Consider the following 144,179-nt stretch of genomic DNA (forward strand, 5'->3'; position numbering starts at 1 on the left):
AATGGAATGCATCTTGAAGTCAGAATTACAACTTGTAGGCTCGTGCAGAAATTCTGATTTTGCTGAGGTGCAGGGGCATGATGTCACACAAACATATCAACACTCAGGGAGATATACAAAGTAAGTGATAAACAATCACTTTATTAAGTAATATTGATATGTGAGTTTGTTGTCACCTTACATCATATTAAACTTGTTTAACAAACGCCTGCAGAAACAGGTGTATAAAACATTATAATCTCTTTTGATAATCGTACACCTGAAGCACAAATGCTACGTTTAAGTGTACACATTTTGTTTTTGTTTGAATGTTTCTTTGCTGTTTTTTTTTTATGTTGAAATACTTTCTCCTTTTGTGTTGACATCCCCATAGGTGGAAATCGTGGAGGGTCGGGGGGGGTCCCCCCCTAAAATATCATTAAAATATGTGCATTGTAAATAATATAATTATATATTCTTAAAATAATTGTTTATGAAATAAAATAATACAAATGCAAACTTGGCAACAACAAAAAAAACCTTGGTGTCCCCTTCAAAAATTGCTCTTGAGAATTGTTATGTTATTGTCCCCCCAACATTTTGATGAAATGTTCGCCCCTGGACATCCCAACCCAACATTGGTTAAAACAAGAGCCTGAGTTTGGGGTGGGACTGTCTGTTTGTTGGTCAATTGAGGACAGCTGGGGTGTTTGTGAAATACATTTTGAAGACAGTAGTTAATTTTGCCATTTCAATTTTGTGAGACTAGTGGCACATAACTTACACATTCATCTTTAATTTTCACTTTTGACAGTTCATGTTTTTGAATGACCTCTTGATTGTGTTCTTGGCTTATGTAAACATAATGTCCTGCCTTTGAGACACACTCACATCACCATGCTGTCTATTATATCTTGTTTGGAAAATAGCAGAGGTGGGAGCAAGTCACACAAGTGCAAATCTCAAGTGAGTCTCAATTCAGCAGTGCATTGAGTAAATGAAGGCAAGTAAAGTCAGTTGCTCACCCAGTAGCTCACTACGCCACCTCAGGTGGCATAGTGGCTAAAGCACAGGGCTGTTAATCAGAAGGTCGCTGGTTCGAACCCTACGGCCACCACTATTGTGTCCTTGAGCAAGGCACTTAACTCCAGGTTGTTCCGGGGGATTTTCCCTGTAATAATTGCACTGTAAGTCGCTTTGGATAAAAGCGTCTGCCAAATGCATAAATGTAAATGTAAAGCAAGTCCAGTCAAGTCCTGGTAATAGTCAGTTTGAGTTGAATCAAGAAGAGAGATTATATTACTTATTTATTTTCCCCCCAGAAATTATAATTTTCCGTGTGTGTGTGTGTGTGTGTGTGTGTGTGTGTGTGTGTGTGTGTGAAAATGTATTATAATTACTGATTGAGCACAGTTATCTGATGCATGCAGCCAAATTTGTTTACATTAGCACTTGTCTCACACACACACACACAATGTCTGCGATGTTAAACTGTGCATATAGGCAAACCGGACTGCTGATATTATTTGTTTTTTACAGCTATAAAAGTTAAATAAATAAAATAAATACATTACAGCAAACATAACCAATTTGTTCACATGTTTACATAAATAAAAAATTAACATAAATAAATAATCATCTACATTCAGCCCCCCTCTACCGGCTGTGCAGTGTCATGTGCAAAAGTAACTCATGACAGGGGGCCCTATAGGGGAATTTATCCCCTACTCATGAAAAGGTTAAAAAAAGAGAGCGCAAAAGGTTTCATTAAGGCACAATTTTTGGAAGGTTTAAAAACAGAAATGTGAAGTCTACATTTTTATTAAAGCACTTACTTTAAATCTTGTGTATTATTTTCTGGGGCGTATAATGCACAGGCTTTGATAGGCTGAATCCCAGGGGCCTACAACACCCAGGGGGCCCAGCTCACGACCCGCCACCCCATTTTCCCCTACCCATGTTCGCGGAGGAGGCACGCTTCTAAACGACTTCAGCGGGAGATGTGTTTGACATGGAGACGGAGAGCAACCGTGTAGTCAGTAGTGCTTTATCCCCCACGAAAACCTGTTGTTCTGGGTACACGCACAAATACGCCATTGTCTGCGGTCTCAGAGCAGTCCCCCATGACATACTTTCTTCGGCAGAACACAAACAAAGATTTTTAGAATCTTCCGAAAATATCAGACCCAATTAATATTGTAGACCCAAAAATCACATAAAGGAAACATAAAAGTAATTTATACGACTGTGTTTAAATCCATATCTTCAGAAGCAATAAAATGGGTGTGGGTGAGAAACAGAACAATATTTAAGTCCCTTTATACTATACATCTTTCACATCTGAAAGTGAAATTAAACAGGAGTAAAAGTCATAATTTTATGCATTTAATCAAGCAAGTCACAAGTCCTGAAATTTGCAACTCGAGTCAAGTCATGTAACTCCCCACCTCTGGAAAACAGTTAATTTAATCATAAAAATATGTAATATTATTAGGCTGGTTGGGTATATATCATTGTGCCTCCCTTGTTTTCACCCCCCCACCACCCCATCATCACCAGATAGGTCCCGTCCTGCCATAGGGATGAGCTCTTCTCCCCTGTTTGAGCAAGTATCTGAGCTCTGAAATCAGGGTCTTAACCACCATATGTACCCCCATTATTCATAATAGTGGTCTCCTGATATGTTTTTTTTTTTCATGTTTGATTATTAAATTCCAAAGACATTTTTATTTCCATTATTTGTTTTCCAACCCCCCACATTCCTTCTCTCTCCTCCTCAGTTTAGGGCAAAAGATGCAAGTAGTTGGTATTGCATTCTCAAATGGAGGACAAACCTGTTTAGGGTTAATGCACCATGTTTAAATGCTAAGAGTCAGAACCTTCTAAACAAAAAAAGTCCTCCGAGCCAAAAGCTTTATCTTCTTCAATATATTTGAGGATGGCTTTGATGGAAAAAAGAAACCGTAGTAAAGATAGACTTGCCATAAATTCAGGCTGTTCATGAATGTTCAGTGAGGTCCAAATGTTTTTATTTAAACCTGCTAATAAAAAGAATCTAGTAAGATTTTATCCTAAAAAGAGGAAGCTAATTGTAACCCAGGTCCCAGTACACTTATGAAGTGGAATCAAATTTGTGACATTAACCATGCATCTTTGCACAAAATGTCAGATTTCCTGGCTTTATGTAGAGAAAAAATAATTGAAATGCAATGAAAGTGAAGGGTAGGAAAACAGTCTGCCCAAAATCTCCAGTTGTGTTCCATAGAAGAAAGAAAGTCATGCGGGTTTAGATGGAAAAAACATGAAGGTCACAAAAGTTCAGATGTTTTGCACATACATGTGGGATCCATGCCAGCTCTAGTGCGTGCTGTCACTAAAGCAAATTACAATAATTTTCATTTTTAATAAAAATTTGTTATAATAATGAAGGCATTTTCACTACTGGTCTCAAGCTTTTTGATCCCCCTCTATGTAGAAACTCCTAAGTATATATTTGATATGGTCTAAACAGTGCTGCTGCAGGACTACTAACACCCCACTGGTCTACATCATGGCTCCAGCTGTCAGACACTGGGACTCTATTGTTTTCCCTTTACTGATACATCCTGCCATGTTTGAGGGTATGGTTTTCGTCATTTACCTCACTGGCTACGTGCTAAAGGATGTGCTGAACCTGCTCTGGTGGACATTAAATACAACCAGATGTGACCGACCAGTTAAATTAGACACCTTGGCTGGCTCCATTCCTTTGTGGCATGTGAAGGTAAAGCAAATGAATACTGAGTGTGAATAGTTAACTCAATGTCAGTCTACTGAGTATGTTCATGGAACTGATCTACTTCAAGGTATTCCTAGAATATGGAGAGTTTGTTCATAGGACAGTGCAGAGGGAGATTAATGTGAGTGAATGATATGAAGGATAGAGAGTGTCTACTTGTCTCATTTTTGTTTTTTGTTTCAGTGAATATTTCTCAGGTTAGGTTTGTTTTTAAACCAATTGTATAGGCATACTGTAAAGTCTTGGATTAAACAAAAAAAAATGTTAATGCCCAGAATAGTTAATTGAATACGCTCTTCATGTGACAGCTTACCCCAATAGCAGGGCATGTTGTCATACTAAATGGGGTAAGTTGTCACAATGGAACCTGCCATTATACTACCTAGGTTTGTTGGCCAAAGAGTTAAAACACAAAACTGCACAAATGTAACAGGTTGTTGTAACACTTCATGTGACAACTTACCGGTACTCCAATAGCAGGGCATGTTGTCACACTAAATGGGGTAAGTTGAAGTGTTACATTTGTTACATTTGTGTAACAAAGTTGCACAAATGTAACAGGTTGTTGTGTTCAAAAAATATTAAAATTAATAAATTGTATGATAATTTATTTATAACTTTAAAATGTGATTTTTTTTTAAATATACCCTTATGAGAATGTTATTGTAAACTTTCAGTTAAAATCTACCATCATTATGGGTGGCCTGTAGGACTGGGTATTGGGTTCGATACATTTTAGGCACCGACGGAATTGCCTCTAAACAATCGAGTATCGAAAAATGTCTTGTCTTTCGGTACCAAATTTCGAAACCTAAGGGTTTCAACGTCAGTGATAAGCATGTAGCATGCTAGCGTGCTAGTTCCAGGTCTAAGAAAGAATGTTATAAGTAGCATTGCTAACACTGTTCTACATTGTAGAGAAATACTAAACCGTAATAATGAGCCTTTAAAGTATAATTTTTACAAGCGCGCGCACGAAGCCAGCCTCAGCGACACCAGCAAAAGCGGTAATTATTCTGAATGTGTTGGAAAAACTAGCAAGAGACTGTCTGAAAATTGTGTTAATTTATATAGAGAAATGCGCATTAGGGTTGAGCAAACAGACGACGATCTCGGGATCAAACATGGTCAGAGTGATCGCCAATAGCTGATGCCGTTGACCATGTTATGATGACATTTGGCTCGTTTTCCCATTAATCTAATAAATTATTATTATTATCATCAAATTAATATAAGAAATAATTTGCCCGTAGACACAAAGACATGCGTTTGAAGAAACACTCTTTATTATATTATTAAGTACAGATGACAGAAAAGAATCTATGTGTTTATGACACACTGATACAGAGGCGTGCAGTCTCGTGGAACACATGCATGTAAAGATCTCACACTTTGTTTTTGCCTTCCGATTTTTATGAGTGCTGCAAATGGCCTCAGACATCTCAGTTCAGGAGGTGCTTTGAGTTCAGTTCACTTTATTTCCAAACAGAGATATATATCTCTGTGGAAATAAAGTGAACTGAACTCAATATATATATATATATATATATATATATATATATATATATATATATATATATATAATATAATTTATTATTTAATCACGTTGTTATTTGCTTTTTCATTTTGTTTGGAGTGCAATTTGAATTTAGAAATTTATTTGATTTTAAGTTTTTCGTTTTTTTAAATAAATGATTTAATTTTCAATGCAAAATCACTAAAGCAAGAATATTCACTGATCCCTCAGCCCAGAGGTTTCCGATGTAATTTTCCTGGATAACGAAATACCCGACGGGTAGAGAATGCACGGATGAAGCTTCTTTGCCAGAGAGATGTTGTCAGCTGTTGTAAATCTTTCAAAAAGTTGAACACCACATTTTAAAGGCACTCATTATTTATTTTTTTCAGTTTCATTTGAACTTAGTTAAAATAAATACAAAATAATGTTCAAAGTTTAAAATCAAGATGTCTTGCTTTATTGTGTAGGCTTAACCCTGAAAATCATCCCATAGTACCACCTTTTTTTATTTTACGACCAAAGTATTGAAAACATTATCGTTTATGAACCGGTATTGAAGTCAAAGTATCGGTATCTAAATTGTTTGAACGATTCCCAGCCCTAGTGGCCTGTGCCTGAAAGTAAGCCAGTGTGGTTTTCTTGTGTTATTTATGATATTTAAATTTATTATATTTTAATTTGGTGGATAGAATTCACAAAAATTACTATAAATTAGTACAGTGTTTGACTATGTTTTTGAAACCAACATACAAAATTACTGAAAAAGAAAACACATTTGTGTAATGGACTTTTGACTCAAATCCTTAAAGTTACTGAGATATAGCCCTTGTGTTAACTTCCTAAGCTGCCATCCAGCCATGGTCTTCACTATTTATAATGTTTAGCTTGACATACATTATTTATGGGTCATGGTAAATCTCCATAAACTGGTCACAATTACAGCTCATAGTAACTTTCTGTAAGCCTTACAGTGTAAGGCATTGCCAAAAGGAAGTATAGATCTGAATCTTACCCATAAATGAGCTATTAAGTATTGCCCATATATGAGCTTTGCAAAATAGACCAGTAGGACATTCCATAGTGTTTAAAATTGCCTTTTTAAGCAAGAAGTGGCTAGAATTTGGTCTCCCAACTGTACTTGCTGGATTTCTGCTTAAGCACTAACTTATCACATATACTGTCATGCAAGTATTTGAGGATTTTAAAGTAAATATTTGAGACTTGTCCTTCTTTTATACTTTAAATCATTGACCTAGCTCTATCCTCTAAAGTGTCCATCATCTGCCTGAAAGGTTTTTGTTTTAGGGTCATATTTTGTGGGAACCAAGAGATAGAGTTGCATATTCTATTTAAACATCACCGCAACCAGAATTATAAGACACCAGTAGACATCATAAAAATAAATGTATTACCAAAGTGTAATTTTATACAAACAGCTAAATTAAATTGATTACAAGCATATGTTTTTCATGGAAATGGACTGTAAAATTGGTCTTACAATTTTCCAGTTTTAGCAATTGTTTCAAGATGTTGTTACCTTTTATTGTTGTCTTAGTTGATTTTAATTCCTTATAAGACGTCTGCCACAGTTTGTTAACCCAAGCAAGGGCTGCTCAAAACACATAATGTAAATCGTCTTGCAGATTGTATTTATCTTTGTATATTTTAGCTGTGTCTCAGTGAGTCATCTATCACTAAAACTAAACACATTGTTCGGTTTGGGGTCAACGTCTATGGCAGAATACAGTTCCAAAGACCCAAAGTCTCTACAGACCACTATAGACCCATGTGTCTCAAAATATATATAATTATACAGTGGCCCCGGAACATATTTGTACACTATGACACAATTAAGTTTTAATTGTTTAATTGTTAAGTATGAGTTTTTTTGCATTAGATCACAAAATATAAATGCAAGTAGTATTTATAACCCTAAACCTTATGGTCAGTGGAATAAAATTTAATGTTAGAGGGGAAAATGCATCCTCCATATAACACTTACCACAGGTTGCATCCAAAACCAGGAAAATGCTACCCCAAAGGCTGTATGTGGAAGTCGGAGGCACATGTTCACGTCACATCCTGTCTACTGAGATACCTTCATCTGATTGATTTTTGAAGGCAGCATAGATGTTTCCTTCCTGCATATAAAATCCCACAATCCTGTGCGCACCATTCAACAACGGTTGAGCTGGGGAAAAAATGAAGACTGAAGATGTGTCTTCCGTTAGGGAAGGCTGTGGCTCAGTTGGTAGAGCGGGTCAGCCACTAATTGTAGGGTTGGTGGTTCAAATCCCCACACAACTCCACATGTCAAAGTGTCCTTGTGCAAGACACTGAACCCCAAGTTGCTTCATTGGTGTGTGTGTGTGTGTGTGTGTGTGTGTGTGTGTGTGTGTGTGTGTGTGTGTGTGTGTGTGTGTGTGTGTGTGTGTGTGTGTGTGTGTGTGTGTGTGTGTGAGAATGGGTCACAGTGTAAAGCGCTTTGAATACCGTTAAGGTTAAAAAGGCGCTCTATAAGTGCAGACCATTTACCACTTACATTTATACACAAAATGGCTGTTTTTACTCACTTTTTCCTACTTTTAATTCCATTTCTAACAAGAAAGTAGTATTTTAGTCATTATATAAGCACTTGGTTATCGCCAAAACTCTCTTAATTTTGCCCTAGATTATTAGACCATTGTGGTTCGGTTGTACTGAATAAAGCAGATGCGTTATGTTTAGTGGACACCAGAGGCCGATAATCAGTTGCTTGTGTCCTAGCAACGATGTGACATTATGCTGCCTCACTAGCCTGTCCAAAACCAATTTGTGGTACCTTTGTATGCAAATGCTGTCTATTGAGTCACTGACTGATAGGGCAGCGAGGCAACAAGAAAGCTCGGAGCCATGGTTTATGTGAACACAATTACTTCCTGGTATCCACAGGAGTCAGGACCACAACCCGTGTCTCATATGTTGCTCACGAAAATAATATCAGTAGTGCTAGAAAGACAAATATTTGAATCGGTTCAAAACTATATCATGGGGAATAACGCTTGTCAATAATTCAGTAATTTGGCAGAATGGGATTGATTTTAGGGTTCAAGAACTTTCAGAAGCAACATGTCGATTTTCATGTAATAATGTGGATAAACTCTTCAGAATTAAGGCACAATATATTGAACACTTTCTGGTTGTTAAACCATGGACAGTGTCCTTATGATTACTGACTATATATTTATTCACTAAAAATACTAGTTTTTAAAAATAGTTTTTAATCTAAAAATACCTCTATTGCAAAAATGGAAACAACAAAAAGCATGCTCTGAGAAAAGGTCTAGCATAATTTGTTTGCAGATGCCACTTTGTTTAACATTTTGCTATGTAATGCAATGACATTTATAAATTTACAAGTTTTAAGTGTCCAAAATAATATATACAGTGTATTAGTAAAAAGAAGGAAACTGCACTACTACATTGCACTTATGACATTCACTATTTGGATTAATAGAACTTATCAGTGGGACTGTTCAGAGCTGCCAGGCCACGAGGCACTAGTTGGCAGCTGTTTTTAATGGTCCTCGTTTCTCCAGATGTAAACAGAGAATCTTCCCCAAACATTGCCTTTTTAAGACTTCTAGGGTGAGCTAGGGGGTGACCTCTTCTGCTACTCACTGAAGCTAATGAAGAGCTCACCGAACAATGGCTCACACCAACACTGCAATGTAACGCTTTTCCACTTCAGCCCACAGCCCCCACCCTCCCCGGTCTAAATTTAGACTTTCCAGAGCATGTGTCTGGAAGGAGACCGAACCTCTAAACATTAGTGTAATGGCCATTTGCAGGCTGCCTTATGGAAGAGGGAAGGGGCTCTAACCTGATGGACATTTTACAGGCAAAGATCACAACCCCCTCTCTTTCTCTTAAGTCATATCCAATCTGCCTCTTTGGCCTCTGTGACTCAACATGTCCAGGAGGAAAATTCATCTGGAGGAGAGCACAGCACAAGGTCAAGGCTTTGTCTCGCTTTCCTTTATAATCACTCATCTCTCTCCTCTCAGCAGATGTCATGGTCCATTGATTCTGAGACTTGGTGTGGCTGAATGTCAGGGTTGCAAGGGTCTGCTGCTTATTAATGGGGTCCACTTGTAAACATGCTGCTATTCTGCATTTTTCTAATTTAATACAATAATATTTTTGCTTTACAAATGATCTTATCAACATGACAATTTGTGTGAAAAGTTTTCAGAATGTCCAAATTTCTTACTATTCAGTATGCCCCTCTTTTATGTGGCAAGTTTGTGTGAACCTGATGATCCGTGTTATCCCAGGATGATTTGAGAATGTTCCAAAGAGCATCTTATGTGCTATAATGGAAGCAGGGAAATCTGACCTTCTGTAAAAAGGAGTTAACATGGTCCATGTCACTAATTTGCTTACATTTGATTAGTGACCTAAAATAGTGCATAACCTCTCTCTCTCTCTCTCTCTCTCTCTCTCTCTCTCTCTCTCTCTCTCTCTCTCTTTCTCATATATATTGAATGTTGTAATGTTTTATTTGCTTGAATTTTGTTTTTCAATGCCAAAAAAAAAACTTCACTTAGATTTTTACATTTGATTTTTAAACATGGTCACAAAGAATCACATTGCTACACCTACATTCTTGCTAAATGATTTGTATATGACAGTTATCTATCGAAATAAACACTAAAACATAATTTAATTAAAACATAATTAAAACTTTTTCACTTTTACACAAGTAAAATGCCAGATTATCAATTCATAAACATTTACTTTTCGTTTTGTTTCTCTCACAATGCCATCTTCTGACATCAAACTTTTTTACTATAGTGCGTGACTTGTAAGGTGATACATTTTAACGTTTGGGTTACACAACCAACTACATTTACAAGCTTATTTTGACACCATCAAGTTGTGTGGTAGCACAACGGATAGAATGTTACACTGGCAATGCATAGAACCGGTGTAAGATTCATGTCGCGAGTTGACACGTAAGCCAAAAGTGTCATAGAAGCATCACAAAATTAATTGGTTGCTTCCGCAATTGCATTTTTTATCTCACATTTGCTTTAAAGACACTTTTGATTAGGGTTTGGTTGAAGGTTTGTGGTTGGGATGTTGATTTAAAACTCAATACAGCATTAACCTTTAAAGCCTCACACGTTTGGGAGAATATTTAACTCGCTTTTAGCACCACACAGTGGACATATGATCTCTTAATGTCTTTTTGTAGAAATTTCACCACAGTCAAGTAGTTTAAATAAAAAGTTTAAAAAAATGGAGATCAGGCTGGATTTTGAAACCCTGAGTTTCAATGTGGACTTCTGAACCGTTATTGAATACAGTGGTATGTACATTCTTGCAATTAAAAGGGGATTATTAAATGTAATACAACATGTCAAACATGTTGCATATTACGTTACAATTAAATAAATACAAAAGAACACTTTAAATATATCAAACATTGCCATCTCTGGCCTCAAGACCTCTGTAGATTAAAAAGTTGTTATTGGAAATTTTTGCTGGTGCTCTTTGTTATTCCATCTCGCTTTCTCATTAATACACACTAATAGATTAATCATTAACACAAAGATTCCAGTTTATTCATGTGGGCGCATAATTACATTACGGAACTGTTTGTGCTGCCAGTGGTCAGTGTAACAAGATGATTTGCAGAACCATATTATATTTTTAGATCAAAGCTTTGATGATAGACGTTGTGAGTTTAACAAGCCTAGGCAGAGACTGTTTCTCTGTCATTAATCTTTGTGTTATACATGCAAAAAATAAAGCAGTTTCATCTAAATATTTTTCAGATGTATAGGGGAGACCAGGATTGGTTGTAGCACTGGGAACTAAAAGGTTTCCAGTCAAAAATCACACCATTTTCACAAATGCTTGTTTTCACTAGCAGTGGTACTATGTGTTGGTTTCAAACATCTACATCAGACTGTCTTTAATTTGGATCCTTTTTTCTGAATTATACCCTACAAACTAAATACAAGTTCAATACAAGTTATGCTCAATCAACAGCAATTGTGGCATAATGTTGATTACCATAAAAAATTATTTGACTCATGCCTTGTTTATTTAAAAACAAAATTAAATATTGTGGTTCCAGTAGGCAAATGCACTTACAATAGAAGAATGTGATCAGTCCAAAAACATTCAAATGCACACAGTTTTAAAAGTGTAGCCACATGATGTTACAATTCTGCGTTTCCATAATTCCAGTGTGGTAAAATTAGTGATTTACCGGTGTTACGATGGATAATATTATGATGGATATTATTATTAATATTGGATGTATCTTTAAACAGATAAGATTAATGCATTATTTTATCACACTAAAATCATGTAAACATGCATAATGTTTACATCTTGGTTTCTATATTTTTGAAACGGTCTGCATTTTACTGTTTGTGTACAGGCAACTATTCAATTCAATTGTAAGTGACTTACTGTAACTGATTTTTTTTTCCCTTAAAAAATAAATAAATAAATAAAAGGATTTTGTTGTTTTGTGGTAAACAACATTATACCACACATATTGATAATTGAGCTAAACTTTGAACCAGACATTCAAGCAAAAAAAATAAATAAATCCTTTTACATTTTGCTGGAATGTCTGTAATAATGAATCCTCGTGACAATTTTCCATATAGTGTGACAACATGCCTCCCCAATTTCCTGTGTTTCTACACTGGGACATTAAGCTTTTGATATTCCAATGTATCCAAATCTCTCTTGATATTTAACCATTTAATATACACTGATTACAAATAAAACCATCTATATGTGGCTCAGTGTCAGGACTGTTTGTGTGGAGACCCAGTTTGTAATGCATGCCCAATAGCGATACTGCTGCCTTCAAGAAAATAAACAAACCTCATTCTCTTTTCTTTTTGCTCGGTCTTTCTTACTTTTTTTTTCTCCCTATGACTTGTGTATGATTCCCAGCATTCAGTAAGCAAATGCTTTCCCATATGGGGAAGCACAGCGCTTTTGAGAGGAAGTTAATTTTTTTAAATAACTGTCTGTGCACAGCCCTTGTGTTCCCAGGCAAGAATGGCAAGGAGCCCTCTTGTTAATGGTTTCCATATGGAATCTCAGAGAGGACGGCCAAGACTCCAGCACGGACAGAAATCTCCAAATTTAGAAGAAATATGAAAATTGTCAAATGTGCCTTCCTTAGCTCTACGGATGGGCCCAGCCCCCGAGCCTGAGCCCTTCCTCCCCGTCCCGTCTCATCCACACATAACGCGGGTCACAGCTCGGGGTCACAAGGGCTCTTACTCCAGCCAATCAGTCTGCTCAGGGGGCTTTCCCTAACATGCTGCTCTCATTGTGGGCCGGCCCCTCGCCTCATATAAGGTAAAAGAAAAGTCTTTGCTCCCCAAGCCGGCCATGCTTCAAAAAGGAGCCTCGCACCGGGAACCCCGTTCAGACTGATGGAGGACACGGCATCCATGAGGACAGAGTTGGGACCCTCTCCCTGCTGCTCATCCTATACTAACAACATACACACACACAGACCAGCACCCTCCCACCTGAGCAAGGTGGCCAAGACAGATGTGACCGGCTACCCTTCAAGACTGTGGACTGCTCAGAGGTATGTCTTTCTCAAGTCACCGTATCTCTTACGCCACCATCCATCATTGTTGGTTTGTGAAATATTTTTGTTGCATCTAATCAAAATTCTGAATTAAGCTGTTTAGAGACATCATCCCTGCTGAAAAGACCAGCTTAGACTAGCATACTGCTTTAGGCTGACTAATGCTGGTTTAGTGTTGATCAAGCTAGTAGACCAGCAGAGTCATAAAAATGCTGGTCAACCAACATGGTCTTTTTGGAGACGTATAGTAGGGAGACCAGCAAATCATCACCCAAAACATAGCATACTGGCCTTTTCAACTGAGATGATTGGTAATTGTTCTTGTTGGTCACTCTGCTGCCCAGTGCCTGAAAGGGTGAGCAGAGGCTGGCCGGCTGGCACTCTAGAGAACAGATACTGAGACATACCAGGCATATCACGTTGTCATTGAGAGCATTGTGCTGCTGTGACACTGAGCTGATAAAGCTGGCTAAAAGCACTCCACTGATACAGTGAGCACTTCCCCATCACATACAGTATTGAGAGCAACAGGGTACCTGGAAACAAACACTGTTGGGCTGTCTTACAGCAGAGTACTTCTAAATCAGAGTTTACGATAGCATGCTGCAAGGACATTCTGCAATAAAGCAAGGGTGGAATTACATACAAGAACCTGTTCTTTCAGTCCTAGTATTAAGTTCTTAAACAGTATTGATGTATTTCAAATTACTTGCATTCTCCCGGTCTGCTTTCATGCTGGATGTCTGAGTGTTGCAGAGGGTGTAACAGTAGAGTCATGAAAGCCGTACTGGGAATGTGACCCCACTGCTGTTTTACTAGCCTCTGAACTTGACTTTGAACTTCAGTTATTGATATACATGGAAAAAGTAATCACATTTTCATCCATTTGCTTAATATTTCACCATTCTGTTACAAAGTTTCATGTGTTGATTGATTTTATTTAACAATTGTTACATGAATTATCAGAAACCTTATATTATACTGCTTTAACACTGAAAAAAATAATTCTTAATCAGTATTTTTGTCTTGTTTTACAATAAAAATATCTTAAAACATACTTGGAAATTTGTGAAAAATAATAACTTTCTTTTAGAGAATTTATCTTAAAAATAATTAATTTCCCCTTATTTAAAACAAACTTTCAAAAAGAAAACTTGAACATCACGAAAGCAAGACAAATGTACTTTTTAACAAGACTGCAAAAGATATTAAGGCTTGTTTTTGGAAAATATACAGTCTCTTGAATTAAGTGTACTTGTCTAACGGCAAGTTTGTTTAAAATAAAGGGGAAAAATGGTCAATGGGCAAAGAAACAATTTAAGATTCTAGAAAGTTCTTATTGTATTTTCTGAACAAATTTCCATCTTAAGTCAATTTGAAGATATTTTCATTGGAAAACAAAGCAAAAATACTTTTGCAGTGAAACTCAATCTACACTAATGCCCTTTCAATAAGTGCATTTGGAGTTCATAAAATAGTTGAGCAGTATTATGAGAGCAAGATAGATGAGTAGAACTCCATCCCCCACACTCTCTCTCCTCCATTCCTCCCCTGTTCTTTGTTTCTGGAAAGACCCTGTTGTAAATATCCGATGGAGGGGGCGGAGGAGGAGAGCCAGCAGATGTATCCAGCTGTTGGTAGGCTGGGGTCAGTGTTTAACTTTCCTAGTCCAGGGATGCCACTCTGGTAGCAAACACACACTCTTTTTCACACACACATTTCAACACATTTGAGCTGAATCTTAGCATGCCCATATAAAGTAAAAGACATGTTAATCCTCCATCTGAACAAATCACTCAAGGACTAAGGACTTCATCATGCAATCACAGAGAAACACTTTTTGCAAGGTTGCAAGGATAGAATACTTTGAGTGCATTCTGTTTGCCTGCATTTAATTCTTGATTTTGCCATTGTGTTTACAATTGCTGTGTGAATTACTGAAGTTTATTTCATTAACAAGTAACAATCTATCATCTAGACAACCTACTTACATTTGACCAAACAAATTTGTATGCTGTTTCATATTGCCAATTATTAATACTGAAATATGCTGTACATTGTAATAAACTGTATATAATATTTAGAGAGTTTGCTGTACCCCACAATAGAATAGAGTTGTATGCAACAACAATCCCTCATTAACTGTATATTACTGCAACATTTCATTTGTTTGTGCATGCATTCACCTAATTATTGCCAGTAAATCTCAGCCTTTTACTCCAATCTATAATTATACTGTAGGTTTTATGCTGGATACATATGTGTGCTGATGGACAGATTAGATAGAGGGATGGAGAAGGTTATTGAGCTGGAGACAGTGAGGGAGGGAAAGGAAATGCATTATTTATTTTCGGAGGAGTCAAAAGTCTGGCAGCCATCAGAGCAGAGTGCTTTCACATGACCCTTTGGTGGCCTTGGTGCTTTGGCCTGTCCCGCGCATCACTTGCTCCCCTCCCCAAGCCCCCTGGGACCCCAGTTCCCAGGATCACTTTCACATGAACATTGGGAAGGGAAAGTAGGGGTTAGGTGTTCACCAGGGAAAGCCCAAAATCCCATGGCTACCAACATATAAGGGTCCGAACAGCCTCAGGGCCCCTAAGAACACAAACACGAACTGCTTTTTAGGGACTAGAGGTGCTGACAGAGAGCAGAGTGCTGTCTGTCTAGGCATCTTTTTTCACTCTATCTCAACCCACAACACTCCTCATTCCGATTACTTGCATTTAAGGAATGCTTTGGGGGTTTGACAATTCCTTTTTGGGTTGTCTACTGAGGCAGAACATTGTTATGGCCATGCGTGACATGGACGGGTTAAGCCATTGCACACCATCTCCAGGACGTGAGCGGGGTTCGAATTGGGGTGGAAAGTGGGGCTGCCACCTCATGCCACCCTTCTGGCCCCACCCCTGCACCTTTGCCTTGTAAATGTTGGTTTTTATTATGCTTCGATATACCTGAGATATGTTATTCGATATACCTGAGAAATGTTATTCGATATACCTGAGAAATGTCTTATCAGATACCAATGTCTTGCCTTCAATTTCAAACAGAACATGACATTTGAAGTTTAAGGCAACATACACAACACTGGACAAAAAAGTAGCATGCTTGTTTGGGCAATTTACATTTACATTAACGCATTTGGCAGATACTTTATTTCCATAGCGACTTGCAGTGCATTCTAACTATACATTTTATCAGTATGTGAATTCCCTGGGACTCAAACCCATAACTTTGGTGCTCTAGCTGAGCTGTACCACAAATTCTGGTGCCTTGTTAAATAATTGCCTGCATGAATTAGGTCCTCTGGATTCTTGCTCTTTAACTTGACTAAATACTATAACTAGCTAACATACTTTCTCTGAACATCCTCCTTGGTTCTGAGAAATCTGGCCCTGATATGCCCAGTGCTGGGAAGCCGATGTTTACTGAAGTCAGCTCTGAGCATTCAAACTGCAGCCACAGGTGCCAAAAAGGGTTGCGTGGATTGTCTGGACTTCTTGGGTCTGCTAAATATCAAACAACTAACCCTGAAGATCACAGTCAAACAAGCTTTATAGAATTGCTCTAATGACATCGTACATAAAAAGCTAAAAGTTGTGCTCTAACGATGCATCCTCACATATGATGTGGTTTCCCAAAAGAATGTAAAAGTATGGCTGCTATGAAGTAGGGTAAAATCTGTTTATAGCTGAATGTTTGCATTTGTAGCTTGTACATAAGCCTGAGCTTCAGAAGGGAGATTAGCTTTAAGAGCTAGACCGAGCAGAGAGAGGTAACAGGCAGGGATGCCCTCCCCCTTCATGTTTCCTGTCGTGACGATTTAAGGAGATGGGGAGAAATGAGAGGGAACCTTAAAAGGCAATGTTTAGGCGTGCTCGCACTCTCCATTATCAAGCCCGAGTCTGTCTATGTAAACACAGCATCTGCCCCTGTGGAGGTGAGCGGTTTAGCACTAGCCTGGCCTGTCACTGTAATAACTCTTTCTTTTACAATTACACTATATTCCTCCTTCCTTCTCCTGATGAAACACATACAGTATATAGTCTCATACATATAGTTCCACAGCTCAAATGTCATTGCCACTGGATTGACTCTGAAGTAGTAGCCCTCATAAAATTAGACTTTCATTTAATGCATCATATCATGTGGCGTATGAGATATCTTACATCGAAACTGGGTTTAAAGGGATATTTCATCCAAAAATAAAAAATTCTAAAATAATTTACTAGTTTGTTCCAAACATGTATGACTGACTAACTTCTGCAGAACACCAAATGAGATGTTATGCAAAAGAATGACAACTTCAGTAACCATTCACTTTCATTGTGTGAAGTTGAATGGTGACTGAGGCTGTAATATTATGTTTTCCACCAAAAGCACCAAAAGTTGGATTTTAAAAACGCTCTGCATTACTACATACTTTGTAAAACAATGTCTTTGGGAAACTGAAAATGTTTTCAGACGAAAAAGTATATGTGTGGATGTGGCCTATGCTATGTCCACACTAAATCGTTTTTGTTTGAAAATGCATTAATTTTGTGTTTATGCCTCTTATCCAGACTTGTACGGCATTTTCTCCCACCAAAATTGAATGTTTCGGAAACGCTCTCCATTACCACATACTTTGGAAAATGGTGATGTAAGGAAACTGATTTATGGATTTTTCAAACCAAAACATATTAGTGTAGACGCAGCCTATGCTGTCCACACTAATACATTTTCTTTTGAAAACACCTGAATTTCACTGTGTTTATGTCTCTTATCAACACTGCAACAGTAATTTCCCCCACTGAAAACGGAGCTTTTCAAAAATGTTCTCTGATAACATACTTTTGAAAACAACATTATTATAAAACAGAAAATAACACCATTCCAGTGTGGATGAAAAGTGTAAACTCATGCGTTTTCAAACAAAAAAGTATTCATGTAGACATGGCCTTGGCAATGTCCTGACTAATCAGTTTTTGTTTGAAAATCAGTTTTCTAACGTCATCATTTTCCGAAGTAGGCGGTGACGAATAGGTAGGTTCAAAATGCTTTTTTTTTTTGTTTTTTTTTGTTTTGAGTGGTGGAAACACTGTTCCAGTGTGGATGACAAATGTAGTGAAATCAATGCATTTTAAATAAAAATGTATTAGTGTGGAGGTGGCCTGAATACCATCAAATCCCTTTGCCTGTGTGGTAATGGGATTTTAATTTAATGGGGGTTTTTTTCTCTCTGGAATGGTTGTGTTTTTGAAACATCGCAAAAAAACAGCTAGCGTGCTGTGAAGTACGTAAAGCTGGTAACACTTAGGCAATCTTCAGATCAGGGCTGTAGACTTCCTCCTCAATGGCTAGAGTGTGTCTGTCTGTCTGTCTGTCTGTCTGTCTGTGTGTATATCACTCTGTCCATCTGTTGTAAGTAGAGGTGTGTGGGGTTTACCTCAGCGTACCGCCAAACCACTATAACTGCCTCAGCTAACACCAATCAAAACTTGTCAACTAATATAAATCTATCATTGTATGTCATGCTCAAAATAACCATTAGCATACATTTTCGTGCATATTTGATTTTAAGAAATTATCTAATATAATCACAGGGCATCATTTTTTATTTTGCATATGCAGCTTTCCTCTGCAGTGCATTCCCAATGTGCCATTGTGAGAGAAATTTAACTCATGCCTCACAAGTAAGACAGAGCCTGGGAAATAGGATTTAGGCAGCAGGATGTGATGTTTATTATTGGGGCTCATTAATTAATAACAGTAGTTCAGGATCAGGATCTTGTCGAGCACAGAGCTTGGGAGCAGGAAGTGTTTGAGCTTTGCTCACATGGATTAATAACTGAGACATCCGGGGGCCCCATTTCTCACAGTTCTGCAGAGCAGAAAGAATATTCACATCTATGTCAAAAGGCACATGAGACTATATGTTCTCACAATTATTATGTCAAATATGAAATCCAAGACTTCAGCTACAGAACCTCATGCAGATTAGGTGTACATTCCATATTATGTCAAAGTTGCAAAGTTGCATTCTCCATGACGAATTACCATGGTTGCCACTGAGTTTTTCTGGCTTCTACACCTTTAACTCCCTTTTGCCTTTTATGTCAGGCAACCGCAGACTGTGACTAGAAAAGGGAATGTATGCAGGCAGTGCAGCAGAGAGAGAGAGAGAGATGGGAGAGGGGAGGGCACACTTAGCAGTGACAAACTATCTGCTTCCCCAATCACTGGCCATAAGAAGCTGAAAGAGTGAATGTTTATCGAAAGCACAGCTACATTTTCCATTATCCCAAAATAAAATCCCTTCAGAATTCCTTATATGGACTGAAGGAGATTCCAGAAGGTGGATATGAGACAACCTAAAGCTCTCACTTGTTGGAAAAGGCTCAAATTCCTTAGTCATTTTTTCAAAATATTTGGAAGGGGCTTTCTTTCGCAGTAGTAAATGTAATACTCCGCCATTTCAATTAAGAGCGATTAGTTTGATTCTTCCTCCTTATCAAAGTAGCCTAGGGCATTCTGAAACCCAAGGTTTGAGGACTGTTGATAACGTCTCACACTGAGTGAATGTGAGTCAACTGAGAAATGTGTGGAAGATCATCAATATATTTGTTCTTCATGGCCGAGTTATTCTGTTGAATTTCCATGTGCAAGGACAGAAAGAGTAAGTTTATGATGATGACTAATAGCAGCCAGTGTCAGCCAAACATCACTTCAGTCTATTATGATGGACTTCAGAGGATGAACTAATGCCAACTCCAACCATAAGACACAGGATACTTCATATGCCATTGTCTGATCCTTGGATTAAGGATGGACCTCACCGAAATTACCGGCAAGGTTGAACTGCGTTTCACATCCCTGATCTCTGCCTGCATCACCTCGGTCTATTGATGGACTACGATCTTGAAATGGAATTCATAGACTAACAATTGCCAACAAAAGCCTTCATCAGCCAATTAACAAGGACAACTGCATCTATGTGAACTTCTGCACTTAATCCAGGATTAAAAAAACATTGGTCATTCATCTTAGTTCAAACAAAATCGATGTTTAAACACTGACCCTTAACACTTACTTAGTTTAATAATTTTAAACCATGACTTTAACTATACATAAGTAATATTTACATTATATTCATGATGTTAGCCAGAGGGGAACTGGCCCCCACAGTGAGTCTGGTTTCTCCCAAGGTTATTTTTCTCCATTAAGCAACATCTTATGGAGTTTTGTGTTCCTTGCCACAGTCGATTTCAGCTTGCTCACTGGGGTTATTAATACAATGAATATTTAATTACTTATTTTTAAACACGATTAACAATCGGATTTTATCTAAGTACACAATGATGATTTATCGACATTAAAGACATTAGTTTTATCGTCTGTTAATGCTGATCTTCTGTAAAGCTGCTTTGAAATGTGTGTTGTGAAAGGCGCTATACAAATAAAATTGACTTGACTTGCACACCAAAATGCTGATAATTTCCTAAATTAAAAATACAAACTGTGTTCACTTGAGACTTGAAATCTCATGTTTTCTTCTCTGCTTTTGATATCAAAATGTAAACAGACACTTGCGCAGTTTGAATACGCTGGTAAATATGCGTTTACATACAACGCAAAACTGGGATAATGGGGTAGTTTGTGTTGAACAGTTTATTACCTTACCTCGATAAAGTAAGGCCATTTAAAAGTATGTTTTGTGTTTGATACAAATGAAGCTCAATCAACAGCATTTGTGTCATAATGTTGATTACCACAAAATATATTTTGAATCATCCATCTTTTATTTTTTTAAAAAGCAAAAATGCAGGTTACAGTAAGTCATTTACAATGGAAGTGAATGGGGCCAATTCATAAACGTCAAAATACATATTGTTTCAAATATATAGCCACAATAAGCAAACATTATAACACGTGTTAACATGATTTTAAATAAATGTAATAAAATCGCTTACTAACCTAATTAGTGTAAAGGAACAGACAATGCAACTAAATCTTCTACAGTAGAACAGAACGTTTATCATACTAAAATCATGTTAACATGTATAATGTTCACGTCTTGTGGATATACTTTTAAAACAATGTGTATTTTAATGTTTCTGCCCTGGCCGTATTCACTTCTATTTGTAAGTGCCTTACTGTAACCTCAATTTCTTTGTTTTTTCTTTTATTATTTATTTATTCATTTTGAGATAATCAACATTATGCTACAAATGTTGTCGATTGAGCTTAACTTGTACTGAACCTGGAACATTGCTTTTAGGAATTTATATGACTTTATATGTTGTCCGCTTATGAAGTGTAATTGGTACACGAAAACTCTTAATGACACAAGAATGATAGAATTAGCAGTCTGACATTTTCTGGAATTGCTGTTAATGACGTTTCATCCTTTTTCATTACTTACAGAGTGGAGTTACTCAAGTCTTCAAGGAGAAAAAAAATTATTACATGGATGACCCATGGGTGAGAACAATTTAGTCAGTAAAAACATACTCTCTATCTCACTTCCATTTTCTTGTGATTTACTGAATTTGCTTTAAAGAAGGACTACAGGCTTTACTGGAAGTTTTTTCTTTGTGTGTTCAGAATTAGGTCACCTCGCTTCATTTCAGTATATAAACAGCAACAAAGTGGAGCCAGACGTGCTCCAAATGATTATAACCTATGAACAGTACCTTGTGGAGAGGCTGCATATCTGTGAGTTAATAATGCCTGCTGCCCCCATCTCTCTCCATTACCCACAGCACTGCTGGGAAATCCATTAGAGAGTTGTGTTTGAATAAGTGAATGGTCCTGCATAATCTTACCCACTTCCTATGCGGCAGTGTGCAAATGATCCAAGAAGTATACAGTCAGAGCTCACACAGTTGCCAGTCTGTGAGAATGAGCTCAGCTCTGGGTGCTATACAGTAGCATTTTGGGGTTTCCACACACCACAAAATCAGACAGCAGCACATTCAAGGGCACAGGAGAGCTGACTACACTGGCAGCCCTAAGTGAGGATTTTCTGCTGTACAGATGCCAATGTGGTGTTATCATATGAATGGGAGGGGTTCAGACTCTTTAAAACATTCAAACAATTTCATCTGCTTCTTTGAGAATATAAAACTCATACGGAGCTGGATTCTGACATGTTTATGAACCTTAGAGGCTTTCTGCTTCACCTCTGAACTGCATCGTGTGTGTGTCAAATCAGCCTCTTTAACCACTCCAGTGATTCTTAAATGGATCGTTCACCCAAAAAAGTAAATTCTGCCTCATGTTGTTCCAATTCCGTATAATTTTCACAAAAGGAGAAATTTTGAAGAATGCACTGGTCTTTTTCTATGCAAATTACAAAGACTGGATTGCATTTTTTGCACAAAAAACCCTCAAAAATGGTCTACAACAATGTGTGTTTTTTAAAGCTTAAAATCTCCAGTCCCCATTCTTTGTAATTGAATGGACGATCCATTGCCAGTACATTCTTCAAATGGTCCTTTTGTGTTTCAGGGAAGATAGAAAGTCATATGGGTTTGGAACGGCATATGGGTAAGTAAATTATGATTTTTGGATTAACTATTCCCTTAAAGCTTATGCCTACTCTGGTTGGATTTTATATGATGAGACAGGACGTCCCTTTGACGGGCCAGTCTGATTTGGACACAGAGGAAGCAGTTTGTGTATAAAGAGGCGTGGCCTTGCATTCTGTGGAATACTGAGCTGAGTGACTCGGGGGCACTTCGACTGTTGCATTGATGTTGCCTTTGAACTTGAGTACAGATGTCCACTGCAGGAATAAACATCCTGTACTGAAACCACTGATCAGCCAGAGCCAGTCAGTATGAGTTGTACTGCTGGGGACAGAGGATTGCTGAAAGTCAGTGCAGTGCAGAGCAAATGTGCATTTGTTTATTCACTGGATAGGAGTCTTGCAGCTCCAAGGATTTTCTTGGGTGACAGCAACTTTCAGATGCTTCCACTGTGGCTGGAGATTGAGAGGGGCAGCATGGGGAGCTAGAGCTCATGCTAAATATCCCACTGTCAGCCTGGCATGCTTATTTGTGTCTGAATCACTGTGCAGAGGCTTTCCACTATTCTGCATTCTGACACCTCATCAGTGACCCGGGATGGCATTCCAGAGCCATATTGAGAGAGCAAATCAGGGCAATGCAGCCTGAAACTTAAGTGTAGAACTACCCAATAAATGACTGTGATGGTTATATGGTACATTGATGGTATCAGATGGTAATACCATGGTACTACCATGAAACATACATAAAATGTATGTTTCATGGTATTTACATGGTACCCAAGGTATCTGTAAAATAATACCTTTGTACTACAATGGTAAATGTCCAAAAAATAAATGCTAGAACCATTGTACTTTTTGGTACTTTTTTGTAAGAAAGTAGAGGAGGACGTTTTTAGAGGGTGATCAGGGCACAAGGACAGGAAAGACGAACAGTTAAAAAATGTAGTCCGACAGGGGTCACAGCCATTTCCTTCACACCCACATGATGTTCACCAGCCCTTCCCCCCACACATGCATCTACTTCCCTTCAAGAACTCTTTAAGAGAAATGGGTCTAACAAATCCATCCATCATATGCATTCCAGAAATATGCTTTGTTTTTTATTCAAAGGGGATAAAACATAATAAAAACTAGTCTATCCATGTGTAACTGAAGATAAATTTTTTCCCCTGTTTCTCAGGCTTTATAGCAGCAGGCCAGACTGCCTGGTGGGGTGAAAGCTTGAGGAATTCATCCAAATCTCAGGTCCTTTATATGAGATTGAGTCACCACCCTTGCAATCAAGGATGTGGGAGGTTGCAGTCCAGGCTGGTGAAAGAAATGAAGGTAATTTGGCAAATGCAAAGGAATCCTACGTAAATCACTTCCCCACGGTCCTCATGCCCACGGTGCAGTGCTGCATCTCTGGTCAATTGGGAGTCTGAGATGAAGCACTGTAGCTCGGGAGGGAGGACACTGCGTCCAAAAGCATCAGGAACATGACATTTAACCATAAGCTACTTTGGTTTTACATTTAAAGTTTGAAATATATATTGAATATAACACAAATGTATAGTTAGCAGTAGCATTAGCGGTGGTTGTAACTGTTGTTTTGTTTTAGCATTAGCATTATTTGGTAAGTCAGGTTTCATTTTGACAGCAATGTTGTTGTTAATTCTAGGATTAAATGTGTTTCTCTTATCGATCGTCCACAGTGTCTTCCTTCATAATGCATCATCTTATTTCCTCATCCCCGGGGTCCAGTTTTCCCAGGAATCCCTTGGGCAATCTTAAGGGGGATTCCTGGAAATACTGTTCTTGGGGGTGGGGCTGGACAACTAAATATACTAAATAAATGATTTTTCATTTGTTTTCCTCATTTATATTATCTTTGTTTATCTGCATAAATGTAACCACAATTACATATAATTACTAGTGTAACTATGGGGGATAAAATATCCTAATTTTGTCCAAAATAATCTTATTTTCACGTTTGTTTCAGAAAATGTGTTTTCAATACCATTATCATTGATTCATCCTCCAGTTGTGTCCTTATTTCTTATGTATTATCTAAATAAATCAGTTTATACTATGTTGGTATTGCAACCTTTGCTTGACCCATTTAATTCCACCAGTTACATTTGTGACCAAAATGTATTTTGAAATTTAAAGTATCTAATTAGAGATCTATTTTAAACAGAATTGTCAACAATAAATGAAAGTGCAGTCTATCTTGATTTCATGCGAGCAGTTTTATGGTTTTATGTTTTATGGCCACATATCCAGAGCTGTTTAATTCCACTGTGCCCCTCTGCCCATAAAAGGAAGCAAGTTAAGCCTGTCATAATACACATACAACTCCATTGATTGCTCTGGCGCTTATAAATCATTCTCAAAGGACAAGTGGTCACAATTGTGACCAGTAGGAAAACACAGACCCTTATTTTTGAATAGCTACTGATTAAGTCCCATTATAAAATTGCAGTATTGTACAATAAATTAAACTAAGTAAAATAGATCTGCATATATTGCTGTCTTAACATTTAATTTTCACCCATAATTGTCTGTTTGAAAAAAAAAAAAGTACTAAATTATGTTTCTTTATTTTTAGCAATTTCCTACTGAAATTTGAATCTGTGGTTTCCCGCTGGTTACAACTGTGAACATGAATAAAGCACATATATTTTCAGTCATTTAAATAAATAGAAAAGGCATATAGTTGGGGCTAATTTCATCAAAATACTTCTGTCAACTAGCTGGGGGTAACTTGGGATTAAATGGGTTAATATGAAATGATGAAACTATGAAACAGTGCCACCTATCAGTAGAAAGAAAATTGCAATCACGCCTAATCTACACAAGGGGGCGTAGAGGAGTTTACATCAAAAGAAAAACCGCAAACCACACGTGGTGGCTCAGATTACATTGATTAAAAAGTGTGACAATGCATTTACATATTTTTCTGTGGGAAACAATAATCACAGCAGTCCTACTCATGAGAAACTATGTTAATCCTCCATTTGTGTAAATGCAAACGTGAAATATGTCTCTCTTTATACAAGAAATAACTATTAACAGGCTCATTTGATCAAAGACGCTATTTAATATTTGTATTTGTTTTTATCCAGTTAGTATTCGTACATTATTTAACAATCCTATTGATGGTAGATTTAATCTGTCATGATTTTGTGAGCTCTGCACATGAATATCCTGTGTACAGATGCTCCATATACCTATGTGAAATGAGTCATTCAGGATTAAGTGGGTGGTAGAAGCTCATATATTTATGTGAGTGTTCTTATACTGTTCTTTGTTCATCGATCCTGTCACTAAGAGTGTGGCACTGCGTGGGAGAAAAAGATCTACGCATCTGGACCTCTGACAAAGATTAAAGGCAACCGGCAAGTCCTGCGGGAAATTATAGCAAGTTACAAGAAACTGTATGGTAAAGAGATTCAGAGTTATTCAGTACAACATTCTGAGAAGCAAAGCCATCTCACACACCTTTTATTGATCCTCCCCATGTCATTTATAGGTCCCTCAGAGACTAATAATAACAAACAATAAGGACATATAACAGAATGGACAATTGTTTTAATTAATTATGTGAATTTACATATGTACATGAGTGTATTTACATTATTACACTCATGACTCCCCAATAGGCAGCTTAATTGTTCATGTGAAAATGGCCTGAGGGTAAAAACTGTTCTTGTGCCTGGATGTTCTTCCGCTCAGTGCTCTGTAGCGCCGGCCAGAGAGCAACAGTTCAAAAAGGGAGTGGGCAGGGTGTGTGGGGTCCAGAGTGATTCTGCCTGCACGTTAACTCACTCTGGAGATGTACTGGTCTTGGAGGGTGGGCAGGGGTGCACCAATAATCCTCAGCAGTCCTGACTGTCCATTGTAGTTTCCTTCTGTCTGATTTGGTGGCTGAACCAAACCAGACATTTATAGATGTACACAGGACAGTCTCAATGAAGGCCGAGTAGGATTTTGTCGGCCGCTCCTGGTTGTTAATGGTAGTGCGATATCTGACCTACATCCTACTCCAATCTTTCCGATCTGGCTCAGACATGCACGCATAACGCAGAGGAAGAGAGTTCAGAGTGGAGCAACTAATGGTGTGCAAAGCAAAATGACACATACAAACACACTTTGTAACTAACTAAATTATTTGATCATGGCCAACCTGGCATGCCAAGATGTGTTCTTTTCTTAGTGTTCTCAGTCAAATGCCAATGTACCCAAGGCCAAACTTCTAGTAAGCCATCTGTTAAACCAAGATCACACACTGCCACTCCACTTGGAGTGAGTATTCCCATGAACTTCCACACTGACCACCATGTGTGGAACAGATAAGGTGTATTGAATGTTGCTTGTGTGTAACTTGTGATACATCACAGAAGGTAAAGTGGCAATTAATCACCAGCCAATGGGATTCTTTCGTTAGAAACGCAGGTGAGAAACTGAACCCATCTCTCTACTATGTGAACCTCACTCTACCACAGTTTTCTTACATAACATCTCACGTTTACATTTACTCCACTCAAAGGTGATTTTCAAGTTTACATCCCAAGCATACACTTATTTTAAACAAATGACATGAGTCCTTGTTGAAAAGAAGATGAAAAGATGTTTGAAAATCAATAGCTCTGCTCTACAAGTATGCTTTTAAATGGTTTAACTGGTTTCTTTGTATGAAACATTTCAGCAGTGATACAAAAATAGAATAAAAATAAATAGTATAATAAATATACTTACTAGGGCTGTCAATCGATATTTTTTTAAAAATCAAATTAATTACATGGTGTCCCGATTAATTAATCAGGATTAATCGCATATACAAATATTTGCTGAGAAAGCCCCTCATATAACAATAATTCAATATATAAAGATTATACATATATCAATATGTAATTATACATAGTTATCTTTAAATATTAAAAATTATATATATATATATATATATATATATATATATATATATATATATATATATATATATATATATATATATATATATGATAATTAAAATGCATTACATTATTGTAGCAGAAGAGTTAATCATTGATAACACAATACAAAAGCGGCTTTAGAATACAATGTATTGTTTACTACCATATTATTGATCATAAGTCAATCATTGGCATTCAGTTCACAGCAATCCATTACATAAGTGAATTTGTCAATCAGTTGGAGATTTATTATGAGGGCTTGTTTAAGAACCCAGTCAGTTTACACCTACGTCAGACTCTGAAACAGTTGAAATTTCACTTACTGCCCTCTTGAGTAAATAGGTGGTACTACAAGCTTGCATTTCTCAGGAATCTTCCAAATCGTTGCGATTAATTGCGTAAATTGTTTTAACGTGTTATTTTTGTCAAATTAATCGCACTGAATTGACGCGTTAAATCGACAGCCCTAATACTTATATTTCTATTTTATTTTTTGCTTTCATGCTAGTATAAGCATACAATTACTGATCGCAGCCCACCAGCTGACGCTCAAACAGGATGAAATCTGATCATTTCCTGAAGCAACCTGTTGTGAGTCACAAGATTAAAACCAATGCCTCAGTACTAGTGATGCCACAAGGGGGCGCATTTGTGTTTGACAAGGGAGGTTAATCCACAGCAGGCGTGTTGTTTTATTTGGATTGACCCCTCAGTAAATCCAATAGCTCTGAGATTAATCTGCTGCTTGGATGCGATTATATGTGATGTAAACTCACCTCATAGCACATGGGCATCAAATCCTCATCTGATTTCATCAACATGCATGCGTAATATTTACATATTTGTTCTTGAAATAAACAAGATGGTTTACATTACAGTTGGAGAGGTTAACAGTGATGATTATAACAGATATTATTACACATTTTAATTTCAGTGATTAAACAAACAAAATTTAAATCAAATAAGAATTGGCATATTTCTATATATATATATATAGAAATATGCCATATATATATATATATATATATGTATATATATGAGTGTGTGTGTGATTTTTATTTGTGTATGTATAGACGAATTGAGAGAGATTAAATGTTCTGGGTTCAATACAGGCTAATCTCAATTAAATGTGCACTAAAATGTATAATGTTTCCCCATTAAAAAAGATTTACTCCTAAAGCAATGAAGTCATTTTGAAACACATGTAATAAAATCATGACCACGCACACAAGATGAAGACATCTACATGGGGATGGGGCACCCTCATTGGGGTTGCCATTTTAAAATCACACTAGCTGAATACTGCTGGTTTAATCTCAGTAAACTCTCACTCTTGGATTAAATTAATCATGGCTGACTAAATAATGAATTTCTGCAATGGCATATTTACCTGAAAACTATTGCTTTTGAATGATGCTGTATCCACACAATAATGTCACTGTAATTCCAAGAGGACAAAGTTACTGAGCACACCTATAACATGGTTTGTGGCATATGCTGATTACCATAAAATAAATTAGCCCCTCGTTATTAAATAAAGAAAACAATTGTTTACAGTAAGGCACTTACAATGGAAGTGAATGGGGCCAGTCAATAAACACTAAAATACACATCTTTTCAAAACTATAGCAAGACGTAAACCTTAAACATGCTATCATGATTTAATGTGATGAAATAGTATACTAACTTTATTTGTGTAGTTATATAATAAAACAGGATTAGAGTTGTAATATTGGAAAACATCTCTAAAAATACAAAAACATGTTAACAGGTTTAATGTTTTGATCTTGTTTCCATACTTTAGAGTTTACGTACTGGCCCCATTCACTTTAATTTTAAGTCACTGTAAATGTTTTTTTTGTTTTTTTTTAATAGAGAAGAGTCAAAATTAGTTTTTGTGGAAATCAACATTATGCCACAAATACTGTTAATTGAGTTTAACTTGCACTGAACCCAGGACATTCCTTTAATTGTTAGAATGCAGCATGGATTACATTACGCAGCTACAGCAGTATGGTGTGCGGTCATGTGACACAAGAATGATTCAGTCTGTTAGGACTCCACCTCCATAAAGGGAAGAGAGGCCCTGAGCAGAGCCTTCAGGGGGCAACCAGTCATTTATACTTTGATGAATGAATAACGACCTTAAATAATACATGAACGCCACACAGAGTTTACATACATTACTTCCATGAATACATGGCTATGCATTTCAGTTACATTTAGGTTTGTGTATATTTCACACATGTATTTATTGTTTATCAGGTTTGTTGTCTGGGCCTTTCCACTCCCTCCCCCTGGTAGACAGCAGCTGTTTCATGCATGTGTTGACAACTGTTGGAATACTTCCCCCACCCACACTGGTGTGGTCAGGACATCCCTTCCACTCATTGATTTCTCTTTAGTCCTCAACTCAAGTGTAGAGGTATCCCCAACAATTCTATAAAACAGGGGTTTCTTTACCTTCTCTGACCCATCCACCCAGACTGTCAACAAACACATGAATATAACAAAGTACATTTTCTCAGCAATACTTTTTTTGGCTTTCCTTACTACACCAATGTCTCTACATGAAATCATTAATTCTTGTTCAAACGGATTTTCTTTTTTCCAAAATGGCTGAAAATACTAAAATTATTCTCAGCAGAACCATCATTCCAAGAATTTAATATGAACAGACAAGCTATTACTTTTCCCTTTGATTTCAAACAGCAACAGATGACTCACTATGAATCAGCAATGGATTGCAATTGCTGCTCCCTAATGTGAAGCAGTAGTGCGGAGGAAAAAATGTCCAACTCTAAACTACCAACTCACAAGCAGAATTTTTCCTTAAGTTGAAGGGGGGAAAAATATGAAAATGAAACCATTTGGATGCTCGATCTCTTGAATGTTTGTGGTCACATCAACGATTAAACAATTTCCACACCTGCCATTTGAAGCCATTTTAATATTTACAGATATAAATCCTGGAAACTGAAAACACCACAAGCACCTAGAACTACCCCCCCCAAATCGCACAGGAGCTGCTATCCTGGGATACAGCAATAGCTTTAGAGCATTTCCAAGGTGTCCTACTTGAGACAAAATCAAAGTTTACATTTATTTTTGAGAACAAAGCATTTTGCCTTCTCAGTCTTAGAAGCATTTCAGTTTCAAAAACAGAAATGTTTGATGCCAGGTCTAGAAACTGATACCTGAACAAATGAAAAAAGGGATGGGGGGGGGATCAGCGGTCTGACTTATTGAATTCCTGTAAAATTACAGAGACTGGCACAGTAGTTCTGAGAAGGCATTTTAATTTATTCTGACATGCTAAAAGGGAATAAATTACACTTTTATAGAATGTCCAGCTGTAAAGTACTTGAAGCTGGTTCTGAGGGACAATTTGGAGGTAAGGAAAACAAAAAAAAAGCCAGGTTACTGATGTGCATTTGTTGTGGCTAAAGACTGGGGGGGAACAAAAATCAAACTGCTCTTGGCTCACAAGAACCAAAACTATATAGAAAAGAAACCATCCAACACTTTCTTTGCAATTAAAAAAAAGGAAACAGAGCAAATGGCCGCTACTGAACAGCAGCGAAAAATTGTTGCAGAGAGAAAGTCCCAGAGATATTTTACAAGAGGATCTGCTTCACCACAGGAAGAAGCAACAGAAAAAAAAATCTTTCCCCAAAATTACCGATTCAATACATGGAAAGACAACTCTATAAAACTGAAAAGGTATAACTTTTTTTCTGAAAAAAAAAAAAAAAAAAGGTATATGAATACAAAAATGGAAAGGGTGGAGTGAGCACATTTCTCTCTCAAAACAGAACATAGAGGCTATCATAGCAATACATTTTACGAATTGTTACTTTCTAGATCAACATGAACATTTTTAAAAAGAGAAAAATAAAACCCAGATCATTGATGCATACATTTTTTTATCTAAGCAATTAACATACATGTTTACTTGACTGATGCCTAATCTGTAATGAATATGCTTTTGTGGAATTTATGCTTTTATTTATTTTTTAGACTTCAGAATACCAAGTACAATATAGTTAATGCAGCATTCTAAAGAGAAACCTAGTAGTCACTAGAATGTTTTTAAATCACATTAGAAGCTCTCTAGCACATATCAGCAGGCAGAATCGTAATTACCTTTTTAAAAAAGAAATCCAATGTTTGTCTTAATTATTTAGATACATTTGAAACAATAACAGATTTAACCTTAGATGTCTCACTTTGTTTGAGGGATAAACAAAATTGGAAGAGCGAAAATGTGTCTAGGTTTATGCCACGCTCGGTGACGAAAAAAGAATGAAAGGGAGTCAAAACTGCTCTGATGAGCAACCAAGAATTGAGGAAGGACCCCGTACAGCGTTCCTGAAGGAATAAACTCGGGGAAAACATTGGCATGTGCACAATTATATCCCCAGCGAGTCAACCATTTTCTACAGTTTTCAGTTTCAAAGGAGGGGCAAAAAGTCTTAAAGAACATGACAATAGAAAAGGCTACAGCTTCCAACTCCAAACCAAGCCTGCTCTTTGTGGATATAGTATATACATACCAATATATAGATATATGCAGAGCATCTTATCTATATATAACATTACATATATAGTATATGGAACAAAAGTTGTTTTTTTTTAACAGGAAAAAGGTTGCCCACAGTGCCTGGCAGGTTCTGGTGAATTTGATCCTAGATGCCGGGGTGTGATTGGAAGGCAAATCCTGCTACGGCCTCTCTGCGCTGCTTCATTACATTGTCTTAATGCTTAGAAACCTGCAAGAGACAGAAACACACAGAGAGATAGAGAAGAGAGGGTTAACGGTCAGTGGTACAGAGCTGAATGGGGTTGAGCTACTGTAATCACTGTGGCCAACCCAGTCAGACCATTTATTCAGTCCTGGAAGAGAAAGTGCAAAGTCATCAGCCCCTCTCTGCAGTAAAATTGAGACTTGCTGCAGAGAATCTGAGAAAAACATTTGTCAAACTCACAGGGGCTCATGGGGATGAACGCTTTCATTACCATCTTCACACATGGAGATGGAATAACTCTACTGCCCTGAAAAGCTCTTCAGTGTGTTCTGACTGCTTTTTCTGTGGCAAACACTTTTAATTACTAATGACATGGCTATGATGTTATCCATTCACACGTTACAACAGCAGACTGACACCTCAACAAATTCAGCTGTTGTGTGATCAATAGGTCTCAATGATCATACCAGCCTCCCTACAGTTATATGAAACCAGCTTAACAGAGCATAGCAGCTGCCCTTTCAAGAAGCATTTCACCAAAAGGAAGGAGCAGGGGAAGGGCATGAGGATATATCCCAAAACAAATAATTGTAGCATAATTTTTGACAAGCCTTAAAATTAGCTGTATCATTTCCTATTATAAATTAGGAGTTTAGTTTAAATTGGTATGAATTAACAGTTCAGAAACCTTGGAGGCAGGTACATCCTAATAATTGCAACAGAGGTACCAAGTCAAGTCCATACACAAAGACCTGAAAAATGTGATGCATGCTAAAATGTTTCCAGAACAGCTCTCTCAACTGTGGTTTGCTTCTAAAATCGATGAGCTTTTGGCAAAGAGTGAACAAAATCAAACCGGATTAAAATCTAATCCTAGCAACATTACTGATCAACTAGAAAAAAAAGTTTGTCGAGACAAACTTTAAGTTGGCTTGTGAAAGTTTGGACCAGAAATTTTGAAGTTTGAAGTAGTTTGAAGTTTAAATTAGTTTAAAGTAGTTTATAGTTTAAAGTAGTTTAAAGTTTAAATTTGTTTGTAGTTCAAACTAGTTTAAAGTTTAAAGTAGTTTGTAGTTTAAAGCTTAACTTAGTTGCTGGATAGATAGATAGAGAGATAGACACTCAGATAGATACATAGATAGCATGTTTTAGCACTTTGCTAGGCGATGCTAGCATGTGTTAGCATGATGCTAGCACGTTTTTAGCATGTTTTAGCACTTCGCTAGGCGATGCTAGCATGTGTTAGCATGATTCTAGCACGTTTTTAGCATGTTTTAGCACTTTGCTAGGAGATGCTAGCACGTTTTTAGCATGTTTTAGCACTTCGCTAGGCGATGCTAGCATGTGTTAGCATGATGCTAGCACATTTTTAGCATGTTTTAGCACTTCGCTAGGCGATGCTAGCATGTGTTATCATGAAGCTAGCACATTTTTAGCATGTTTTAGGGTGTGGCTAAGAAGATTTTAGGTCATTACTTTTTGGCTGCTTGATAAAATAAATCCTCTGAGGGAGAGAGAGAGGGAGAGATGCAGGGCTGACAGGCCCTTTTTGTCTGTGTGTAGGGTACACTACCAGTGTAGTCTGATTCCAAAACAAATTACTCTTATGAGCTGGTTCTTTTGAATCTACAGTGTGAAACATACAGTGTGACCAGTGTAGACTGATTCCCAAATTAATGACTCTTTTGAGCCGGTTCTTTTGAATCCACAGTGTGAAACATACAGTGTGACCAGTGTAGACTGATTCCCAAATTAATGACTCTGAGCCGGTTCATTTGAATCTACAGTGTGAAACATACAGAGTGACCAGTGTAGTCTGATTCCCAAATTAATGACTCTAATGAGCCGGTTCTTTTGAATCTACAGTGTGAAACATACAGTGTGACCAGTGTAGTCCGATTCCCAAATTAATGACTCTAATGAGCCAGTTCTTTTGAATCCACAGTGTGAAACATACAGTGTGACGAGTGTAGTCTGATTCCCAAACAAATTACTCTAATGAGCCGGTTCTTTTGAATCTACAGTGTGAAACATACAGTGTGAGCAGTGTAGTCTGATTACAACATTAATGACTCTAATGAGCCAGTTCTTTTGAATCCACAGTGTGAAACATAGTGTGACCAGTGTAATCTGATTCCCAAATTAATGACTCTAATGAGCCGGTTCTTTTGAATCTAAAATGTGAAACATTCAGTGTGACCAGTGTAGTCTGATTCCCAAATTAATGACTCTAATGAGCCAGTTCTTTTGAATCTACAGTGTGAAAAATACAGTGTGACCAGTGTAGTCTGATTCCCAAATTAATGACTCTAATGAGCCGGTTCTTTTGAATCTACAATGTGAAACTTACATTGTGACCAGTTTAGTCTGATTCCCAAATGAATGACTCTAATCAGCCAGTTCTACAGTGTAGTGTTAAAAAAGTTTAACTTAGTTGCTAGATAGATAGATAGATAGATAGATACTCAGATAGATAGATATTTACCCTTAGATATACAGAGATAGATACAGATAGATAGATATTTTCCGTCAAATAGATAGATAGATAGAGAGAGAGATATTTTTTATATAATTATGGTCATAAATAAATCAACCCAGAAGTCTGTACTATTTTCTGGTGCAGAGATATGTGATTTGTTACTTGGTTGCTAGGGTAACCCCATCTGGTTGCTAGGCAGTTACCATAGTGATACTAATCAAGTGTCCTTGCCATCCTGAGTGAAACAAATCAACCCAGAAGTCGGTACTATTTTCTGGTGCAGAGATATGTGATTTGTTACTTGGTTGCTAGGGTAACCCCATCTGGTTGCTAGGCAGTTACCATAGTGATACTAATGAAGTCTCCTTGCCATCCTGATTGAAATAAATCAACCCAGAAGTCTCTCTGATTTTCTGGTGCAGAGATATGTGATTTGTTACTCGGTTGCTAGGGTAACCCCATGTGGTTGCTAGGCAGTTACCATAGTGATACTTATCAAGTCTCCTTGCCATCCTGATTGAAATAAATGAACCCGGAAGTCTCTCTGATTTTCTGGTGCAGAGATATAGTTATTGCTAAACGGTTGCTAGGGTACTCTGTTTAGTTGCTAGGGAGTGGCTTGGCAGCTGCCAATCGTGAAACTCCAAAGGCTGCTTGTCAGTATGAATGATATAAACCAACTCCCATGCCTCTGTGACATTCAGAATGGAAGATATCCCTCTATGGATTATGGTTGCTAAGGTGCTCGACAGTGGTTGCTAGGGAGGGGCTAGGAAGTGTTGAGGTGATTCATGATTGGCTGTTTGCTGCCCTGAGTCAAACGAGACCACCCTTGTGTTTCTATGACACTTCTATCCGGAGATATCCCTTTGATGTCTTTCATTAGAAGTCTATGGGAGTTGTTGCTAAGGTGCTATAAATTGTTGCTAGGGCGTGGCTTGATAGCTTCACAATGATCCCGAGAGACTGATTGGTCATCTGAGTAAAATGAGCCCGCCCCCTTGTCTCTATTACACTGTGATCCAGAGCTATGTTCAATACAAAATCCCTATGCAATGAGGGAGAGAGAGAGATGCAGGGCTGACAGGCCCTTTTTGTCTTTGTGTGTGAAAATGTCAGTTGTGATTTAAATTTCTGAACATTCCGCAATGTTAAGTCAATGGGAGTTTTTTCCAAGTTTGATCGTCATTTTTAGGAAAACCTTAAGTCCGATCAGTTAGAAAAGATATAGCAACTCGAGTCAGAACAGATTGAGTGTCTGAGCCGAGTTTGGAGTATGTGGAGTTAAAGCTCTAGGAGGAGATAGATATAGAAATTTCAGAGTATGAATAATAACTAGAAAAAGTTCGTCGAGACAAACTTTAAGTTGGCTTGTGAAAGTTTGGACCAGAAAGTTTGAAGTTTAAAGTAGTTTGAAGTTTAAATTAGTTTATAGTTTAAATTAGTTTAAAGATTAAATTAGTCTAAAGTTTAAATTAGTTTGAATTTTAAAGTAGTTTGAAGATTAAATTAGATCAAAGTTTAAAGTAGTCTAAAGTTTAAATTAGTTTAAATTTTAAAGTAGTTTATTGTTTAAAGTAGTTTGAAGTTTAAATGAGTTTAAAGTTTAAATTAGTTTAAAGTTTAAAGTAGTTTGTAGTTTAAAGTAGTTAAAAGATTAACTTAGTTGCTAGATAGATAGATAGACACTCAGATAGATAGAGATAGGTAGATAGATATTTACCCTCAGATAGATAGATAGATATAGATAGATAAATATTTACCCTCAGATAGATAGATAGATAGACAGACAGACAGATAGCTAGATAGACGCTATTTAGCATTTTTTAGTACTTAGCTAGGTGATACTAGCATGTGTTAGCATGATGCTAGCAAGTTTTTAGCATCTTTTAGCACTTCGCTTGGCGATGCTAGCATGTGTTAGCATGATGCTATAGCACGTTTTAGCATGTTTTAGCACTTAGCTAGGTGATGCTAACATGTGTTAGCATGATGCTTAGCATGTTTTTAGCATGTTTTAGCACTCCGCTAGGCGATGCTTAGCATGTGTTAGCATGATGCTTAGCACGATTTTAGCATGTTTTAGCGCTCGGCTAGGCGATGCTTAGCATGTGTTAGCATGATGGTAACGACGTTTTAACATGTTTTAGCGCTCGCTAGGCGATGCTTAGCATGTGTTAGCATGATGCTTACCACGTTTTAACATGTTTTAGCACTCGGCTAGGCGATGCTAGCATGTGTTAGCATGATGCTTAGCACATTTTTAACATTTTTAGCGCTTCGCTAGGCGATCTTAGCATGTGTTAGCATGATGCTAAGCATGTTTTTAGCATCTTTAGCACTCCGCTGGCGATGCTTAGCATGTGTTAGCATGATCTTGCACGTATTTAGCATTTTTAGCACTCGCTAGGCGATCTTAGCATGTGTTAGCATGATCTTGATGCGTTTTAGCATGTTTTAGCGCTCGGCTAGGCGATCTTAGCATGTGTTAGCATGATCTTGCATGCGTTTTAGCATGTTTTAGCGCTCCGCTAGGCGATCTTTAGCATGTGTTAGCATGATCTTGCTGCGTTTTTAGCATTTTTAGCGCCGCTAGGCGATCTTAGCATGTGTTAGCATGATCTTAACACGTTTTAGCATGATTTAGCGCCGCTAGGCGATGCTTAGCATGTGTTAGCATGATCTTGATGCGTTTTAGCATTTTTAGCGCCGCTAGGCGATCTTAGCATGTGTTAGCATGATGTTAGCATGTTTTAGCAGCTTCGCTAGGCGATCTTAGCATGTGTTAACATGATGCTTGCTACGTTTTTAGCATGTTTTAGCGACTCGGCTAGGCGATGCTTAGCATGTGTTAGCATGATGCTATCACATTTTTAGCATTTTTAGCACTTTGCTAGGCGATGCTTAGCATGTGTTAGCATGATGCTATCACGTTTTAGCATTTTTAGCACTTTGCTAGGCGATGCTTAGCATGTGTTAGCATGATGCTTAGCACGTTTTTAGCATGTTTTAGCGTGTGGCTAGGAAGATTTTAGGTCATTACTTTTGGCTGCTTGATAAAAGAAATCCTCTGAGGGAGAGAGAGGGAGAGATGCAGGGCTGACAGGCCCTTTTTGTGTGTGTGTGTGAAAATGTCAGTTGGAATTTGAATTTCTGAACATTCCGCAATGTTAAGTCAATGGGAGTTTTTTCTGAGTTTGATCGTTATTTTTAGGAAAACCGTAAGTCCGATCAGTTAGAAAAGATATAGCACACTATTCGGGATTAGTCTGAAGGTCTGTGCCGAGTTTGGTGCCTGTAGCTTAAAAGCTCTAGGAGGAGTTAGATATAGTAATTTCAGAGTAAGAATAATAATAACTAGAAAAAGTTCGTCGAGACAAACTTTAAGTTGGCTTGTGAAAGTTTGGACCAGAAAGTTTGAAGTTTAAAGTAGTTTGAAGTTAAAAGTAGTTTGAAGTTTAAATTATTTTATAGTTTAAATTAGTCAAAAGTTTAAATTAGTTTGAATTTTAAAGTAGTTTGTAGTTTAAAGTAGTTAAAAATTTAACAGATAGATAGATAGATAGATAGATAGAGAGATAGATAGATATTTACCCTCAGATAGATAGATAGAGATAGATAGATATTTACCGTCAGATAGATAGATAGATAGATATTGACCCTCAATAGATAGATAGATAGATAGATAGATAGACAGACAGATAGATGCTAGCACGTTTTTAGCATGTTTATAATATAATATATATAATATAATATAATGTTTCTGAACATTCCGCAATGTTAAGTCAATGGGAGTTTTTTCTGAGTTTGATCGTCATTTTTAGGAAAACCGTAAGTCCGATCAGTTAGAAAAGATATAGCACACTATTCGGGATTAGTCTGAAGGTCTGTGCGAGTTTGGTGCCTGTAGCTTAAAAGCTCTAGGAGGAGTTAGATATAGAAATTTCAGAGTAAGAATAATAATAATAACTAGAAAAAGTTAGATCGAGACAAACTTTAAGTTGGCTTGTGAAAGTTTGGACCAGAAAGTTTGAAGTTTAAAGTAGTTTGAAGTTTAAAGTAGTTTGAAGTTTAAATTAGTTTGAAGTTTAAATTAGTTTATAGTTTAAATTAGTTTAAAGTTTAAATTAGTCTAAAGTTTAAATTAGTCTAAAGTTTAAATTAGTTTGTGTTAGCATGATGCTTATACGTTTTTAGCATGTTTTAGCACTTCGGCTAGTCGATGCTTAACATGTGTTAACATGATGCTTGCTACGTTTTTAGCATGTTTTAGCACTTCACTAGGCGATGCTTAGCATGTGTTAGCATGATCTTGCTACGTTTTTAGCATGTTTTAGCACTCCGCTAGGCGATGCTTAGCATGTGTTAGCATGATCTTGCTGCGTTTTAGCATTTTTAGCACTCCGGCTAGGCGATGCTTAGCATGTGTTAGCATGATGCTTGTACGTTTTAGCATGTTTTAGCACTCGGCTAGGCGATGCTTAGCATGTGTTAGCATGATCTTGATGCGTTTTAGCATGTTTTAGCGCTCGGCTAGGCGATCTTAGCATGTGTTAGCATGATCTTGCTGCGTTTTAGCATGTTTTAGCGCTCGCTAGGCGATGCTTAGCATGTGTTAGCATGATCTTGCTGCGTTTTAGCATGTTTTAGCACTTCGCTAGGCGATCTTAGCATGTGTTAGCATGATCTTGCTGCGTTTTAGCATTTTTAGCGCTCGGCTAGGCGATGCTTAGCATGTGTTAGCATGATCTTGCTGCGTTTTAGCATTTTTAGCGCCTGCTAGGCGATCTTAGCATGTGTTAGCATGATGCTTAGCACTTTTTAGCATTTTTAGCACTTGGCTAGGCGATCTTAGCATGTGTTAACATGATGCTTAGCATGTTTTAGCATTTTTAGCACTTTGCTAGGCGATGCTAGCATGTGTTAGCATGATGCTAGCACATTTTTAGCATGTTTTAACACTTGGCTAGTCAATGCTAGCATGTGTTAGCATGATCTTAGCATGTTTTTAGCATGTTTTAGCGTGTGGCTAGGAAGATTTTAGGTCATTACTTTTTGGCTGCTTGATAAAAGAAATCCTCTGAGGGAGAGAGAGAGAGATGCAGGGCTGACAGGCCCTTTTTGTGTGTGTGTGTGAAAATGTCAGTTGGAATTTGAATTTCTGAACATTCCGCAATGTTAAGTCAATGGGAGTTTTTCTGAGTTTGATCGTCATTTTAGGAAAACCGTAAGTCCGATCAGTTAGAAAAGATATAGCACACTATTAGGGATTAGTCTGAAGGTCTGTGCGAGTTTGGTGCCTGTAGCTTAAAAGCTCTAGGAGGAGTAGCGTATAGAAATTTCTGAGTAAGAATAATAATAATAACTAGATAGGTACATTTCCTGAAGAAAATGTGAGTGGTGCTTGCCGTGGCAAAACTCGATCAAACAGCATGTTGTAACTTGAAAAGAAAAAAAATTACGGTCATAAATAAATCAGCCCAGAAGTCTGTACGATTTTCTGGTGCAGAAATATGTGATTTTTTACTTTCGGTTGCTAGGGTAAGCCCATGTGGTTGCTATGCAGTTACCAAGGTAATACAATACATGGGTCCTTTCCATCCTGAGTGAAATAAGTCAACCCGGAAGTCTGTAGTGTTTTCTGGTGCAGAGATATGTGATTTGTTACTCGGTTGCTAGGGTAACCCCATCTGGTTGCTAGGCAGTTACCATATTGATACTAATGAAGTGTCCTTGCCATCCTGGTTGAAATAAATCAACCCGGAAGTCTGTACTCTTTTCTGGTGCCGAGATATGTGATTTGTTTCTCGGTTGCTAGGGTAACCCCATCTGGTTGCTAGGCAGTTACCATAGTGATAGTAATCAAGTGTCCTTGCGATCCTGAGTGAAATAAATCAACCCGGAAGTCTGTACTCTTTTCTGGTGCCGAGATATGTGATTTGTTTCTCGGTTGCTAGGGTAACCCCATCTGGTTGCTAGGCAGTTACCATAGTGATAGTAATCAAGTGTCCTTGCTATCCTGAGTGAAATAAATCAACCCGGAAGTCAGTACTATTTTGTGGTGCAGAGATATGTGATTTGTTACTCGGTTGCTAGGGTAACCCCATCTGGTTGCTAGGCAGTTACCATAGTGATAGTAATCAAGTGTCCTTGCCATCCTGATTGAAATAAGTCAACCCAGAAGTATCTACGTTTTTCTGATGCAGAGATATGTGATTTGTTACTCGGTTGCTAGGGTAACCCCATGTGGTTGCTAGGCAGTTACCATATTGATACTAATGAAGTGTCCTTGCCATCCTGGTTGAAATAAATCAACCTGGAAGTCTGTACTCTTTTCTGGTGCCGAGATATGTGATTTGTTTCTTGGTTGCTAGGGTAACCCCATCTGGTTGCTAGGCAGTTACCATAGTGATAGTAATGAAGTGTCCTTGCCATCCTGAGTGAAATAAATCAACCCGGAAGTCAGTACTATGTTCTGGTGCAGAGATATGTGATTTGTTACTTTCGGTTGCTAGGGTAACCCCATCTGGTTGCTAGGCAGTAATCATAGTGATACTAATCAAGTGTCCTTGCCATCCTGATTGAAATAAGTCAACCCGGAAGTCTGTACGTTTTTCTGATGCAGAGATATGTGATTTGTTACTCGGTTGCTAGGGTAAGCTCATGTGGTTGCTAGGCAGTTACCATAGTGATACTAATGAAGTGTCCTTGCCATCCTGATTGAAATAAGTCAACCCGGAAGTCTCTACGTTTTTCTGATGCAGAGATATGTGATTTGTTACTCGGTTGCTAGGGTAACCCCATCTGGTTGCTAGGAAGTTAACATAGTGATACTTATCAAGTGTCCTTGCCATCCTGATTGAAATAAGTCAACCCGGAAGTCTCTACGTTTTCTGATGCAGAGATATGTGATTTGTTACTCGGTTGCTAGGGTAACCCCATCTGGTTGCTAGGCAGTTAACATAGTGATACTTATCAAGTCTCCTTGCCATCCTGATTGAAATAAATCAACCCAGAAGTCTCTCTGATTTTCTGGTGCAGAGATATAGTTACTGCTAAGCGGTTGCTAGGGTACTCTGTGTAGTTGCTAGGGAGTGGCTTGGCAGCTGCCAATCATGAATCTCCAAAGGCTGCTTGTCAGTATGAATGATATAAACCAACTCCCATGCCTCTGTGACATTCAGAATGGAAGATATCCCTCTATGGATTTTGGTTGTTAAGGTGCTTCGACAATGGTTGCTAGGGAGGGGCAAGGAAGTGTTGAAGTGATGCATGATTGGCTGTTTGCTGTCCGAGTCAAAGCGAGACCACCCTTGTGTTTCTATGACACTTCTATCCGGAGATATCCCTTTGATCTTTTTCAATAGAAGTCTATGGGACTTGTTGCTAAGGTGCTCTTAATGGTTGCTAGGGCGTGGCTTGATAGCTTCACAATGATCCAGAGAGACTGATTGGTTGTCTGAGTAAAATGAGCCCACCCCTCGTCTCTATGACACTGTGATCCAGAGCTATGTTCAATACAAATCCCTATGCCTTTTCATTTCATGGGCAGTCCTACACCATTATAAGTCAATTGGGGCATTTTTGGGCAGCTCCTGCCCCCAGGGTGCAACTTTTACCCCATATTGAGGTATGCTCTTACAGAGCCTGCCAGCCTCTTCAAATGTGGCAAATCACTGCGTTTCTCTGAAATCCTCAGCTTGGAGCTGTGGCCGTCAAAGTTTGTCTCAATGTTAAGTCTATGGGATTTTTAGGCGCTTTTTTGCCCCTGGGGCAAATACCGTACCCGATAAGCTTATAAAAGTCATAGCAGATGTGTCCTCAATAGGCCGTTCGATTTGACACCTCATTAGGTGGGTCTACGCTAAGCGGTCGTGGGACGAGTTAGGTGCGAAGTTTTGTTAAGAGATATAAAAATAAAAATAAAAATAAAAATAAAAAGTATAATAATAAGTATGTGAGATTACAATAGTGATGCTTTGCAAGCACCACTAATAATAATAATAACTAGAAAAAGTTCATCGAGACAAACTTTAAGTTGGCTTGTGAAAGTTTGGACCAGAAAGTTTGAAGAAGTTTAAAGTAGTTTGAAGTTTAAAGTAGTTTGAAGTTTAAAGTAGTTTGTAGTTTAAATTAGTTTAAAGTTTAAAGTAGTTTGTAGTTTAAACGAGTTTAAAGTTTAAAGTAGTTTGAAGTTTAAAGTAGTTTAAAGTTTAACTTAGTTGCTAGATAGACAGATAGATAGATAGACACTCAGATAGATAGTTAGATAGAGAGATAGATAGATAGATAGATATTTACCCTCAGATAGATAGATAAATAGATAGAGAGAGAGAGATAGATATTTACCCTCAGATAGATAGATAGATAGATAGATATTGACCCTCAGATAGATAGATAGATAGATAGACAGACAGATAGATGCTATGCACGCTTTTAGAATTTTTTAGCACTTCAGCTAGGCGATGCTTAGACGTTTTTAGCATTTTTTAGCACTTCGCTAGGCGATGCTAGCATGTGTTAGCATGATGCTTAACACGCTTTTAGCATGCTTTAGCACTTGCTAGGCGATGCTAGCATGTGTTAGCATGATCTTGCTAGCACATTTTAGCATGATTTAGCGCCAGCTAGGCGATCTTAGCATGTGTTAAGCATGATGCTATAGCACATTTTTGCATTTTTAACACTTCGCTAGGCGATGCTAGCATGTGTTAGCATGATGCTTATGACGTTTTAGCATCTTTTAGCGACTCGGCTTGGCGATGCTTAGCATGTGTTAGCATGATGCTAGACGCGTTTTAGCATGTTTTAGCACTTCGCTAGGTGATGCTAACATGTGTTAAGCATGATGCTAGCATGTTTTTAGCATGTTTTAAGCACTTCGCTAGTCAATGCTAGCATGTGTTAGCATGATGCTAGCATGTTTTTAGCATGTTTTAGCGTGTGGCTAGGAAGATTTTAGGTCATTACTTTTTGGCTGCTTGATAAAAGAAATCCTCTGAGGGAGAGAGAGAGGGAGAGATGCAGGGCTGACAGGCCCTTTTGTGTGTGTGTGTGTGAAAATGTCAGTTGGAATTTGAATTTCTGAACATTCCTCAATGTTAAGTCAATGGGAGTTTTTTCTGAGTTTGATCGTCATTTTTAGGAGAACCGTAAGTCCGATCAGTTAGAAAAGATATAGCACACTATTCGGGATTAGTCTGAAGGTCTGTGCCGAGTTTGGTGCCTGTAGCTTAAAAGCTCTAGGAGGAGTTAGATATAGAAATTTCAGAGTAAGAATAATAATAATAATAATAATAATAATAAGTTTAAATAGGATTTCAGTAAGTTGGCTCTCACAAGCCAACTTAATAATAATAATAATAATAATAAGTTTAAATAGGATTTCAGTAAGTTGGCTTTCACAAGCCAACTTAATATTATTATTCATACCTTATCTGGTTGCTAGGCAGTTACCATAGTGATACTAATCAAGTCTCCTTGCCATCCTGATTGAAATAAGTCAACCCGGAAGTCTCTACGTTTTTCTGATGCAGAGATATGTGATTTGTTACTTGGTTACTAGGGTAACTTCATCTGGTTGCTAAGCAGTTACCATAGTGATACTAATGAAGTGTCCTTGCCATCCTGAGTGAAATAAGTCAACCCGGAAGTCTCGACTATTTTCTGGTGCAGAGATGTGTGATTTGTTACTTGGTTACTAGGGTAACCTCATCTGGTTGCTAAGCAGTTACCATAGTGATACTAATGAAGTGTCCTTGCCATCCTGAGTGAAATAAGTCAACCCGGAAGTCTCGACTATTTTCTGGTGCAGAGATATGTGATTTGTTACTCGGTTGCTAGGGTAACCCCATCTGGTTGCTAGGCAGTTACCACAGTGATACTAATGAAGTCTCCTTGCCATCCTGAGTAAAATAAGTCAACCCGGAAGTCTCTACTGTTTTCTGGTGCAGAGATATGTGATTTGTTAATCGGTTGCTAGGGTAACCCCATCTGGTTGCTAGGCAGTTACCATAGTGATACTAATGAAGTCTCCTTGCCATCCTGGTTGAAATAAATCAACCTGGAAGTCTGTACGCTTTTCTGGGGCAGAGATATGTTATTTGATAATCGGTTGCTAGGGTAACCCCATCTGGTTGCTAGGTTGTTACCATAGTGATACTTATGAAGTCTCCTTGCCATCCTGATTGAAATAAATCAAGCCAGAAGTCTCTCTGATCTTCTGGTGCAGAGATATAGTTACTGCTAAACGGTTGCTAGGGTACTCTGTTTAGTTGCTAGGGAGTGGCTTGGCAGCTGCCAATCATGAAACTCCAAAGGCTGCTTGTCAGTATGAATGATATAAACCAACTCCCATGCCTCTGTGACATTCAGAATGGAAGATATCCCTCTATGGATTTTGGTTGTTAAGGTGCTCGACAGTGGTTGCTAGGGAGGGGCTAGGAAGTGTTGACGTGATCCATGATTGGCTGTTTGCTGCCCCGAGTCAAACGAGACCACCCTTGTGTTTCTATGACACTTCTATCCGGAGATATCCCTTTGATGTCTTTCATTAGAAGTCTATAGGACTTGTTGCTAAGGTGCTTTAAATTGTTGCTAGGGCGAGGCTTGATAGCTTCACAATGACACTGAGAGACTGATTGGTCGTCTGAGTAAAATGAGCCCACCCCATCGTCTCTATGACACTGTGATCCAGAGCTATGTTCAATACAAAATTCCTATGCCATTTCATTTCATGGGCCGTCCTACACCATTATAAGTCAATTGGGGCATTTTTGGGCAGCTCCTGACCCCAGGGGTGCAACTTTTACCCCATATTAAGGTATGCTCTTACAGAGCCTGCCAGCCTCTTCAAATGTGGCAAATCACACGTTTCTGTGAAATCCTCGATCGGAGCTGTGACACGTGGGTCTACGCCAAACGGTGCGGGACGAGTTAGGTGCCGAAGTTTTGTACGGAGATATAATAATAATAAAAAAATACAAATAATAATAAGTATGTGAGATTACAATAGTGATGCTCTGCAAGCACCACTAATAATAATAATAATAAGTATGGCGAATAACAATAGTGATGCCTTGCCTTTCTCACCCAAACCAATCATATAGTGTCTGAACACATAGAATTAACCACTGGAGTCATATGGACTACAAAATATCAGCACCTATTCACCAGCATTGAGGACCTACAGAAATATTCTTCTAAAAAAAATCTTAATTTGTGTTCTGCCGAGGAAAGAATGTCATACACATCTGGGATGCCAGGTGGGTGAGAAAATCATGAGTATTTTTATTTTTGGGTGAAAGATCCCTTGGTTCCGTTTATTTATACCACTGCTTGAGTAATTTATAGCTAATCCACAATGGAAAGTTGATCCAAATTGGTTGCCAAGTAAACTGATAATTAGGTTTGAACTGCTACTACTTGCCAAGTAGTTACAGTTAGATACTGCAGCCTTCACATTTCTGCAGACACAAATGGAACAATTGAGGAGTGCAAAAGCAATGAAAAAAAGAAAAGAGGGCTTTGTACAAAAAAATTAAATGATCAAAACAAGCATGCGTTAATTGAGCTTGAGGATGTGCTGATGTAGCACTTGGATTAAAATATCAAAATAATACAGGACTGCACAAACAGCAGCTGTCTCCATTGTTACAGGATTAACCAAGTTGACTAATGCTGGTAACCAAGAAACCAACAATCCTCTGCAAATACAGTTCTTTCAAGCTCAAACACTCCTGAGATTCTTGGCAGTGGCGATTTAGCAGTCCAAAAGCAAAAGATAGGGAAAGTGCACGGTTACTTCTGAGTTTCTAAGATGTTGAAATACCATGGGTTAATCTTTAAATACATGATTGTTACTTTGATCCAAATGTAACCAATGAAAAAGGGGGAGCAATCAAAATAAAACCGCATGCACAAAGGATTAGGCCAATACCACCTCATCAGCGAATGCTATTCTTAATTCAGCCACTTTTAACAGCAGTCATTCTCTGCCTTAATTCAGGATGAACATTGAGTGTAAAACTGTCTTCCTGCTTTTCTTTCTGTATTTATGAATAAGGGGTAGAGATGACGTGTTTGAACCATGGGAGGGAAAAGGCTCTAAATGGCCAACGTCACAGAGGAAATGCAGATGAAAAAGCTACCTGCGTGGGCACACAATCGCTATATATTGATATAGTGCTCCAAGGCCGTTACTCAAAGGATGCAAAGATGTGAAAAAGAATAGTTGTACACTGTATCAACTAGGGATGCACCGATACCACTTTCTCTTCCCATCTCGATATCTGAAATCTCAGTATCTGCCGATACCAGTGTTTTTTTTTTTTTTCATAATCAATTTAGAATATCTATACCTCAATGAGTGATGCTAATTATATGTAAAGAAACACAAACCTCTAACTACACATTATTTCAATATAAATGTACAAACTATTAAGAAAAACATTCAACATGTATCTGGACATTAAAGGATTCTGATAATTGTTTTGTTCAATATACCTGTAAGGTTTAAGTTCACTTTTCATTGTTATTTTTTGGAACCCATCAAACTTAAATATTGTTATAATTTGTAAACAAATAATATTATTATTATTATTATTATTATTGACTAGAACTTTAAATACAACAGCAATACATTTCAATCGTGCAGCTTTAACTTTAAAACCCTCTGGTATTTATTTTGACATTCTGAAATCTCCAGGAAGTCCTGTGTGTCTGTTTGTAGGCAAGTTCACAGTAGTTTAATTTGCTTCTCATTCAAATCTATAAAACGCACCTCCGGCGCCATTCTAAATTCATATAAGTGAACCGAATTATTGAGAATCTACATCAGAGATGTTGTTTGCGAATAGCAAACAGTGTCCTGCTAGGTGTTAAGTCCAATCTACAATAGGTGCACAACAGAATTAGACTATATTAAAGCCTCCATCAACTGACAAGAACTAATTTTTACCTAACATCCTTTAAAGGGGTCATGACATTTTTTATTGTATTATTATGTTCCCTTAGGTGCAATTATAGTATTAATATATTTTTTTTTAAGAAAAACTTTTAAAATCTAGTGATTTATGACCTTTTCCCACCCTGTTTCTCATCCTCTGATTCAAACAGTCTGTTTTGGGGGCGTTTTCCATTTAAGACTTCAGTGTTAACGCTCACTGTTATGATTGGCTAACGTCAGTGCCTCACGTATCAATTATTGACGCTCCCAGCCAGAACAATATGCAAGTAAACTAAGTAAAAACACTGTGATTATTCATAATGAATGAAATTGCGCTTTAAAAAGTAGTTTAAAGTTTAAAATAGATTACTTACAGTTTGCGTCGTCGTTGTTCCCAGAATAGTCGGCACAGACTTATCTTTGAGCAACAGTTTTCTGGCAAAGCCAGAATCATATTGAGATTTGTTCTCAAAACAGTCATCCTTAAAATGTACAGAACAAATGCTTAAGTTAACACTGCCGTGACTGGGACGTCCGCAAAAAATAAACTGCATCCATTTTTCCCTGACGTCTGGATCTTTCGGCAGCTTATTCAGAGGTTTTGTTTGACCACAGCCAGGAACAGCACATCTGTGTGGCATCGTAATTTTCCTGTGCACAAGTAGTCTCTGTCAGAGCTCGCTGTCCATCGACTGAACACTTGTGAGGCGACGGCGATACTGAAATGAGCGTAGTTGTCTTGGCGCTTAAAGCGTAGTTATCTTGTGCTGGAGGCGGTCATATGCAAACGCTGGTACGTCACTTCTAACCGTCACGTCACTTCTAACCATGAATCCAGAACAAGCTGTATTTTGAGCTTGATTAAATAAATGATTCGTTTAGAATGGGGAGGACGTCTTAAAATATTAAACTTGCAGGACGTTTTAATGATACAAAGACCAAAAGATCAAGGCAAATTTGGTTTCTCATGTCATGACCCCTTTAAAATCGCCAACAGTAACAGAATAGCTTTGGAAAAAACACATGTCAGCTTTTAGCTCTGGCAAAAAACTGTAGTCCAAGTCCATATAGATAGGAGGGACTACCCTTTCACAGGGAAGAGCTCTATGACTATATTCATAAAAACAACAGTTGAGTCAACACAACACATGTATATTTAACAAAAAAAAACCTTTAGTTCCCCCAACACCAAACATTTAGTATTGTACAGTAAGTGTAAAAGTAGAAATGTTATGATCTTGGTTAGTCTGTGGTTAGAAAGCCCTCCCATGTATTCATATTTTTACTGAAGAGTTTGAAAGCATTATAATAAAAACTAACAAGTGTTAGATCCAGGAACAATGATTGGTAGAAATGTGTCAAATAGAGCATCCCATTTGGAAATGGGTTAATTCAAGGGATGGTTATCTGACAAAAATCACAGAAAGATTAAGACCCCAACCCTTTGTCCCAGAGAAAAATAGATATTTTGGTACAAAGTTAGTAGTCAAATTTTCCAAGGACGTCTTTGCTTTTGCAAGACATACCAATTGAATTTTTTTAAGGGGGGGTGCATCCTTGAACTAACACCGTTTCTATGTATTTCATGAATCTCTGGGGGGAGCAAATGTTCCAAATCCACTTTTTTTTTTTTTTTACTAAAGATGCAAGCAATTGGTGTCTCCGTTTTTATGCTGAAACGTCGCTTGGCTGTTTGCTACTAACCTTTCATGTTACTCTTGGGTTTGTCAGTTTGCTTGCCTGTGGGGGTTTGTGCCGGTTGCCCCTGTACCCCTGAGGTGGCTGCTTGCTGTGCTGCTTTCTGCTTCAGCATGGTCCAGTCAAATGTGTAGTCATACTGGTGGTTCAGAGTCCTGGAAGAGATCAAGTGGCAGTGAGTACATCCATTCAAAAACCACATTACTGTAAACTGAAAAGTTCAAGCAACAGCCATTAAAACTACAAAAATAAACAAGAGGACTTCACAAATGGGATGCGTTTAGATCCATAAGACTTGTCCACTTCCTTTGTCATAAAACAGTGTCAAGTCTGTGAACTCAGACTCTACCTATTGTTTGCTACAATTTTTTTATTTGTCACTGGTAAACAAGTTATGACTAGGGAGTGACTTGTTGTTTGGGAGTGTTGAGATAATTAATCACCTGAAAAGAATGCGGAAAAGCTGACGCAGGTACATATAGTCAGGTGCCTCTTCAAACCGCAACCCACGACAGTAGTTCAGGTACATGGCAAACTCTGCTGGGAACCCCTGGAAAAAGAGCCAAACTCATGTTATGAAAGAACAAATTTACACAGCCCCAGAGATGTCATATCAACGTGACCTGCTCCATTTTCTTTTCAATTCTGGTATTACAAAGGATTAGTAAATAGTCAGCACTGTCAACAGGAAATAAACAGACAGCGATTACGCAGTCATGTGGGCCAGAACAGTAAGGCATGGGACAAATGTACATAGATGTTGCCCTTCACAATTGTTGAAAAGCCATCTTTCAAAAAGTTAAACACATTTTAATTGCACTTCATTTTTCAGTTTCATTAGAATTTTTGGTTAATAAAATAAATCATTTCAAAGTTTGAAATCAAGCCATTACTGTGTAGGCTATTACTGAACAGAAATTACCCCATAGCACCACTTGGTGTTCAACTAGCGGTAGTTGGTATGAACGTGATCACCACACCGGTGTGAAAATTATGATATCATGGCAAGTCTAGCCATGACATAAAATTATATTTAAACGAACATTCATAATTCCTGAAAAGGCTTAGAAATAGCAGCAAGTTGCCAAAAATAGTACATTTCTGTTCTACTAACCACATTCACAGAAATATATGGCATGGGTGTGTAAACATATACAGTTAGCAGCATTGTAGGTAACTAATTTGCATAGACATGACTGGTGCTTTAAGGTTCAAGTATACTTCATTTGTGTGTGTTCCGGATCACCTTTGTGAGTATACCTTTCTCACCGCGAACGAATAGGAAATTGATGCATGTGCACTTCAACTGCTTTGTGACACTCTTTTAGTATAGTCAATGGCCAGCGTATGCTCAGATGACACGCACGGCAGAGGACCGTATGTGCGAGTAAAGAAAACCTAGGTGGCACGCAGACAAGCCACGTGGCTGTTCTGACACAATTTGTGTCACATACTGTGAGCGGAGCATTCCACAACGTGCAAACACCAAGTTTACTTTGGCCTTTACACGCATATTGTCATAACTTTGACATTAAACAGGGAAAACACTACACATGCAAACACAATTTCGCATGTAGTGTGTACGCTGTATTGTAAGGTATGATTGTGGACTTTTGTAAAACGTTTGTGCAAGGATATGGAATTTCACATACCTTACACAACACCTCGACAGGGGTCGACATCTTTTTCTCACTAATCTTCTCATACTTCTGTTTCTTTGTGGCAGCCTGTGGGCAAGAAAATGAAAATGTTGCACACAGTTTGATACTGACACGGCGGTTCAACAGAGTGCAGTCCCACAGTGCTGAGGGCCATAAATAAACCAGCTGAAAGAAGATTTACTGCACTTTTAGGTACCACCTGTTAACTTATTTCACTCTGCATAGTAATCTTTAGTTTTTACAACTACAGATTTTAATTTTGTGGATAATATAAGAGCTTACAATGTTGAGTGACAGTAAGGAGTATTCCCCCACTCAAACTAATTACATTAAGACACTATCTGCTGTCCATACTTATTCAACATTTAAACTAGTGTTGTCAAAAGTACAGCTACATCGGTACAAAATCAATACTAAAATAAGAGATGTAACAATACCAGTGTTTCTGCAATATCAAGCACTGAATATCCGGTACCAGCGAGCAGTATGACAGACACAAGACTGCTTTAAAATGCTCAAGCTTATTTTGCTCTGTTACTCCTTTTAAACTGAAATTGACAATTAATCAAAATAAAATCATGACATGTCATAGTGTGATTTATTAAACCGCTAAAGGCTGCAATCTTAGTGTGGATGAGCTGCGTATTATAAATAAATCAGACCACTCATCCACTCAAAACTCCACAGATACGGAGTAACATTCACATTGTATGAGATGGAGCAGAGCACTAATCCATTGTGAACCACGCAGCAAATGTAATATATATATAATTTATACAATTAAAATCACAGCATTTGCGCCTTAATCTCAACTCAACTTTATATAGCATTTAAAACATAACATTTCTATATGACCATATACACAAGGACTGCACGATTATGAAAAATATCATAATTGCCCTTGATATTGTAATCGTGAATATGACGATTATTTGATGAAATTACTGTAATGTCACTAACCAGGCAACCGCTTCCAGGTTCATCAGAACAGCAGGTTACATGCTATGCTGCAGTTTTTCTTTTTAAGCATTACATACTGTAATAATGTTTGTTAAATGTTACTAAAGGTTATTATAAAAGGTATATCTATGGTTTAAAGTGAAGAAATTATGTACAGTTGAAGTCAGAAGTTTACATACACCTTAGCCAAATACATTTAAACTCACAATTCCTGACATTTAATCATGGAAACATTTCCCATCTTAGGTTAATTAGGATCATTACTTTATTTTAAGAATGTGAAATGTCAGAATATAGTAGAGAGAATGATTTCTCTTTCATCACATGAAGTTTACATACACTTTGTTAGTATTTGGTAGCACTGCCTTCAGTTTAACTTGGGTCAAACATTCTGGGTAGCCTTCCACAAGCTTCTCACAATAAGTTGCTGGAATTTTTGCCCAGACAGAACTGGTGTAACTGAGTCAGGTTTGTAGGCCGCCTTGCTCATACATGCTTTTTCAGTTATGCCCACAAAATTCCTATCAGATTGAGGTCAGGGCTTTGTGATGGCCACTCCAATACCTTGACTTTGATGTCCTTGAACCATGTTGCCACAATTTTGGAGGTATGCTTGGGGTCATTGTCCATTTGGAAGACACATTTGAGACCGAGCTTTAACTTCCTGGCTGATGTCTTGAGATGCTGCTTCAATATATCCACATACTTTTCCTTCCTCTTGATGCCATCTATTTTGTGAAGTGCACCAGTCCCTCTTGTAGCAAAACACTCCCACTACATGATACTGCCACCCCCATGCTCTACGGTTGGGATGGTGTTCTTCAGCTTGAAAGCCTCACCCATTTTCCTCCAAACACAACAATGGTCATTATGGCCAAACTGTTCAATTTTTGTTTCATTAGGACATTTCTCCAAAAAGTACAATCTTTGTCCCCATGTGCACTTGCAAACTCTAGTATGGCTTTTTATGCCGGTTTTGGAGCAGTGGCTTCCTCCTTGCTGAGTAGCCATTAAGGCTATGCCGATATTGGACTCATTTTACTGTGGATATAGATCCTTGTCGACCCGTTTCCTCAAGCATTTTCACTTGGTCCTTTGCTGTTGTTCTGAGATTGATTTGCACTTTTCACACCAAAATACATTAATCTCTAGGAGACAGAATGCATCTCCTTCCTGAGCAGTATGATGGCTGCATGGTCCCATGGTGTTTATACTTGCGTACTATTAATTGTACAGATGAATGTGGTACCTTCTGGCCTTGATGAACCAGACTTGTGGAGGTCCACAATTTGTTTTGAGACCTCTGCTAATTTCTTTGGATTTTCCCATGATGTCAAGCAAAGATCCAGAGTAGAATAGGCCTTAAAATACATCTACAGGTGCACCTCCAATTCCGTACACCTATCAGTAGCTAATTGCCTAAAGGCTTGAAATCATTATCAGGAATTTTCTAAGCTGCTTAAAGGCACAGTTAACTTAGTTAAACCACTGGAACTGTGATTGTCAATTAAAAGTGAAACAATCTGTCTGTAAACAATTGTTGGAAAAATTACTCATCTCATGCACAAAGTAGATTTCCTAAACGACTTGCCAAAAATATAGTTTGCTAATAAAATTTGTGAAGTGGTTACATTTTTTTTTTTTAATGACTTCAACCTAAGTGTATGTAAACTTCTGACTTCAACTATAGGTTCTTTTTGAACTACTGACAAAACAAAGTCAATATGCCTGTATGCCATGTATCATGCATTCACATCCTCACACATTTAACACTGGCAAAGCATGAAAAATGTGGCATAAACTAACATCAGACATGCAATGTGTATACTACTGCTTAAATTATTGGCCCACATACACTAAATTACAATATTTGGCATTCAATAGTCAAACTGAACAGCTGATCATGATTGAAGATACTTACCGCATTTAAAATCCCATACTGTGATCTTGTTCACATAAGATCATTAGATCATATTTGGCCTCAAATCTTTCAAAGCGGTTGCACTTTGAAAGGTAAGATCAGCCGGATTGTGAGTTTGTTCAATTCGTAAAAATTGTAATCTACCGACAACAGTTGTGGGTCAAATAGATATTTATTTGGGCAGACGCAATAAAGATGGTCTGTAAAATATGACGTTCAAGACTTTGTCCAAAACAAGCCACTTTATAGTGGTTTAATTCATAAATACAATGGTTTATGCTTTAATAAATTGTACACAGAAATAGAGCAAAGTAACAATGGTCAAACTCTACCATTATTGACTGAAGCACTGTTTGAGCCCTGCAGTTCAGTGCAAGCTCACTGAGATTTCTGCGCTCACAAATGCTCACATATAGCCATTTAAAACACAATAAATCAGTTATATAGACCCTGTCTATAACTTGATTATAATGGTCAGAATAGTTTTAGTTTTGTTGCTTGTTGGCGGTTTGTTTACCTACGGTAAATAAAACAGTGAGACATGGAACAAATTGAAAATATTGTTTAACAGCTACTTTTCATGTGTCAGATGATGTTTCTTTAGCACTACTTTTCATGTGCCAATGCAAACAGAGATGAAACATACTCCAAGTAAGCATCTGGACATCAGACTATTTAAAACTTGCACAAAAGGATAGGTTGTCATGACTGATTGGACTGTAGACTCACTGCATCTCTGATTGGCCATTGTCGTTACATTGCTCAACGCACATGTCTGGGATTGGTTAGAAACTCAACCGCTGTATAAATACGTACTAAATAGAAACCATTACCGCAACTTTCTAGACTCAAATTGAATAATCGTCTGTTTTCACGTTTACATAATTGTGACAGCTGTAATAGCAATTGCCATTAGTTTGATTAATTGTGCAGCCAGTAAACACCAGTAATCTAAAACAATACAAACACTCCAAAACTGAGTCCTACATTTCATTTGTCAGACTCAAAAGGCCAGTGTGAAGAGATGAGATTTCAGATGTGACTTAAGTCTTGAATGATCACAGTGGGCCGTTGCAAACTTTTTATCCCGAAAAGTGAAGCTTCCGGCAAAAAAACACATAATAAAAGCATGATTCATAATAAAAGCTAGATGCTTGAAATTTAAGAAACTGAATAAAAACATTTTACAACTGTATAGTAAAAAGTAATATTCATTGTAATAATAAATCAAAATAACAAGACAGACAGCTGTTGAATAAAAGTTTGGCCAAAAAAAATGCAAGACATGTTGAAAAGTTTGAAAAACTTTTAACTTAGACACCATTTTGATGATAAAATTAAATTAAACTTAAAAAAAATGCTATGGAAAATAATAATTATTAAAGTAATTAATTAAAAATAACTAAATTGGTGTGTTCAATAGTACATTATCATATTAGCATATTTTTGCTGTGGTATTAAAATTGGTATCGGTACCAACTACTGACATTTTGATCTAGTGACAATAATTCAAACCATTTGACACTTTCATGCTTTTCAAAACAATCAATGCTTTATTCAAAAGACATTTATATTCCAGTTATTTGAAAAATGTAATGTCATTTTCCTTCATTTTGAGACTTGAAATTTGATTACAGAAAACAACAAAATTCACCAGACTTTGCATTATCTGCCTTGCTTACCTTCAGTCCCTGCCATGGCAGGCTGGTTCTGTTGAAGTACATCAGCACGTATCCTAGTGACTCCATGTCATCTCGACGACTGTAAGATAAACCAAAACTTTAAAGCTCAAGCCAGCAGGACTAATGAGGGCAGATCATTTAAAAACGGCAAACATAAAAGAACATCTAAAATTGTAAGTAGAACGCAGGAATACACGCAGGGGGGGTGTGATTGAAATGATCACTAAATTAACTTGCCGAACACTGACATACCAGTGCTCTAGTAAAGGGCACGCAAGTGTTGCCTATCAATCACTTAAAAGATCATAAGATGCCATGATCATGATTTATGATGCTCCACATAATCTTTTATAACAAATAGGGTTGGGCGATGTCCCCTAAATTGGCAGTTGACGATGTTGACAGTAAAACATCGCGATGGACGATGATGTCGTCCGGAGAGGGGGGGTATAATTAATTATATAAAAAAATTATAATTTCGTTATTTTACCAACCCAACTAATGACTCATCGGCGCTTTATCAGTAGGTTGCATGACACGTGAAGCATTTTTTTTTTTAGCTTTCACTTAAGAAGAGTTTTGCACTATTTCTTTTAATATATCTCTTTACATAAATAATATTTTCCACTTAAAAACTATAATTTCGTTATTTTAACTCACTGATGAGCAAAAGGTCAAGGGAGAAATGACCATGTACCTGCAGGAAATGGCCATTGATGGGGAAGAGGACCCGCTGACTTGGTGGAAAACGAACGACAAAAGGTTTCCGTTCATGGCAAGATTAGCACGGAAATATCTGTGTATATGTGCTACCAGTGCTCCATCAGAGCGGGTCTTCAGCACAGCGGGTAGTGTAGTTACTCCAATCCGCAGCTTATTAAAACCAGATAAAGTGAATATGTTGGTATTTCTGGCCAGAAACATCGAAATTTAAACATGGTCTATGGTGAAAGATATTAGACTTCTTTACGCATTTTTCGCCATCCGTTGCGGAGCTATTCGATTTTGCATAGGCTATTAATTTTTAATCGTTCATTTGTGTAGTTCATATGACCACTTTACAATATTTCAATAACAATTTATTTTGTAGCCTGTGCTGAAGTTAATTGTGCTGCTAATTATAAGTGCAATTTATAAAAAAAATAGTTATTATTAGTTATTATTTATAGCATAGTTATTATTTTCCATAGCATTTTTTTTAATAAATGTGTGTTATTCATATTCACCTTGTTTCTTTCATTTGATTTGACATTATGGATTTATGGCCAAGGAAATTTTTCTTTAAAAGTATTAACCAGACAAAAAGTTATTTGACGTTCGCTGGTCTGGGTTTATCTTAAACTGCCGCTTCAGTGTATACAAGAGCTATGTGACAATGAGCAAGATTTTCTTAGACACTACAACTACTAATAATTAATTAATAAAGGCTATTTTCTTGTAGCCTACAACATAAAATATTTTAATCTAAATGTACAGTGTAAGACATGTAAAAAAAAGAAGCTAACAATGTCAAGATCAATATTTGTGTAGCCTGCCTGACACGGTATTTTCACAGACTAACACGTCACGTCTCTGGCATATACCACAGTATTTAAAATAGCATATATGCATTAGTTATATTCTCAATTTAATTTACAGAGCAATCCCTACAAAGTTTTTAGGTTAACTATAGAAGAGACTAGGATTAGTGAGTCACACTAGCAAGACTCGCAAAAGGGGGCGTGGCATCACGATGGTGGCTCTACATCGTGATGTTGGTCAGCCATCATGATGGACGATGATATCGTCCATCGGCAACAAAAGACTTCAAAGAGCTTGTTCATCCCAATTGGTAAAAGATAGGATTTTAGGTCAGCTGTAAATTATGCTGCCTGCTGGACAACATGGTTAAGAGTATCCATCGCTAAGAACAGAGCTATACCACTTGATGTACAGGACTTCTCACCTCTGCTCGATGCCCAGATGTGCGTTGATGCTGGCATATCGAGCTGTGCCTGTGAGATTTTTGTCTTCTCTGTATGGTATGTGCTGTCGTGTCCTGTTGTCTCTGTATTTCTTGGCCAGACCAAAATCGATGAGGAACAGCTACACAAAGTGGAAAAAAATAAATAAATAAACAGCCGTTTTATTTTAAGAACCAACTGGAATAAAGATTTTTTTTTTCTTTCTCTCCAACAAATTCAAGTGATGTGATCAGAGTCCACTATGCAAATAAAGCTTACTGGGAAAAGTGAGCACAGCTATATCGACCCCATTGGCCCTTATCATGGCCTCCTAATAATACCCATCCCTGAATTGGCTACATCACTCTAGTCCCCACCAATAGCTAGTGTGTTGTGAGGATACTGGTGCATTGTGGCTGCAGACACATCCAGTTGGATGCTGCATAATGGTGGAGGTTGTGGAGTTTCCCCCTATACTATGTAAAACACTTTGAGTGCCTAGAAAATACTATATAAAATGTAAGGAATTATTATTGAACCAGCGGGGTTCGAATCAGCTCCAAGAGCATTTACGGCTGTCAATGACTGCAATCTGTCTCATTTGTAGAAAGCCACACTGATCTAGTGCCCCATAAACACATACAGGCCACAGTTCCAGAGAGTGCGTTACCCAACAGATTTTCACTGAGGCAGCAGTCATATTGTATCGCATCCACTCAGCCATGTCACGGTTTACTTGGCTCAACCAGGGATTTGAAACTTTTTTCCTCTTGTCAAGAACATTTGTAACACCATGTAAATCCATTTAGATGTTTCTATAGATAAAGTCAGGGGAAAACATAGTCAGCGCTTAAAGAAATATGCAGAGATTTTTCTGATTAACCAACTTTCTATTTGTAAAGACCATGAACTTGACTCTGTAAAAGTACCCTGGAACAACATCATTTCAAAAGACACCTGAGAGAGTACCTCCCAGCAATACAAAACAATTTTGTCTTAGGTATCATGAAACCAAGCACAATAATAAGAGAACATATAAAAAGTGTTTTTTGACCAAAGCATTTTAAAACAGATCATCAAATTAAGTAAAAACTTTTCCCATCTCAAATAACTCAAAGAACAAGTACTTCGCCGTCATAACTATCAAAACCCATGCAAACATTAGATTTGTTGCTATTATGACTGCCTGTCAGGGGTCAAAAGATGATAAAAAAATAAAAATAAAAAAAATAGCAGTGACGGGATATAACGGTTTCAAAATACACCTTGGTTTAAACGGTTTTCATACCATTGACATCTTATTCATGGTAATGCATGAATACAGTCCGTTTTTTAAGGCTACATTTATACAACATCATAAAAACTTCACTCACTCATTCATCCTAAGGTTGGGCGATTAATAATTGTATTTTTAATTACGATTTTGGCTACCAACGATTATGAAAACAAGATATTCAAGATAAAACGATTGTGCCGCATTCTGTTTCATAATGGAACAACCCAGTGTTATAGCTTTAAAGCATCCTTTATTAAAATAAGGAAGTGGGTTATGAAAAACTCTGAAACTGGCACTTCTCTGCGCGGTCAACGCCGCGGCTATAAGGTGCCTGAAGTGACAAGGGAACAGACTGAATCTTCTTACCTGATGCACACTCTGGCGTGGGAACACTTGTCACTCGCACGTGTTTGCGGCAGTTAGATTACAAAGTGATGGCTTGCAGCGTAGTGAATCATAATATACGTCACTTTGACTTTGTGTATCTTATGAAGAAAATCGGTGATACGCAGCTCTATTAAGAGAAAGTTTGTTTTTTGTGAGTGGATGGATCGAAGAGAACATATAAGGTGAGTGTAGTCTTGGCCATTATACACTTCAACAAAATTTGTTTGATTAGTATTTAGTAGTATCCAAAAAAATATCGGAAACTCATTTAAAACTACGTACATTTACTTTAGGAGCTATACTGCAGAAGAAACTATTGTTATCTGAGAATGCTGAATACAATATTTAATCAGGGCTCGACATTAATGCTTGTCCGGGACATGTGGATTTTTGAAGAGGCAAGTAAAAGTGAATTTGACTTGCCCGACCAGACAAGCAGACTGATTAAAATGTCAATAATGAAAAAATAACATGCTATATTTGTGATAGCCTAGGCCTGTGTCACTTCTTAGAACGTTTATATTCTTGTTCTGCTGTTGAAAGTAATACGGAGCATGTAATTTTATAATTCTCTAGCGATCTAGTAACAACTGTGCCCTGTTTGATTGACAGGCGGCGTATGCGTGCTGAATATGCAAGTTCCAAAAATGCTCGCACCAATGCGCACCTGAACGTCTTGGTGAGGAATTAATTTACATTTTAGAGATGTCTAAAGTGAAAGTAAACAGTGGAGAAAAAAAGCAGACTTGTAAGTATAAACATTATCTAATAGACCTGCTACCATCTAGTGTCATTCTAGTCTAACAATAAAATGAGAAAACCACTCACTGCTCTTGACTGAGTAACATTAGTAACTTTAAAAAGTATTAATGTATTATCATACAGTAAAGGCCAGTAATAGTTTTATGCTGCATTTCATTCTGAATGTTTAATTGAATATTTGATAGCGTACTGCTGTTAAAAACTTTTAAAGCTGTTAAAAAGCACTGAATGATCATAATTTGTATTTTTTTATCAATATCTATTCTTTGCTGTTTTTTTATTTTTGTTATTACTGACCGTTTACTAGACTTGAATAATTACTGAAGAACTCGAAACCATTCTTTCATAACTAACATATTAGTTATTATTTGTTGTGGTTTTTAAACTGGTATTGAGAATCTTCAAATTTCACTACTGATTACTGAAATTTAGCTATTGTGATAATCTATAGCCTTTATTGTACATGGTAGATCTTGCTGCAATAACATGAAAAGGCAGATCTTGTTTCATAGACATGTGAGCACCCCTTTTGTAAATGGAGGCTTTCCTTTATTTGACTAACATACATAACTTAAACTAATCATATGACAATAGCCTCCTCCCCTACCCAGTGCAGTTTACATTTCAAGTTGAAGGAAATCCACTGTTAAATTTTTTTTCTTCTAAAGTTCAATAGATGCATGATGCTTCCAAAGTCAATGAACAATCCTGTTAAATAATCATGATCTCAATATTGACCTAAATAATAGTGATTATGATTTTTGCCATAATCGAGCAGACCCAATTCATCCATCACTCCATTTTAAAAAAGTGGCACATGTGTCACGAGCCTGAACCTTTATTTTCCCACCAAAAACACTTCAGGAAAAAGTTTAAGACCCACAAGGCACCATCAATGTTTCTCAGTTACCCATTTTGTAAGGATTTGTCACAAGTGTGTCGGATCAAGTAGGAAAAACTTTAAACCTGAAGCACCATCTCTGCGAGTAACATCCCACGGAATCTACGTAGATTAATGTAATTGAAAGTACAATATACATAAGAAATTATAGACCTCCCTTATGTAAAAAACACCAGACACAATAAAGTTTTACATGAATGCAACATAAGGTTTATATGCAAGTGTAGAGTGGAGGAGGGCGGGCCGTGCAGGAACAATGCACGCCTGGTCCCAAAAAGGCTGATGGTGGCACGCGAGGGATAAAGGCGGCCGGTGACGACAGTTCAAGAGCGTGAATTACAGGCAGCTGTGCGTTTATGTTTGTGTGTTTTTGTTTCAGTTTATCATTAAACTATTATTTATATTCCCAAGCCAGTTTTCGCCTCCACCTTTACCTTAACTCCCTTTACAGTAAGCTAACATTGTTTGTGCTGTCACACTCAACACAGAAAATGGATTTAAAGGAATAGAACATTTTGATAATTTACTCAACCTCAGCCAATCCAAGATGTATCATAGTTTCTTCATCAAAACAGAATTTAAGATTTCATATCAGGCCGCCTCTAAACAATGCAAGTGAATGTACGGTCCAAAATGCATATTTAAGGTGCATCAAAATAATCCACACGACTCCAGTCGATAATTTCTTCTGAACCCAAACTATTGAACATTTAGAAAACAATACTTTTTATCTACAAATGTTCACTTCCGTACATCTCTGTGACACGCTCATGAGAGGGATGACCTAAGCTTGTTGGTAAGGTCACATAGATGAGGCAGGAAGTGCGTCATTGTTTACAAGACAAACTTGCACAGACCAAGGGCCGTTCACAAGCCAAAACAACTTAATAAAAAATAATATTTTAAAAAACCATTCCTGCAGAAAATAACCATCCTTTATTTTCATGGCGTTGCATTATCTACTTGTGCTTTTTCTTTAGTAGAAATGTATAGGCTATATGACTAATCAGGAATTCAAGCCACTCAAGTTGTAGTTAGTGAAACTAAGTGCGAGAGATTCACAGGATTTACACTTTGATATCAATGGTACAGGTGATATCACACAGATGAGAAGCTTCACAAACTGAAACGAGTGAATTGAGTGCAGGTGCAGTGAATTAGATATCGGGTGATGAGGAGCGGAGCACTGAAGGAGGTGCAGAGCCCGAGGGAGGCGTGACAATGGCAACATTTTTTCCACATACCAGACTTCGCTGGATATAGAGCACAGGCACAGCTGATGAATTCAGATAGATCCTTTGTTTTCTTTCGATGGTCTGAAATCCTCAAGGGTAAAATGTTCACAGCACAACCTCCAATATTTGAGAGAATGTAGGGGGTGTACTGATATCCAGGTTCAGTGTGATAAGCCAGAGCTTCAATCACTCCTGATCATGTATAAGCAAATCAATGAAAAGTTTACATTTTTGCCAGCATGCATTTACTTTGTTTATCCTGGATGCTTCAACCTTCAGAAAGCCCAAACCAAATGATAATTTTGAATGTTGGATGGCCTGAGGATGAGTAAATTATCAGCAAATTTTCATTTTTGGGTGAACTATTTCTTTAACTCTTTCCCCGCCAAACACGGAATTTTCCGGGTTTTATGAAAAAACGCTTCCCCGCCAAACACGGAATTTTCCGGATATCCGTGTTTTAGGTGGTATACGGTAAGGAAGACCCGCACGTATGTTTTGAAAGAGTACCCAACTCTTTGATCAAAGAAACAGACTGCGATCGTCTCAAACGTTTTTCTCAGCTTTTTGTCCGAAATGTTGTTTTTGACAAAACCTACCTCTGTTCAAGTGGCAATAAAAAAGAACAAATGAAGATAAAATAAAATCGTTTTTTTTGCCTAAAAGCAGAGGCTCAGATCTTTATTTTGATATATAGCATCTTCATATATTCATGGAAGAAAATATTCTGTGGGCCATTAAAGTTTAGCGAAAATCGTCAAAAACCCTGGCGGTGGCTGGCAACTTTTTTTTAAAAACGCTGGCGGGGAAAGATTTAAGTGCTAATATTCAACGTTACGATGGGCTGACTTATTTCATGAATTTATATGCATGCAGCGCAATAGTAGGTGTACAATGCGTTTAATACTACTAATAATAATTATATGTATTGTGAAGTACTAAATATGGTTAGGGTTAGTGCTTCAGGCATACAGAAAATTACACTGTAGCAGAAAATTTACCACTGATAAAAACACCAATAAATGAACGGCAAATGCATAATTCAGTAGGTATTGTTTAGAATCAAGCTAAATTACAAGAGCAACCAATTTCTGAATCAAATGCATCTCTGAACAGTAGCCTATTCATTACAAATTTGTAATAGCATTTCCTAAATCTTAATATTTAAAAAATGACTGTCGTGCAGTTAAATTGCAGTTGGGAACAACTGTAATTTTTTAGTCTAAATTGAGCTAAATTTAAACCAAAACTCTGGGATTCTCTCAACCAGAATTATCCAACCGAGCTAACTCAAAAATTACAGGTCACTGATTATTAAAAATGGATGAGCACATTTCTACATACAACACATCCAATTTCAGCAATGTAAAAACCAAGTATTTAAAATATCTACCCAGTAAAAATTAGGCTACAATTAGGGCTGGTTATTGAGTTCGATACATTTTAGGCACCGACCGAATTGCCCCTAAACAATAGAGTATCGAAAAACGTCTTGTCGTTCGGTACCAAATTTCGATACCTAAGGGGTTAATCTCGTCAACCTCAGTGATAAGCATGTAGCATGCTAGTGCCCAAATCTAAAAGTGCCGGTGACTGGCTGCGTTTAGGCATCAAGGAAAAACACTAGTTTACGCCGGTTATGTCCAGAGAAGTGGCTCGCACGTGAGGCTGTAGTGTGTATGCGTCTCAACCCCCATAGATGTAAAAGATGTGGAAAAGATCAAAAGTGTGGCTACATTTCACCAGGCTCGATGCCAACAGCGTGACGCAATATTTGCGACAAGATAATTGCTGCAAAGACCAGCAACACGACAAATGTGATGAAGCACTTGACAGTGAATGGAATAAACTTAAGAGCAGAAAGTTGCTCCGTCTTTGACTGCAAGAAGGCCAAGCCGGTGCAGTTATCCTCTCAGCGTCCTGCCATAAAGCTTCCTACAAAACTATTGATGAATGCAGCAGCGCTATGACAGGAACACCGACAGGTAAGGTTAACGTTTAGCTAACAAACCAACAAACAAACAAAAACGGCTTACTTGTAGTGGTACATGCTGGTGTACTTTAAAATTGTACGTTTCTGTGCATGGTGACCTAGTCCTATAAACTGGGGCCTACGTAACGTTAAATATTGTTTGGATGTATGGCTACAGATAGCTAGCTAACTCAACGGATCAAGTTTAACTCACATTAAACCGTACATATCCTTAGGGTTGGCTGAATTAACGTTATTGTTATAGCCTCAGCCCCTGCCGACCCGGACATGAGAAGACCAGCAGGCTCAGGAGAATAGTCTACAAACTGAAAAAATAAAGTTTTTTTTTAGGTAATGTGTAATGTTTGTAATCTTGTTTCATAAAATAAGAATCATAAAAATCAAGTCAAGGTATCGATATCAATTTTTTTTTATGATACCCAGCCCTAGCTACAATGTTTGCGTGGCTACTTGTGCAATCACCTAACAGCATGTTCGAATGGCTTGTTCAGGATTACACAACACTTTACTGGTAGGGGAAAAAAAAAACTCTGTGCCACTTTTTAAGTTCCTTCTGACAAACTGAATAATAGCCTGATGCTGAATAAAAAGACTTGTTTTAACATGCACCAATGCAGTGAAACTAGGCCAATCAAATTATGTGTCATGAAGTCCTTGATTACAAAAATCACAATAAGAGCACTGGGAATTGTCTAGCTGCAACATTCTTATAAATTAAGAATTTAATTATCCCAAACCAAGCCATCAAGTAAAATCATGGAGAATCCAAGTAAAAACAAAATATGATTTTATTTTTACAAAAGTAAAAATCATATACTATTTGAAAAATCCCCAGGTCTGGGAATATTTTTTTAGAACTGACTAAGAACAAGAACAACCTCATCTTCCCTGACACACCTAAATGCATTTCATCCTGAATTGCAAAGTCCTTCATCCCCCTTACAAAAGATCCCTGCAATCTGGATTAGTAGTCTCTAGTTCTGTTTAGCATGTGTGTCTGGTTTAATGCCAACAAATGTTAATGGTTATTGTTCAAAATCAAAGTAAATCTAAAATGAGAAAAAGAAAAACTCCAAAAGCAAAAGTTAATCAGAAGAATTTTGGGGGATTATTAGGAGGTGGTTGTGGGTTCAGACCTGGTTTAATCCTGAGAAAGATGGGTCCTGAGAAGAACTAACAGCCAAGCTTCTTTTCCTCTTCCCCACTGGAGATTCTAAACACTGAACAGACAATAGAGGGTGCAGTGCATCAAACAGTATTGCTGACAACCGCACACGGCCAGCGCAGACAGGCAACACCAAGGCTCAGAAAAAGAACACGGAGCAGCAGCAGAGAGAGGAAGAGAAAACCTAAGGCAATCCTTCATCCACCAGCAAGCGTCCAGGCTAAAACTCAGGAGGCTCTGCTAACGGCAAACATTTTCCTATAAGCCCATGCTCAGATACTAGACAACAGTTTTTTCAGACCATAAACAGGGCCTGCTTACCTCACTGGTTATTGAACCACAGAGGCAAACTGTGCATGGCACCTCTAGCCGCCCAACACAGTGTTCTTCATCTCATCTATATAAATTGCTCCCAAGCCTGATTCTCTTTTTTGACTTTGGCAAGGCTTTTTCCATAAACATTCTGTAGCATAACACTAGCTTTGCCATACAGTATTTAACAGTTAGCCCAAGGTGGTTGGGTGCAACCAAATCCACATTGGTGTGAGGCAAACGAGAAATGGCACAACTAGGGTTAAGCAGGGCAAACTCTAATGCCATTCTACAAATAGGCACTTGTTTAAAAATTAGGCATGAGAAGCTTTGAGAACAAATGTAACCCACCAAAACTTGGCCCCACCCCTTTAAACTCTCTGGTGATTCTGTAAAGAAAGGATTAAAAATGTGTTTTCAAATTATCCATAATTAACCGATCATTGGACCACCCGCAGTAAGGAAGAGGCTAGAATACATTGGCATGTGGAGAGGCCAAATCAGGTAGGGATGAAGCTCTAAAGAAAAGAAAAAGCGTGCAGTTTAAAAGGTGCATGACCTGCATGTTATAGCAAAAAGAGTTTTAGTTGTTACAAAAGACAGGATGGGATAGCTTTGGTGAAAGTGACTTTTGGTGGAGATTTCAATAGAGCAGCCCAGGATAAAGCAACAAAACAAGCCATTAGTTTACAATGGTGCCGAACAATTGTTTGGAGAGTGGGGGGGACAAAGAACAGTATGCGTGTTGGAAAGGAACTACTTCATAAGTAAAATATACTGCAAAACATATCTAACTCCATATTTAAACTTGCTCTCTTGTGGAACTGATATCAACTGTTGGCCTGCACCATTTTTGGTCAAGACATGTCAACATGCTCTACTATTTCCCAAGATAAGAGCTTGTTAATCCTGTAAATAAGTTTACTGGTGACTGGATCAAGAGTGGTGATGATTGTATGAGATGCCAGGATGTAAGCAGTGGATAATGTGAGTGGAATAGGGCTTTTGATTTCACAAAGTAGAGTGGGGTTTGCAAAGCAAGTGCTAAATTAGATCTTTCTGCTCGGCTGACCTTAATGAACTTCTTGACCAAAATTTTTCCAGGGTGGAGGTTGACAGCTAAAGATCCAAAGTGGAGCATATGCATCCGGACTTTAGTGAAAAAGGTGACGATTTCATGTGTATGTATAAAAATAAAAGCTTGAGGCTGGCATTCACACAGACACACAATGATAAACAATTATTCCAGACAGCACTGCCAAAAATGGTAATACAGGCTTCACTGAGTTTTCAAATTACCAGAATATTTAGTTTGTATCTGAACTGATAGACGACCATCAGAGCTTGTACTTGTAGGTCATTCAGTTTTGCACATCATGCTTTAACTGTGCCAAATGTTGCCTGTCTGCAAGGGCTCAAAATTACGAATTATCTGAAACAAAATAAAAACCAGGCAACTTCTATACAATTGAATAGAGAAAATAAAACAGTGCAAAGCACTTTGAAGGCTTCTCAATCGGCGAGAGAAACAAACAAAACAACCACAAGTCACATATCATGCAGAAGATCCATTTTTGAGGAGTGAAAGACATAAAATTTATGTCCACAGATCAACATCAGGTGATTCCCGAGCTACCAGTATGTTAAGCTGTAAACGCTTTCCAAGGACTGCTAGTTGTTTAAATGACATTATCATATGATTTCCCATCAAATATTCTTTGTACAACCCAGCCATCCCAAACCAGCAGGGCAAACCCAAAATTAATCACAGGCTCTGAATTCCAGTGTTCATCCATGAGAAAGAACATACTGAATGGAGGAGGGTGACTTTAACAATTAGTCAGTCATGACACCTCGATAGAATAGGAAACCCTAAGGATCTGCAGATTTAACACTAACTGCATTTCAATTCATCCTTTATTTATTTAATTTATTTACAATCTACCCTCCCGGACACAAAGCATAAATATGACTGTCTTTCTCAGACATAGAAATGGAACTGGTGCAAGTTTACCTTATTACAGTGACGGCCAATACCCATTAAAAAGTTGTCTGGCTTGATATCTCTGTGGATGAAGTTTTTTGTGTGCACATACTCGATTCTGCTGATCATCTGATAAGAACAAAACAATCAGGTTAAGATCATGCCACAGCACCCTTAATATTTTAGTTATCATTAGTCAAAGCTATCCATTAATTTAGTAAAACAATCCTTGTATAAACATCCTGAAGGCTCAGTATTACCTGATCTGCAAGCATAAGGACAGTTTTCATTGTAAATCTGCGGGAACAGAAGTTAAAGAGATCCTCTAGACTCGGCCCCAGCAGGTCCATCACTAGGACATTATAGTCCTTTTCTTGGCCATACCACCTGGAAAAAAAATTAAATAAAAAATTATTACATATCAATACCAATAGATGACCCTTGGATTGCATGCCATTACTAAAGCAATTTACTGGGTCCTGAGAATAGTGAAAAGCTGTGCTGAGAATGAGCTGAAAATCTGAGTCTACATCAAATAAATTCAGTGATGTATGACACTGAGATTCTGGTACAATTAAATTACAAAAGAACTTAGCTAAATTATATTGAGACAATATAAAAGCATAAATCTTATCAGTTAAGGAAGTGCTAGAGATATGCGTCACACCCTGCAAACAATGCCATTCAACATATCCAGTTTGGTGACATGAATAGGTAAAGTAAAAATACTCTGTTTTAGTCTAAGTTGGTACTTTCACTTTGCCTCATTTTTGTGCACTCAAATTTTTCTGAAAATGGCACAGCAACTAAATGTACTTCAAGAACAATAACTTTAATAATGCAACTGCAATAAACACCATAGAAATCCCACAGTGACAACCATATGAAATTAATTGGAACAGGAGTCGACATTTTGACATGGAGTGCCATTTCTAATCTTTCTTGTTAAATAGCTGTGCCGACAAAGCCTGAAACTTTATTTCCAGGTTTAATTTTCATTTTGAATCAGACTCAGATTTTTGAACCCCACGATGTGTTTATGTTCACTCTTTTAATCGTTTGAAGTAGTTTTGAGAGTCACCGTCATTGTGGTTTATGTAGCATGTATGCTGGGATGAAAATCTCAAGGATTGATAGCGATGTCTTCTTATTTCAAGTGTTGTTCTGAAAGCAAAAAGCAACAAATAAAAACCGAAAATGTCATCCACTCAACGCGCAGCGCGACCGAAGCAAAGTTGACGCTTTTACTAGTATGATTCACCAAAAGTGAAACGCTGCCTGAATTTATCTGCACGGCCGGCTTGTGATGCGCGAATGGCTTGCTCACGCTGCGCCCACCTACTGACTTTATCGCAGTCTCGTCATATTTAGTGTTAAGATTCCCTTTCAGCTAATAAAAACACGATGTTTGATCATGAAGAAAGATTAAATCAAGAGTAAGATTAGCATGCAGGTGCGAGGGAGTTCATACAAATAAAATAGCCCTCTCCTCACTTGCCGTTGCCAATAATTACACCTTCATGTGCCATAAGTTGCCAACGCTAAATTAGACTATACACTAATTCTTCATGTTCTTAAAGCATAGGATGACAGACAGTGATACATACATAGTCAGAATTAATCAAGACATTATGAGGCACTGTTTCATTTGTTTATAGAGAGCGTCAGCATAGAAATAACCAGGCGCCTTTTTATCATTATTTTGCAGTAGCTTCGCCTACCAGGCCACTGAACTTAGATACAAACATTTAGCTAACCCATTGCAACAGCAGTCGCCAAGCAACCATCATGCTAAAGAGTCTTCCAAACAAAGGGGTATTATGAAGACACAAGGTGCAGCAGTAGACTAGTGTCCGTTCAGCCGTATGTGCCAGCAAAGCAGCATCTACCAGTTCACAGTGACAATAAGAAATGTACTTTGAACTGCAAACAAATTCCTAAGCCTTAAATGTTCATATCTTGGTGGTAAATGCATCCATGCTAACTGGGAAGTACAGCTTTTAAGCTTAGTTTTAAGATGATATATCGCAAATAATTTTCTATGCTTTCCCTAAACTATAACGGTGGCAATGTTTAAGTTTACTAGCTACACAACTTTATGGAGAAATGGAGCAATTTTCAAAGCGTCACAGAAAGATGGTGCTTACAGTTTAAGGAAATGTACCCTTTTACAGCTTACTTCTAGTTGTCTCTGCATATTAAGATGGGATAGGACACAGTAGTGTTTCCCAAAGTATTTTGTAGACTATGGGGGATGGGGGTGGGTGGGTGGACCTCTGACCCTGAGTTTGTGGGCATGCTCCCCTGAAATATTTTTTTTTAACATTTTAAAAAGTTAAATACTTCCATCTGGTGCACTTTGAGAGCAAAAATTCAGAGGCTAGTGTTGTACTCTTGTAAAAAGTTGTGCTTTTAAAGCTGCAGTAGGCAATTTTGAAATAAATTGAATTCTGAGAAACAGCGCCCCCAATTCTTCCCCATATAAATGATGCTCTTCACCCCCAGCCAGAGTTTAATTGACAGCAGTTCACAAACAGGGCCAAGGCCTACCTCACCAAAAGCGATTGGCTAAAATTAGCTGGATTGACACTGGAGAAAAAAGGTTTTCTTTTGTAACCCAGCCAACCTGTATAGCTATTATATTATGCAATAGTAAAATATTACTGCCTTAAGATCTTCACTTTCACACATTATTTTAAGGCTCTCTAATTAACTCACAAGCCCATCACATTATAGTGCTTGAGAAATGGTTCATCTTCACACGCGCTCAAGAGAGCTGCTCTTGCGATGTCCGCATTGAGGTTCCCTGAGATTCTGATTTCAACTCAAGTAAATGAGACATAAGTGCTTTTTCCTGCGCACACAAAACAGCATGCAGGGAAAGACGAGGCTGAATCCAGCTTCTTAATCAACTGCTTTTATTCAGTAAAAGGGACTCTGTGTTTCAAAACTACACAGCTATGACTGGCGAGTGAAATGTTAATAGGTACATTTTGCCAGAGGACTGAACTGACAGGCAGTGCGAGAGAGCGCAAAACATAAACTTTTATTTAATGTTATTATGAGACTGAGAAGCGCAAAAATATTTTATATAAGTGTAAAAAAAAAATGTGTTTATTACGAGACCGTGGCATGGCAAATTAGACTGTGGCGGACCGCCAGAGTCTATTCAATGAATGGGAAACACTCCAAAGTGTTTTAACAGAGAGTTATAAACTCCAGCTTTAATATTCTGAAGAATAAGAGATCAAAAACAAGCTCCCAATACTGCAATGCAGCCTATGACAAACTTAATTGCAAAATTTTTTAGTTTTCATATGCTTTTGCACAGTGGTTACATAACTCTGTAGCAAATGTAAACACTTGCTTAAAGAAACTATAGGCCTCTCTGTGAGGTGTTCATTTCCACTAATCAAAGCAAATTAATGGGAAGAATTAACAAAACGAGTGTAGCCATACTTTGCATGAAACTGTTACCCTAAATTGCAACTTTCAAACCATGCCGGATTATTAATCATGCAGAGGTGTTGATGTTGCTATATTTTAAATAAACTGTGGAGACACTTTCCTGTGAGCTTAAATTAAAAGATTTTGTAGAGCAAATAAAGCTCTTTTCTTTCATTAGCAAAGGCAGTGAGTGGTTTTATGGAGCGTGGGGGAGGGAGATCTTTTACAGCAGGTTGTCCCAGCTCTCGTATCTAGTGACTGAATCCAGTCTCTCATCCTTGCTGCTGGAAATTTAAATTCACAAAAAACAAGCTTTGGTCAAAGTGGCAAAAACAGAAGGTTGTGAAACAAAACCAATTAGCCTACCTCAAGACAATAGACCTTATTCACGCTAGCGCCATCTTTGATTTTTAATGGGAATGACAACAAGGCTGTGAGTGATAACTTATTCTCTTCAATGGACTGTACTGCAGTTTAGTGTTTTTGGATCGTTCCACAGGCAAAATCTGGATAAAATGTGTCCAAGAACATTCAGTATAAAAAAAAAATCCAGACAACGAGTTGTGGAAAATTAGATGTGATGTAAGAGCTTTATACAGCAATACACTGTGTGTGCCATTGAAGAGACAGTAAGTCTATCCATCACTGCCTTGTTGTCATTCCCATAAATAAATCAAAGATGGTGCTAGCATGAATAAGGTCTACACTGAACTCTCTCATCCTACATTATCCTGCATATTTATTACTCTTTAAGGCAGTTAATAACATTTGCATTTTCGGTTTAAATAACCAAGCACGAAATCACTAGATTTAATGTACAGAACAGCTTCATACGGTGTACTTTCCAGCTGCAACATCAATGACTACATTTACATGGAAAACAGAAAGCAGCTTATTGTGAGAAAGCGGGTTATCGAAAGAAAACACGCTATGGTGAGGGAAGAGTCAATATTTTACATTGGTGTGTATAAATGGGTATAGTTTAGTGTATGTGATTATCTCCACTGTAATCCAAGAAATTCTTTCCACAGTGACTTGTTGAGCTCCATCCAATGACGTTCTTCCACACACAACCACGCTTCAAGCAACAATCAGAATGATGCTTTTGCATTTACATGACCACAATAATCTGAGTTCTCCAAGAGAAACCTAGGTGTTTTAAACTGCTTTCTTGTACTCCCTTGAGTGGCATAAGGAAATAAGCATTCTATTTTATGACGTTTCAGAACACCACTGGAATAAACAGTTTTCTTAAGTCCATGTAAACATGGTAAATGGAAATGTTCTGAAAAAGCTTGGTAAATCGGCCCATCCCAAATTACTTGAACATTAATGACAGGAGTTATCGAACTCTTAGCTGCAGAGGGTTAAATATATAGCCATGATCTAATATTTCTAATCAGCCAAGCTGCTGTCAGCATGAGATGCCATAGAAATGGACACCTTAAAGCAATCTGTAATGGCAGTTCATTGCTGGCAAGGGCTAGACATTCATATTTATGCTAATATTAATCTTCCAAGTGAATGCTTCCGTCAACTGGACTGGTTTACAAATGTGTTAAATAAAAGTAACGGATTACGGTCTACAATAAAAAATTTAAATTTATGAATGGCTAAATGTTCAGGGGATCTACAGCTGGCTGGGCACTGGAAAAGCTCATTTGAAAATGCACTAAAATCTAAGAGGCAACTGCTAAAATAGAAGTCTGGGAGGTTTTTGGATACGAGTAGTTTTTAATACAACAGTACCGTCTCTTATCTAATGGATTTGGCATCAGTACTGCTGCACTGCATCTTGTTGTTCCAGTGTATAGTCTATTCATTATTATAGGCTGTTATAAAATAATCTGTTACAAAATGTATAAACGCATATTTTGCCATTGTGAAGATTCACTGCCCAACTCAATGAATGTGCACAATGAGTGTCTCTGTCTGTTCTTCCTTCAGATTACCGTAGTAATCTCAGTAAGCACGCACCAGTTTTTTAGTGACTGACTGAACGGCCCATTTTCAAATCACGGTTGGCTTATCAAGAAACGCTATAACCATTGCATTTTTAATATGTGTGCTAAGTTGGAAGTTCAGTTTTGAAGACACTGCATTCTGCTCCATTTAGCTGTGCTCTGTCTAGCTGTTTGAAACACTCGCCTGCTGTATGCACTGCTTCAGTGCATTGAGTCCACTGCCACACGCCTGGTGTGCGTCTCCCCAAGTGTTCGCTCCTTTGGGGAAACCCGCAATGCTCTGTATTGTTGTAGCTGTGATGATTCATGAAGTGTTCCATTCAAATTGGAGAGTCTGAATATCCACCTTCCAGCTAGGGAACGTGCAATGGAATGACACTGACAGACTTCAAACTTGGAAACATGTGCGGAAATCTTAAACTCCCATTTCGTCCAAATGCAGGTGTGTTAAATCACGCAAACATTTCAGCACCCAGGGCAGGGAGGTTTACAGTCAGTGACAAACATTTACTTTTATTAAGAAATATCTATTATCGAGAACAATTTCTTAAATTAAATGTAATAAAGCATGTTTAGCAAACATTTTGCAGAGACAGGTGTTACAACACGGTTATTTACACTCTCTTTTGATTATCGTAAGGACAGCCTTGCAGCATCCTATATCAGTTTGGTTGCTATGAGACGTCTCTGACAATCAATGTACTAGAGATGGGTCGTTCATTTTGAACTTACGCCCGTTTCACACATACTCTGTTTGCGGTGCGTATGCGGTACAGGAGCAGCACGTGCTATAGTGCTTTCACATATGCTGCGTTTGCAGTGCGCTACTGATCCGCAGTTTCTGTGTGCCACAAAATCAAAAATGTATTAGTAATTTCGATTTTAAATCCAAACGTTAACTTTGACATTGTTTAAGACATTGAAACAGTATGAAAATTAATTTTAATCATTGTGATTCTTTGTTTTACATGTAGTTCGAGTTGTTGACAGAAGAAAAACTATCGCGCTATATCTTTTGCTAAGAAGAAGAACGAGATGCATTTGGGTTCACTCAGTCAAACGAGGCAGGAGACAGTTTGGTGCTTGTCTCAGAACTTCGACTTTACAGTGACCGGCACCTAAAGTACTTTCGGATGAGTGCCGAACAGATGGATAATGTTCTTTCTCTGGTTGGAGCAGACATCACAAGGCAAACCACAACATATCGTGCGTCCATCGAATCATATATGATGCCATTTTGCAACTTTTGGGACTATAATCATACTTTTTTGTTTTTCTTGACCCTGTAATTTAGTAACTGTAGAACACATTAACTGAAATTATGCGTATATGAGGAAATTATTACAGTTTCTTGACAATATGTGTCTATTTTAATGTTAACAATGCGCTGTCACTTTAATTCACTGTGGTGCAGCACAGCAAAAATAGACTCGGTCCGTAAACGATCGCTGCACTGCTGTATACGCACCGCAACTGGAACGGATCGACGGACTGCATCCGCGTGCAGTGTAAAAGCTCTAACCTGTTAACATGGGAACGGAAAACAATACGCACTGCATACGGAGTATGTGTGAAACGGGCGTTATCTTTTATGTGACCCAAAAGAACGCGTAGTCTCGGAGTGTATGCCGCGCATGCGCGAACTCCTTTCGTTTGTGAAAAACGCATAGGCGCTGTACAACAAACAGAAATGATTAGTTCACTTTTTAACTCTGTTGGTCCGTGGGGGGTCTATTAAAAATGTAATATTTTATATTTAATTCGAACTAAGTTAAAAGTCACATCATGCATTATCACAATCGATCATCGCTGCCACGTCCTAGTGCCCGTCCCTAACATGTGCACGAGTCGGCGGCTATGAAACAGTTACACTAGTACAACCTCCAATTAACTTTACCCATGGTGTAAAAGTTACAGCCTTACGCCTATAGTTATACAGCTATAAAGATTTTTTTTTAAAACACCAGAACAAATATTTTTACGACTGGCCCGTTTCATGTGAATCCAAAACAAGACTATATTTTGTATTCAAAATATGCATTTAAGAATAGTTGCTGAAAGCAGAGAGCCCATCCGTGTAAATACTGACGTGGCATAAACAAACGACTCGTTTAGGATGTAAAAGAGTCCTTGAGAAAGGAGCAGCATTCTCGCCAGGTCCTGAAACTTGTTTTCCTACATCCGCCATTTTCTGATCGAGAGGGAGGACATGTTGAACAAACACAACAAAAGAGCAGCGGCCATTTCAACTCACTCCTTACTAGCGCACATACACACGTTTCATGGTCGAAACTCAATTATAACATTGCATTATTCACTTGAAAGAACAGTTAAGAGTTTTTTTAAAGACACATTTTCATTACCGTTCTTCCATGCGGTTCATATAAATGTTAGTGCTTACGAACGGGCTAGTTAGCTTGCTAACCCTCTCCTGATCAGCATTAAAACTATCAATGTATAAAAAGCACGATCGATCGAAACGGATGTAATTTAATAATTAAATACGACGACCTAATGATTATATTCGTAGATGGATGTGTACTTTGTACCCGCCGCTTTCTAGCATATGCTAGTCCTCCTTTCCAACCATATCAAACTAATCCTGTGAAAAAAAAAAACTCATCGAATCAAGCCCCGTTTTACATCAGACTTATTTGAAGCGAGTGCACTCACCTGATGTGTGGGATCCCGACTCCTCCCTGGAGAATTTTGTACAATTTGCTTTCATACAGAAGTTGTGGGTGTCTGGCTTTCTGTGACTCCAATTTCACAGCTACCTCCTGAAAATATTCAAAACACCATTTCGTTGTTTATCTACGGTGTATAAATGGTTTAACGATTATTGCAAACTAACTGTGTTGTACTTAATTGTGTGCGGTCCTTTATTCGTTGAGCTGAAAGACCTATTTCCAACGTCAGCAATAACGCATACACCCCATTGAGTAGAAACACGTTTGTGTATTACTACTATTACAACATGAATCACTTTTAAAGGATATAGACACTATCCTTTCTTGTTCTGTCCAGGTCATCACATTTGATTACCAGAGGCAGTTATAAAAGCACTCAATCTTATCTCATCAGACCGCTTAATTTCAGATCATTCACACAAGAATTACACATCCATTCCATCGTTACCTCTCCATTTGTGATGTTGATTGCCAAATAAATGTCACCAAAGGATCCAGATCCGATTTTGCGAACGAGCTTGTATTTCCCACCGACTATAAATTCGGCTTTCGAGCCACTGCTGCTGGCCATGTCCTAAAAAAATCAGAGAAATGCTCTGAACCTGTGTGAAGGGGAGAGGTTTTGGCGTTTTTATCTCAAGACACAGTCCAGTCGAAACAATGCTAGCTAGCTTCACACTGGTCTTCTTCGCTAGCCGAGTCCTTAAAACTCACACCGACGAAACGAACATTGGTTTCAACGTAATTGTTGCCTTTATATTTGTAAAAAAAAAAAAAAAAAACCACACACACACAAGATTATTTCCCCTGAGGATGTGGCTCTTTTTCGCTCGAGAAGTCACCCGAGTAGCTGACTAGCAGCTTAGCCAGAAACGACACGGAGTCGTCGATCTCCTCGACGCTCTCTTCGAATCAACTCGCTCGGAGAGGCGAGTTTTCTTCTTAACGATGTTTTCTTTACCCGCTTACTCTGAAGTACATCTAGTCAACCGACGATTTAACGTTGAAGATAATGGGGTCGCTGCTTTCCTATCAAAGCGCAACCCACTCACTTCGCCATCTTGTCCGTCTCGGGATGAACAGTTTCTGTTGAGCTGAAGAGAGGAGCGAGATAGCGTCAAAGCGCGCCGCCGCGGGCAGGGGATGGGTTCGCGCGTGATGTCAGCGGAGTGGAGCTGCGGAAATGCCCGTCTTGACACGCGAGGACGCGCGGGGGAATTTGGTGAAGTGTTTCTCGTAAAGCCAGTGCCCTACTTCAATAAGCAGCCTCTAATTTCTTTACTCCTGAATTAAAATTGTCATGGTCTATCACTGTATCTTTGAGATAATTACTGGGCATTTTCTGACCAGATTCCTTTAACTTTTTTATCGCTGGCACCTAAAAAAATAGTTGAAATATTCTATATTTACGTGTCTCGCGATCACTGCGCACGAGCAGCAGTCGATCACGCGCGTTGATGACCTTTGGTTCGTAGTTCACTGATGCCACCTAGTGAGATTTGATGAGATCGTGCAGTTAAAGGTTTTGGGTGCTGTCCTTTGTTTTCCTTGGCTAACAGTAATTGCAATCCAATAATTTCATAAATCCTTATTATTATTTGCCTACTCGTAACAATGCGGAATTATTTACTTTGATGTAAGCTAATATTCTAATGGAAAGTTTCATGACTAGTTGGACGACATACGATTTACAGCTCATTAAAAATAAAAAACACATTCCGATAACAGAAACATCCCAAACTGAAACAAGGCTTTTAATGAAGTAAGGAAAAATATGGATTTTTTTTTTTTAATTAACTCCACTACGGATGTGGAGTCCACGCTGCTTTTCAAACAAGAACATTTTCTAATTGGGAAAACTATTGTAGGTAATTTTTGCAATAACCATTTAGGGATTTTGCATCATTCAGTTTGACATCATGTTTGTAAAATGAGACCTTTATATAAACCTCTTATTAATCAGTCACTGCAAAATTCATATTTTTAACTATTTATTTTTTTTTTTTTTTCCAGTTCAAATATCTAAACATTCTTAAAACATGATTTATTTATTTGACAAGCAAAATGGCATAATATTTTGTCTTGTTTTGAGAGAAATTTAGTGAGATTTATGCTCAAAACAAGAGGGGAACGAAATCTGTCAGTGAAGTAAGAAAGGGAAAGCATGTTTATTTTTCTTACCCCACTGGCAGATTTTCCCCTTGTTTTAAGCATAAAGTGTACAAAATAAATTATTTAATAAGATTTCTCTAGAACAAAGACTTAATATTTAATGTCATTTTGTTTTTAAAGTAAAATTATTTTACTGGAAAACAAGACAAAAATACTAATTAAGAATTGTATTTTATTGTTTTTTAGTGTATAACAAGCCAGGATAGACTTCCTCATATTCTGATAGTTATCTCTCTGTCTCGTTGTTTCATTTTATTTTTTACGTTCATTACGTGTTCGTTCAGCATGAAATATAACTATCATAAAGATTTCAAAGTTTCCATATTGTCCATTGTAATTTAAATTAAACCGTTTCATTCACAGTGTACTTTAACAAAGGCCTCCATAATAATATTGCAAAACCACAAACAGATGCCCTTAGTCATTGTTTGTAGGGCCACTACATGAATGTCACCAATCAGGTTCTTATGATGTTGGCAGAAAACATGAGAGGAAGGGAGGAGTGTTGGTTGATTTCAAAAGCGATATGACTACAGGGCTCTTGCTAGAGAGCAACATCTGTGTAGTTACACACTTGAATTTGCATATCCAGAGTGACCATGAAGTTGACGATCCTGATCTGCATTTCTGTTCTCATTTACCTCACTGGTAAGTATAACATTTGTCATGATTTAAGGTACACAGATTGAACAGAGGATTATTATGTTATGAACCAATAATTAAACCAAATCTAGATTGCTTCTTAGCTAGGCTACTGTTGTCTTTAAAAGACATCCTGGGGCATTGCAGTCTTTTAATAAGAATTACAGGGTAACCCACAATGTGTTGTTTAACTTATGGATGTCGAATTTTAAATTGTTATTTGCGCTTCTGAAAATCTGGGCATGCGAAGGTAACAGTTTACTAAATTATACCTTTGTTCTCAAAAGGCATTTGTCCAGACTATTCACAAACCCAGACTGCCCCATTTTGTGATATGTGGAGTGTAGATTTTTTTTTTTTTGGCAACATATTTTTGAAAAAGGGGGGAAAATAAACAAATATAGAACAGCAACATTATAGATTATATAAAACATCTAAAAAGATGAATTCTCTGAGATAAGATTAGATCCCCATCATTCACCCAAAGTTTACTTGATCAGTGTCAAAAAAAATGTAATTCTGAAGTACAGTAAGAATGTATTTCCATTAAACACAAATACACCCAGGAACATTAAAGAATGTTTCTTGAAATGTTAATTTCTGTTTCCTGAAAAGACAAACGTCATTATGAAAGAAAGACTTTGAACAATTATAATAAACATTAATGGATGCATAAAATATATAATTTCATGTCTGTGAGATGACAACATACATCAAGTATGTAAAATAAGAATTTGATGTCTATTCAAGCTAAACACAAGTTCAAAAGAAAACAAAACTTGCTTAGCAACATTTTCTTAGTCAAACCCTTGTCTGTAAAATGTAAATGCCTTTCCTGGTTCATTTCTCATCTTTATTTTTTCCCATTTTCATTTCACAGTGGCAGAGCCCAGGGAGGTAAGCTTAAATAAATAATAATAATAAAAAAATACTAATTTTGAAGTTACCAGCTCTGTTGCTTTATCTCTGAGCTTATAATAAAGAACAATGGATGCAAAGTGTTAAGATATGTGGAAATCTCTCTGATATCTCTTTAACAGGCCAAATGTACAGAGTCTGATAATAATGGCATATGTTCTCGGGAGTTTGTTCCAGTGTGTGGAGATGATGGCAAAACATACTCAAATGAGTGCATGCTATGCTGGGAGAACAGGTAGGTCAGCTGAACATAGCTGTTACGTAAATTATGAATAAAATAAACATTTATATCATGCCAATTCAGCTATTTGAGAAGGCAGAGGTAGGAGATGTGAAAACTCAGGGTATACCCAGATGTCAGCATTGAATCAATCACTTATAAATCACCAAGCTTTGATAAACAAACATATAACGGTTTTCATTTTGAAGAGGACACATTTTTATCAATGACAAACACAAAATCAGTATTTGTTTTACAAACATTCTTGACAGCAATGCTGAGCATTTGTGCCACTTCTTAACAACACATTGTCTTCTCTTTTAGTGTGCGTAACCAGAATGTCAAAGTAATGCTCGAAGGAAACTGTAAGACCTCCTGAACTCACTGCTGTTACAGCATCCAGAATGGGTTTCCAGATGGAATACTATATTAAAAAGCAGCTGAGCAGGATGCTCATTGATTAGCCACTTAAACACTTTATACGCTATTGAAACTTTACGAAACAATACCTTGTCATGAAACATAATGCAATAAAACAATCAAGCATTTGAGATCTTTAATTTGTTGTTCAAGTGTTGATTAAAACTATACCACTTTCATACTTTGAATTTATATCCTGCTTCTTATCGTTTTGAATCTGCCCAAGGATGACAGAAGAAATATAATCATTGTGTACAACTTATGAACAATTATTCTAAGCCAGCGAAGACTAGCAAAGCAGACTCTTATAAAACATTATTCTGAATGGTTTCCTTTGAACATTTGACCTTTGGTACATTCAGTACATAACTTTAGGCCACTTTGGAGTATTCAAAGCATGGTGAAGCTTTTGTATTACATTGCACATTCCTAAATGGAGCAACCAGACAAATCCAGTATTAAAAATGTCAATAATTTTATTTGTTCTTGATATTCCAAAAAAAGGAACAGTCCATTCTACACATATTATTGCATTTTAACTACCATAGATACTGCAAGGGTTAGGAAGTAACCATCCTCCTCCCCTACATCCTGCTCTGTGTGAGCCAGTTCTTTACTGTTTCTGCAGTTCATTAAGAGAAGTGGTCAGGGTGGGGTTCTGTTTATACTGAGTCTGACACTGAGCCATCATGGCAAGCAGAGTTCGTAAAGCCTTCTCCCTCCAATCATGCTCCGTAGAAGCTAAAAGCTCAGGCACAAGGCTGCACCACCCCTGCACTTCCAACATGGGCAGAAGGGACACTTCAGCATATTGTCGCAAACGTTCCTGGTGAGGAATCTGGTATAAGGTCACCTGCCTGTTATATTAGCTCCTACAACACACAGCAGATAATTGTTTGATTTAGATGTCTGATTCAGGTTACTAGAATGAGCCGAATTACATTGAAAATTTGACAAAATAACAAAATAACAAAGCAACACAATGATGAAAAAATAAAAATGAACATGTATGTTAGACCAAATACTGAATAAACTGCTAAAAGAGGTAATTTTCATGTAATCTCAGAACCTCTTCTTAATATTATTAACTCGATCCTCATTATCTTTTGGTCATGCCCAAGAAACTTTAAACTGGAAGTTATCAAACCACTTATCAAAAACCACAGCTTGATCCAGAAGAATTATTATAGACCGATTTCATTTCCTACCATTTATGTCAAAAATACTAGAAAAGGTAGTGTCCTCCCAACTCTTTTCATTTTACAGAGAAATGGTGAAGAATATGAAGAATCCATTCAGGATTTAGGCCCCATCATAGTACAGAGACTGCACTAATCAGAGTTACAAATGGCTTGCTCTTATCTGATCGTGACTGCACTTCTCTTCTAGTTCTCTTAGATCTCAGTGCTGCCTTCGGCACCATATATTATGACATTATCTTGGATTGGCTTGAGAATTATGTTGGCAGTTGTGGACAGGCATTAGTTTGGTTTAGGTCCTATCTGTCTGACCACTACAACTTCATGTAAATGAGGAACTGTCAGATCAAATTAAAACATTTAATGTTACTTGAATTGGTGCTAATTTAGTGTATTTCTGTCTTTATACTGAGGAATGCTTTGTTTGGAAGCTATTAATAAAAAGCATGTAGTTGCATATTATTTTGTTTTCTTTCTAAGAAGGAACTAATACATTTTGACAGGAATAGAGGAAAATACAATGTCAAATTACAAAAATCTCAAGCAATGAATTGCAATTAAATATTTCAAATCAACTGAAAGCATTAATATCTATTAAATACTTGGATAATGCTTTCAGCTACAAAGTGTAATACTTTCAACCCCTTTTAACACATTAACTTTAAATCCCTTCTGTAGAATTTTCCCACAATCACTACTTTTTACATTTTCTGTGCTTTCATGAGGAGGACCTACATATCAATATCTGAAATCTTTTTTTTTAAGAGCATTTCCTGTATTATTCACTGTAACTCCACCAAAAAAATAAAAAATACATATTTCATAAGCATATTTTCATCCGTTTACATGAAAAAGCATTTTGACATACCTCCAAAGCATTATAGCAGGACACGGCCTCTTACTCTCTCTCCCTTCTCCTCTGTGAGTCTCTCCAGTTGCAGCTGGAGGGTAGTGTTGACCAAATACAGCTGCTCATCTTTGTATCGTGCCTCCTGAAGCTCCTGCTCCAAAGTCCACTGAAAGTCAAGGTCCCACACTTCAGAACCTTCAAATTGCCCACTACCTCATAGGTCTGGCACATTTGAACACCTTCTAATTACAACAGAACAACTACAAGTTATCACTGTATGATTATCAAGACAGAAAAAGTTAAGCCATGGTCACACTAGACTTTGAGCATGCAAAATGATTCTTCCACTTTCGGATGCATTTGAATGAAAATGAATGGAGTGCAAAGTGTAGTGTGGCTGCACTTTATGCGGAAAAGGATAATACACGCATTTTAACCGCCACCCATTTCACATTTTCACTTAAGAAGTTTTCATTTCAATGCTATTCAACAGACATCACTTATTTCGAAAACACTGATATTCTTCATTAAAAGACATACCAGAACAGTTTAAAAAAGGGCCATACCATAGCTGATTCCATGTTCATCTTCTGCACTTGCAACTCCAGGATCTCGGAGGACATGGTTTCATGTGCACGCTCTGTAAGGATGCGGAGCTCCTCGGTTTTGCTGCTCAGTGCTTCAGATTGCTGGTCCAGCTTGTGTCTCATCTGCTTCTCAGCCAGTTGTGCTTCCTCTAATTCTGCCTTCATTTTCTCCACCTAACAATGTATTCCATCAGCATGGCAGACAAGACAGTCTATTTTTTTCAGCACAATAAGTTATCTTAAATTAATAGTTAATTTTCTCATCCACATGCCATCATAGATGTTTATGACTTACTTTCTTCTGCTGCTGAACACAACTGAAGATTTTCAGTTTGATGTCATTAACGTAACATTAGATCACATTAAACTATAATGATAACATGCGAGAGCAGCACTGCAGCTCGCACCTGACTGAGGAGAGGAAGAATTACACAGCTCACAGTCCAGATGCACTCTAAACTTTCCAAACAGCTTCAGCTTATGTAGATCGTGAAGTATGAGGGAATTGTAATGAAAAATTACAAAATAAGTAAATACAGAAGCACTATTATTGTGGAATAAGTGAAGTTGGAGCTGCCGCTCTGCTGAAGCAAAACTTGCATGTCGAGCATCATTACATCTTAAATGTAGTTATATTTAATGCGTTAAAGCTTTAATAAAGCTCAAATAACATGGAAGCAGATTATGTAAATAACTACAAACTCCAAACTGGCATTTCTCTGTGCAGTCAACTCTTTTATGAGTTGCGCCAATGTCCCGATCTGAGGGGAGACATTGAAACAGCACCGGGCTGATGCATACTCTGTCACGGGGACACTCATCCCTCGAGCGTGCACACTTAAACAGCTAGATTATAACGTGATGCTCAGGACGTATTGAATCATAATATATTATTTTCTTATCATGAAGAAATTGGCAATGCTTTATTAATAATAGAGTGTTTGTTTTTTTGCGAGTTAAAGATGGATTAAAGTGAACAAAAGGTGAGAGAGAATCTAGTCTTCACCTGCACATATATACATATGAGAGGCAAGATGACACTAGCTGCGTTTGAATAAAACGAGAGTGCATCCATCCGAAGTGTGATAAGAGACATGAAAGAAGATCCGGATGAGTGGTCATTATAAAGCCTTGCTACTGACGACGATCATTATCGGTCATATAATGTTGCGACTGACAAATCAGAATTAAATCATTTCAGCGAGCTGTGTAATAAGAATCTTAATGTTCACTTGTTTTCCTAACCTGGCCATATTCTGCTGCACCTGCTGTGCTTTCCCAGCCCCAAGGGTCCTTTCATCTACATAATGAATTCATGTAGAGGCTGACGAGTAGTGGACAGCCCTTGCAGTACCATAATAACAAGCTGGGAACTATCTGACATCTAGCTATCTACACTTACCATTTTGTGAAACACTTAACGTTCCCTTCAACATTAACGTTAGATGGACCTGCTTTCAGGGTACCTCTCAACAGGTTCACTAAATGCCTTGCTGTGTTTTGTATTTCCACCTATTTTCAGTTATTATCAAAAGACAGAAAACATACACACACACACACACACACACACACACACACACACACACACACACACACATTATATATATATATATATATATATATAGGATATATATAAACGCACAAAACATCTTGCAGCTACAAGAAATTAAGGAGAAATTTAGAAAGAAACCATAGCCTCTTTACGGTCTGCCATCATCCGAATCTCAATCTTCCCAGTTCCCTCCTTTGGAAAAATAAAACCCATTATATTAGGAAGTCACAGTTAGTGAAAAAGTATGCTAAGGGTGGTATCAATGCCTTGGACTTTGAATCAATATTTGGGGCATTTAAGAGTAAATGGTTGAAATCATACTTATCATAACCTTACTCTGTGTGGTTTCACATACCTAGATCTCTATTTAATATAATAGGTGGGTTTGAATTTCTTATAAAATGTGATTTTGAGGTAACTAATATTCCTATTAAATTATCAAACTTTCACAAACAACTTCTCCAATACTGTAAAATTAAATTTACCCAAAACTTTTCTCCCCATGGATCCACCCTATGGAATAACAGGGTCATTACAATGAATAGGAAATCATTGTTTAAAAGTGATTGGTATGAGAAGGGTATTGTGTTTGTGAATGATATATTAGATGATAATGGTAACTTCTTGGAACATATTGTCATTTGCTCAAGTATAATCTTAACTGCACTTATAGAGAATATAATAAAATGTGTAAATCAATACCGTTATTACCGTTAATCCAAAACACATTTATGTATGTGAGAAGAAGACTCACCAACCTTACCAAATCCAGTAATAAATTAATGTAATTTACATTACAGTAAATGTAATAACAAATGTATTAATGATTTTTTTAATCTAGAATGTTTTTGGATTATAATAGAGGAATATGAATGCCTTTCAAATTCATCAAATTGCCCATTTCCCCTAAAGTCAAAGAGACTAATTTAAAATAATTTATCAAATATATTTGGTTGCTGACTTTCTTAGAAAGAGGTTTAAATTTGAAGTAGATCCCAGTGTATTTTGTGAGGCAGTTGATGAGACTCAGGAACACTTGTTCTTTTTATGTCCTATGGGTTAAAGCTTCTGGTCTGATTTACATAATTTACTGTCATTTAAGATTTATGACATCTCGATGTTTGACTTATCACAAATTCTCTTTTATATGGATAATGTAGATTCATTTGATTTGGTTTAAATGATTGTTCTCATGGGTAAATATCATATTCATTGCAGTAAGTGGATATATTCAAAGTCTTCTTTTTCATGGTTTATGAACGATTATAAATTGTCTAGTTAAATTGCAAGAAAGATGTTTAGTGATATACCAAGACAATTGTTTTGATACATATACATTGTATGCTACGTCTAAAGGATGCTTTTATTAAAACATTTTCTCCAGCCTTTTGTTTTTTTAACTAATACCCCCTTGTTGTTTGCCTTCTGCTGTTCAGTATTGTGTAGGGGACTCTTTTCTTCCATTTACACTGACAATAATTGTATTGTTCCTATTGATGTATATTTCTTATTTCTCCCCTAAGAGAGTTTTGTATGTTTTTTCTTGTCAAAAAATAAATAAATAAAGTTCCCGCTTTCTGTCTGTCCTCGTCCAACAACAGCCAATCAAGAGAGATTCGAAGAGATGCAGCCAATCAATACAGGATTTGGTCAGTAGCCAATAGCATTTGTTAACAGAGGATTGACCTCGCACCAGAGTGTCAAAACTGACTTGTGTGTAAAGATTTCAGCTGCACGTGTGTGCAGAAAATAATTTGCGCATGTACAGATCTGCACGCGTGTGTGAAGAAAATAACTTGCGTGTGTGTTCAGATCTTTTTTGTTATTTCTGCTCGCGATTTGTTAATTTGTGCACAATCATATTTTTTTGGTGCTCGAGTTTGGGATTTGCAAATTCTGCAGGTTTACATTTTACGTGCGAACTGTGTCATGGTGCTCACACTGTTGTAATTCACTTGCGCGCTGTGTTTATGTGCTTGCGCTGTTTTGTCCAACATTTAACGCCATAGTTTTCCAATATAAATATCTAAAACTCCTTTTAAACAAAATGTACATTTTCTTTAGCAGCTATACTGCAGAGGAAAAAAAATTTTTATCTGAGAATGTTGAATATAATATTAAAAATACATATACAACATTAATAGTTTTTAAAACAATACATTCACCTGAGAAGCAGCATATAAGGTATTTAGACTTGCTTTTAGAGAATAGATCTTGAATATAAGTATATTTTTACTGCAGTCGCAAAATACACAAATATACAAAATAAACTTATATTTAAGATACATTCTCTTAAAGCAAGTCTAAATATCTTATATATTGTTTCTCAAGTAAATGTATTTTATTTTAATGATTTTTAAACCATTTTAAATGGAAAGCAAGACAAAAACACTTGATAACAATAGGATTTTTTGTAGTGAATTTCTTTACTAAAGAACAATTTCTTGTTCCCTTTAATTCAGTGAATGTTATTTAGAGGTGATTTTGTCCTCTTTATTGTTAGTAAGCACGTTTCATACAACCTTCCAAGTCTGGGCACAAGCTGAATAATCTTTGCAATAATCGTTCGATTAATCGATTATCAAAATAATCATTAGTTGCAGCCCTAGTTGCCATAAAATCAAAATGACGTGATGAAGTTTTGCTGCTTTTAGTCAATATTTATTCCCTTTAAGGTCATGAATATGCTACTGTACTTCCAAATGTTGACAACATTATTTTTCAGAAGATATAAGCATTTAAAATCAACAGTCTCTCTCTTCTGGCTTGACAGACCGAGGCACAGTCATGACAGCACAAATGGCATGAGAAACTTTGTCCAATCAAATGCTTTCTAGAACGAGAACACTCCCTCCCCCTAGTGTGTCTGGCTGTGTGCTAACTGGCACTGACCATGCCTTTGCAGGGTACTTCGAAAGGAGCACAATCCATTCTATAGTGTCAATTCCACTCTTTCATAAGAGTTGCTTAAAAATGGGTTTTGACTTACTATTATCACCTTTCTGCCTTCTGAAGCGCTCAGTGCAGGGTACTTGTCTTCGTATGGAATAGGGCATAGTAATGATAACTTCTAAATAAGACACGCTGACCCCGAAGCTGGACTAAAGGAAACTCACTGGAGTTTATTTCAATTTTTCTGCAGATGGAAGTTTCTTGGACATACCGCTCGAGTAAGTGTTCTTTATTCTTTATGTTAGTGTATTGTGATTCCAAACGTAGACAAATTAGCTTCTACCCAATTGTTTCACATTCATCTGTATTTGTGAAGTGGTTTTCGTCTTGCCCATTACAGACCGAGATTTGACCTGATTCCTTTAATTTTTTTTTTTATATATTGTGCACTGTAGAGGGTAAAATGCCCAAAATCTTCCAATTTGTCTTTGGAGAACATTGTCCTCAAAGTGCTGGATTTTTGCTGAAACATATGTTGGCAAATTGACAAGTCTCGAATGATTCTTGCTCTTGAAGGACTAGGCTGTTTTTGGAGGCTCCTTAAATACTATGACATGACTGCCTCAACTGTTTAACATCTGTTTCATATCACCTTGTTATTTCAACTCGTCAAATTGTTATTAGTCTTAAATTGCCTGTCTCAACTTTTTTGTAGTGTGTTACAATCATATGATTTGAAATTACTGTAATGTCACAAGGTAAAACATAATAGTTGTAGTGCTTTCAATATAGCAAAGGGTGAACATAATTTTAAAATTTATTTTTGTTTTTATTAGCATTTTTCATACTGTCCCAACTTTTTTGGAATTGGGGTTGTATTTTTGGCAATTTTCACATTCTTCATTCAAATCACCACATACTGGTAAGGGCTGGTCAAAAGTGTAGATTTATAATAATAAACAAAAGGACTTAAATATTGATCTGTTTCTCACATACACCAACAATATAGATTCTGAAGACATGGAATTAACCACTGGAGGCTTATTGGTTACTTTTATGATGCTCATTTTCATTTTGGAGCTTTGAAATTCTGGTACTATTCACTTTGTGATATGAATATTTAGAGATATTCCTCTAAAAATATTCATTTGTATTCAGCAGAAGAAAGGAAGTCACACACATCTGGGATGGCATGAGGGTTAGTAAATGATGAGAGAATTTTCATTTTTGGGTGTACTATACCTGAAGGATGAATGAATGCTGAGGCATCATCTACTTCATAATTGAGGAAAAAAACACAACTGCTGTTATGAGCTCACCTTATTCTTTAAGTCACTGATCTCAAGATTATGACTCCTCTCCAACAGAGATTGCTGCTACCACAGCTGGTGTTTCTGCTGGTTTTTGACTGTCAAATTCTGAACGAAGACTCTCCAGGATGCGAACCTTTAACTCAACTTCCCTTTGCAGAGAGTATTTATCTTGCTCCACGGCCTGCAATAAGAGAACATTGTCAAAATTACACTGTGGCATATTTCATATGTCACCATTCAATGGTCAAGCATCATGTTGTGGTGTTCCCTTCAAACGCTGCCAGCTGGGTCAGTCATTACCTCAATGACATTGGACATCTCAATTCGCTGCTGTTCCAATTTGTTGTGTAGCTCCATTTTGTCATCCAAGAGTTGAAGTCCATACTGTCCAGCTCTCTGAAGAGCCTCTTCACCCTCATGCACCTTCCGTCGCAACGCTTTAAGCGCATCCTCTAGATCTGACATCTCAAACGAGAAACAGAAAACAGAAAAACTGAAATTGAATTGAGAGAGAGGGAGATGTTATCAAGTCAGAGGTGTTCATTGTCTGAAAATAATTTGTAAGTGTGTGTTAAGCAATCTATGATTTTTGCCTTTTTCAGAAGAAATCACGATGTTTTAGTGAGGGTAAAATAATAATAATATTACAGAGAGAAGTATATGAAAAATGTCAAGACAAAATTCGTTAACTTCGATAGTTCGCACTAACATTTACATTTATGATAAGCGTCTGTTTCGGTACTGTCACGTCTAAATCATGTATGTATGTTTGCCTTTTGAGCTTCGTGTTTACAACGTAGTCAATAATGTTTTCTTTCTGAAGCACAAACTGCCCCAACCTCCATCTGCCAGAAAACTCCAAACGGCTTGTTTGAATCCTGCAGCAGTCGTCAATGACAACACGCGAGAAAACACGAGATTCTCGAAATCCCTCACTGAACAGAGTATAAATATGTTCTGGTGTGATCACTGACGTTATATAGATCAGTGGTTGCGATTTAGAATATTTTATTAAGATGAATACGGGTTTTGATATGCATTTAATGGAAGAGGATGTTTTGTTTTATTTTGATAGTAAAATTTAACATAAAGCATTGTATATTATTAATGTATTTTTGATTTATGTATTTTTTTTATTCATAAATGTAAATGGTCGACACAGAAACCAAACTTCACACACTTCAAAATAGAGGTAAAAAATACTATGTATTAAATTTTGTAAAGCCTTGAATATTCCCTTTTGAATCTTAATATTATATGCATTGTATATTGTATAATTAATATACTTTTGAATTCTGTATATTAGCGATATACCTTTTTGTTATTTTTTTTTAGTTTATTTCTTTATGGAGCCAGAATTATGTCAAAAAATTAGAATTGTGTAAATTTGAATTATATACTTTTGAATTTGAATTATAAGTGTGATTTTGCCAAATTTAATATTACGTTGCATTTTAAATAGGTTTGAATTTGATTTTTTAAACTCCAATCCTGGACATTTCATATTTAACCAAATTGAATTGTTTTTTAATGGCACAATTTTATAAATATAAATTTTCAAACAGCAAATTTTTGGTTCGGAAATCTTACACTGTAAATATCACGTTTTAAAAAATACAGCTTCAAGTTTTCAAGATGAAGAAGAAATTCAGAACACCAAATTCAATATTCTAAAATTCAAACAGAAAGAAATTCAGTTCTACAGAAAGTGGGTCAGAGATCCAATTGCGTAAAACTGAAGATGCCAGCTTTTCTGCTGATGTAAAATCACTTTTTGCCTCTTTTAATAATATGTCTAAACCTAATAATACAGCTATAAAAAATAAATAAAAAAAGATTTAAGCTTCCTTGTTCCACGGGGAAGAGTAGAGGGTCTCGGAAAAGTCGAACTGATCATTTTGGCCAATTACAGGTCGAGGTGCAATAATTCTCTGGTGCAAGCGTGATTCAAAGGTCGCCATTCTGACCATGAAGTGGTTCTTAAACTTTTATGATTAATATTTTTATGGTTAGCACGTTAGCACATTCTCGCACATGAGACATTTGTCTAAGGTCTCTGGTGTTTGTTTTAGTATAAAGTATATTTAGTATGAAAGTGATTAGTATGCGTATAGTAAGCGTCAGAAAAATATTAAACGGAACATTTCACGTGTTCTTGTAATAAATCTTAAAAGCTGGGTCATTGACAAATAAGGTTGTCTGAGGTGAAATTCTAAATCTTTTAAATATCTAGTTTAAAACACGCATGCCAAGTTTGAAATTGTATCATGGTGTATAATCTGGTTTCAAAAACAAAAAAAACATTTAGCATTTTCTACAAAGAATGCGTTTAACCATCAGAATATTACACAACTTAAAAAATATATTTCAAACAATTGGGATTAAAGGGGTCCTTTCTGTTTTATGGTTTTGTTAACATAATCAACAAAATTGCAACATATATGTTGGTTGCACCACATGACTAATTTGGTGGACAACAGATTTTCAAACCTTAATCATATTATAAAACACAATTGTTTCACTGCTGTATTTTTAAAAATAAATATTAATAAAAGAGTATTTGGCACAACTCATGCAAATTTTATTTTTCAAGAATTTTCAGACTTTTATTTCTTACACTTCTTTTTTTACTTAAAAAAGCCCAACAAAACTATAAAAATGACTTCAAACTCAGAAAGGTTGGATGTTAATTGTATGAGGTTATTTTGAATAATTTAATAGATCTGGACAAAAACAATTTGCTTAAATGTCATTGAACCATCTGCATATTCAGGCTAAATACTGTTTATGTTTTACATTGATACTTTTGTTCTTTGTTCAAGAGCAACAAGTCCTGAAATTGTAATTTCTAAATAAATATGACTTATCACAGTCCTGGTTGTTGAGTTAATGAGCAATGGGAAAAAATAGTATTTTTCCTGAATGTGTCCTGAAAAGAACTAAGTGTGTAGTCTCCTGTACATATCATGTTAGCAAAGAGAGTTACATTGTTTTTAAGAAATTGCAGGTGCACTTTTTTTTAATCAGTGCTACGTATAAACAGTATACTGTATGTTGTTCAGGCTTACTGCACATGCTGATCAAAGCTAAACTATAAAATTTAACATACTCTATAATTGATATATTATTGATTGACCATTTTGTTCAGCATCTCTCTTCAGACTATATTTGTAAGTGTATTTCGACAGTTTTGTGCTTTTTGCTGCTGTGTTGAGTGTCAGCTGATTTTGACAAAACACGTTTGTCTAAACCAAGCAACCACAAACACCTACTACGGTCCTTCAGTTTACCATATGCAGACGTAACAGCTTGAAACCTTTGCATCAGTTCTATCTCACACTTAGACGATGGATCTGTTTTGCATTTTAAAAAGTGAGAACAGTCTCATACAAAGCCTTTACCTCCACCTATCAGCATTAAGTGTCACCAAATATCTGTGAGTTACCGGCTCCAGACACTTCATCTGTTATGCAGATTTTGACTATCAGTACCCATTGCTCACCTTTTAAACTGAGTGATAGGTCACCCATCTATCTTTTCAATGAAACTCATTCAATTATCATACAAGCAAGTTTTCCAGTGATCTCGCTACAATTGACCACTGACCTTACATGGTCTTGGCAGAAATTACATTATTCTACATATGTTTATTGCATATATAGGCCTGAAAAAAGGAAAGCAGCTCTATTAAAAATAAAACCAGCAACTTTAAAATAATCTTAATCCATTTATGTTTGAGATGAGAACATAACTATACTGTGTAAAGTATAGTAAAATTCAACACAGTCATCAAAAAATTGTTCTGATCACATTGCTATGAAATGCTCAAATGGATTCAGACTTCAGAAGGATCATGTTCACTCAATGAGCGAACTGCAGCACAATGCTTTAGTATTTGGTATCAACTTAATTTAATTGTGTACCGTCCTGATGTTTGCTTATTCCATTTGTGTTAGGATTATGTGAATAGTACTTTTTGCATCAATGTATGGCTGAAACTGGGCAGGGGATTTGCAGTACATTTTAAAATCAAGTGTTATTTTAATATATCCACACAAAATATAGCAAGTAGGAGATGTGTTTGTGTTTAATGTTCTGTTATCTTGGGATTAAGAGTAGTTTCTGTCATGCTGGATTTTTCATTGTACAGAGTGGAGCTAATGGTAAGGTCGAGGAGGATGGGTAAAATACTTTTAAAATTTCAGTGGATATTGCTTTGATCATGAAGCAGAGGGGGGTCATCACCATAATAACTTAATGGGGATCTGTAAAACCCTAGCAGAAATATACTTTTCATGCTGTGCAAAAATACATGCTAATTTAAAACGTACTAATTTGTGTAGTTGATAAATGCAGCAAACTACACGGTTCAATAGAGATATCTGGATATATCAAATAGGTTAATTAAATTAATTTAGGTTTTCTCTACAAAAAGTACTCGATAATAAGTACACTGAAAGTCACTATGGATGAAATGAAAAGGGCCTACATTTTTTTATATTAAGAAAACTATATTAAGAATTTTCATTCCATGGAACCACACAATTAAATTAAGTTAAACCATCATGTCCCCAGTATTTTTCAGGCAAACTTCTATAGAGGTACATGGGACCATAACTGCGATCCCCATGCTACAACAGCAAAAGAAAAAATCCAATATAACGTTTCCATGATTTTTTAAAAGAGGGAAGTAGAGAGAGAGAGATAGATTACGGCAGTCAGAAAGGAGAAAGATGCCAAATTTCTGTCCTATTAGTAACTTTACAGTATTTAAAACCTCAATGCAGCAGTGTTGACAAGTTTTTATTATTAATGCCGGGGTAATATTACATTAGGCTCGCATAATGTACAATAAATAATTAGAAAGGTTTGCTACTAACTTTTACTATGCTTAAATATGGTGGAAATGTGTCATCACAGTCAGCGAAAAGAGTCTATATCGATTTCCTTCCATCAGTTTTATGGTGATTAAACTCCATCCTAACTGATATAAACGTTTAGAGAAAGGGCACTTTGAGACTCTAAGAAATTGAGTAAAACTGAAATTGTTTTACACTATAGTTAAGAAAGGATTTTAAGAAATACATTCAAATTGGGTTTATCTCATCATGGCCTCACTGATGCGAACATTTAAATGTGTATATGGCCTATACATATGTGTAGGTCATGGGACAGATGAATTGTGTGTGTTTCCAAATATATATATATAAATTAAATATGTATTTCCTCTCCTAACTGAAGCAGTTCATAACACTTGAGGCGTTGAGAACTGAGTATAGTTCTAAATGTAGAAATGTTTTTATTTCAACGACAAGTGATACTGTGTAAAAAAATTATATATTTTTTCCTTTTTATCCAACTTTTAAATAAAAAATTGTACATAATTTATTTGTTAAAATCGTATTTTAGTTCAAATGGGCGACTACGTTTCAGAAATCCCGCCTTTTTGTGCAAAGGGCGTGTCTTATTGCGACAGAGAACACTGCGTCATGACGACAACCGTTTAAAAAAAAGGCCCTTTCTTCTCAGTTCATTCGTACAGGCGGACAAACGACACAGTATGTCAGGAATGGAGCAGCTTTGTAAACTCTTCGTTGGTGGTTTGAACGTCCAAACTACTAATGATGGACTCCGCGCTCATTTTGAACAGTACGGGACACTTACAGACTGCGTGGTGGTCCAAAACGATCAATTACAGCGATCCCGTTGTTTCGGTTTTGTAACCTACTCCACCTCGGAGGAGGCGGACGCAGCAATGGCTGCCAGGCCACATGTTGTAGACGGAAAAAACGTGGAGCTGAAGAGAGCCGTGGCTCGGGAAGACGCCGGGAAACCCGAAGCGCTCGCCAAAGTCAAGAAGATATTTGTTGGGGGCTTAAAGGAGGACATCGAGGAGAATCACCTCACCGAGTACTTCTCCCAGTTCGGCATGATCGAGAAATCCGAAGTCATCACAGACAAAGACACCGGGAAGAAGCGAGGATTCGGCTTTGTCCACTTCGAAGATAACGACTCGGCCGACAAAGCAGTTGTGCTCAAGTTTCACATGATCCATGGGCACAAAGTAGAGGTCAAGAAAGCGCTCACGAAGCAAGAGATGCAGGCTGCCGGTGGAGCCCGGGGCGGCAGAGGGAGAGGAGGAGGAAGAGGCATGGGAAGGAATCAAAATGGCTTCGGTGGCGGGAGAGGAGGTTATGGCGGCTATGGGGGTGGATACGGCGGAGGCTATGGAGGCAGTGATGGCGGCTACGGCGGTGGCTATGGAAGCGGAGGCTACGGAGGTGGTTACGGGGGCGGATACGGAGGAGGCTACGGTGATCAGATGGGAGGTTATGGCGGTGGAAACGGTTACAGTGACTTTGGCAGCGGATACGGCCAACAGTCGTCCGGCTACGGGCCCATGAAGGGTGGTAGCACGTACGCCGGCAGGGGCGGAGGAGCCCCTTACGCACGAGGCGGTGGGACCGGGTACGGCAGGGGTGGCTACGGAGGCTACTAATTTTCACTTGTTTTGGGAAAGACTCTGAAAGCTGTCCCCTAGAGTCTCTCGAAATGATCGCATTGGGCAGTATGGTTCATTCCCCCCGGCCATGCAGAGATGGCGGACACTGTGAAAGCATACCTTAAAGACCTCAATTCTTAAACAGGTAGGAAGAAGATTTCTTCCCAGAAACCTGACTTGCTCGACCAGCTTTAGTTGTAGGACATGTTCTATTTTATCTCTCTCTCTCTCTCTCTCTCTCTTATGTTCCTTGTTTAGGGCATGCAGCAAGTTGACCCTGTTATTTTTTTTCCTTTACGCGAACTTTTCGTGCAAGTCTTGTTAACCTGTTCGCAACCCATTCGTTTTTACATTTCTATTATGTTCAACGCTGGCGATTGTTGTCCATATACATTCTCCGTAATCTGCTGCCTACCACTGTCACGAGGGGATTTACGCATGCAGTTTAAGTTTTGGCCTCACGTGTTCGTTCTCTGTAAAACACCACACCAACTTTTTCCATAATAGTTTATCATGATTAGGCCAAGTTTCACTCGAGGCATTTCGTTTTATAAACTAACGCAGTTACACAGTATCCTACTCTCATGGAGTTAAGTTTTAGCTGTATGAGACTCACTATTTCCTGTGTATTGTATATTATGTCTTCAAATCAAACCAATATTGTTAAACATTTGAAATGCAATTGTATGTTACTTTTTAAATAAAAGTTTCACAACTTAATTATCTTACTTCTTCTAAGGCGTTTTGGCTTAAAGGATTTAATGACTAATTCAGTGTTTTGAAAACCTTTTACTTAAAGCATATATGCATGTGTTTGCATTACTTTATTAGTACTACATTTAAAATAAGACTTCCCCACATTGAGGTTTTAAGGGTTGTGGCCCCAAGAACACTTCAGTGATCTAGTGCTTATTGTTTTAAGGGTTCATATTTACTCTTGATTCCCATATTTAGGTGTTCTTTCAGTTATTCCAGTACTTCAAAATAGCTGTAGCAGTTTGTTTGTACAGGCAACCTGTTGAGTACCTGGGTTCGATTGTGATAGGACTGAAATATCTCATTAGGATATCATCCTGCGATCTAGGTATGTAATCAACCTGTCTTCATTACGTGTTGGTCAAGTATTGCAATTTTATTATTTCGTAGATTTATATTTATTCCTTAAAATTTTGATTGCTGTCTATCCAGATTGGTATTCTATACAGTCAAGTGGATCTACTGACTTAACCTCAACTGGGTCTGTGTAATACGGTGGCTTATAAGGGCCTCTGATTATATGCCCCAAATTTTTTTCTCTCTCTCTTAATTTGGTACATAAAATCCGTGTTTTGCCATACATGATGACTAATGAATTATCTTTTCTTCCTGTCTTCCTCACCAGGCGGCGTTGGGTGCCTGACTCTACCCACATCAACTGTGGCCATGGAGTTTGGTTATCTGCAAGATCCACTGACTAGACATTTATGTTTTAAGACACTTTTTCAGGCACTGAGGACTGAGAGAGCAGTGATTACATGGGATTCTTCTTTAACAGTTTGAGAAAATGAGCACTCCTTAAAAAATATATATTTATTATGTAACCGCATACATTTTCGGAACACTTTTATTGGAATAAAATTTTTGAAATGATTGTTTTGTCTTTGTTATTATAATGGGATGTGTATGGGCTTTTAATTTTGATTTAACGGTGAGTGGGAAAATAAATCTGAAGAGTGGAGTGAATTGAGATAGTTTTCTGTGTGATATTTGCAACAATGCAAATTATTTTGTTTATTTACACGTTGAAGCAAAAAGTAATGTTTGAATGCTTTTTATAGCACTGCAAGGTTCCAAGATGAAGTTAGTAAAGCAGAAAACTTAATTAATAGGATCATCTAATGGCTAAGCATTCACAAACTGGTGCTGTACCCATCATTAATGATAGCCAAATCAACACTCCCAGCAAGAAGAAATTCCACAAGGCCCTTTTCAAAGCTTTAATAAAGTAATGGAAACAACCAATTTTTTTCACATTTGTGAAAAGGCAAGGACTTTAAAAATGTATTGAACATGCTTTATATGCAAATCAAATCACTTTATTGTCACTACTGTGTACACAAGTGCAACAGTAGGTGAAAGTCTTGTGTGCTGTTACGAATAGCACAGCAAGTTCTTAGATTATGATTGTGACACTAGACATTCGATAACTAACACTGATTTTCCGTTGTGCATCTTGGAGGTTTTTTTAGAGTGAAAACATGCGCATGTTATGAATGCCCAGGCCCCTGCAGTAGGACAGCCATATTTTATAATGTTGTGTCTTGAGTATCCAGCTAGCCATGAGTATGTAATTAAGCTGAACTATCAACATTTAAAATGGGACAATTTCATTAAGTAATTTCTTATTTTTTTATTTTAGATTGTTGCAAAGCCTGATTATAATTCACATTTGAAATGTAATTCAAAACGATTTATAAATTGTCAGAAATTAACTTTTTCCAAAAAGAGTAAATAATGGTCCCCTGGGTTTAACTATTATTTTTCACATGTATGAGGGCAATTTATATATATATATATATATATATATATATATATATATATATATATATACATATACATATACAGGTGAAACTTCGAACAATTAGAATATCGTGCAAAAGTTCATTAATTTCAGTAATTCAACTTAAAAGGTGAAACTAATATATTATATAGACTCATTACAAGCAAAGTACGATATTTCAAGCCTTTATTTGATATAATTTTGATGATTATGGCTTACAGCTTATGAAAACCCCAAATTCAGAATCTCAGAAAATTAGAATATTGTGAAAAGGTTCAGTATTGTAGGCTCAAAGTGTCACACTCTAATCAGCTAAACACCTGCAAAGGGTTCCTGAACTTTCATTAATAGAAAGTTAAGTGGAAGGGAAAAGTGTGGAAGAAAAAGGTGCACAAGCAGCAGGGATGACCGTAGCCTGGAGAGGATTGTCAGGAAAAGGCCATTCAAATGTGTGGGGAGCTTCACAAGGAGTGGACTGAGGCTGGAGTTACTGCATCAAGAGCCACCACACACAGACGGGTCCTGGACATGGGCTTCAAATGTCAAACGTCTTACCTGGGCTAAAGAAAAAAAGAACTGGTCTGTTGCTCAGTGGTCCAAAGTCCTCTTTTCTGATGAGAGCAAATTTTGCATCTCATTTGGAAACCAAGGTCCCAGAGTCTGGAGGAAGACTGGAGAGGCACACAATCCAAGATGCTTGAAGTCCAGTGTGAAGTTTCCACAGTCTGTGTTGGTTTGGGGAGCCATGTCATTGGCTGGTGTTGGTCCACTGTGCTTTTTAAGTCCAGAGTCAACGCAGCCGTCTACCGGGACATTTTAGAGCACTTCATGCTTCCTTCAGCAGACAAGCTTTATGGAGATGCTGACTTCATTTTCCAGCAGGACTTGGCACCTGCCCACACTGCCAAAAGTACCAAAACCTGGTTCAATGACCATGGTATTACTGTGCTTGATTGGCCAGCAAACTCGCCTGACCTGAACCCCATAGAGAATCTATGAGGCATTGCCAAGAGAAAGATGAGAGACATGAGACCAAACAATGCAGAAGAGCTGAAGGCCGCTATTGAAGCATCTTGGTCTTCCATAACACCTCAGCAGTGCCACAGGCTGATAGCATCCATGCCACGCCGCATTGAGGCAGTAATTAATGCAAAGGGGCCCAAACCAAGTACTGAGTACATATGCATGATTATACTTTTCAGAGGGCCGACATTTCTGTATTTAAAATCCTTTTTTATTGATTTCATGTAATATTCTAATTTTCTGAGATTCTGAATTTGGGGTTTTCATAAGCTGTAAGCCATAATCATCAAAATTATATCAAATAAAGGCTTGAAATATCTTACTTTGCTTGTAATGAGTCTATATAACATATTAGTTTCACCTTTTAAGTTGAATTACTGAAATTAATGAACTTTTGCACGATATTCTAATTTTTCGAGTTTCACCTGTATATATATACGCAGCCAGACTAAGTAATTCTGTAATCAAATACTTCAATTTAATCAATAAGCCCTCAATCTGAATAAGATTTGTCCATGCAATATGGGTGATGGGTCATTTACTTCTTAAGAGCAGTCTTTTAATGTATTTAAAGCTTATCTCAAAACATTTCTTTAGGATAGCTTTTACTTGATTTTGTATTTTTATTATAAATTTTGAATCGTTTTTATTATTAACTGTTTTTGATGCATGCTTTTTTTTGTGCTCTATACTTGTGTTTTCAATTTCTTTTTAAAGCTATACAAAATAAAGTTTATCATTATTATAGATTGAGAATATGTGACCTACCTATAAAATTAAATCAACACCAAATTTTGTGAAAATGTGTATAACTTGACTAAGAATAGAATACTACAGACTAATTCAGGTATTATAAGTAAAATCAGAAAATGTCATTCTGTGGTTCTTTTCTACTCACATTTTGAATTTCAGAGGCATTTTTGCCCCGACAAAACATGTTATTTTCGAATGTGCTTGCTGTTGTGTTCTTGTACACCTATTTAAATTAAAACCCCATAAACTCAACATTTAATCTGCAAAAATCATCAATAAATCCAAGACTGGCTTTTACAAATTAGTTTGAACCTTTGTTGTTTTCAGTTTATTCGTTAGTAATTACTTTGCTGTAACCAATCAAGAGTCAACTACGTCTTTGTGACGCAGACAAATAGACACGCCCCCAAGTTTCGAACGCAAACTATTTCTTTCCTTCCGTCTTGAGTGAGCACGGTCAGTACGTCCATTGTAAGAAAATGACTAACCAGCTTTGTAAACTGTTCGTCGGTGGCCTAAATGTCCAAACAACCGACGAAGGCTTGCGGAGTCACTTTGAACAGTATGGGCAGCTAACCGATTGCGTGGTAGTGATGAACCAGCCGCTTCAGCGCTCCCGTTGCTTCGGCTTTGTAACGTACTCGAGCACCGAGGAAGCGGACGCCGCCATGTCTGGTAGGCCGCATGTCGTAGATGGCAACACCGTGGATCTGAAGAGAGCGGTGGCCCGGGAAGACGCCGGTAGACCCGAGGCTCTGGCCAAAGTCAAGAAAATCTTTATCGGGGGTTTGAAAGATGACATCGAGGACGAGCACCTCAGTGACTATTTCTCCCAGTTCGGTGCCATCGAGAAGGCTCAGGTAATTACCGACAAAGACACCGGGAAGAAACGTGGTTTCGGCTTTGTCTACTTCGAGGACAACGACTCGGCCGATAAAGCCGTCGTGATGAAGTTCCACACGGTTGGTGGACACAAGGTGGAGGTGAAGAAGGCGCTCACCAAGCAGGAGATGCAAGGGGCCGGTGGTCGCGGCGGGAGGGGAGGCCGTGGTATGGACCGACCTCAAAGTGGCTATGGCGGCGGTAGAGGCGGTTACTATGGCGACTATCAGAATGGTGGCTACGGAGGTGGATACGCGAACAGTGGCAGCAACGAAAGCCAAGTGGGCTACGGGAGCTACGGTGGAGGCTATACCGATCAGATGGCCGGCGGGTACGGCAGCGGGAATGGCTACAGTGACTTCGGTGCGGAATATGGACAGCAGCCTTCGGCTTACGGTGCCATGAAAGCGGGGTATGGCGGCAGGAGCACTGCGCCATATACACGTGGTGGAGGAGGCGCTGGATATGGAAGGGGTGGTTATGGCGGATATTAGAAGAACCAATGTGACTCTTTGTCCTTTTTACACTTGCAACTGGACTTTCCAAAACAAATCGTTTGATCGGGGTATTGGTAGTATGGTTTATATGGGTTAACTGTGAGGTGTATTATTTGGCAACTTCTTTTTTTTTTTTTTTTTCTTCCCACGTTGCCATTTATGTTGATGTTCGGTGCCATTTGTAGTACGCGCAGAAACCAGTTTTGTTTTTTTTATATATATATAAAAATAAATTGTGGTCACAAACTTTTTTTTTTTTTTGCCCAGGCCGAAATGTAACCGGTTCATTGCCAGACCAATATTTAGTATTGAGATGCAACTCAGGGGTAATAACGAAATTTACGCAGGTTTTTTTTTTTTGTTTCTCCAGATCCTCTTTGAAATGTTGTTGTGTTGTGTGTGGTGTTTTTTTTTTTTTTTTATTCATAACTGTAATTTAATTTTTTAACGCTATTGTACAGTTCACATTTGTAAAAAAAAAAAAAAGTTTTTAGTCTTTCTTTTTTATATTTTTGATCCAACCGTGACCATACTATAAATCTTTTAACCATTAAATTGACTTTGATAAGCTTTAGTCTGTTTGACTCTCTCTCCTACTCTAAATTTAATCTGAATTGGTGACTTCCATAATAGTTTGAAGTGTTTGTTTGTGGACTCTAGCTTGTGTAACAATTCCCTGCAGCATTGTCTTTGAAATCTTGTCTTACAATATACACCTCTCAAGACACATTACATCAAAGCCTTGCAATATCAAACAATGAGATTTTCAACAATCTTGATGCATTGGTTCTGTACACATGTAACTTCACCCCATTAAATAAATAGTGCACCCCAAAATGAAAATTCTCATAATTTACACACCCTCATGCCATCCCAGATGTGTGACTTACTTTCAGAAGATTTCTAGAATGTCTCCGCTCTCTAGGTCTGAACAATGCAAGTGAATGGGTGCCACAATTTTGAAGCTCCAAAATCCACATAAATGCAGCATAAACGTACTCCAAACATAATATAAGTGTGGGTGAGATACAGATCAATATTTAAGTCATTTTTAATCTAATTATCCTCTCTGCCCATTTGGGGGGTGATATGCCCAAATAATGTGAATCGCCAAATACAGGAGAAAGTCAAATAAAATGACTTAAATATTGATCTGTTCCTCACCCAAACTTATATTTGAACACATTGATTTAACCACTGAAGTACTTTTAATGTTGCCCTTATTTGGATTTTGGTCACCCTTCACTTGTGTTCTGCAGAAGACGAAGTCCTTCAAATCTGAAATGGCATGAAGGTGAGTGATGAGAATTTTCTTTTTGGGGGGAAACTATCCCTTTAAATGTGGTTCAAAACAGACCCTAGTGAAATGTAGATGCTTTTTATAAAAGGTACTTTTTTGAAAGAAATAATTAAAATTATAATTTTGTGAAAAGAGTTTCACATGCACTGAAAATTGAGTTTTGGGTGACTAAAAAATACTGTTCACCAGAAATATGGAAAATTTCACTGTTTGGTGGTAAAATATGAAACGGCTCTACAACTCTACCCACACAAGTACAATGAACTAGTATAAAATGTTTTGACAAATTTGACAACCTTATGTACTCTATATTGCAGAAATACACTATATTTGAATATATGCAACTATATTTGTTGTTTGGAGTGGTGACGAGTACTAGAAAATAAAAGTTGCAGGTTCAAACGCACTAAGAAGTGATCCAGGAGCTATGACTATTGTGCCCTTGCACTTTCACTCATGGATTAAATCATTTATGGCTGACTGAATAGTACATTTCTACAATAGCATCGGTGACAATGTATTTAAATGATGCTGCATCTAACTGTCAATCCAAGACAGCAAACAATTCTGAGTGCACCTTAAAAGACTTTCTTGCAACTTGACCCTGTTTTTTAGTGACCAGGTTGGCAAAGCCAAACACAATAATTAAACTCCATGATAAATAATTTAACAATGTTCAATTTGAATTATACCCCCTTAAATGAAGGCTAATGGTATTGTGCCTTGTGATGTAATTGGGATAACTACAAGACATCTTAATGACATCCCTACTGAATATTTTATGAATATTTTTTGAAGAAAAATATGCAATCAATGAAGCAACAATTATGCATCTTAGATTGTTAATGAACCTATTGTTAAGATACCTGCTGTTGCTTTAACTAAACTAACTGTTGATGAACTCTTCAAAGGCTTTAAGTGATTTTCATTTCTGGACGGGACAAGCAAAGATATCGATAAAAGATATCGAGTAAATAAAGTTTTTAACAGGTTTAACAAAAGTATATTTGATCAAGTGAACACAGAGACAAAAAAGTAAACACACAAAGACACTATTTTTAAATGTATTTAGGGACTATGCACTGGTGCTGAACTGCATATCCAATTTTATTTGACATCCAATGGGGTTCACATTGTAAATTTGGGGTCCAAAATCTAATTTTAACCAAGAAATAAGGGATTTTAAAAAAGTGTAATACAAAGAAATATTATGACAAAATATAAATATATATTATTCTGCACTAATTCTAGGTCACTAATCAAATAAGCAAATTTGTGGCATTCACCGTGTAAACTTCTTTGTACGAAATGTCAGATTTCCACAAGCTGCTCTTTGAAAGATTCTCAAAGCTTTGTGGGATAGCATGGATCATCAGTTTTGTGCAAACTTGTGGAGTCCACACCATTTTAAAGGCATGGTGCCATTAAAAGGGGAACATACTTTGGTATAGACATATATTACAAAAATGTATGTAACTTTATTATATAATTTCTAATAAAAATGAATAAGAACTTATTTTAGATAAATTATTAAATCAAATAAAAAACAGAATAAAGGAACATAGAAGCATTTTCACAAGTGAACCACACAGTGCATGTATACAGAACCCACTGCTAATCCAAGTTCAGATGATCTACTACCCACTACTAATGAAAGCAACTCTCATTTGTTTTCCACAACTGAATTCAGAATTCTAGAAATGTAAGAGCAACAATGTTTGAAATTGTGTATAGAAACTTTACTATTATACATTTTTAGTTCAAGCTTTCATAAATAATCAAGCCTTCATCTGACACCGTTCCAATCAAAAAATAATACCTCCGAGCTACAAGTCCTGTGAGATATCGGAGCGATGGGGTACAACATTGCAAATCTACATGAGACTCTTGTCTGTTTATTGCTGTTTGTATTTGTCTTTCTTAATCACTGGCAAAAGCACATGACCCCAGGGACATAACAAACCCAATACTGTATATGCTCATCATTGTCATGGTCAAACACTGCTATGTAGATGTTGGGAAAATAGTCTGAGAAGTTTTATTTTTTACTGTTTGAATTTGAACAGCTGTTCATCCTGAAAGGCATGATTGGAGATGGACTGGGATTAGCGCAATGTAACCAGCTCCTCTGATGAAGTAGGGTGGATGGCAATGGTTTTGTCAAAGTCAGCTTTAGTAGCCCCCATGTTGACGGCCACAGCAAAACCCTGAAGCATCTCATCACAGCCAAAACCCTGCATATGAAGACCAACCACCTAAAAAAGAAAAAAGGCCCATGCATGTGACTTAGTGAAAAAGGAGCTTATTTTATTTACTTTCAGGACTGAAGGAGGACATAAAAGAACATAAAAGGCAGAATAAATGTAATCCACTCCACTCCAGTGGTTTCATCCATGATGAAAATGTAAATTCACTATAAATCTTGACATCTGCAGTCCCCTTGGTGCATTCATGATTTTAAGTTTGATTACACTTCCTCTTGCTTGAAATGTGCAATGTGTGTACAGCGTGTGTACATGAACTGAACACATGTACAGCGCATGCGTCAATCGTGGGGAAGTGTAATCGAGTTTGAAATCATGAATGCCAAGGAAACTGCTGATGTCAAGCTTTTTCAAGAAAAAAGGGGTTACATTTTGGTCTGTTCTCACCTAAAACAGACAGTACCAATTCAGAAGACATGGATTAAACCACTGGAGTCGTATGGATTACCTTTATGCTGCCTTTATGTCCTTAATGATACGAGAATGCAAATTTATAGCCTAGGTGAACTATCCTTTTAATACTCATATGCAGTATGATCTATGGAATTTTGTATACCCTCACCTTTTCATCTTTGCCTGCACACACAAGTTTCATGATGCACTGACTCTTTCGAGTGGTGATGGCGTAATACATTGGAGTGAAAGAGGTGGCATAAACCTTCACACTGTCTTTTCCCCAGCTCTTGACTGCTTCATCTATAAAATGTGACATTTTTTTCATTTACTTTGTAATTGTAGTTTTGGTAGTTAAGATGCCAACCAAGTCATTCTATTTGCCATACACACATTACAAAAAGAGTGAATGAATATTAAGTTCTAAACCCAAAGGAGGCCATGATGAAGTTATTTGTACAAATGCTCACCTTCCGTTAGTCCCACTGTGCCAATAGGTGGATGGCTGAACACAACCGTAGGGATGTTACTATAATTAATTTTGGAGTCTGCTTTACCCTCAAACAGTCGATGAGCAAGCTTTCTGCCAGCAGCAATAGCAACTGTCCATACAAAAAAACAGGAGACTATTGAGCTTATATAAGAGCTGAATTGCTTTTAAGAGATATTATACAACAAAGGTTAAAAAATTAATAAAATAAGGATAATGGTCAACATGTCAAATCTACTCTGACCAGTGGATATCACTAAATTAACAGAATAAATAGCCAAGAAACAGAGCAGCAATGTTAAATCCACGAAACAGTGATAAGAATCAACTTCCTCCTGTGTTTTTAAAATAAATAACTTGAATGGCTTTATTTACATGAGAACAAATTGATTCACAGTATAGACTGGATAACACTGGTATAAAATTACATACTTTGTGTAATTTAAAAAAAGTATTTTAAATAGCAATATTAGGTGATTAAGTGGAATTAATAGTATGTACTCAAAGGGGACCATAAAATATACCCTGAAATCGAGGAGAGACCTTGAAGGAATAGTTCACCCAAAAATGAAAATTCTCTCACAATTTACTCACCCTCATGCCGTCTAAGGTCTTTTTTCACAAGAACACAAATTAAGATTTTTAGAAGAATATTTCAGCTCTGTAGGTCCATACAATGCAAGTGCCAACCTTTTGAAGCTCCAAAAATGATAATATTATAAAAAAAGTAATAATAATCCATATGATTCCAGTGGTCTAATGAATGTCTTCTAAAGCGAAATGCTGGGTGTTTGCTTGGTTTAGACTATGCACTTTTCCTCCTGGACAAACTAAAGCACCCTAGACGAATGAAGCAGCTGATGGTGACGTCACAGTGTTTAATGTACTGTTCCAGCCACAAGTAGTCAATAATGCAGGTTTTTCTCTCCGTGGAGGAGAACCAACACTTTTAGCGCTGTGCCACTTCTTTGACGACAGTAACCTAGGTAACATCTCCTCAGCTGGCACGCATGATTGTAAAAAAAAAGTGTATCGTCCAATTCACACCTACGATTAGTTTTAACCAATCATCAATGTGTTTCAAGCAGCCGAGTTCTCCTAGATCAAGAATTTCAAAGCTGTGTAGGGCACCAACTCCCTAGGGGAGCAACAGAAACACTTCTGGCTGCCCTTACTCACATGTTATACGTTATTCAAGGGCCCAGTAGCAGTTGCTGAACACAAACGTTCACCTCACACGTGCACTTTCTTTCCAATCCTCCCATTTGTAGGCAAACCAAGCAAAATCTGTTCGCCCGGTGAGTATAAAATTAACCTTAAGAAAAAAAAATTATGTTCTTGCCAACTTGAGGTTTGTTCATTGACGAGGGTGGAGTGCTAACTGCATCTCATGTGATGCAAGCACAAAAGCTTCCTCTGCATAGATATTCATACATAGATCCCTTATTAGCAGCTGTTTCTGTGGACAGCGGCCCTTTTTTGACACAAAAGGAGTTTATACAGCGGTCCGAGCAAGGCGCTCTGTCTGAGGCATCTCCTTCACTGACTCAAATAGCTCTCCTTGTTCACTGTTCCAAGATGGTGCCACAGTTGTTTGATGTATTCAAACCAGCCGAATTAGGCATCTATCCATGAATGAATTTAGTAAAAAAATGTTTAAATATTGATCCATTTCTTATACACACCTAGCGTTTCGCTTCCCAAGACATTCATTAATCCACTAATTTTATGATGGCTATATGTGCTTCTTGGAGCTTCAGAAATTTGGCACCCATTCACTTGCATTTTATGGACCTACAGAGCTGAAATATTCTTTAAAAAAATCTTCATTTGTGTTCTGAAGAAGAAATAAAGTCATTCACATCTGGGATGGTATGAGGGTGAGTAAATGATGACAGAATTTAAATTTTTGGGTGAAATAATCCTTTAATGTACAGTATGTATAAACTATTTGTCTGTAGGATTTGACCATTGAAATCATACCAGGTGTAAGAAGAGCTTTCCCACAAACATCCCCAACTGCGTAGATGCCCGGTTGAGTCGTGTTCTGGAAGTCATCAACAACAATATGTCCCCTTTCATTGAGCTTCACACCCTGAATAACAATACACCACCTGTTATTTGTGATTCATCAATAAGTGATGAAGTGAGAGGATAAAGCTTCCAATATTACCTAGCATAGCAACTGTGGTGTAAAGGATTGCTCTGGGTTCAAAGCTCTACCTTAAGATAACCACAGACAAAAATGTTACTTGTCCCTCTGTTTGTAAAAAGAATATATTGCGTGTAAAGTAATGCACTCACAATTGGGCAATGCATTACAGAGGGTTAGAAGAGGAAATGTTTTGTTGTTCTTGCATTTTTGTAAAAGCAATAGATAAAAAAAGGAATGCTCCTGTAACAGGGAAAACATCATATTTGAGCTGTAAAGTTGTCCAAATCTTCCTCTTAGTGGTAGGACTGCTGATCTACCTGGATGAACTGATTTTTCTCCATGTAACAGCCCCTTTCTAGTGTTCTAGCATAATGCATGTAACTTGCATAGACAAGTTTAGTAAACAATCTTATTACACTAGTACCTTAGCAGTTATACCACATAGTCTTGTGGAAATAGATTTGAAACAGTGTTTTTATCCCATTACCCCAATGTTTATCCCAGAGCAATGCCTTGCCCTATGAGCATTACTTTATATGCATTTTAATACTAATGATTTTATACTTTATACTAATGTATATTTTGAATTATGTGAGAAGCAAATGCTGATTAGATCATTACACAAAAAATGCATACTCTATATTTCTAATCAAAATCAAGTTTAAATAAATGTTTACTATTTGATTGAGGTTGAGTCCAGCTGTGTTGGGCTCTCTGCCAATGGCCCAGAGCAGACAGTCCACCTCATGGATGGTATCAAACTTCTCCTGTACATCCTTGTCATCAGGGTCCTTTGTCACCAGCATAACAGCGAGGCCTTTGTTAGTCTTATGTACTGACTTCACCTACAAACAATATCAGTTCACAAACGTAAACATACATTTTGAAAATACAATACAATGGAAAATGGACAATTTCCCAAACAAACCAATGCAGCACAATGAAAAAAAAGAGGCCATACATTTACTCAATACTTATGAATACTTGTTACCTGAGTATTCTTCCTTAGGTCAATACCATGATTTTGCAATTCTTTAGTGCAATTTGAGCTGATCAAGGCATCAAAGTTCCTCAATACCTAATAAAAGAAAGAACACCAACTGCATGTTGTGGGATATATGTGACAGTAGCATTTAATAAAGTGACAATGAAAAGGGGTCTTACCCCGCCTTGTCGAATGATGATAGATGTTTGGGACCCCAGAGTGGAAAGGATACCAGCCATCTCCACAGCAATATACCCTGCCCCAACTATGACACTACGTCTGGGTGTAAATATAGTGAGGTTATTTTATATAAGCTGAGAAAACAATCATTGAAGCAGAGATAATAAGTCTGTGAAACACTGACTTACTTGGGGCAAGACTCAAGTTCAAAGAATCCATCGCTGGTAATGCCTAAACTGGCTCCTGCAATAAAGGATTTCAATTTACACCATGTTATGAGCAATTGCTGTCTTGCAAATGCAACTTACAATTAGAGGTCGACCGATAGGGGATTTTAATGATACAATGACTTTGGTGGTGGAAAAGGCTGATAACTAATTGATTATTAGTTTTTAAAATCAATTTGTTAAAAAGTAATTAAGACAAGCACAGATATAAATGCTACAAGAGTCCAAAATGAATACATTCCAGATGCAGTTTATTGTTCAACCAAAATCCCAATAATAATTAGAAAAATTAAGATTTGGTGCATAACGCGTGACTTGTAACTATAAACAAGCCCAAAACATACCTAGGACACTTATTTTAAAATGAAGGACACTTGGACCTGTTACAAGTAAGTAAGTAAGGACTTAAATGTTGATCTCTTTCTCAACCAAAGCGATCGCATCACTTTAAAAGACATTGATTTAACCACTCAGTCATATGGATATTTATACATCCACTTGCATTGTTTGGACCTACAGAGATGAGATATTCTTCCAAAAATCTTTGTTTGTATTCTGCTGAAAAAGAACATCTGGGATGTCATGAGGGTGAGTAAATGATGAGAGAATTGAAATTTTTGGGTGAGCTAACCCTTTAATGGGAGAGGAAACCCCTCGCAAAAATTATGGAATCACCACACTTAGAGTATGTTCACCCAGCTTTTTTACTTCATAGCAAATAAACACATCACAGAGATGACACAAAAGATTTTTGTTTAATAAATTACATTATTTTAATGAATTGCATATTTTTTTCCAGATCAAGTAGAGAAAAAAATTATGGAATTACTCAATGTTGAGGAAACATTTATGGAATCAACTTGTAATTTGCATTTCTAAAACATATACTGGCACAAATCTAAAAATACAAATTAGTCTGCAGTTAAAAGAGAGTGCTTACAGACCTTAACGAGCTGTTGGACTTGGCTAATTGAAAGGAAACATGGCCCAAACAAGAGAGTTGTCAATTGAAACAATGGAAAGGATTATAAATCTCCTTCAAGAAGGAAATCCAACACAGAGTTTGGCAAAAGAAGTTGGTTGTTCCCAGTCAGCTGTGTCTAAAATTTGGTGCAAGTATAAACAAAATGGCAAGGTTATAAAAGGAAAACATACGGGTAGACCAAGGAAGATAGAAAACTCAAAGCAATATGCCTTGAAAATAGGAAATACACAACAAAACAAATGAAAAACATTTTTTGTGACAGAACTGTAAGAAATTGGCTGAATGAAATGGGATATACATATAGAAAAGACAAACGAAAAACCAGCACTAACACCTAAAAAGAAGAAAACGAGGCTAAAGAGAAGCAATCATGGAGTGTGGATGATCGGATGAAAGTGATATTCAATGATGATTCACAAATCTGCATTGACAAGGCGATGACGCTGATGAACTTTTGTCTGGTGTTGATCTAATGAAACATATAAAGATGAGAGCCTGAAGAAAACAATCAAATTTCCCAGTATATGGGGTTGCATGTCAGGTAAAGAACCAGGGGAGATGCCAATCATTACCTCAACAGACAATGCACAGGTGTTCATTTAAATTTTCATTCCATCATTAGAAAATAGGTTTGGTGTTGATGAAGTAATTTTTAAGGATGATAATGCATCTTGCCACAGAGCAAAGAGAGTTAAAGCTTGTCTTCAGAAAAGGCATATCAACTCAATGACATGGCCAGAAAACAGTCCAGATCTCAATCCGAATGAAAATCTATGGTGGAAATTGAAAAGATTGGTCCATGGCAAGGCTCCATCCAGCAAATCTGATCTGTCAACTGAGATCTGAAAAATTTGGAACCAGCTTGATGGAGAATATTGTATTTCATTAATGAAGTTTAATTTTCATGCTTCAGAGAAGACTGGCTATCATAAAAGCCAGAGGAGGAGAAACAAATAATTAATTGTGATTTTTTTGTTGTTGATGATTCCATCATTTTTTCCCCTCAACATTTTGTGATTCCATATTTCTTTCCTCTATTTGATCTGGAAAAAATATGCCATTAATTAAAATAATATTATTTAATTTGTTTTAGGGATGGTTCATGAAGCCAGAATGTTCAGCTACTAAACACAATTGTTTTGTGTCATATCTGTGATGTGTTTATTTGCTACAAAATAAAAAAGCTGGGTGAACATCCTCTAAGTGTGGTGAGTCCATCATTTTTGCCAGGGGTTATATATTTGTTAGACCTCAAGAATGAAGGTAAATAGAACTTCATATATAAACAGCAATAGTGTTGATGTCAGAGTCACTGTTGTATTAAGTAGCTGTATTGCATTTAAGTGCTGTTTTGTTCTGTACACAATGACATTATATTAGCCAGATAGCTAGCTAGCGGCTACCTAGCCTCATTACTATTTCACATGACAACAGGGCTATACAGTTGAAGTCAGAAGTTTACATACACATTTAAATTCAGTTTTTCACAATTCCTTCACAAAACATTCCATATCTTAGGTCAGTTAGGATCACTACTTTATTTTAATGTGAAATGTCAGAATAATAGTAGAGATATTTATTCAAGCTTTTATTTCTTTCATCACATTCCCAGTGGGTCAGAAGTTGACATACACTTTGTTAGTATTTGGTAACATTGCCTTTAAATTGTTTAACTTGGGTCAAATATTTTGGGCAGCCTTCCACAAGCTTCTCACAATAAGTTGCTGGAATTTTGGCCCATTCCTCCGACAGAACTGGTGTAACGGAGTCAGGTTTGTAGGCCTCCTTGTTTGCACATGCTTTTTCAGTTCTGCTAAATGTTTTATTAGATTGTGGTCAGGGCTTTGTAACGTCCACTCCAGTACTTTGACTTTGATGTCCTTGAGCCTTTTTGCCACAACTTTGGCGGTATGCTTGGGGTCATTGTACATTTGGAAGGCCCATTTGCGGCCGAGTTTTAACTTCCTGGCTGATGTCTTGAGATTTTGCTTCAATATATCCACATAATTTTCCTTCCTCATGAAGCGATCTATTTTGTGAAGTGCACCAGTCCCTCCTGCATCAACGCAATCCCACAACATGTCACCCCCACGCTTCACAATTGGGATGGTGTTCTTTGGCTTGCAAGCCTCACACTTTTTCCACCAAACATAAGGATGGTCTTTATGGCCAAACAGGTACTTATTTGTTTCATCAGATCAGAGGATATTTCTCCAAAATGTTAAATCTTTGTCCCCATGTGCACTTACAAATTGTAGTCTGGTTTTGTTATGGTGGTTTTGGTGCAGTGGCTTCTTCTTTGCGGAGCAGCCTTTCAGGTTATGTCTATATAGGGCTCGTTTTACTGTGGATATAGATACTTGTCTAGCTGTTTCCTCCAGCATCTTCACAAGGTCCTTTGCAGTTGTTCTGGGCATGATTTGGAATTTTCATCAAACTACGTTCATCTCTAGGAGACAGAATGCATCTTCTTCCTAAGCGGTATGATGGCTGCGTGGTCCCAAGGTGTTTATACATGCATACTATTGTTTGTACAGATGAACATGGTACCTTCAGGCATTTGAAAATTGCTCTCAACAATGAACCAGAATTGTGGAGGTCCTAAATGTTTTTTCTTAGGTCTTGGCTGATTTATTTTTATTTTCCCATGATGTCAAGCAAAGAGGCACTGCGTTTGAAGGTAGGCCTTACAATGCACCCACAGAAACACCTCCAATTCAGTACACCTCCTATCAGAAGCTAATTAGCTAACTGTCTAAAGGCTTGACATAATTTTAGTTAACTTAGTGTATGTAAAATTCTGACCCACTGGAATTGTGATATAGTCAATTAAAAGTGAAACAATCAGTCTGTAAACAATTGTTGGAAAAATAACTTGTGTCATGTACAAAGTAGATGTCCTAAACAACTTGCCAAAACTATAGTTTGCTAATATGAAATCTGTAGAGTGGTTAAAAAATTAGTTTTAATGACTTCAACCTAAGTGTATGTAAACTTCTGACTTCTAGCCAGCTAAAACATCCTGAGAGGCTGATTTCGTGTTATAACTAGTTATAACAATTCTGAACTGCTTGCATTTTAACGACAAGAACCTGGAACCGATCATCTAGATATAGAACATAGGATAAACATTGAAAATTACTAAAAGGTTTATCATCAATATCGAAGATATTATATCTATAGCATTTTATTGCCAAGCCCTACCGGGATAGATTTTAGCTGATAACCAATAGTTTGAAAAAGCAACTATAGGCACAGATTAATCTACAAAACTGATATATCGATTGAGCTCTACCAACAATAATGTACAGAAATCACATTAAAGGTGATGTGTGTTATTTTTTCAATATTAAAATACATTCTCCTGATATGTAGAGACAACTTTAAGCAAGTCATTCATAGGCTGATTTACAGAAATATCTAAACATATTAACTTTTGCAAATTCTGCTTGGTGACGCTTGTGGCAGATAAATTACACACTTCCCCTTTATTAGTGAGGACAAATAGCTTAACTAGGATGTGGAGACAGAACAGCAAAGGTCAAGCAGGAGGTACATTTTTCATAATAAACTTCAGACATAAGCCCACCTGGCACATCATCGTCACTGACAGTGGACGGGTGGCCGCCAGTGGCAATTAAAATATGGGGTGCCGTGTACTTCTTTCCATTGACTTCAACAGTGGGTTTAGGGTCATCAGTGAACCTTGCATAGCCATGGATGGTCTCAATTTTTACCTGTATGCAATAAAAAAACAGCTCCTCCTTAGTCATCACATTAACATTGATTGAAAAGGTTTAAGCCACGGAATATATTATATTTCACAAATACATATTGAATATTATAACAGCCTACCTTGTCAAGGTTGCTCCGATAAATGTGATTAAGCCGACTGACATAAGCATCCCTTTTGCGTTTAATGAATCTGAAAATAAACATAACCACTGAATGACCTTTATTCCAGTCATTTAGCATATTTCATTTCAGAGTCAGTAAAAATACAGATTGAGCTGAACTCTCTACAGCCTACCTCCTACTCTACACTATCAAACTGCTCCACCTCAAGCCTTTGTGTGTGACAAAATCAACCACACAGAAAGTTGTACTGGTATTATCAGCCACAATGGGGAAGAAAAACATATATTGCAACCAGAAATGTATCCGAGCATGCGGGAACTTGAAAATCCTCAACTGTCACAAGAGTAAAATTCCCTCTGTGAAAAGCATTACCAAATCTTCTTAATGGAAGAAATCTTCCTCTTTACACACAACCTACCAAACCACTCCACAACGACAAAACAATACAACCAAAAAGTTTTGACATGAAATCATAATCTTACTTACTGCCAGCTGAAATGTGCTTTTGCTCCTTCAAAGCCGTAATCTTCATGGTCATGGAGATACTCTGCATGGGTGGATGCATTCCACATGACCTGGGCCATGCAAAAAGACTCATATTCATAATTGTTATATATATATATATATATACAATTTATATATTTAATAAATTGTTTTTTAAGGTGTAATTATAAGTAAAAAAAAATCTACCTTTTTAGGAACACAACCAACATTAACCTGCAGCAAAGAAGGGGAAAGGTTTTATCACAATACATTTATAAATGACATAAACAACATCAACAGGATAAAAAAAAATGCATAGGTGCTGGGCACGTTCCCGATGCTTTTAATTTGTAACAAACCACAACATTATGCACAAAAACATTCCACAAAAAGCGCTCAATCTGGAGGCTTCCCAAAGCAGCAGGTTCATGTGACCAACTACTGTTAAATAACTCTCCATCTTATAACAGCAATAGCACAACTCTATGTAAGTATAGTGTAAGTAAATGTCAGTAACAAAAGGGTCTTTACTCACGCAGGTACCTCCGAGTTTGTGACTTTCGATCACGGCAACGGTGGCACCGAGTTCAGCCGCTCGACGTGCACCGGCCAATCCTCCGGATCCGCCGCCAATCACCAGGAAATCATAGCGGGTGGCGCATTCAGATGCCATGCTGAAGAGTCTACGAGAAGATGACAGTGATCGGCCAAGAGTAAGAAAAGACGCTCGCAGCCGAGTCAACGGGGTTAATATCTTCATAACCAGGAAGCCAACACCCTGACCAACGCCATAGTTGAACTAATGGGAGGGACGTGAAAGCCTGTGCTTAGTCATTGTGAATTGACACAATAGTGTGTAAATCCCAGAAGCAAGTGTGGACAATAGTCATAGTTATTCATGCGTATTATTACCAATCCCGCGTGCTCAATTAACTTTGACCTCAGTTTTAAATTTGTGCCGAGTCTTGATGAAGCAGATAATACGTCTACTTCTGATAATAATACAATGTATTTTATAATATAAAATAATAATATCTGGGCAAGAATGGAGCAAAATAAATCTGGAAAACGAATGTCAAGTGAACACGAACTCACCGTGTAAGTGTAACGGAAACCCGCTTCATTTTAATCTTTGTTTAAAAAACACGAAGGTTCGTTACATAGTGTTGATATTGAACTCTGCTGGCGCTTTATGTGTATTAGATGCACTGCACATCTTCACATACATGTATGTTGTTGCGTTAATAGTGTTGTGTTCTTCTGTGCATACTGGACAGTAGGTGGCGGTAGAGGTTCAGGATATGTGAATATTGAGAATAGGGGAATAAGAGAAGTGAAGCGTTGCACGAGCTACTATCTGTGCTGTACTAGTTTGCTTTTGATACTGTTCATTAAAGAATTCCTTATTTTAGAATCTCCTTCATTCTTTCTTACTAAGGATATAACAAATTGGCGACGAGGTACTTTTTTTTCGACGATGGCAGCTGTTTCTACATTTCCCACGCCATTTTTGCCATGTCCTGGAGAACCAACTATTCCTTTCGGCACGTGGCTACGGATGTTCCGGAATTATTTGCTGGTTGTTGGTGCATCTGGAGATGCATGGCCGGTCGAGCGCAAATGAGCACTACTGCTACATTGTCTGGGGACTGAAGGACAAAGATTGTTCTATTCCTTGCCGAATCAAGGTGCTTCGATGGAAGATGCGATTGCGGCCTTGGAAGCGCATTTTACCCCCTGACGGAACATAGTGGCTGAGCGCCACGCTTTCAGGAAACGTGTTCAGGCACCAGGGGAAACTATAATTCAGTACGTAGCTGCTTTACGGGACTTAGCAGTTACTTGTGACATTGCAGCTACTCTGGACAAAATGTTGCGTGACCAGTTGGTGGAGCATGTGTCCAGTCATCGGATTCGCGAGAGACTGCTTTTGGAATCTGATTTGACTCTGGAAAAAGCCATTACTATTGCCACCCAAACAGAAGCTGCTGGTGAACAAGCCAAATTATTATCAAATACTCGTTCTGTTCCTGTGCAAGTAATACATGCAAAGCCTTCACCTGCAGCTGGACGTTTCCATTGTAGACCACCTTTTAAGCCACCGTCTACAAAGCGTTCTTCAAAGCCTTCATCCTCTCGTGAATGCTATCGCTGTGGATCTCAGAAACACCTTGCAAATGATAGTAGTTGTCCTGCTGTATCGGCACAGTGTAATAACTGTCAAAAGATGGGACATTATTCGCGGGTGTGTCGTTCGGGACAAGCTTGCTCACTGCGTGAAATTGACTTGCCTGAAGTTCAGATTCTTTATATGCATGACTCACTAACGGATAAAATTCGGTGCACTACTCTTATTGCAACCGCAACTACGTCTGTGCCTATCGAGCTTATCGTGGATTCTGGGTCATCTGTTTCTATTTTGCCGAAAATTGTGTATGACACACACTTCAAGGAAGACGCTTTGCTGCTACCTTCATTGAAACTAGTGACATATTCTCGTGCTCCGATTCCTGTACTTGGCTGCTTACCTGTCACTGTCTCTAAGGATGACATCACCTGCTCTACGTCATTCTTCGTGGTGGAATCTGCCACAGCTCTGCTCAGCATGGATCTTATTAATGGGTTACGTCTCCGGTTTGAAGGCAATTCAATTTTGCCAGAGCAGTCTTCAACTCCTGTGCTTCGATTGTCTGCGTTGAGGCCTTCTGTTTTGGGATGTGCAAAAGGCTTTATTCACAAAGTAAAGACTTCTCCAGCTGTTGCTCCTGTGCGCCAGAAACTTCGCCGCTTACCGTTGTCTGTTAGAGCCGCAGTCAGTGAGGAAATTCAGCACCTTCTCGAGTCTGACATTATCGAGAGAGTGGACGCTTCACCGTGGGTCTCCCCGATTGTGGTAGTACAGAAAAAGTCGGGTGCCATTCGAATGTGCGTGGATCTGCGAGAACCCAACAAGGCTGTAGTTACGGATAGCTACCCACTACCACACATTGATGAATTGTTGTCTTTGTTAAGGGGAGCGTCTGTATTTTCCACTATTGATTTGGAGAGTGCGTATTTTCAGTTGCCCTTACATGAGGAGAGCCGCGATCTGACTGCCTTCATTACTCACGAAGGACTTTTCAGATTTTGCCGCGTACCGTACGGACTTGCTTCAGCACCTTCTGCTTTTCAGAAAATGTTGGCAACAGTTTTGCAGGGACTTCCAAATGTTGCCAATTACCTTGATGATATTATTCTCTGGGGACAGACGCAAACTGAACACGATCACACGCTTAAAGCACACACTTTCAGCGCTTACAAGATGCTGGACTGAAGCTGAATCAATCGAAATGTCAGTTTAACAAAATCTGTCTGCGCTTTCTGGGTCATATGGTGAACGCGCAAGGAATTCAACCTGATGAGGATCACCTTTCTGCCATTCTTCATGCACCAGCTCCAAAAGATGCTCCTCAACTCCGTTCTTTCATCGGGCTACTATCGTGGTACAATAAGTTTATTCCTAACTTTGCCACTGTAGTTGAACCTCTGCGTGCGTGCATCAGGCAGGGCTCAGATTTCGTCTGGTCGGAGGAAGCTCAGCAATGCTTTGATGCTGTAAAAAAGTTGCTCATTGACAGTCCTGCACTTTCATTGTTTGACCCAGATTTGCCTATGGTGGTATCTACAGATGCCTCTGACTATGGTCTGGGCGCTGTTCTTGCTCAAGTTCATGAGAACAAGACTGAGCGCATTGTCGCTTTTGCATCCCGGACATTGTCACCTGCTGAACGCAAGTACTCAACTATTGAAAACGAAGCACTTGCATGTGTATGGGCCATTGAAAAGTGGCGAACCTACTTGTGGGGTCGTAAATTTCTCCTGCGGACGGACCACCAAGCGTTAACTGTGCTCCTCTCATCCAAAGGTACTGATCGTGCCGGAATGCGCATTGCGCGCTGGGCAGCGCGGTTACTGTGCTTTAACTATGATGTGATATACCGGCCTGGGGCTCAAAATTGCACTGCTGACTGTCTGTCTCATCTGCCTTTACCTGCTTCGAATGAAGACTGCATGGATGCTGAACCTGAGTTTGTGGCGTTTATGTCTCCTGCAATGTCAGCTCTGTCACCTGCTGAGTTTGCTTCTGCTTTCGCGACGTGCTCTGAACTGAGTGCATTACGCACACAAATTGCTCGCGGTTGGCCTTCCTCTTCAATTTCTGTGGATAATATGCTACGTCCTTACTTCAAACTACGTGATGAACTGAGTGTGCAGCACGATTATGTGTTCAGAGGATCACGTCTGGTTGTACCTGTCGCGCTAAGGCACACATTGGTGAGGTTAGCTCATGAAGGCCACCAGGGAATTGTGCACACAAAACAACGCCTTCGTGAACAGTACTGGTGGCCAGGCATAGACTGTCTGGTTAAAGAGCATATACAGACCTGTCAAATGTGTCTGTCCTCTGACAAGACTGCCAACACCTCTGCTGCGCCACTGCAGCCAGTGCCTTTTCCGTCTGTTCCGTGGGAAAAGGTAGCTATAGATGTGGTTGGTCCATTTGAAACCGCTGTATGGGACTGTCGTTATGCGCTGACATTGATTGATTATCACAGTAAGTGGCCTGAAGTCGCTTTCACCGCTTCCATCACTACTCGCAATGTTACCACCTTTTTGTCATCTGTGTTTAGTAGATACGGGAATCCATGTACTCTCGTGTCTGATAATGGAACGCAATTTACGTCAGCAGAATTTGCTATGTTCCTAAAAGAGAGAAACATTCAACACATACGTACTTCGGACCACCAAGCGTTAACTGTGCTCCTCTCATCCAAAGGTACTGATCGTGCCGGAATGCGCATTGCGCGCTGGGCAGCGCGGTTACTGTGCTTTAACTATGATGTGATATACCGGCCTGGGGCTCAAAATTGCACTGCTGACTGTCTGTCTCATCTGCCTTTTCCTGCTTCGAATGAAGACTGCATGGATGCTGAACCTGAGTTTGTGGCGTTTATGTCTCCTGCAATGTCAGCTCTGTCACCTGCTGAGTTTGCTTCTGCTTTCGCGACGTGCTCTGAACTGAGTGCATTACGCACACAAATTGCTCGCGGTTGGCCTTCCTCTTCAATTTCTGTGGATAATATGCTACGTCCTTACTTCAAACTACGTGATGAACTGAGTGTGCAGCACGATTATGTGTTCAGAGGATCACGTCTGGTTGTACCTGTCGGCTAAGGCACACATTGGTGAGGTTAGCTCATGAAGGCCACCAGGGAATTGTGCACACAAAACAACGCCTTCGTGAACAGTACTGGTGGCCAGGCATAGACTGTCTGGTTAAAGAGCATATACAGACCTGTCAAATGTGTCTGTCCTCTGACAAGACTGCCAACACCTCTGCTGCGCCACTGCAGCCAGTGCCTTTTCCGTCTGTTCCGTGGGAAAAGGTAGCTATAGATGTGGTTGGTCCATTTGAAACCGCTGTATGGGACTGTCGTTATGCGCTGACATTGATTGATTATCACAGTAAGTGGCCTGAAGTCGCTTTCACCGCTTCCATCACTACTCGCAATGTTACCACCTTTTTGTCATCTGTGTTTAGTAGATACGGGAATCCATGTACTCTCGTGTCTGATAATGGAACGCAATTTACGTCAGCAGAATTTGCTATGTTCCTAAAAGAGAGAAACATTCAACACATACGTACTTCTTTGTACCACCCTGCCGCGAATGGAGCTGTCAAACGATTTCAACGCGTGTTGAAAGGCTGCATTCAGTCTGCTGTTCTGGAAACGAAGCCGTGGAAACCTGCAGTCACGGAATTTCTCCAAGTGTATCGTGCTACACCACATTCTGCCACAGGACTATCCCCATTTGAGTTGCTTCATGGCAGAAAGATGCGAACGCGTCTTAATGTTCTTCCTCCTCTCACAACGCGTCAGGATGCGCCTGCGCTTCTGCAGCGAGTTTCTTTGAAACAAAAGAAAATGAAAGCATACACTGACTCCAGACGTGTAGCTCGCACTCCTGATTTCAAAGTGGGAGATTGGGTGCGTGTGCGCATTCCAACTCATGTTCCGAAAGCGCATCCGAGGTTTTCCAAACCACGTCAAATTGTGCTTAAACTGGGTGCGTGTACTTACCTGTTTGCCACCTGGCTCGTTCTGTTGCACCTGTTTCGGAGACTACTGACATGGATGCTGTGGACTTGTCATTTCAGTTTCATCCTCCTCTGGCGCCTCAAGTTCCCGAAACTCTTCAAAGGGTGTCTACCCGTGTGAGACGACCTCCTCGTTGGCTGGAAGACTGTGTTACTTAGTCACCTTGCATTGCGTGTCTATATAAGGATGAGTAATTCATTAAGTCATCTTGTTGTTGATTTTAATATGAATGCTACATTCTTAGAATTTAGTAAAACTTATTTTTGTTCTTTAGCCTGATTGAGTTAAGTAATTATGTTACATAACCAAGTGAATGCTTTGGTAATTTGGTAACTTTGTTATGGAGTTTCTTTTGTTCTTAAATATCTGTATAGACAGGTTGCTTTAAGTGATGGGGGAATATGTTGTGTTCTTCTGTGCATACTGGACAGTAGGTGGCGGTAGAGGTTCAGGATATGTGAATATTGAGAATAGGGGAATAAGAGAAGTGAAGATTTGCACGAGCTACTATCTGTGCTGTACTAGTTTGCTTCTGATACTGTTCATTAAAGAATTCCTTATTTAAGTATCTCCTTCATTCTTTCTTACTAAGGATATAACAAATAGCGAATGAGTGTCGACTGTCGAGGGAAAGTTTGTCAGAAGTCAGAATGAAAAAACCAATGGACGCTGAGCTAAACTTATCTTAAACTGAACATTCGCATTTGAGCACGCTTCATATTTTTTTCACTATTTGGTCTGTTTAAAGGAACAGTTCACCCAATTACTACTCTCCCTCATGCCATCCCATATGTGTATTACTTTTTCTTCTTCGGTCATTATCTTAAGGTTCGAACACAATCGATGTTTAAACACTGACCCTTAACACTTACTTAGTTTAATCATTTTAAACCATGACTTTAAGTAATATTTACATTATATTCATGATGTTAGCCAGAGAGGAACTGGCCCCCACAGTGAGTCTGGTTTCTCCCAAGGTTATTTTTCTCCATTAATCAACATCTTATGGAGTTTTGTGTTCCTTGCCACAGTCGCCTACAGCTTGCTCAGGTGGAGTTATTAATACAACTATTATTTAATTATTTTTAAACGCGATTAAGAATTGTATTTTATCTAATTACACAATGATGATTCATCGACTTTATAGACGTTACAGTTTTATCATCTGTTAATGCTGATCTTCTGTAAAGCTGCTTTGAAATGATGTGTGTTGTGAAAGGCGCTATACACTCACCTAAAGGATTATTAGGAACACCTGTTCGATTTATCATTAATGCAATTATCTAATCAACCAATCACATGGCAGTTGCTTTAATGCATTTAGGGGTGTGGTCCTGGTCAAGACAATCTCCTGAACTCCAAACTGAATGTCAGAATGGGAAAGAAAGTTGATTTAAGCAATTTTGAGCGTGGCATGGTTGTTGGTGCCAGACGGGCCGGTCTGAGTATTTCACAATCTGCTCAGTTACTGGGATTTTCACGCACAACCATTTCTAGGGTTTACAAAGAATGGTGTGAAAAGGTAAAAACATCCAGTATGCGGCAGTCCTGTGGGTGAAAATGCCTTGTTGATGCTAGAGGTCAGAGGAGAATTGGCCGACTGATTCAAGCTGATAGAAGAGCAACTTTGCCTGAAATAACCACTCGTTACAACCGAGGTATGCAGCAAAGCATTTGTGAAGCCACAACACGCACAACCTTGAGGCGGATGGGCTACAACAGCAGAAGACCCCACCGGGTAACACTCATCTCCACTACAAATAGGAAAAAGAGGCTAAAATTTGCAAGAGCTCACCAAAATTGGACAGTTGAAGACTGGAAAAATGTTGCCTGGTCTGATGAGTCTCGATTTCTGTTGAGACATTCAGATGGTAGAGTCAGAATTTGGCGTAAACAGAATGAGAACATGGATCCATCATGCCTTGTTACCACTGTGCAGGCTGGTGGTGGTGGTGTAATGGTGTGGGGGATGTTTTCTTGGCACACTTTAGGCCCCTTAGTGCCAATTGGGCATCGTTTAAATGCCACGGCCTACCTGAGCATTGTTTCTGACCATGTCCATCCCTTTATGGCCACCATGTACCCATCCTCTGATGGCTACTTCCAGCAGGATAATGCACCATGTCACAAAGCTCGAATCATTTCAAATTGGTTTCTTGAACATGACAATGAGTTCACTGTACTAAAATGGCCCCCACAGTCACCAGATCTCAACCCAATAGAGCATCTTTGGGATGTGGTGGAACGGGAGCTTCGTGCCCTGGATGTGCATCCCAAAAATCTCCATCAACTGCAAGATGCTATCCTATCAATATGGGCCAACATTTCTAAAGAATGCTTTCAGCACCTTGTTGAATCAATGCCACGTAGAATTAAGGCAGTTCTGAAGGCGAAAGGGGGTCAAACACAGTATTAGTATAGTGTTCCTAATAATCCTTTAGGTGAGTGTACAAATAAAATTGACTTGACTTCTGCAGAACACAAATAATTTTTTTTAAGAATATTTCAGCTCTGTGTAGGTCCATGGTGACTAGAAATTTGAAGCTCTAGAAACCACATAAAGGCAACATAAAACTACAGTGGTTAAATTGATGTCTTCAGAAGCAATATGATAGGTCAATATATCACGTGTAAGAACCAACAGAGCTTAGATATTCTTCTAAATATCTTCATTTGTGATCCGCAGAAAAAAGAAATTCTTACTTGGGATGGCATGAGGGTAAATAGATGATGAGAGAATTTCCATTTTTGGGTGAACTAATCCAGAAGGACTGTGAAACAGCAAAGAAAACTCAAAGCATTGAATGTATTGGATTTAAAATATAATGTAGAATGTCTGTCTTGTGTTAGACATAATGTACAGTCTATAGGGTTCTTTTTTAGAGAATGTTTCCCCTCCTGTTAACTATGTTATTAACAGCCTTGTCATTTGATTGTTTTTTTCTTACCTTATATGAAAAAAAAATAAAAAGGAAACATTCTCCAACGTTTACTTCAAAATGCTGCTGGCTTCATGTGACATGTGAAGGGTTCCCACTAAAATCCCATTGGTCTTTGGGAGAGATGAGAAAATTAAATATAATTAAATATAAGAACACAGTACGTCATACCATAAAGGGTGTTATTATTGTGGTGTGTTATTGTCGTTAAAGATCTTGGCTGGCCACGAGACACCACCACTGTGCCCTTGAGACATGCACTTAATTTAACCCTTAGTCGCTCCAAAATAATTTTTGATAAAACTTTCGATAATATGTCTGCTAAATTTAAGTCATTGTTTTTATTATTGTTTGATAGCTAATTTTAAATAAAATCTGACAGTGCTCAAACAATAAAAAAAGTAATGTACTAACAGTAAGAACATCACATATTCCTGTGTTAAGTCTGCCAGGCAAAAAGAGAGGAATTGAAGTGTAAACTGACACACAACGTCTATATAAACACAATCTTAATGTAACCCCCCTATAGAATTATTACATTTATTGAATTATGTTTAAAAAAAATTGGTTACACTGAGATACATGGCTACCATATAGGACAAATCTTGAGTAATGCATCAAAACAGTTAGTTTATCATACATTAAACTTGCTGCAACAATTTTTTCATGTAAAAGTATGCAAAAAATGTTCCTACTCTCTTAAAGATATTAATGAAATGTGTCCTGACATATCTCACTAGTCTTTGTGACAGCTGTAGACTTTGAAAACAAAAGTGTGTCTGTGGACATTGATGCTTTTCACTGGACAATCATTTTGCTATTCTCATAGTGTTATATTTTAGGCCGATCATTGAGGCTACGATTCATGTTTGTCAGTTTAGGGTGCTATTGTGCCACTGTTGAATTTGACAGACACAGAAACAAACAGTGCTGCTTTTTTGCTGTGTTTTGGTCTCACAACTACCTTTGGAGGGTGGGGTTTTGGAATAATAGGGCATGGCTAATTTAAGGGCTCAGTCACGTTAAAGCTTCAGAACGCTAAAATCACTTACAGCACCTTTAAACAAGGTTTATAAAGCCACCAAGTTATTAACATTGGCAACAAATAAGAAATTGATTTTCCATAAATATTTTCTTTATTGAGGAGTTGTACAGAAAGAAGTTGTTACACAAGGACACATCTTCAACTGAGTGATTTTACTGGTCATTCTCGAAGTCTGTGAGGTTCTTTCTTTTGCCCTGTTCATGAACATGATTGCCCCATGTGTAGGTCAGGTACATCAGGATCATGGCTGTAGGTAGAGATACAGGTTAACAGGGAGAGATATTTAGTCATATAAAATATTCTCCTAAATCTAGATCCAGGATATTATAGAAAAAATGGCTGTGAATTCTTTAATTTTGGTCAAACAGTACTTACGTGGTGCAACCTTGAATATAGATGCTTTGAATCGTCTCCACACATTAGGGATTCCCTTGGAAAAGTAGTTTGGGAATGCCCTCTGCTCAAAGGGTGAAATACTGTAGGTAATCACATGCCTTATTTTGGCCAAATCTCCAAAGTGACGACCCATTGTGTCAAGAAAGCTGATCAAAGAAGATCAAATAAATGCATAAGTTTTACGCTTCGCTTCAGTTACTTAAAAATAATGCCACAACAACATATAGTCTGCAAACAACAATAACATTTAAATGTGAACAATTACCGCTGCTTTCCCTATTGTTGTGGATGACAAGAGATTTGAATGTAGATTTGAATGTTTGATTTGAGCATGAACAAGCATCGTTAGCATAGGCAGTAACACATTTAATACTAGTTAAAGTTCACCCAAAAATTTAAATTCAACATTTACTCACCCTCATGCCATCCCAGATGTGCATGACTTCACTTTCTTCTGCAGAACACAGATGAAGATTTTTAGAAGAATATCTCAGCTCTGTAGGTCCATACAATGCAAGTGAAATGTGACCAAAGCTATGAAGCTCCAAAAAAGCACATAAAGGCAGTATAAAAGTAAACCATACAAATTGTATGCTCGATTGCACTTCTAAGGCTGTGTGCACCAAAGCGTTTTTTTAGCCAGCAGAAAATGCCAGGCACTCTTCTGAAAGCGATTTTTCAGCTGAGACGCTTTGGTTGTTATGATACGTAATGCCCGTGGAAGTAATGTGTTTCAAGTACCTAATTTCACAGATATTTTGAATTATCAACAAGTACTGAATGTAAAAATGTGTATTTGCTCTGGAGGAAGGGAAGTCTGAAGCATGCAATGTTCCTATTAATGATCATATTAATATTATGGTAGTCCGGGAATGTCATCTGGTACAGACATGAATACTCAAGAGACCAGCAAACTGACAGTGATGAGCGAGTTGAACATTTTTCAACTCTTGGCGACCAGATAAAAAGCGCTCAGCGTGGAATAGACGCTCAGCGCCTTATCACGTTGCTGGCTTTTTGAAATATGAGGCACTTCCATTGCAAACAATTGAAAAAATACACTGGTCTACAAGCGCTTAATGTATGTGCAGAATTCTAGATGAAACTAGGAAGTGTAATCGAGCTTGAAATCATGATCACCAACGAGACTGTAGATGTCAAGGTTTATAGTGAAATATAAATTTACATTTTGGTCCGTTCTCACCCCAAACCTATTGGATTGCTTTAGAAGAACTGGATCAAACCACTGGAGTTGTATAGATTACTTTTATGCTGCCGTTATGCATTTCAAGCTTCAAAGTTCTGTCAACCATTCACTTGCATTGTATGGACCTACAGAGCTGAAATATTCTTCTAACAATCTTAATTCCTGTTCTGCAGAAGAAAGAAAGTCATACACATATAGGATGGCATGAGGGTGAGTAAATGATTAGAGAATTTCAGTTTTTGGTTTTACTATTCCTTAAACTGACAAATATATTCTTCAGTGATTCAAAGTTGCATTACAAATGCAATCCACACAAGCTGTCCAGCCACTAGAGACTATACAAAAAGTAAATCTAATGAAGAAGAAAAAAAAAGGGGACATTCTTAAAAAAAAAAAAAAGTTGGTATAAGTTGTTTTGAATGATCATTTGTCATTATCTCTTTACAAATTATATAGTAGACTATTAGTATTTAAATACTTTTGTCCACCAAATCAAAGTCCGGTGGTTTAAACAGCCATTTATTGTCATGTGACATCAAACAAACAAAACAGTAGATCCCTTTAGAGCCTCGTGACTGTGTGTAAATAAATACAAAAAATATTTTATTAAAAGTATGTTTTGTTCAGGTAAAATGGCATGACATTAAGAAGATAATTAAATCTGTCAAAAAAAAAAAAAAAATACTAGTTTAAATTAATGATCGACTTGTGTACACTAATATGTATTCAAGGAGCAAGAAAAGTATTTGAATACCTTTCAAATAATTATACCACTTAAAATGTTTAAATCATTAACGACGTGAAGTTTTAACGAACCACATCCCAAAGGTATCAGATGAAAAGTTGGTTAACCAGGAGCAACTAAATGCATAAATATTATTCTGAGAATCATGAGCTGATCAAATCAACAGGACACTGAACAGCGAAACGTGTTCGACACCTGGCAAACAGCACAGCAATTCAGCTGCTGACATACCAATGAATAAGATTATTTGCAAAACATGTTAGACCGAAACGTCTACATTACTTACACCCAATAGAGTCAGTATGAGGCATGGACTACATGTTTTCAGCCACCGTTAAGCGCGTTGTGTGGCTAGGCTAGCTGGTTCAGTAAGACCTTGCTTGACATTCATTGGTATCACACTGTGTGCGTTCATAATTGACGTTGCGTCTTTCCCTAAACATACATTCAAGTGCTACATTGAGGCATATGCAATTGTGTGATCTCATGAAAGTAAAAACGCGAGGCGTTGTAAAAAAGGAATTTTCAGTTCACCCACCTCACTGCTCCACAAGACCCTTGTCCTGCTGCTATGGCTTCTGCGACTTCTGCGTGTAACTGTTCGTCAGATCCGTTTCCTCTAGAGTTCTAGCGTTCTCATTGGCGCTTCGCGCTACTGTTTCCTGGCCGTCTAAACACGTGAAGGTCAACACAGCGCTGGCACACACTGGACATCGGTCAGATATCACCATTAAGTGATTTTGGGTAGTGTTTGATCTTCATCTCCCTAATGGATAGTAAAGGAGTCACGGCAGACCCTCAAATGCAGCAGTTCATCGAGATCGAGTCTCAAAAGCAGAGGTTCCAACAGCTGGTTCATCAAATGACTGAAGTGTGCTGGGTAAGTGTGTTGCTGTGGGACTAGCCTGGAGAAGGCACCTACTTCAAGTCTGACACTGCATTGTATATAAAGTATCTCATGTCTAATCTGGTTATGTGATCACAATCTTCTGATCTGTTAGTTACTGCAGGATGAGTAGATCTGTCATTATGTAGTTCATAATCAGTCAGAAATAAAATGCTACAGTAAGGGACAAAATTTCCCCTCAAGATTTGATTTTTAGGGACATATTTGAAATTTATGAGGGCAGTTTTCATTCTAACCATACTTAAATGAAATCAGTTCATTCATGCACAGAGTTTCTTAACTCTTACCCTTAAAATTGTATTAACATATCAAATGTTACAATTCAAAACAGAAGTATTCATTACAGACCCTTTTTTTGCCCCCACATTTTAAATTATGGGACATTTGTGGCATGTTGGCATGCCTCCTTGATTGCTGACCCTGTTCATAATGAACATTGAAATCAAGTGCTCTTTTTAAAATTTTAAAACTAGATAGGTAAATTTTGTCAAGACAAACTTTGATGTTGGCTTCACAAGCCTTGTCTGAAAGTTTGAATAGATAGATAGATAGTCAAACAAACCTTAAGAAAGATAGATAGACAAATATATTTTGTAATGTAATTTAAATTAGAATTTTTAAGTTTGAATAGTTTTAGCCAATTTGAACTTTCCGTCAATGTAATGGTTCATTCACATAATGTCAGAATTCCTGTAAATACAAGATGGCAACTCGTAAATTCTACTCTGACCTCGTTAGTTATTTGTTTCTATGGCAACACTTATAATGCCAAAATTGCTTTTTTTGTTGATAACAGCAACAGGTTTATCACTTCATTAATTCACATCTATATGTTCTTGCAAAATGTTTAAGAACAAAAAATGCTCCAGGCATCAAAAGCATTATAAAATGGCATATCAAACATAAATATGTTCTTTACCTTCAATTGTTGAGGCCGCTGCCATTTTGGTTCTTTTTACATGATGTCACGCCCGTCAATTTGGAGCTTTCATATAATTCAGAATTTATCACTTGCAATTACGAGTTCTACGAAGACGTGGTCACTTTTTACAAGTTAGAATCTTGTAATTACGGTAATCCCGAAATGACATGAATGCACCATCAATCTATAGGATTTTTTTTTATTTTTGATCATCCGCTCTTTAAAAAACAGAATTTGATCAGTTAGGAAAATGTACAGTAGCTAGTAACATTAGTAAGAACATTATGTGCCAAGTCAAAATCCGTTTTAAGGCAAGTCAGTCCACTCGGCCACCATTTTAGGATCACTCCCAGTCAGCTATTTTCTATGGATGCAAGTGGCCTAAAAAGTACAGCTCCTAGCTACTTCAGTGGGAAAAGATTGAAATCTCCAAATATTACAATAAAAGAACATATTTCAAATTAACAGTAAAATCTAACAACAATTGTACCATATGCTTCTTTAGCTCAGATCATGAAAAAACACAGTATTTGTCAGGCTGGTCCAGCTACTGCCTTTCTTGAGTTGACTGACAGGCGATATCTGTATCTAAAAGGTGATTGGCAATTTTATCCCCCATATTGGGCATTCCAATTTCACCCATTCATTTTTAATAAAAGTGCTCTCTCGGGCAAAATAGTTTCTGGCCAAGTTTGGTGGATGTAGCTTGAAAGCTCTAGGAGTTACAATTGACAATTTTGGTCTTAATGTATGGTTTTTGGAAAAACCCTAAACGGAATCTGTAGAAATGTAGTATGTTGGCTTGACATTATTATGCATGGTTTCTTAACCACATGCAGCAAGGATATCAGTTCTTTCTTTTGACTCCTTATCTGTTAATGTTTCTTTTCAGGAGAAGTGCATGGATAAACCTGGCCCAAAGCTTGACTCCAGGACAGAGGTTTGTTTTGTAAACTGCGTGGAACGATTCATCGACACAAGCCAGTTCATCCTCAACAGGTTAGAGCAAACCCAGAAGACTAGAACATCCTTCTCAGAGACCATGACAGACTACTAGAGCCGTAGTCAGTGTCTGGATGACAAGGCCACATCAGTCAGCCATTAATTCAGGCTGTGGCATGTCAGCATATAAACTTTGAGGTAACCGCTATCAACAAGACAAGGTGAACAAGATTCAATGAAGTTGTCAAAGTGCCTAATTGTTCTCATTATATTGTTTTGAAGGCCATACTTTCTATATTTAAAGGATGCAAAAACAGTCTACAGCCAGTCTCTACTCAGTACCATCAGTATAGACCTTTGCCAGTGATAAGACTTTTGGATGAAATCTAGCACACGTCCTGGAACATGCTTTGAGTGGAACATGTCCTTTGAGTGGTCCCTATGTATAGATCTAATTGTGTGGAATTATGGAGGAGGCACTCCTTTCTCCTCTTCAAACTACCAGTACTGGTCCATATATGCAAAGCATTGTCTTACTGGGAATGCTTCACAGTCTGTGGTATACATTGTCTGTTGAAATGTGCACTTAAAATAAAAGGTGAAATAGCCCCTTACAGTTATTTATATGATGCCTAAATATGTCATTGGAGTCGTTGGAAAACTTTTAAGTTCTTTAAAGTCAAAAAAGATTTGTCAGAGAAAAGGTAAAAAGTTTCAGTTGGCTATTTATTAAAATGCCTTTTTCCCCATGCACTTCAGATATGTAATAGAACACAATGCACCGTATCAGAATATCAGTTGTTGCTAAAGAAAAGGATTTCAAGTATATAAAATGTGTTCTAAAGGCCTTACTCTATCAGTGTAAAAGTAATGGAATTTCTAAGCATTGTCAAGCCCATAAATGATTGTGTATTAAACAAAATCACACTTTATAATGTACACATTAGGCAATCTCATGTTAACTATAAAAGTAATACATTTAAAAAGACGCTTAAGTACAGCAATCTATTATATACTGTGCTGCTACTGCATAGTTTTTTGTATGTAAAAACTAATAAAAGTGACTGGACACACCCTCTTTACCATGAAACATATCAACAGTGTGAAATGGTAACAAACTGGCACAATGAAAATGGCTACGTATATTATTCATGAAAAAGTGTCAGAAGTACATTGAACATGAAAACACAACAAAGCAGAAAAGAAAATGAAAGAAATCTCACAGTAACCATGGTTCTTTAAAGGGATAGTTAACCCAAACATTTTTAATTTTCTCATTATTTACTCACCCTCATGATATCCCAGGTGTGTATGACTTTCTTCTTTCTTCACCAGAACATATTTGAAGATAAATAGAGAACTATCTCAATAGGTCCTTAAAATGCAAGTGAATGGAGGTTTCTCTTTTTTGATGCTCCAAAAACACAGACAGGCAACTTCATCGATAGGACTCCAGGATACGATCACTTTGGTGTAAAAAAGATCAATATTTAAGTACTTCTTAACTATAATCCAACGCTTCCAGTAAACTTCACGAGAGGGGGGAGATCACGCGGTTTCTCGTGTGACGTATTCGTGTTGCCGTGATACACATGTAATCTCACGTTCTCCTCTCGGTTGAGACATCCAGGATAAGCAAACAAATGCACCATTGTGAGGAAAGAAACAGATAAGTACAAATCTAAACCAAAATCAATTAAGCTTCTGTACAGTGTTCCTCTAACTCACTTGTAAACAGCGCTGCTCTTCCATGTGTGTCTCACGTGCCAATGCGATTACGTCACGCGCGCATACCACAGCTGACTGGAAGCGATGATTTAGAGTTAAAAAAGAACTTACATATTGATATTTTTTGTACCAAAAGTGATCATGTTGCTTTAGAAACATTAATTTAACAGCTGGTGTCGTATGGATGCCGTTTATGCTGACTGTCTGTAATTTCAGGAGCTTCAAAAGTCGAATCAATATCCACTTGCATTTTAAGGAAGTTATAATTCTAATCTTCTTCAAATGTGTTCTGCTGAAGAAAGAAAGTCATACACACCTGGGATATCATGAGGCTGAGTAAATGGTGAGAGAATTTACATTTTTGGGTGAACTATCCCTTTAAGTATGCTTGTAAAGTTGCATTTAGCAAACAAGTATTCAGTAGTCTTCATTAAGCAAGTTTGGTGAAATTATGCTAGGTAATAAATGTGCCATTGCTCTTTCTGTCTGAACTCTCAGGAAGAAAGTCATTTGTACTTTTTTCCTTAGTCAGATTGCTTTCGTCCTCCGTATTTCTCTCATCGGTTGGCAGAGCAATGTACGGTTGGCTCCGAGTCCTTCCTTGAGGTCTAAGATGCAGATAAAGAGGGAGAGAGTCCAAGCTAAACTTGATGTCCTTGAAAGCATGGAGAAGAAAGATGCCAATGATGATGGTTAGAAAGCCACTAACAGTCCCAGCAGCCCCATCAGTAGACATGCGGAGCCACTCTTTAAACAAGATGGCTGAACATGCCATGACGGATGTTGTAAAGAAGACATAATAAATAGGTGTAACTAAAGAGGTGTTGAAGATGTCAAGAGCCTTATTAAGGTAGCTTATTTGAATACTGATACAGATGATTAGACATATGAGCAGGGACCAGAACAGTGGCTCTTTCAGAACTGCTGTTCCATGGAACAGCTCTTTGATGCCAATGCCAAGGCCCTTCACACAGGACACAGATAGTGAACCAATCACAGAGCAGATGAGGATGTACACCAGCACATTCTTCTGACCATAACGAGGTGCGACAAGGAAGATCAGGGCCAAACTGATCACGACAATGCAGACAGCAAAAACGATAAATCCTGGGATATGCGTAAGAGAGAGAAAAATTTAAACATAAGGTGTTGAACTGTGCCTTCTCTCTTGTAAATTAGACAGAAAAGGTTTGAAATGGTAGAAAAAAAACCTGGGTCTTTGAGTTTCTCTGCCATTGCACTCAATGATGCAACCTCTTCCTCTTGTGGAGCGTGGATCACCATTACCGTGGAACCGAAGATGCACAGCAAGCAGCCAATTTTCCCATGGATATTTAGACGCTCACTCAGGAAATATGAGGAAAGCACAGCACTGAGGAAGAAAGACAAAAAAAGTGTATTCAGTCAGAGCATATTATCTTGGGCAAAGCATTAAAACAATAGTTAATCCAAAAAGGCAAATTCTCTCATCATTTACTCACCCTTATGCCATCCCAGATGTGTATGAATTTCTTTCTTCTGCAGAACACAAACAAAGATTTTTAGAAGAATATCTCAGCTCTGTTGGTCCATTCAATACAAGTGAATGGTGACCACAATTTTGAAGCCAGTGTATCCATATGACTCTAGTGGTTAAATCCATGTCTTCAGAAGCAATATAATGGGTACCCACACCCATCATATCAATTCAGAAGATATGAATAAAACAACAGGAGTTTTATAGATCACATTTATGCTAGCTTTTTGTAATTTATGTAGATTCAAAGTTCTAGTCACCATTCACTTGCATTGATTGGACCTACCGACATTCTTCTAAAAATATTATTTTGTATTCTGCAGAAGTCAGTCATACACTTCTGGGATGGCATGAGGGTGAGTAAATGATGAGATCATTTTCATTTTTGGTTGAACTATTCCTTTAAAGTCTAATTGTTACCAGAGTGACTAGATCATTCAAACTTTAAAAAACATGTACATTTAGTCAATTTACCTGACCAAAACACTCAATGCTCCCAAAGGTGTTACCAATGTAGCAGGTGCGAATGCATATGCTGCAAAATTTGCTGCCTCGCCTATTCCCACTAAAAAAATACAAGACAACAGGCTGTGGTTATAGTGTCCAAAATCTTTCGTTATTGAGATCCGATAATCCACATACATTGAAATTTACAATTAATAGTCAAGCCACTTTTATTTGTATAGCACAACACTTTTTTTTTTTTTTACAGAAAATGATGTTACAGAAAATAATGCGTGTAGAGTGGTGGCAGTGTAGTGGTCTAAACCACATAACTGTAATCTGGTAATCATAAGGTTGTCAGTTCGATTCCCCACAACCACCACCATTGTGTCCTTGAGCAAGGCACTTAACTCCAGGTTGCTCTGGGGGGATTGTCCCTGTAATAAGTGCACTGTAAGTCGCTTTGGATAAAAGCATCTGCCAAAATGCATAAATGTAAAATGTAAATGCTGTGATGTCTTAAAAGTCCTCATTGTGCGCTTTAAATGAATAACACGGCTGAAAATCATGCCTTAAATATTGTCTTTAGGCCCCCAGTGAGCAAGTCAAAGGCGACTGTGGCAAGGAACACAGTCTTGATGTGTTTCTTGAAACTTCAAATTATGTTACTTAATTTACAGAGAAGTATAACCTCGGGGGAAACCAGGCTCAGCTGGGGGAGCCAGTTTCCTCTTGCTATATCACATGAATATAATAACAATATTACTTACAGTATCTATGTGTAGTTCAAGTCAAGTAAATTGAGTAGATTATGTTGGGCAATGTTTAAAATTGAATGATTGTATATGAACTGTAAGATTTATGATTAGGGTCTTACACTGAATTACTTCATGAGTAAGTTATACAATATTAGCATTTGGAGGATATGTTTTATTAAATAAATACATATAATCAGTATGTCATACTTGATATAAGCCCTGCCCACCACAACCATTCTTTCAGGTAGGCATATCCACCTTGACCTGAATGATGGAGAGAACAGACTTGATTAGACCAGCACAAGAGAAAGGAAAAGTGAACTTATGTAATTATGTGAATGGCAAATAAGCCAACGCAGGTCAAATAAAGTACCCACCTGCTCTAGTAGAGCCTGTTTTTGCGAGTCGTAAAAGGCCTTTCTTTTTCAGTATAAAACTGCAGCCGATGAAGATAGTGGAGCTCACAGCAAGTGCCAAACCAATGTAGAAGTCAGAGCGGTAAGCAACATCAGAATCCATCTGAATACAGATATAACACAACTAGTATATTACACTAAAGTTAAAGCGGTGGCAGAGTGTGAAAAAACCTAGTGCGCGGACCCACAAATGCTGCCTACAAAGGCAACTCACTAGGTTTTGAGCCACAGCCACAAAACAGAAGAATCAAATCATGTGACTCACTCCTGCTTGTCACATCGCTAGTTCTTCAAAAGTTCTTCCTTCATTTAAACACGAACACGATATTTGATCGTAGACTATCTGTCAATCTGCACTAAACAAATATGAATACAGAAATACATGATTACAGCATTTTCAAAAGGGAAAACGTAAAGCGACTTTTTGAAATTGGTTGGCGCATTCTAAGATTTATTGTACGCTACCTAAGATTCTTTACGTTATATTGCTAATTTATTATATAATTCGTGTCAATAGACTTAACACATGATAGTCAGTTGGAACTGGATTTAAATGGACAAACCTTGTATTCGCATCGTCCATCGGTGGCGTTAGTCTTGTGTGAATAAACTTCCTGGTGAAATGAAAGTAACCCGGGTTGCCAGATACTCTCTGTTTAGTAACTGACTGTCAAACCTGGTCAGTGCACTGTGAAAATGAATAGGCCTATCCATTTTAAATTAATAAGAAACCCTTCTTTTTTACGTTATAGCTTTTATGAAATTACAGCTTCTTACTTAGTTTCCTATCTATAGCATTGTTTCCCAACACTGTGTGCCGTGGAAAATGATCAAATTCCACAAAATAAATAAATGTATGAAAAAAATAATAATAATAATTTCATGGAACTCCTCACCTTTCAGAGAAATTCGCCATTTTGAAACCATAAACGGTCACTTTTGTGATAGTGAAGAGCAATGATTAATGTGCAGGAGTGGATTATGACTACCAGGGGCATTTGGCTCAACTACATTTGGCCATGAAAACGTGTGAAATGGGAAAAAAGATAATGTTTAAAATCAATTAAATAATAATACTAAAGCAATATCTGTTATGTTCTGTTGTGCTCATTTGGCAAAAATATCTCCAGTGTTGTTCCAGATTGTGCTGAGGATTTTGTAGAAGTTTTTATAAAATTTTAATAGAATGTTAAGTTGAAAAATGTAATTAAAATAATTATATTTTCATAACTAAAGTTTTAATATATTCATTTGGTTAGACACCACTTCAATGATTACATCGAATTAAACTGTTGATTATGGAATAAAAACAAAAAACAAAACCTCCAATAACCTCAATTTTAATGACGCCTCATGTGTTTTTTTTTTTTTTGTTTTTTTGCTTAAATATTACAACATAAAATGTCCTGGAAAATTGTGCCTTGAAATGTGTGGGAAACCTGTATAACGTATAGTAAAAATAAATAAATAAAACAGTGGAGCAAGAATACTAGAAACCACTCTTTTTTTATTAAACAGCTAAATTAAAGGACAAAGTGTAATCTTATATTAAATATGCCACAGAATTCAGCCACAAGAGATGTCATTTTAATTCCAGAAATATTTACACACTAAGACCGGAAGATTTCTATTAGGTGCTACTTTGTTACTTTGGTATTACTCAAGTTTACTCATATTGTTTTTGTACTGTCAAGTCTCAGTTAAATCAACAATTAAAATCACTACACAGTCATTATGTACATGAAATGCATAAAATCCAGAATTTTCTATTGCTATTATTGTTGTTGCTGGTTATTATTCATTGTTGTATTAATATAATAAAGAGTAACTTTTTACATGGATATGAAACTTGCACAGTGAATTTTATAAATAAAGCATAGCTTTAGGAAAGTGTAAGGAAAAGGGTGAAATTTCATTCAAATCGCCATTTTTCTTGGCTCAAACCAAAGACTGCAACATTTTAAACACAAGCCATTGAGTGATTCTTGCTGTCCCATACACAAAACCATTGCATATGATGGACTGTGTTCTTAATGTCCAAGGATCCAGGGAAGTTGTCTATGGTTATGAATATTACATATTGAAGAGCAAATCCTTGATGATTATGACAAGATCCTGGAACGTGGGTCGTTCTTCTGGTCTCTACAAAGAAAGAGAGGGCAAACTCTTTAATTGTCATTTTTAAACTTGCAAATATGATCAAATAACAGCTAAAAACCTGTGTACCTCATGCCAACAGCTAGTCATAATGGAAAAAACTTTGTCATTGGCCATCTGTGGGCGATAAAGCCGGTGACCTGCAGATACTTTGTCCACTATCTCTGTATTGTTCCACCGATCATATGGCATTCTGCCTAGAGTATAAATCTCCCACATCAAAACACCTGTAAATAACCGAAAAGTCAAACAAATAAGATAACAGAAAATGACACCACAGTTTTGAAAAAAGGTAAAGTTATGCTGGAAGTGACGCACCAAATGCCCAGATGTCTGACTTGCTGCTAAACTTGCAGTAAAGGAGGACTTCAGGAGGTGACCAGCGCACAGGGAACTTTGAGCCAGCAGAGCTGGTGTACTCATCATCCAGGACATACCTGTAATGACAGCAGGACGCATGTAATCAGGGAAGCTAATGCAAAACAGCAGCCCAGAAATTAAATTATTTCTCTGAAGAGCAGTTACAGGGGCACTTTGTATGGTGAATATTGAACAAGTACAGCAATGCATAAAATTCTCTTACCTTGACAATCCAAAATCAGTCACTTTAATGGTTCCATTTGAATCTACTAAACAGTTCCTTGCAGCCTACAAACATAAACAACAATAAAACACATAACATTAATATATGTTTTAAAAGAACTATATCAAATCTATTCCAGTTAGCATGAAATACTTTTTGTTAAACCAACCAGGTCTCTGTGAATGTACTGATTGGCCTCTAAGTAGGCCATGCCCTCGCTGACATCTTTACACATTTCAAGGAGCAGAATGCCAGAGGGGTGCTGCAAGACGTCCCGTAAGTAGCTTAGCAGACATCCATTGGCCAGATATTCTGTGACGATGTAGATGGGTCTTTGTTTTGTGCTAACGCCATAGAGCTGCACCAGGTTTTCATGACAGAGTTTCCTAGAGTCGTAGAGAAGAATATAACACATGAATTATAGATATACTGTAGGATATAATCATTGACAATCGACAATGCAGTGTATTAACCACTTTAATCTTTAAAAGGAATTACTTACATCATGACCTTGGCCTCCTCAATGAAGTCATCCTCAGACATTGAGCCCTCTTTGACCATTTTAATGGCCACATCATGACGGCCTTGCCACTTCCCATACTTTACCACACCAAACTGCCCATTGCCAAGTTCTCTGATAAATGTAAGCTGACGAGGATCGATCTCCCAGCCACCTGGAATGCAAAAAAGAACACCGTTCATTGAGCATTTTAAACAGTTTTATCCATAAAAACCATACAGCAAAATATAACTCACCATAACCCAGACCAGCGGTGGACGGAGCATGCTGAGCTCGATTTGACACAATGTATTTTAGTCTGCTCACCAGACCTGAAGTAGATATTTTTTTTATCTCATTAAGTACTTTTACACCCATAATTTGTCATTGTGTATTCACATTCACAGTTAAGGTACAATTTACCTGCTGCATTATGCTGGTGGTAATTGATAAGTTCTGGGATACTGATAAAGTTGTGCTTCTCTGCTAGATAGAACTGGCCTTGTGTGGTGATGCATATGTTGTAGTGTCTGCAGCTGCCAACACTCTCCCTACAGAGTGAAAAGAAATTACTGCCAGGTTCAAATAATCACTTGGGATTAAATCTTATATAGAATTTTAAGAAAGGAACAGCCAAGTCCCTTGACCATTTACACATTGGGGATGTTGATTTGTGATATGACCGATCCTAGTTTTGCATGGAGTCATTTACATCTCTCTTCCTCTGTAGTCAATTTTCCACTTTTAGTGTTGTTCTGCTTTTGATATGCTGACTTTAACCTGCATAACAAATGGTCTGAAGAGGCTAAATCATACTCACCCACCAGCCTTGGTGAAGACAGAGACAGTGTATTTTCCAGTGTATTTTCCAGAGTCTCTCACCAAGAAACCACCATCTTTATTCTATTTTTTAAAGACAGAATTGTAATTATACTATATAGTATGTATACTATACTATCTTCTTTTACAGTAAACACATATATTGTATATTTTATACAATACATATGCATACAGAATACAGTTACACTTTAAAGGCTTTAAAGGCACTTACAAATAATCAAAACATCCAAAATATAATTATGTTAATTAGCATAATAATACATGTTTTAAAAATGTCAGAACCAGTGGAATTTATTTTAAAGATAGCACAAGCACATTTATCAAGCAAAATATTTCACAAAAGTTTATAAAGGTTTTATATGATAAAGCTAAGAGAAATAGGTATTTGGACTCTCTCTGGTTCTGAAAAAGGTCTGCCACCATTTGTTTGCAAAGGGTGCTTGGTTTAATATTTTGTTCTAATGCAATTAAATGAATATATTTTTAAGTGTGACGGAAGTGTACAAATACTTTGGGGCCACTGTACATTAAAAGCACGGATGTATTTTTATTATAATCATACAGTTGGAGAACAGGGCACACAGGATCTTTTCTAGTCATTCTGGAACTAGCCGGTCTCCTTGGGCGCCACAAGCTTGTGGGGTCGCAAATGAGGAGGCCACCAACTTCCAAAACCAAAGCAACCACCCCCATACCAGGTGCTAACAGGGATACTGCCTATGGCACCAAAATGGTCAGAAAAGGCCCTTAGGGCCAGTCCCGAGATATAGATAGTAATATAATAATAGATGTTAATAGTTGCTGATAAATCATTCAAATTATTGATTAGCACCAAGGCTCTATACTTACTTCTGTTTTCAGTAAATTCTCTGCTTGACTTCGGTTGATGTTCTTGCAGTACCAGCTATAAGACATTGAGACAAATCTAGTCATTTGAGGCTCTACGTGACATGAACTTAAGTGCATGAGTCAAAACATCCTACATTTGTGGTTGTGGTATGTTGATGATTGTTCATATCAACTAGTGTAGCTGTAGCTGTCAGTGTTCTTGAATGTATACTCACTCATATTTCTCCAATCCATTCAAGGCTTGAGCAATATAGTTACTTGGGATGTAGCCCTCATTTCTGTAAACAGTGTAGGAGATCAGTATGATATAGTATTTCTTTTTATATCTGACAGGACATGTAATTTGGATGCAGCCCTGATTGCACAGCTAGTTACTCCTGACTACTATTCACATACAGCCTGTAAACATTTCCCCTGATAATTTGATAGCACCCACACAAGATTGTGGTAGCAACCAAAGCAGAGTTTAATACATTCTCACATTTGCAACATTTGGAAAATCTTAATTTCTACATCACAGTATGATTGCTTGTACTAGTAAACACTTAAGATTAAAACTTATGCTAGTTAACAATAGTTCACACAGTAATGGTGCAGTCTCTTACCCGTACTTATCTCTAGCTTTATACCAGTTAGTATCATTGGTTTCTAAAAGTGTGTACTCTTCATCTTTTCTCAACTCCAAGTCATGGGGAGCCATTGGTGTGTACTCATATTCAGCTATAACAGTCATGCCCACACTAAAGCCTGCAGGCGTGGGTGGCTGGGGGGGTAGTGGTCTGGATGACTTTTCCTAAAACAGGAAGGGAACACAGATCAGTTCTCAAGCAAATCTAATGCTGCACTATGCATGTACTGCCGTCGATTGGATAGAGAGTTGACTAACCTCAGGCGGTGTTGGTGGAAGAGGCTTCCTGGAATCACGCTTCCTGGAACCTCTGCTTGGAAACCCTTAGAGGAAGAGTGGCACATTTAGACTTTTTTTAAATGAATAAGATTGGTGTTTAATTAGCATTAACTAAATGCAAAACAAAGTAAGTACACAATTTGTAAAAATTCTACTTTGTATTATGACTCAAATCGGGTCTTTTAGACTTTGATCTGTCCTGTGACAGATGAATTTGGCTCATCTATGGTCAGATTCAGAGAAAGGAGTGTGAAAATTGCAAAAATGACAAAATAAGTAGCATAATTTAGAGCTGAAATGACCAAGAGATGGTGTTGTGTTCAAGTACAATGGTACTGACTTCCTGTAGCACAAGTGGTAGAACATGGTTCCAGCAATGCAAAGACCATGCATTGTTGATTCCCCAGACTGATAACATTGTACATTTTGTGACAGGACCTTAAAAGTTCTGCTGCTGAAATTGGTCTGTGCTTACCAAAATTCAAACCACTGCTGCCAGTGGCTAAATCTGAAAGCATTGTTGACCAATTTCCAGGTTAAATGCACACAAGGTGGTGAAAAAAGTTGGAAGTACAGTCAACTGGAATGCATATTTTATATTTAATATTCATTAACCCTACTCTCTAACCCAAATCTCAATTTTAAGCCTAACAATCAGTGGAGTAAAAATGTTCTTTAAGGGTGAAAATGCCACCTCAAAATCATGCTCATCAGTGTTTATGTGCACGTAATTACTTCTTGGTTTCCATGGAACCAGAACCCATGTCTCAGAGATTGCTCGCACAACACACTAGTAGTAATGCCAGAGTAATTCTAGAAGAAATGGTAAACACTTTTGAATTGATGCAAAAATGTTTAAGAGGTACTGGTTTTGTCAGTAATTTTAAAGAATGGGGTCAATCTCAGGGAACATGAAAAATCGGATTACACATACATGTAGTAAATAAATGTATATCTTGAATGCACTGTAAGTTGGATAAAAAGGGTCTACCAAAGAAATGTAAATGGTAATATATTTTTGCTCTTTGTTTTTACACACCTCCATTTTTGGTCTCCAGCACTCTGCAACCCATGGCCTGCTTAACCTCCTGCTTGCAACATTTCCACATTCCATCCTCCCAGAAGCAGGGGTGGTACTTCTGCATCAAGTCTTTGTTGAACCTTACCACTTTAAGACAGGTACATGTGAAGTTATTTAAAAAATTGTCTCTCCCCTTTTTCTCCCCAAATTGGAATGCCCAATTCCCAATGCACTCTAAGTCCTTGTGGTGGCATAGTGACTGAGTGGTGGAGAACGAATCTCAGTTGCCTCCGCGTCTGAGACCGTCAATCTGCGCATCTTATCACATGGCTTGTTGAGTGCATTACCGAGAGCGAACCACATTATAGCAACCACAAGGAGGTTACCCCATGTGAATCTACCCTCCCTAGCAACCGGGCCAATTTGGTTGCTTAGGAGACCTGGCTGGAGTCACTCAGCATGCCCTGGATTCAAACTCGTGCTCCAGGGGTGGTAGTCAGCGTCTTTACTCGCATACCCAGTCCCCCAAAGTTATTTACATTGAATCAACACTGTGTTTTGCATAGGACTTGAATTATGTGTTATGCATTCATACTTTTCTCCTTATCTTTCCTCTAATGTAGTCCACATAAAGGCGGCTTACTCATTTGACTGTTGGACTTTGTGATAATGACCTCAATACATACTGACCATTCTTTAATTCGTGTATCCACTGCTTTCGAACTTGATCTGACTTTGCAAATACATACAGGGGACCTTCATCATATATTATCTGTGTGAGAGAAAAAAAAATGTGTTAGTTGTATACGATTTCAATCTATAGATGAATCAACTGCTAGGAGTATTTCAACATAATCTACTGTTGCCAAATGTTTCCTCTTTCTTTGGGAGCTTCATTTACTCAATGGTTGTTTATTGCTTTTGGTTTCTTAAAGGTGTTTAGTTTCTTAGTGTTTCTTTAAAGGTTTCATAGCATTCACAAAGGCTTTCACTTATACTAACATAAATACCATGGCATATAATGGCATAAAACTCTTAATACTAATAGTCAGTCATTTGACTGTCAATTGATTGAAACTGAAATTCTGTAGTTTGCAGAGCCATCCATTTCCTGCCACTTGTTCTTTTTGTCAGAAAATCTGATAGAAATCTCACTTTTTGAGCTAAAGTTGCTGAAGCTAGGTTCAGTTCTTTTTTCTGTCTGACACAGTTACAGTGTCAGCACCTGTTGAATGCTGTTGTTCCTCTGATTTTGGACACTGAAGAGAAAGAGTTTCACTTCTGTTACTGTCACTGTCAGTCTCATGGTTGAAAGCCTGAGGAGCTTTTCGACTTACAATCTATCAGCCCAATAATAAGGCATATTTTTTATGTTCATGGGATCTTAAACTTCATGCTGTTAGCCTACTGTATATTTTCAAGACAGCTAATGCTCTTTGCCATTTTTTTTGTATAGCTGAGATACTGACCACACTTAGCTCAACTTGAAAAGGAAAGCATTATATGAATTTGAGGGCAAGAAGAAGCCAATACAATGATATCAAAGGTGCACTCTGTATTTATTATAGCCATTTTGAAGGATAAAATCCTAAGCACACTCATGAGATAAAGACTCCATTCATATCGTTAACCTTGTGAAAGCTACATGGACAGGGTCTAATCATGGGGGCTGGCTTGTTAGGATCACATGACCATCTTAAAACTACTGGCTTAAATCTCAGTAACAGCCCTGTTATTGTACACTTTCTCTCATGGATTAAATTAATCATGGCTGACTGTGGATAGTGAAATTATATAATGGCTATTATCAATTAATACAATAAATGATTGTGTTTAAATAATGCTGGATCCACACTCCTAGGTGTGAATGTAGGTCCAAGACGACACCAACGAAACATTTCAGAGTGCACTTTAAATGAGGCAAGTGGAACTGACAGTAATGTAATTATACAGTAAACATTTATTGTCTTGGCATGACTGCTAAACAGCACATTAAAATGTTTAGACATGTTCATGATATGATCAGATAGAGTTTCCACAGAAGCTGGATGAGTACATGTAGAACTGAGCTGAGTTCTTTGTATTTATAGAGACCCACCTGAAATGGGAAGAGTCGCTCAGTAGGTGCGCTGTCTTCGGGTAACACAACCTCCACACATTTGACCTTTTCAATATCCACATAGCCCTTCAGCCCTTTTCTTTTCTAAACAGTCAAAGGGAGCGATACGTTATAATATAATCAAAGCCCAAAAATTCTGTTGACTGGTTAGATTTATTGTCATAGTAGTTAGCATGTTAGAACCAAGTATGTCCTTTCTTGTATATTACTCAATGACTAAGTCAAAATCAAAACATCCCTTTGATCCTAACTGCATCAATATTTCTCAATGAAATATTAAGTGTCATACATACCCCTTTATCAATGTCATAGTCGTAGTATGATATCTTATCCTGCGTGAGGACAAACAACCTCTCTTTGAAGTTTAAAGGTGAGGTCTTCTTCTTTTGCTGGGATCGTTTTATAAAAATCTCCTCCAGAATGCTGTCTGGCATGATCATTTAAATGGAATGTAATCTTCTGGAAGGGAACAAAAAAGAGAAACTTTGTCATGTTGAACATGTTCGAGTAAGCTGACAGGACTCCATGTAAGTTTCCTTAGAGCGATGAGCAATTCTGTAGTATTGTAATATATGTTTGTTAATGATTATAAAGAATGCTACAAAAAGATTCAAATATTTAAAGGAAATTCATTTGTTTATGACAGTATGTCCGCTGCCGTCAAAATCTCTCTGCTTCCAAATGCCAATATTCAAAAATGTTGGCCTAACTAAAACTAGTTTATTATAGGATGTTATGCTACATCTATGTTTATCTTGTTTAACAGTTCTCTACTGAAAAAAATTAAATAAAACAGATCCAGGTTGCTGTCTGATTAGAAATGGTTTGCATGTGCCCTCCTAACACTGTCAATGACATCCTTTGTTGCCAATATTTCCTCCTTTAGATGATTTGCTTCCTTTGAATACTTCTTCCTGCTCCGCTGTAGCCTCTGAACCCGCCTCTCACATTTGTAATTGCATATCAGGTTCTCGACTTGTGTTCTCCACGATCTACAATACAACCCAAAACTGAACGTTTACATCCTTTGCTCCTAAATGAGCTCCACTAAAGGCCTGCATCTTAGATTTATTCCCATAACAAGAGCTGAACAATAATCTTTGTATAGATACTTTAACATGATGGTGATATGTATAGAAAGTACACCTCCAATCTTATTAAACCACACTATAAATTGGGCAAGCGTCCTAAACATTAAACAAACATCACAAGGGTGCCATTTATTCTAGCAAATGGGGCAGGTTGAGAAGTTTGTGTGTCGAGAAAAAAAAAAAAAATTTGTTAATCATTTAATGACCTTGCTAAAGAATCTTTTAACT

The 144,179-nt window shown here is 37.6% G+C and overlaps 8 protein-coding genes, 1 long non-coding RNA gene and 1 pseudogene across 19 annotated transcripts in view; 4 read left to right on the top strand and 6 right to left on the bottom strand.

Annotated features, from left to right (window-relative positions):
- Nucleotides 1–29,613: 29,613 nt before the first annotated feature.
- On the bottom strand, nucleotides 29,614–76,716 carry LOC127663341 (casein kinase I). Of its 4 annotated transcripts, none has more exons than XM_052154878.1 (11): nucleotides 75,948–76,714; nucleotides 75,483–75,589; nucleotides 67,659–67,785; nucleotides 67,429–67,527; nucleotides 65,074–65,157; nucleotides 57,386–57,525; nucleotides 55,441–55,519; nucleotides 50,869–50,943; nucleotides 49,660–49,766; nucleotides 49,223–49,371; nucleotides 29,614–32,117 (listed from the first exon to the last, which is right to left on the bottom strand). In XM_052154878.1, the coding sequence occupies exons 1-11, from the start codon at nucleotides 76,068–76,070 to the stop codon at nucleotides 32,110–32,112; spliced, it is 1,098 nt and encodes a 365-aa protein (XP_052010838.1). In that variant the 5' UTR covers nucleotides 76,071–76,714; the 3' UTR covers nucleotides 29,614–32,109. The 4 variants fall into 4 exon arrangements, with proteins under 4 accessions (XP_052010838.1, XP_052010840.1, XP_052010841.1 ...); XM_052154880.1 differs by having other exon boundaries at nucleotides 29,618–32,117; nucleotides 49,259–49,371; nucleotides 75,948–76,685; XM_052154881.1 differs by lacking the exon at nucleotides 65,074–65,157 and having other exon boundaries at nucleotides 29,627–32,117; nucleotides 75,948–76,656.
- Nucleotides 76,717–78,168: 1,452 nt separating this feature from the next.
- On the top strand, nucleotides 78,169–79,999 carry LOC127617191 (serine protease inhibitor Kazal-type 1-like). Its single transcript, XM_052089117.1, has 4 exons — nucleotides 78,169–78,319; nucleotides 79,194–79,210; nucleotides 79,354–79,466; nucleotides 79,776–79,999. Exons 1-4 carry the CDS (start codon nucleotides 78,271–78,273, stop codon nucleotides 79,828–79,830), a joined length of 234 nt encoding a protein of 77 aa, XP_051945077.1. The 5' UTR covers nucleotides 78,169–78,270; the 3' UTR covers nucleotides 79,831–79,999.
- Nucleotides 80,000–80,148: 149 nt separating this feature from the next.
- LOC127617192 (uncharacterized) lies at nucleotides 80,149–88,797 on the bottom strand. Of its 2 annotated transcripts, none has more exons than XR_007967291.1 (5): nucleotides 88,565–88,797; nucleotides 88,271–88,445; nucleotides 82,487–82,681; nucleotides 81,939–82,162; nucleotides 80,149–80,743 (listed from the first exon to the last, which is right to left on the bottom strand). It is a non-coding gene; the product is annotated as an uncharacterized LOC127617192 (long non-coding RNA). The 2 variants fall into 2 exon arrangements; XR_007967290.1 differs by having other exon boundaries at nucleotides 81,939–82,086; nucleotides 88,565–88,791.
- Nucleotides 88,798–93,766: 4,969 nt separating this feature from the next.
- Nucleotides 93,767–96,399, top strand: LOC127617153 (heterogeneous nuclear ribonucleoprotein A0-like; annotated as a pseudogene).
- Nucleotides 96,400–99,472: 3,073 nt separating this feature from the next.
- On the top strand, nucleotides 99,473–102,144 carry LOC127617335 (heterogeneous nuclear ribonucleoprotein A0-like). Its single transcript, XM_052089324.1, has one exon. The coding sequence runs from the start codon at nucleotides 99,561–99,563 to the stop codon at nucleotides 100,455–100,457; it is 897 nt and encodes a 298-aa protein (XP_051945284.1). The 5' UTR covers nucleotides 99,473–99,560; the 3' UTR covers nucleotides 100,458–102,144.
- Nucleotides 102,145–102,815: 671 nt separating this feature from the next.
- LOC127617271 (glutathione reductase, mitochondrial-like) lies at nucleotides 102,816–114,587 on the bottom strand. 2 transcript variants are annotated; one of them, XM_052089216.1, is made up of 13 exons: nucleotides 114,316–114,587; nucleotides 113,988–114,014; nucleotides 113,784–113,872; nucleotides 113,295–113,364; nucleotides 113,029–113,176; nucleotides 108,416–108,470; nucleotides 108,227–108,326; nucleotides 108,054–108,140; nucleotides 107,740–107,907; nucleotides 106,891–107,002; nucleotides 104,888–105,019; nucleotides 104,587–104,720; nucleotides 102,816–104,015 (listed from the first exon to the last, which is right to left on the bottom strand). In XM_052089216.1, exons 1-13 carry the CDS (start codon nucleotides 114,538–114,540, stop codon nucleotides 103,866–103,868), a joined length of 1,497 nt encoding a protein of 498 aa, XP_051945176.1. In that variant the 5' UTR covers nucleotides 114,541–114,587; the 3' UTR covers nucleotides 102,816–103,865. The 2 variants fall into 2 exon arrangements, with proteins under 2 accessions (XP_051945176.1, XP_051945177.1); XM_052089217.1 differs by having other exon boundaries at nucleotides 114,324–114,472.
- A 9,389-nt stretch (nucleotides 114,588–123,976) lies between these two features.
- On the bottom strand, nucleotides 123,977–126,921 carry LOC127617112 (cytochrome b-c1 complex subunit 8-like). Its single transcript, XM_052089008.1, has 3 exons — nucleotides 126,791–126,921; nucleotides 124,280–124,446; nucleotides 123,977–124,151 (listed from the first exon to the last, which is right to left on the bottom strand). Exons 2-3 carry the CDS (start codon nucleotides 124,431–124,433, stop codon nucleotides 124,057–124,059), a joined length of 249 nt encoding a protein of 82 aa, XP_051944968.1. The 5' UTR covers nucleotides 124,434–124,446; nucleotides 126,791–126,921; the 3' UTR covers nucleotides 123,977–124,056.
- On the top strand, nucleotides 126,897–129,424 carry LOC127617111 (mitochondrial import inner membrane translocase subunit Tim8 A). Its single transcript, XM_052089007.1, has 3 exons — nucleotides 126,897–127,132; nucleotides 128,974–129,221; nucleotides 129,306–129,424. The coding sequence occupies exons 1-2, from the start codon at nucleotides 127,022–127,024 to the stop codon at nucleotides 129,136–129,138; spliced, it is 276 nt and encodes a 91-aa protein (XP_051944967.1). The 5' UTR covers nucleotides 126,897–127,021; the 3' UTR covers nucleotides 129,139–129,221; nucleotides 129,306–129,424.
- A 1,774-nt stretch (nucleotides 129,425–131,198) lies between these two features.
- Nucleotides 131,199–134,503, bottom strand: LOC127617110 (magnesium transporter NIPA2-like). 4 transcript variants are annotated; one of them, XM_052089004.1, is made up of 7 exons: nucleotides 134,449–134,496; nucleotides 134,151–134,241; nucleotides 133,847–133,988; nucleotides 133,677–133,733; nucleotides 132,742–132,832; nucleotides 131,963–132,123; nucleotides 131,199–131,858 (listed from the first exon to the last, which is right to left on the bottom strand). In XM_052089004.1, the coding sequence occupies exons 3-7, from the start codon at nucleotides 133,986–133,988 to the stop codon at nucleotides 131,206–131,208; spliced, it is 1,104 nt and encodes a 367-aa protein (XP_051944964.1). In that variant the 5' UTR covers nucleotides 134,151–134,241; nucleotides 134,449–134,496; the 3' UTR covers nucleotides 131,199–131,205. The 4 variants fall into 4 exon arrangements, with proteins under 4 accessions (XP_051944964.1, XP_051944966.1, XP_051944962.1 ...); XM_052089006.1 differs by having other exon boundaries at nucleotides 134,151–134,236; nucleotides 134,449–134,484; XM_052089002.1 differs by lacking the exon at nucleotides 134,151–134,241 and having other exon boundaries at nucleotides 134,449–134,503.
- An 877-nt stretch (nucleotides 134,504–135,380) lies between these two features.
- Nucleotides 135,381–144,179, bottom strand: part of LOC127663432 (tyrosine-protein kinase BTK-like) — a 14,850-nt gene continuing 6,051 nt past the window's right edge. For 2 of the 3 annotated variants that reach the window (XM_052155027.1, XM_052155028.1), the window contains exons 2-18: nucleotides 143,154–143,319; nucleotides 142,840–142,944; nucleotides 141,432–141,513; nucleotides 140,760–140,888; nucleotides 139,700–139,764; nucleotides 139,419–139,606; nucleotides 139,029–139,091; nucleotides 138,814–138,868; nucleotides 137,945–138,027; nucleotides 137,548–137,675; nucleotides 137,382–137,456; nucleotides 137,128–137,299; nucleotides 136,795–137,011; nucleotides 136,626–136,690; nucleotides 136,361–136,479; nucleotides 136,112–136,269; nucleotides 135,381–136,027 (exon numbers count right to left, since the gene is read on the bottom strand). In XM_052155027.1, the coding sequence (XP_052010987.1) occupies nucleotides 135,959–136,027; nucleotides 136,112–136,269; nucleotides 136,361–136,479; nucleotides 136,626–136,690; nucleotides 136,795–137,011; nucleotides 137,128–137,299; nucleotides 137,382–137,456; nucleotides 137,548–137,675; nucleotides 137,945–138,027; nucleotides 138,814–138,868; nucleotides 139,029–139,091; nucleotides 139,419–139,606; nucleotides 139,700–139,764; nucleotides 140,760–140,888; nucleotides 141,432–141,513; nucleotides 142,840–142,944; nucleotides 143,154–143,300 (1,920 nt within the window). In that variant the 5' untranslated portion in view covers nucleotides 143,301–143,319 and the 3' untranslated portion in view covers nucleotides 135,381–135,958. The remainder of the gene's footprint in view (nucleotides 136,028–136,111; nucleotides 136,270–136,360; nucleotides 136,480–136,625; nucleotides 136,691–136,794; nucleotides 137,012–137,127; nucleotides 137,300–137,381; nucleotides 137,457–137,547; nucleotides 137,676–137,944; nucleotides 138,028–138,813; nucleotides 138,869–139,028; nucleotides 139,092–139,418; nucleotides 139,607–139,699; nucleotides 139,765–140,759; nucleotides 140,889–141,431; nucleotides 141,514–142,839; nucleotides 142,945–143,153; nucleotides 143,320–144,179) is intronic. The other variant, XM_052155029.1, reaches the window with a different exon arrangement.

Source organism: Xyrauchen texanus, chromosome 23, assembly GCF_025860055.1.
Source record: "Xyrauchen texanus isolate HMW12.3.18 chromosome 23, RBS_HiC_50CHRs, whole genome shotgun sequence".
NCBI lineage: Eukaryota > Metazoa > Chordata > Actinopteri > Cypriniformes > Catostomidae > Xyrauchen > Xyrauchen texanus.

Excerpts from the sequence above, each read along its gene's own strand:
- LOC127663341 (XM_052154878.1), bottom strand. The coding sequence starts at position 76,070 with ATGGCCAGCAGCAGTGGCTCGAAAGCCGAATTTATAGTCGGTGGGAAA. Across the intron at positions 67,786-75,482 it reads GTCGGGATCCCACACATCAG|GTGGTATGGCCAAGAAAAGG; the intron begins GTGAGTGCACTC and ends TTTTTTTTCCAG. Across the intron at positions 55,520-57,385 it reads CATCTGGGCATCGAGCAGAG|TCGTCGAGATGACATGGAGT; the intron begins GTGAGAAGTCCT and ends TTTATCTTACAG.
- LOC127617191 (XM_052089117.1), top strand. The coding sequence starts at position 78,271 with ATGAAGTTGACGATCCTGATCTGCATTTCTGTTCTCATTTACCTCACT. Across the intron at positions 79,467-79,775 it reads ATGCTATGCTGGGAGAACAG|TGTGCGTAACCAGAATGTCA; the intron begins GTAGGTCAGCTG and ends CTTCTCTTTTAG.
- LOC127617335 (XM_052089324.1), top strand. The coding sequence starts at position 99,561 with ATGACTAACCAGCTTTGTAAACTGTTCGTCGGTGGCCTAAATGTCCAA.
- LOC127617271 (XM_052089216.1), bottom strand. The coding sequence starts at position 114,540 with ATGAAGATATTAACCCCGTTGACTCGGCTGCGAGCGTCTTTTCTTACT. Across the intron at positions 113,873-113,987 it reads TTGGTTGTGTTCCTAAAAAG|GTCATGTGGAATGCATCCAC; the intron begins GTAGATTTTTTT and ends TGCATGGCCCAG. Across the intron at positions 113,365-113,783 it reads AAAGCACATTTCAGCTGGCA|ATTCATTAAACGCAAAAGGG; the intron begins GTAAGTAAGATT and ends GTTTATTTTCAG.
- LOC127617112 (XM_052089008.1), bottom strand. The coding sequence starts at position 124,433 with ATGGGTCGTCACTTTGGAGATTTGGCCAAAATAAGGCATGTGATTACC. Across the intron at positions 124,152-124,279 it reads TATATTCAAGGTTGCACCAC|CCATGATCCTGATGTACCTG; the intron begins GTAAGTACTGTT and ends CTCTACCTACAG.
- LOC127617111 (XM_052089007.1), top strand. The coding sequence starts at position 127,022 with ATGGATAGTAAAGGAGTCACGGCAGACCCTCAAATGCAGCAGTTCATC. Across the intron at positions 127,133-128,973 it reads AAATGACTGAAGTGTGCTGG|GAGAAGTGCATGGATAAACC; the intron begins GTAAGTGTGTTG and ends GTTTCTTTTCAG.
- LOC127617110 (XM_052089002.1), bottom strand. The coding sequence starts at position 133,988 with ATGGATTCTGATGTTGCTTACCGCTCTGACTTCTACATTGGTTTGGCA. Across the intron at positions 132,124-132,741 it reads GCATTGAGTGTTTTGGTCAG|TGCTGTGCTTTCCTCATATT; the intron begins GTAAATTGACTA and ends TTTCTTCCTCAG. Across the intron at positions 131,859-131,962 it reads AGAGAAACTCAAAGACCCAG|GATTTATCGTTTTTGCTGTC; the intron begins GTTTTTTTTCTA and ends CGCATATCCCAG.